Source organism: Hippoglossus hippoglossus, chromosome 17, assembly GCF_009819705.1.
Source record: "Hippoglossus hippoglossus isolate fHipHip1 chromosome 17, fHipHip1.pri, whole genome shotgun sequence".
NCBI classification, from domain to species: domain Eukaryota; kingdom Metazoa; phylum Chordata; class Actinopteri; order Pleuronectiformes; family Pleuronectidae; genus Hippoglossus; species Hippoglossus hippoglossus.
In genome coordinates this window covers 6,652,051-6,768,647 of record NC_047167.1, presented here as the reverse complement: position 1 = coordinate 6,768,647, position 116,597 = coordinate 6,652,051, and the positions used below count along the sequence as shown (strand labels likewise).

The window sequence follows — 116,597 nt, the reverse complement described above, 5'->3', positions numbered from 1 at the left end:
TAAAATATAAATTATTAGTTTTGTATATACATTTGTTACACATTGTATTAAAAATATATTTATTGTGTATTATTATATGGTTTATTTCCCTGCAACAACTGAGGACACAGATAAAAAAACATAAAATTACAGCTGAGAGAGAAATCTAGTATGTGGAGCTGGAGTAAAGATTTTTTTACGAAAGAGCCATTTTCAAGGTTAAGAAATGACCCTTAAACTCATTTAATCTGAATGAGTTTTATATTATTACTGAGTCGGGAAATTCTCACTGTTTAGGAGCAGTTTGCAGTTGCCTACTCAGCTTCCAAGGCCTTGCTCACGGGCAATGGTAGGAGGGCAGGAGACTTCTTCTCCTAAAGGACAGTCATGCAAAACACTGAATGGGCCTCCGAGCTGCACAGAAAACAGTCCCAGGACCATCTGCAAGACCAAACACCCATTCTCTGTTATCCCATGCATTTCTATTTCTGTTCCCACATCATTCTCACGTCTCCACCTGCTGAGGTGTGAGTCAAACACTCTGGGCAGGCTATTGGTTTCACCTGTCACACTGAATTAATCCACCAGGAACAGAGCAGGAAGTTATCCTGGGCCATTTGGACACAGACCAGTCTTTATTTCTCCTTTTGTCTTGACCTCTGGTTTTCCCACGATTGTTCAGCGGCAGGAAGCTCAGCTTGTCTGAGTGTGAGGAGGGAACCTGACCATCTGTAGGTAAACACACACGCATACGTGCACACACACACACGCACCCTCCCTAAAACATACACACTCCTTTGAGCTTCAGTGCCATAAGGTTGGGGGAGAGGGATTCATTATTATTCTTCACAGGTATAAGAGGTATAAGCAGTATCTGAAAAATATACAGATATTTACTGTACAATTACCGCTGCTACTACTACTCGTGATACATATCTGCATACACACATACAGCAGGTAAAGATCAAACAGGGTCTGTAGTAACATGATGCAGCAGGCACCCAACTGGCTCGGTGCAGAGAGATGAAAAGTTTGATGGTGTCAGGTTTGTGGTAACAGGTGAAAACAAGACGATGGGAACAAACAGTTGTGAGAGCAACAGGATAAGAGAAGAGGGGAGAGATGGTCGAGTAGTTTCCTGGTTTATTTGTATTCGGACGGTGACACGTTTTCATTGTTTTTGTGGTTCGCTCACGCACACGGGACCTGAACTGAAGCTGTGACTGAGGAGTTGGTGCAGGCATTCAGGTTCATGGGTGCTCGCGTCCATAATGACTCAACAGAGCCGGAGATACAGCACTTTACACAGAAACACAGTTTGGGTCTGTAGGAAAACAGAGCTGCCTGAGCATCACCTGCAGGACAACAGCAAACTATTGGAACCTAAGTTTTTCTTCTCCCCTATTATTTTCTCACACAAAAGTTTACCCACTGTCTAATAAAGTTTGTGTAATTTCTCCCAAAATACTCCTGAAAGTTAACGCTTATAAATACTTTATCAAATCTAAGTAAAATTATGGAGTACACTACTCCAATAGAAATATGTCACTGTGCTAATACTTGTAATGTGTCATTATCTATTTTGATTGAAATTGATTTTTTTTGTAATATTCCAACTTGCCACGCCCTCACCACAGCACAATTTAATAAGAAAAACCCTTCTGAATGCTGGATTCATCCAAAGTCCCCATCTCAATGATAAGATAACAGTTCACAACCATGTTTGAGGCTTTATCTTATGACAGCAGTACTTTGAGCTAAATGCTGGTATAGCGCCAAATCACAAGATGAACATGCTAACATGATATTTAGCAGGTGTAATGTTTACCATGTACATCGCTGAAGTTTAGTGCTTTTCCTAATTAGCACTTAACACAAAGTACAGCTGATGGCAATGTCATTAGTTTTGCATGTTTGAACCATTATTTTGGACGAATTGAAAATTTGATCCAATGGCACAAAGGGAAAAATGAAGGGATCACTGACCTCCAAGAAAAAAGGCTTTGCTTGCCGGGTATTTTCAAAAAAAATGTTAGCGAGGAGGTATTTGTGAATGGTGGGGTCAAGAATTGGAAAAAGACAACAAGCATGTTTCAGAAACATGAAGCCATCCATTGCTGGAACAGCTCCGAAGACAGTCTGTCCCAACGCGATGTTTTGCAGCAGATAGAGACAGACAGTTCTATGAGATCAGCGAGAGAAGGGAATACGCACACGTCACATTTCTCACAGGGGCTGAGCACCCCTAAAAGTCTGATCCTGAATCACCCCTGAATATTACAAATCCATAGGGGAACATGAATATATGCAAATTAAAAAATTGGAAATATGGTCATGGTGCGAGATGAAAGGTCGGGGAGTTGGGGGGGTCAAGGTCCTGGGATCTTGAACATCTGGATCTATACAAATAATTCTGTCAAATAGTTTTGGTGCGTATTTCACTCTGCATCAAAGTTGTGGACTGACCTCCCAACAGAAAAAAGCATTTGGTCAGGTCCTTTCAAGCCATTATATATTTTCAGTTTTAGTCTTATGTTTTAGTAAGAACAACATGAAGCCTGTAGGTTTGCTCAAACACATCATATTGGGAGTCAGTTAAAATGAACGTTTTGTGTTTTTTATTTTCCATAAAAACTAGTTTTTAATAATGTATTGATTTACTGTATGTTTACACATCTCCATTGAACCTGGTCACTGACGACGCTGGATAAGTGTTGAGTGGCCTTCGATGTCTCCTGAAAGTTGTTGGAGTGATTTACTTTACTGCAGCTCTCTGTGTGGAGCCTCTCTGCTGTTTGATTGTTTTAGTTGCTTGTTTTTCCTAAAATGAGCTGCAGGAAGTCTTTCCTGTTTTGAATACACTATAAATAGACAAGAATTGTGTACATGTGTGTGCGTGTGTGCGTGTGTGCATGTGTGTGTGTGTGTGTGTGTGTATGAAGGAAAGAGAAAGAACAGGTTCCGGGTAAGTTTTTATTTTACATTTTCTTTCAATATTTCTGCACATACAGCCACATGAGTGACCCTGATGATACAGTTAGTCACAGTGCTACAGTCATACCCTTCATTGTGGTTGTGAGTCACTGTATTCTTCCTTAAAGTCTCTTTCACAACTCTCCTCTTCATCCTCCTCTCAGCCCCAGGAAACGGGACACAGTAAACTTCCAGCTTCTGTTTCTCTCACTTCCATGTGGAAGTAGGTATGTGGGAAGCACTTTGTGTGTGTGTGTGTGTGTGTGTGTGTGTGTGTGTGTGTGTGTGCGTGTGTGTGTGTATGCATTAAAGTACTGGAAAAATGGACCTCCTGACCCCCTCATGCTCCCCTCTGTCCCACGTAAGAGAAGCAACTGTTTACACCGTTTACAACACAAATCTTACCTGCAGCCTCAAAACACTTGACACACTTGACACACAATCCCTCGCTCACACACACACACACACACACACACACACACACTCACACACACACACACACACACACACACACAGACAGACAGACACACACACACACACACACACACACACACACACACACACACACACACACACACACACACACACACGCGCACACACACACACACACACATACACACACAAAAGTGTGTGTGTGTGAGTGTTAGTCACACACACCTGGTTATCACACGCCACATTTTCATTTGGCACAGTTTCATTTCTCAGACAGATTTTAGTATGTTCATCCTCTGGATCAGTGGATTCAGGTGGCAGACGGCTGAGTGGTTATGAATGTGATCTGATGCACTTTTCCCATAAAACCTGCCCCTGTGAGTCGCCACCTCTGCCCCAGGATACATCAAACATTAATTAAAACACTAGTTTTTCAAAGGAAAAGATTATTTCAGGACTTGGCAGAGGCTAACAGCTGTCGCCTGACGATGAAACCCTGACTATTCTAGGTGGAAACGTCTGGTTTTTAATGAAATATCTACATAGGTGTATAGAGGCCCATTTCCAGCAACTATCACTCCAGTGTTCTAATGCTACATTGTGTTTGCTAATCGCCTTAGAAGACTAATGGATGATTAGAAAACCCTTGAAAACCCTTGTGCAATTATGTTAGCACAGCTGAAAACTGTTTTGCTGGTGAGAGAAGCTATAAAACTGGCCTTCCTTTGAGCTAGTTGAGTATCTGGAGCATCACATTTGTGGGTTCGATTATACTCTCAAAATGGCCAGAAAAAGAGAACTTTCATGTGAAACTCGCCAGTCTGTTCTTGTTCTTAGAAATGAAGGCTATTCCATGCGAGAAATTGCGAAGAAACTGAAAATTTCCTACAACGGTGTGTACTACTCCCTTCAGAGAACAGCACAAACGGGTTCTAACCAGAGTAGAAAGAGAAGTGGGAGGCCCCGGTGCACAACTCAGCAGAAGACAAGTATATTAGAGTCTCTAGTTTGAGAATAGACGCCTCACAGGTCCTCAACTGGCAGCTTCTTTAAATGGTACCCGCAAAACGCCAGTGTCAACGTCTACAGTGAAGAGGCGACTCCGGGATGCTGGCCTTCTAGGCAGAGTGGCAAAGAAAAAGCCATATCTGAGACTGGCCAATAAAAAGAAAAGATTGATATGGGCAAAAGAACACAGACATTGGACAGAGGAAGATTGGAAAAAAGTGTTATGGACAGACGAATCAAAGTTTGAGGTGTTTGGATCACACAGAAGAACATTTGTGAGACGCAGAACAGGTGAAAAGATGCTGGAAGAGTGCCTGACGCCATCTGTCAAGCATGGTGGAGGTAATGTGATGGTCTGGGGCTGCTTTGGTGCTGGTAAAGTGGGAGATTTGTACAAGGTAAAAGGGATTTTAAATAAGGAAGGCTCTCACTCCATTTTGCAACGCCATGCCATACCCTGTGGACAGCGCTTGATTGGAGCCAATTTCCTCCTACAACAGGACAATGACCCAAAGCACACCTCCAAATTATGCAAGAACTATTTAGGGAAGAAGCAGGCAGCTGGTATGCTGTCTGTAATGGAGTGGCCAGCGCAGTCACCAGATCTCAACCCCATTGAGCTGTTGTGGGAGCAGCTTGACCGTATGGTACGCAAGAAGTGCCCATCAAGCCAATCCAACTTGTGGGAGGTGCTTCAGGAAGCGTGGGGTGAAATTTCTACAGATTACCTCAACAAATCAACAGCTAGAATGCCAAAGGTCTGCAATGCTGCAATTGCTGCAAATGGAGCATTCTGTGACGAAAGCAAAGTTTGAAGAACAAAATTAATATTTCAAATAAAAATCATTATTTCTAACCTTGTCAATGTCTTGACTATATTTTCTATTCATTTTGCAACTCATTTGATAAATAAAAGTGTGAGTTTTCATGGAAAACACGAAATGTTTCTGGGTGACCCCAAACTTTTGAACGGTAGTGTATATCTATATTTATATATAGATACATATATATCTATATATACATATACAGACCTTTATAGGCAGGTATGGTGGACAAAATGAATATGAGTAAAAAATTATATATATATTCAAAATAGTATCCAATATATGACTGTAAAATGGTATTTATTTAGGTATATGAATAGGTGAATTTCACAATTAAAAGTATACAAGTTTTAAGAGGAAGTTAGAAAGTAGGAAGTAAGAAATGTAGTTCATAATGAAAGCCATCTCACAAATATGTATTGTTTTTCTATTTTATTACAAACATGTATAAAATAGTACAAACTGAGAACATTTTGAAAACACTATTTACAAGAGAAAACACCACGATGAGGGAGAGGACGAGTCATGAGCCAGCAGACTGTATGCTCCTTACTTTCTCAGATACTTTGTGTAAACTTTCTCATGCACACACACACACACACACACACACACACACACATACAGTATATACAGGACACACACACTCAACAGCACAAATCAACACTAGCTGGAATGTAAACTGGATGACTCAGATTCAGTGGTCGTAGAGGCCCCAGGTCTTCTTCGTGGTAAAATCTTCAAACTGGACGCGCGGCTCAGTGTGAGGGCTCTGCGGGCTGAACTCTTGAACCCGGCCCCCAGGAAAGCGTAAAGCAGTGGGTTCAGGCAGCAGTGTGCGAAGGCCATGGGCTCAGCCACTGCCAACCACACGCCTAGAACAGCCTCCAGCCTGCAGCTGCGTGGCAGGACCTCCAGGCGCAGCAGAGCGTCCACAGAGATGCCCAGTCCGTAGGGCAGCCAACACACAAAGAAGCAGAGCACCAATGCGATGGTGGTCCTGACCGCTCGTCGCTTCTGCCTCTGGCCCCCCAGCGGACCCCGGGTCAGCCTGGTGACGATGACACAGTAACACACCAGCAGGACCAGGCCAGGGATGATCAGGCCGACTAGGACCAGCTGGAGGTGGAACACTGCAACCCAGAGAGGAGCGTTGTCTACTGGGTAGAAGCGCTGGCACAGAGTGGCCCCCTCTCCTCCCTCCTGAGTCCTGGCAAAAATCAAGTCCGGCACTGCTAGCAGGCCAGCAGGCAACCAGGCACCTGAGGGAGGAAGACATGAAAATACATGAGGGACTGTGGGATGAGAGGACATGAGAAGACACGAGAGGAGGAGATGTAAGATACGATGTATAAAACATTTGGACACTCACCTACAAAGACCAGTCTGTGAGCCAGCAGCTGCCTCAGCCCACCAGTGTTGGTGTCTGTGGCGCGGACGACTGCCATGTAGCGGTCCAGGCTGATGAACGCCAGGATGAGCACGCTGCCGTACAGGTTGACTGTGTAAATAACATGCACGCCGATGCAGGTGGCCTCCCCGAAGCGCCAGTCAGCCAGGGCTGAGTCCACGGCCCAGAACGGCAGCGCCAGAACAAACAGGAGGTCTGCGGCTGAGAGGTGGAGGCGATACCGGTCTGTGAGGCTGCATTTTGACCTGTGTATAAAACACAAGAGCACAAATCCGTCAGTCCATTCCCAACCTTTCAAGGCCACAAATATACCAAGAAATTCACAGAGGACAAAGGTCATCGCCCACCAACCCTCCACCCATCCTCTCACCTGCGTTGGCAGCCCAGCACGACGACCACCAGGCCGTTCCCAGTGATGCCCAGGATGAAGATCAGAGCGTAGACCACGGGCAGGAAAACCCGCTGAAGATCAGTGGTCATCACGTGTTCCACCTCGCAGGGCTCCTCCAGATCCACACCGAGCTCTCCAGAACCAGAACCTGAGCCTGTGTCATTTAAGTCGTAGTTGAGGAAGATATGCTGGAGACAGAAAGATGGATGATGAGGATTGAGGGAACAAAGGGAAGGGAAGGGATGGGTGGACAAATTGCATCCTAAACACAGATTTGTGTGTTTAGATAAAAGTTTGCGAGCCTTACCTCATAGTACGACATGATGGAGACAGTCCTTCTCCTTTCTCAGCTGAGCGGAGTTGAGCCAGACTCGTGTCCAGAGGCGTTTTATAGCTGTGTTCATGCTCCTCCCCTAAACACTCCAGCACATCTGTGTTCCTGCTGAAACGTTTTTCCTGTTTTCGAGGTGTCAGGTGCTGATAGTGGTTCTATCACAGGATACCCACTGTTTGTGTGTGTGTGTGTGTGTGTGCTCTGCTTGAATTGTTTTGGCCCTGAGACCTTTGCTTTGTGATAATCAGGACCTATTGGCAAAAGAAAAGCATGATGATGAGAATCAAACATTGTGTAATGTGTGTGTGTCTCCAATCTCCATGCTCTGATGAATCAGGACAAGAAGCAGCTCTCAGCAGAGTGTGAACACACTTGTTGTGTTTGCGTCACTGTCTTATATGATTCCAGCAGGCGAGTACTGTGGGCATGAACACTGTCTTTCACTGGCAACGGACCATTAGTGTGTGTTTGTGTGAGTGTTCAGAGCTTCACCTCTGTCTCGTTTCAACACCGATGTCATCAACATCCCTCTGAAGTCTGTACCATAATCCTAACACTGTAATAATTATAGACTTATACGAAGTTTAACTAAGAATTACTAAAATAACCGATTGAAAAATATATATATATATAATATGTTTATTTGTTTAGCACCTTTCCAAAAAACAAAGTGCGTCACAAAGAGGACAAATAATAAAAAGAATATTAAAAGTAAAATATACAAAACAAAATAATACAATGTCATGTAAAATCTGTAATTTCAAGTAAGTAATCAAGTTATCCTAACATCTGTGTAATATAAGTTACACACGTGAACAGTAGTAAAGCTAATTCAGTTTCATGTTATGAGAAACATTGACTATAAAATCTTCATTGCAGATAAACCAGGTAGGATGAAAACAACGTCCAGCGCGCAAACAGTAAAAAGTGACCGTGTATTGTAGAACTGTTTGAGGAGAAGTCACTAATGACAAGGAATAATTCTGAAGAATCCCCAGAGCATCAACTCAGGACAGAACATTCCAAACAGGCAGATTTAGAACAGGCGCTGACCTGGTCATACAAAGTCTAAAATTAAAGACAACAGATAAAATGATGTTACATCAAAACTGAAAAAGAAAAGGATAAAAGAAACATACAAAAATATAGCTAAAAAAGGTTAAAATTAAATTAACAATAGATAAAAAAAGTTATCACTTGTTTTTCTGTTTTTCAACACACTATCGAGACAGTCCATCTATCACGTTCCATCTCAAAATTGTTTCCTGCTTTCACATTTACAGTTTCCACTTCACATTAAATCAACAAATGCCCCTTTGAGATGGAACATGATGAGCGTACACATTAAAAGATATGACGTATTTATTTCATCAGTTCATTTCAATTTCAATCTGAACTGAAAGGTGTCCAATGTCAGGTTTTGCTCACATTGGACACCCCCCCCCCCCCCCCCCCCCCCCCCCCCCCCTCCCACGTCCCTCAGAGTATAGGCAGTATAGATAAAGGATGGACGATGGATTATAAATCAATGCATTCATTGATTAGAATTAAACTCTATGTGTGTAATGCTGAATCAGTCAGCAGACACGTTTCCTAGTTTGGAAGTTCTAACTCTAAATCCCCATCCATACTCTCACAATACACTAATCCCACAAGTAAACAGCCCCTTATCTCTTACTCCTTTTCCCCACCCTTCCTCCTCATTCACTGGAATCAGCACCAAGATCTCAGAAATAACATTAGTTTGTAAAGCTCCTCAAATCCCCAACACTAACTGGTGTTATAAAAACGAGCCATACCTGCTTTATCCTCTGCAAAATCCTCCAGATATAGTTTGGTTAAAGGTACTTGTGAATAAATAAGTTTTCAAATTGGTTTTAAAGCTCTAATGGATGGAGCATGGAGCATTTGGCTTCAGTTTGCTGCATAGTGATGTAGATGTAGCAGAACCAGGTCCACACTGGCTCACTGGGACACCACATGATGGCTAATGTTACTAATCACTCCCCTGGTCTTTCCTGCAGACAGGTGGAGATGTGTGTTAATGGGGAACAGGTCTGAGTCACTGCACTGCTGACGACTGCACTGACTTATAGCAACAGCAACACTGTGCGTGTGTGTGCTGTGGAAGTGTTCTGTGTATTTGCGCTTGGCATTGTGTGGAAGCACAACGAGCGCTAATGGAAGCCAGAACAATTCTATCTATGTTAACATACTCTTGGATAACAAGGTGATTGTGATTGTGAAGAGAAATAGCGCCACCATGTGGACTTTTAGAGGTTGAGTCTGGTTTCCACAAGTCCAAAACCTGCAGCTCATCAATGTATAGAATTAAGTCACATCTAGTGGTGATGTTGCATGTTGCAGCTGAATACCCCTCAACTCACCCTCCCCTTCCAAACATGACAGAGAAACTGTGGTAGCCTTCAGTTTGGGTTACTGTAAAAAAAACATGGCGGCCTCCGTAGAGAAGACCCGCTCCAGATGTAAATAAAAAAGTATTTCAATATAAAGGATTCATTCTAGGGTAAAGAAAACAACGATTTGTCAAATTTAGATAATAACACATTAGTGAAAACATCACTAGGATTATTTTATATTCAATTTCTGCCAATAGATCCCTGTCACCTAAATCTTACACACTGGACCTTTAAATGTACTTGGTAATTAGTGTTTGGGCAGAATGTACAGTGCCACAATCCCACACCACTTTCTAACTGAACAAAGCAGGTACCACATTTAAATATCTAGATTTCGGCTTCTGTGAATGTTCCCAGAGCCGTTTACATGTTAACGTTTTATTACAAATTGTAATTTTTTTTACAAATTAAAACTGCTGTTTTCTTTGAGCACTGCGTTGTGGGGGAAAAAAAGGAAGTTCATCCATCATCACTCTGAGAAAAACAAGTGTTTATTAGTCTGCAGACAGTTTGTTCTGGTTGAACTTTTTAGTCACTTTTTCTGTGTGGAAACAACAAACAAAAACCCTGCTCATAAAGATTGTAATGGGCAGTTTACAGTTCACACTAAGATTTATAGAATATCAAAGTAGTTCAACTTCAAATTTATAAAACATAACTAAGGAATGTGATTGAGGCTTGATATTTTACAGTTTAACAAAAACTTTATTATAAATAAATATAAATAAAAAGAAAACACAAATACAACCACATATAAATAACCTGAATTAAGAAAATAAACATTATTGTTTATGTAAAATGTAAACATAAATGTGCATCTTTTCTGCATTGTTTATTCTGTTGAACAAAACTTTTCATATCAGTAAACACAGATACCGATATCTGAGAAAGATCGGCTTTATTATCGGCCGACAGAAATCTCTGGCCCCGTACACACCCAGTAAACCACACTATATTCTTTTAGCAGTGTGAACACAAATCCGTCCTGGGCCACATATGAGGACCTCCTACTCAGCTGACGTCCTCTGAGCCGCTGCATTTTCACTACAAATCAAACTTATTTTTTCTCTTCTCGCTGATTTGACACTGATCAACACATGATGATCGATATGTTTATTAAATTGGTGTATGTGCTCGTGCCGACACACATACGCGTTTGCACTTCTATCTTAGTGAGGACACTCATTGACATAATATATTCATTAGCCCTGTACCCTAACCTTATATTTAAACTAAATGCCTTACCCTAACCCTTACCTTAACCCTAAAACCAAGTCTTAACCCTCAAACAGCACATTGAAAAAGTGAGCACCAGTCAAAATGTCCTCACTCTGTAGGGTCTATGCTTAAAATGGTCCTCACAAAGATAGAAGTACAGGAACACACACACGGTGACATCGCACATATGGCTGACCCTGGCTCAAAACAACATTGTTTGGTCTTAACTAACACAAATGACGTTCGTGTGAATTTGTATGTAGAGTGGGGAAGTGAGATCCGATCACAAGTGGTCACGGGAGACACATTCAGGTTTCAGGACTTCAGATGTGAACTTAGCGCTGGCCACTTGTGATCGGATCTCTCAGGACGGATGTTAATACCAGGTGTGTACGGGGCCACTGAAAACCTACAGAGCAACACAAGAACAAGCTACATCAGCACTTGAACACTGTAGCTGTTTAAAACCTTTAAAGAGAAGTTTAAAACAAAGCGGAGTCACCTCGCTAACATTTTTCTCTGACGATCATGCTGCTGTTGCCGCGCAGCTGGGAAAGCAGTTTTCCGAATCCACTCTTCTTTGGTGTTTTCTTCTCAGGGGGAAGATCCTTCATCTTGAGGGTTTCCAGATGGACCGTGCAGGGAGTCACCTCAACAGTCGTGTGTTTGTCCGCTTGATTGTCGCCTTTTCGATCGTCACATCTCTCAAAAGCTGGACTGCTGCTGAGACTGCTGGTTGGCTGAGGGCTGCTGCCACGAGTGCAGCTTCTACTGAGGTGCTGGCGGGGACTGTTGCTGTGGAGACGTCGTTGCTTAGCAGGGCGAGAACCCTGAGAGTCACCTCTTGCCCTCTTCCTCCTAATCTTCCTCTTCCTCCCCTTCTTCGCTGGCACTCTGACACAGCACCGAAGGTTCCTGGAACAAACACACACCAACAGGAAAGTCATTTCTGATGTTAACAGACTGACCTGCTTTGATACTGTAGAAAATGTGCATTAAATGTGAACAGAAGCCTCACCTCTGTAGGAAAGTGTGCGGTCGCGAGCAGGCTGATGACTCCGTCTCATACATCTCACTGCGCTTCACACCTGAATTGAGTCTTTTCTTAACCACCTTCACATGGGTCAAAAGCTTCCTGACAACACAGAGAGGCAGCACGTGAATTACCCTGGTTGTTGACGTGCCACTGGAAACCAGCAATTGTAAGTTCAGACCTGGGATTGACATCCGTCCTGAGAGATCTACGTTCGTCTTTTCACACCTGGCATTAAAATGTGTCCTGAATGGGTCTCCTGTGAACACTTGTGATCGGATCTCACTTCACCACTCTTATACGTCATTTGTGACAATGTGTGTGATTGTGTTGCCAAAAGCGAGCGAGAGAAGGAGAGTGACGAGGGGCTGAATAAACGATGTGTAGCTCTGGTATGAAGAAAGATTTTACCGATTTAACGAAAGCATTGGTCATTATGTGATGATCATTGTTGATATTGTGACCGCGAACCCAACAGATGTATGGACTTTGAGAAGGATAAAAAAAAAATGCTTGTTTCATAGTGAAACTGTAGCAGAAGAAGTAATGAGTAGTTGGTCATTCATTTGTGACCAGATCTCAGGACGCATTTGGGAGCGTTCACACCTGCACTCAGCCACGGACCGCTTGTGATCGGATCACACGACGGATGCTAGTACCAGGTCTGAGTGGGGACACATACTCAGGATGTCTTACCCTCGTGCATTGGGCAGCCTTCTGGGTCTCCACTGTTTGATCAGTACCCAGTGGTCACATGTCAGAGAGTTGGGATCTGAAGAAAAAAACACAAAGATAAACATGTTAAAATCCATCTGTGCACTGAATACAGACCAGTAAAATATGTGCCCTAATATTTTTTTATATTTCATACTTATTTTCTCAGGCAGCTACTTTGAGGGGTAGTTCACACAAAATGAAAAAGTGTTATTTATAACTAAGGCTGAGTTATGTGGAGACTTTGACCACCGCAAATGAGAGCCATTGTTCTGTCCAGGCAAATAATATGACATGCCAAATAAACCACAATACAACTATGTTATCATCCATCCATCCATTATCATAGAGAGACATCAACCCTCTCACATTCACAAAATGAAATGAAACAAAATGAATTTAGTCTCCAATTTACCTAACACCAATCCACAAGTCGTTGGACTGTGGGAGGAAGCTGGAGTACCGGCAGAGAACCCACGCCAACACGGGTAGAAAATGCAAACACCACACAGAAAGACCCCAGCTGAACCAGGAACCTACTTGTTGTGAGGCGACGGCGACAAACCACTGCACCACCTCACTATGCTATCTTATTCAATATACTGTCTTAACAATATTCTTTCCTGTGTACTTGCTGTGGCAGTGACCAAAGTTCCCTTCACAGACATTTCCATCTTGTTTCCTATACAAGAAGTGAATTGACTCACCATCGTCTAAGAGTTTGTCTTTGATTGGTGTTTTCATCTTCTCTGCTCTCTGGTAGAGCTTCTGACACGCTGAGCACAAGCTCTGTAAAGAACTCCATCTCTTGAGGTTGGTGGGACAAAAGGTGGAGGGACCAGAGGCGATGCTGCTGCTGACAGAGACGCAGTCTTCATCTGACTCGTCCACTGCTTTATCAGCGACCTCCACAGACTTTCCCTCAACCTCCTCAGCCAGAGATTTGGCATCATTCGTGTCATTGATGATGTCAATGAGGTCCCGGTTGCTCAACTTATTTGTATTAACTGCGCCGTCGCCAGCTTCAGTCTTCTTCTGCCTCTTCTTCCCCCTCAACTTGCGCTGGATGTCTTCCTCGTTAGGACTGGGACTTCTCTGAGGGCTCTTCTTGGAGGCCTTTTTTATTCTGGAGGAGCGTGTGGTATACATGGACTCTTCCCACTTTAGACAATACTCAAACGACCTGTGACAGAGAGAAAAAGTGACAATCTGTATTAACACACCAGTAAAGTGCTGTGCATTTCTATGTGATCATAAACATCATACATTATATACATCGTAATTCACTGGAGTCATAGGCTGATTTGCTTTATTTAGTTTCATGTGGGTCGTACCTGTAATATTCTACTCTTATAGACAATGAATGAATGAGCGACTCCAAGTCATCTGCCTCAGATTCACTGTCAGACGCAGGCCTGCTCATCTGAAGACAACAAACCACTTTCATAACAGATTACAAATACAGCACCGTATTAAAAATATGATCTTGTTTCTGTTAGATGTCACTTGTGAAGTGCTTAAATGTTGTCAATAAGACACAACCTCTCAACATGTGGGTTATGCTGCAGCAGAGAGATCTGTGGGCACACAGCAGACCACATGTGGCAGCTACATTGTACTTTAGCTTTGAGCTCCAGCCACCAAGCAGAATTATGCTCCAACACATCCTGTTCTCCAGGCAGCGGTGAAGGAGGCACTACAACTTTTTACACAAGTAAAAGTAAAGAATAGATAGACAAAAAGGAACCTCTGACAATTCTAGACTGGAAATGAGAAGGCTAAATCAATGTTTGTGCTACCCGCTACCGAAACTAGAGATTATGCCGTCAAGTGAGTCAAAAGATTTGGTGTATTAGCTTAGTGTATTTAATAAAAAAAAGAAGTTTACATAGGAGATCTATGTAAGGGGCTTACATAGAAAAAAAATCCAGGGCAATACAAATATTTCCCTGAGTATTTGGTCAGTTAAACCTAAACCCAGATTGTATTAACTGGAAAGGTAGATTTCAGGTTTTCTAGGATGCATCTGTCTACTACATCTTTAAAACAGAGTCTCCACCTCTTCTGAACCATTTAAGATGTTTCTTCATCAGTGATGCTGCTGCTGCAGGAGGAGGCGGGCTCAAACTGATTGGATCCATGGACCTATTCACCTCCAGTTACTAATTACTTTCAAAAATATAAAAAACTTAAGTTACTCAATGCAATGTGAAAAACTGTAGTGGAGTAGAAAGTTAAGATATTACTGACGATGATCCAGGTTTTACAAACACTGGACTCAAAACTTCCCACAGTTACTACAGTAACTATTACTACCACCACTACCACCACTACTACTACTACTACTATTACTACTATTACTACTACTGCTACTGGTGTTGAGTAGCTCACGTTAGCATCCCGGCTAAACTAGCAAGACTAAGATCCAGAATAAACAATAATCGGACTGGTTGCTGATCTTCACTGAAACTCGGTTTACTGGGATTTTAAAACGGACTTCGTGTCGTTCACAGTTTACGTAACTTTTACCGGTTCAAACCAATCTGAAAGTATAAATCAGTTCAAAGTATGTTGAGTATGTGTTTACATACTGTTTCCTGTAGAAAGCTCGCGGGGCTCAGCCTCGGTTTTATTCTTCCACAACAACTTTCCTGAATGTGCGCGCGCTGCGGATCAGAATTCTTCTTTTACTGCTCTGCCGCGGGGAGTGAGCGGCACGCTACCGCCCCCAGCTGGACAAGCGTCCGAATTGCAAGAACCGAACATACAAAACATGATTCATTTTGCAACTTTACTTCTTTAATGTTTGATCCAAAACTTTTTTTCTTAACAACTTTATTAAAAAAGTATATACATTAAGACAATTACGATTTGAGATTTTAATACAAGTTGGACATTGGCAAATTAAAAGGAGATTTTACTTAAATTAATTGAGATTAGACCAACTGGTGTATTGTTCATTTATCACCACATGTTTTATACAGATATCTGTGAAGATTCTCAGACACCCAGTTCAAGGTATCTTCAGGAGTTGTACATTTTAAAGCTCTGTGAATGTAAATGACAGCACCCTTCGATCATGGCTGCAATTTGCATACAGGCTGATCCCCTCTCCAATGTAACTCTTCACGAATTTGCGTGCCATCATTTTGCAGGGGCCATGCAACAATCTCTGCAGCAGGCTCACAGTATTCCAGAATACTAATACAACTCACAACACTGCAGCAAACTTTGAGACTGGACTCCGGTTGATTGACAAACAAGGACTTTGGACACCTCAAGCTGACAGGAATTTCAACAATCCAGGGCCAGACACAAGAAGTTCAGCGGAGGGATCAGGTTACAAGAACAACTAAAGCACAGCTTAGGGCTTGTTTTCTTGACGTGTTTTTTCTCTCACTTTCTGCCACTTCTGTGTTGGACACAGTGAGGTGTTTGGACACACGATACGAGAACAATGTGGAAAGCAGCAGCGTTAATGTTCGTGCTGCTACACACAGATATGCAGGTGATTGGTGATTTGGATAAGACTGAGACAGAAACGTCTAAGCTAGAGAACCAGCAGCAGACAGACGGCATTTTTCCAAGTCATGCTGCCTCCTCTGCATACTCGGGTAAGCTGCTAGTTGTGCCCATGGATGGGAGCCACTGGGTGACCATGAAGGCCATTTCCCAAGAAATGGGTCGCCGTGGACACCGGGTCACCGTGGTGATACCAGAGGTCAGCATACGGTTGGGTCCGGGGAAACACTACGACACTGTGACTCATCCCGTTCCCTACGACAAGGCTCACATTGATTCTGTGTTGTCCATGAACAAAGACATGATGCAACAATCTTCACAGCCTTTCATGGAGAAGATGGAGAAACGATTCTCAAAATTACAGATACTGATAGAATTGTTCCACACCACAGCAGAAAGTCTACTGTTCAATGCCAGCCTCATCTCACATCTGGCACAGCAGGTGAGTGCAAATGCAGTGGCCGAACACAACCTCTGGATCGACAGTTAAATCCAGTAAAACAATGTTTACTGCACAAATTCAGCATTTATTAGGATTCTGTCTGGGCTACCACTCTGGAACTACTTGCTGCATCAGATTGCATTATAATGTAGGTGATTATGTTACTGAGAAGAAACCCTGTATCTACTTACTAATTCCACAAACATCTGTCTATATGTGGAACACATATCTCGCAAACCATTCATATTATCGACTTCACAATTTTGTATTGTAAATTGCCTGAGAAAGTTCAGTGCTGAGTTTCGTGAGATTTAGACACACAATGCCTCCCTTCTGCTGTATGAGTTTGAGATGATTATGAGAACTGAGATGCAATAAAAAACATTCACCCATCATCCTGTCCCCTCACTCTGCAGGGCTTCGATGCCGTGTTGACAGACCCGATGATCCCCACAGGCGCACTGATTGCTCGGAAACTTGGTGAGTTCTGACCCACTTGCATTATCTCTGTGCTCGTACATTACTGTATTTTCTTAGTACTTTATTGTGTATCATTTACTTAGGGAGTGTGTACAGTTTTTAGTACATTTTATGTTTATTACATTCTATTTTGAGTTATTTTAATTCTTCGTATCTGTTTTATTGCTACTTTGCTCTGTGTGCAATGCCCTGGACATGTCCTTGACAACACAATCATTTCCCAATTTGGGATTAATAAAGTGCATACCTATCTACATCTGCATGTTTGGTCCCCTCTAATCGCTGAATCGTTTTCAGGTATCCCCACTGTTAATCTACTGAGAGGAATGCCATGTTCCTTGGATATAAAATCTGCTGGCTGCCCCGCCCCACCCTCATATGTGCCACGCTTTTTTACTGGATTCACCGATACAATGAACTTCAAGCAGAGAGTTGTCAACACTTTGGTGAGCATGTGTAGGCAGATTCACAAATATATCTGAACCGTGGCACATCTCGCTGAGTCATTGTTGTGACGTCCCTATCTGTCGCCTCATAGTCCTCTCAGTGATATTCTGAACCTTCCTCCAGGTGTTATCTACAGTTTCTAGCTTCCGTACTCAACCTTGGACCCCATGCAGGGGTGGGGCCAGGGGGGCACTGGCCCCTGCTGAAATTTGCCCCTGAAATGCATCTGTCCTGTCAGTATTCATTTAGTCACTTACTAACAGTACTACAATAAATAAGACAATTTATAGAGACTTTTTATTTCCCAAGCTTTTTTGTGGAAACACAATGTGCTACAATGATAAATATATTTTTAATGGTGTGGCTGTAAATCAAAGCTATAGAGCTAACAGTAAACAAGGAATGACTTAAATGTGGACCTCACTGAATTGGGAGCCGTACAGGGATGTTGGACATATAATTGACCCCTCTGTGTAAATTGTGGCCCTTTATGGCCCCTGAATTAATCTGCCACTGCTCTATTGCATACAGCAATAGAGAAAAGAGGACTTAGTATTTGAACTAAGATAAGATAAGATAAGACAAAATAAGATAAGACTATTAATCCTGAAGGAAAATCCTGTGCCATCTTGCACATGTGCCTCAATAATGCAAACAATCACTTTTATCTAACATCCTGCTCTGGTGCAACATTCTGCCAATATTGTTTATTAATAATCAATACGTAGAATGAGCCTTTGTGTAGAAGATAGGATAAAGTAAAAGTAATAGTAAGTAAACATGCACAGAAATATTTGTGGTGGATTTAGATAATCTTCCTCCGATTTTACTCCATGTGCTGTCATCCTGGGCCAGAGATAGGCTCGACTAATGTACCACTATCAAACTGCCCTGGGTTAATTCAATGGGTTTCAATGGGTTTGTTTCAAGCAGCAGAAGCTCTTGGTGTCAGTGATGGCCCAGTTAAACTTGGACTGATTAACTGCATGTCTCACATTTATGAAAGCTCAGCACTGTAAAAGTTTAACTCAAATAACTGAACTCCTCTGTCAAGCATCAACACCTTACTTTGTGCATGTGTTTATGGTCCTGACGCCTGCAGGTAGCTTTGTTGGAGCCGCTGTTCTGCCGACTGCTGTACTGGCGTTTTGACAAAATAGCCTATGAGTTCCTAGGAGAGGAGGTGGGCATCGCTGAGGTGCTGTCAGACTCTGATATCTGGCTGATGAGGTAACATGGGTTTTTTATTGATATGTGGGAGATGAACACACAACAACCTGATAGTCACATATAACACAAAACAGGGAACTTTTACTACTGCTCTACTTTCCTTGTGAACGTTCATGCCACTGAATGTCAAATAGATCTCAGACTCATATTCAGATACATTTTCTCACAATGTGTTCAAATATAGGTTGGACTTCACACTGGAGTTCCCACGTCCTCTCATGCCAAATGTAGTTCTAGTTGGTGGCATCAACTGCAATGTGAGAGATCCTCTCCCTGAGGTAAGATCCCCTGTGTTTCTGGTTTGGACAAATAGATACATTTATATATAAATATCCTAAATACTACAAATATATATAAAATTTGCTAACAGGTCTATTTTTAAATATTGCCAGTTGAGAAACACAACAGTGAGAATAATTGCAAGTATAATTGCATGTATATAAATAATAATTTAATATATATATTAATTAAATTTAAATGTACATAAAATTGTATAAATATCCATTATAAAATATTTACAAATGCAATTTTGTAATGTACTGATAGTTTTTTGAAAAGTGCTATATAAATACATTTTATTATTATTTTTACGATTATTATTACTCAAATTAATCTGCAAGTCTTAAGTTTTAACCATTTAAAAAAAGTTATCTGAAATTTCTTTAGATGAATTTCTCTCTGTTACTTCAAGATTATAATTTATATTAACATTAATGTACCATATTTAAGCAATGCTTAAATGTGATCATGCAGTTGGAAAATTTAATTAACCATTTACAAAACCGTTTTCAGGCCTCACCCAATATTTTCTTTCATTTTAAATAACAGAGAATCTGTAAAATAATTTTATTTTTGGCACAATAAACATATAATTAAAAAATATTATAAAAAAGTATTGCTCTGTGGATATCCTTTAAAGTTTTGCCCTGTTTTTTAAATTTTTATTATTGGCATGTCAATTAACATTTTATTATGTGAATTTATGCTCATTTTAATTTGACAAAACTTAAAAACGTTAAAGTGCATTTTAACAATGTTTAGGAAAACATAATTTTTTTCACAAGAGTGAAAGTTGTGTGTGGGTTTAATGAGTTCCTTTGTTTTGGTTTTTTTTGCAGCATTTGGAGTCCTGGGTGTCAGGGGAGCACGGGTTTGTGGTGTTCACTCTGGGCACCATGATATCAGATTTCCCAGAAGAAACTGTGTCTATCTTCTTAGAGGCTTTCAGGCAGATTCCACAAAAAGTGAATAAATGCATACGAACATATACAGTAATTGAACACGCATCTTATCTCATTGAAAGAAAAATAATTGACAGCTTCTTTTGACAGGTGATATGGAGATATACAGGTCAGGTTCCTGACAACGTCCCAGAAAACGTGAAGATAATGAGCTGGGTGCCTCAGAATGATCTGCTCGGTCAGTGAATGCGTCACATATCAAATAACTTCAGACATCTTCCAGTGTTTTGCCGATTCGACTAACCTTGTGCATGTTTTTATGTTAGCACATTCTGGAGCCCGGGCTTTCATCACGCACGCTGGGTCACACGGTGTCTTCGAGGGACTGTGTCACGCTGTTCCCATGGTGATGCTGCCGATAAGCGGGGACCAACCTGACAACGCTAAGAGAATGGCGAGCAGGGGAGTGGGAGTCGAGGTGGATATTTTTTCTATCACTACAGAAATCCTGCTTCAGGCACTGAATGAGGTCATAAATGACATCAGGTGAGGGGTCAGAAGGCCGCTGTCGCCATGTGGTTGCCAGTTTTTCGGTCTCCTTTTAACTGTTTTATTTCAGTGTTGTGATCTTAAACTCACCTGTTTCATGTGTATGTGTCCAGGTATAGAGAAAACATACAGAAGCTGTCAGCTCTCCATAAAGACCGGCCGACTGAGCCTCTCGACCTGGCGGTGTACTGGACAGAATATGTGATGCGGCACAAAGGGGCGAAACATCTTAAATCAGTCGGCCAGAAGCTCAACTGGATCCAGTACTTCTGCCTGGATGTGATATTGCTCCTAGCTACTGTAGCTCTAGTTTTAGGAATACTGACGGCAAAATGCATGAAACTGTGCTACCGGAAACTGAGCAGGAAAACAAAACTGGACTAAATGTTCACGGTTTAAAGGTGGGAGAGTGTGTAAGAAGAATAAGTGAAGTCATGTGGTGACCAAATAGACATTTAATAAAGAAAACAGAATATTATCCCACTCCAGTATGGTCAGGTTTTGAGGGACTACGATGAGCATTAGTGTCCACCCTTCTTTGGTGGGAACAGGGCGTACTCTACAGCCAGAGCCACGGTAAAGGCAGCGAAGCCCCACTTGAATCCTTTCAGCAGCACGTCTGAAAAGGTCACAGCACGAGCGAAGCCGCCAGAGTATCTCCACGCCTCATTACTGCAGAGAGAGGGGAGAACGACGGGGAGCAGTGTCAGGAATCGTACTGGGTACACGACAATGTCAAGTATACCTCATGCAAGTAAAGTGCTGACCGTGACCAAGGGTCCTTGAGGCCCCTGGCTGCCAGCCTCTGGTTTGTGAACTCCAGGGGTGTTCCGTCCGCCTTCCACTGCCGCCAATCTGGCATGGGCATTTTGCTGGGGCCGTGGTCACCTCCCATTCTGAAACACACAGAACGGCAATTTGTCAGTGGTTTTAGTGTTTTAATTAAAATCAGCCCTTGGATTTTCATTTTGTGCTTTTCATGTTATCTTTTCAAATGTTTGAATGACTTCATGCAACCAGAAAATACAATGGAGACATTAAAATGTTGGTAGGAAAAAGCTAAGTGAAGCTCTGGAATGACCTGCTTCAGTGTATGAATTTGATCTGATATAATGTCAAGTTATAGTAGTGAACTACAACTATACGTCCACCAACAGTTCCTTTATGAAACTACATTTAAATTCACTGGATCCAGATTTTTATTTGGATGATCTGCACCAAATTGAACACAGTCATAAATATCAGTCACCGAAACATGCCTGATTTGTTTTCATCAAAATCCATGAATTATTAACTGAGAAATCAAAGAAAATTTGAAAAACGCTTTATCTCACAATGTTAAAAACAGTGAACCCCCAATAAATTTGCCCCCTGATCCGGATCTGCATGAAATTGTAATGTGTTCTTCTCTGACCCATCCTTCCACAAAGTTTTGTGGGAATCAACCTATTTGTTTTTGTGTAATCCTGCTAAATAACAGATAGACAAACAAAGGCAGACAAAAACATAACCTCCTTGGCAAAGGTAATAACACACAAACTATTGTATTGTTCTTGTCTTGGATATTGGATACATATTTTCAATGTAGGTTGGAAAAAGAATGTGAACCTGTCGGCTAGTAACATCATATATACCCATAACCAAGTCAGGAGTTTGAAACCACATTGAAAAACACTCAAGACATCTTGGGTTTGTACTTCATAATAGTTATGAACTGATGAGAACCATGCCTCATGAAAACAGACCTCAGAAGACTTACAGTTGTAGATTTGCATTAAACTGGAGACTTGCAGTTATCTCAAAGAGTTTAGATAATTATCTTTACACACTCTGACAAACTGTAAACAGAGAGGATTTAGTTCCTCTGCCCAGAAGTGGGAGTACTCATAAGAGGGCTCCACAGACCAACCCCAGTGCTCAGTGAGGTCAAATGAAGCACATAATAGCAGCTAAATGATACAAATGAATCATTGGAGCTGGTGATAATGTCTGCAAATAGTCTACCATCCATAAATCATTGACCTGGCACAGAGACCATGGTAGGTACATCATGGCACCACCACCAAGGCACCTTGACAAACAACACACAACAAAACGATTGGGAAAATCTTCTGTGGACTCGGGAGGAGGACAGGGCACTGCAGACCAACATAAACACATCATCTCCAATGTGAAGTGTGAAGTAAGGAGCGTCATGACTCCAGGGTTTTTTTGCTTCCTCAGCCACCACAGCTTGACATCATTGAGAGGAAAATTATACTTGCATGCACTGGTGTTGATGTGTTGTAAATAAAAACACTTGACCTCCGCAGTAGAGTTTATACGTTACGTCCTGCTTCTGCCTGCTGCACCACCCCTCACCTGAATGCTCAGGAGATTTCTGTTTTGTTGTGGACACGTTTGAGCAGAGAATCTCCTGCTGCTTTCTTTAAAAAATTGTATTGTAATAATGCATAATGATGTCAACATATTGTAACATTATTGGTAACAAATGTTTATGCATTACTAATATATAAGGTCTATATATTGTTAAGATTATGATGTATATTGTCCTATAGGATGCAGAGATACTCAAGAACATTTTCTGACTTCTTCATGACCTCGCTTATCATATAAAGGGAATCATTTTTTCATCAATATCAGCTTGAGAATTTAGACTATCTCCATGGCTCTGGAAAATGTGTATTTTGGATCATATATTTGTTGACCTTTGACCGATAATGATTTGAATCCAAAAGTTAATCATTTGGAGATACCCTCCCAAGTAATAATGCCAACAAGTTTGGCAAAAGTCCATCCATGCTTTGTTGAGTTATTTTCTCTTAACACACGTGTACACATGTGCAGGAAGGACAGAAAACTAAACAAAAATTAAATATAACTTCCAAACTCAAGGTGACACTCCCTGTAAAAACAGACATGTAAAAAAAAGAGGTGGGGGGTTAAATGTTCTGGTCAGTTTGTAAAAATGCTGCAAGGACCTGTGACTCATCTATTTAAAGCTGATGAGGAGTCAATGGAAAAGAAAATTGGATATTTTTTATATCTTGGCCTGTAGCTGTATTAGTCTCATGCCTGACTATTAAATAAAATTGGTTAAGTAGTTCATTTATCTGAGCAAGACTTAACTTCAGGTGGATGCTAAAACCTGGATGTGCATGTAATAATGCTGGTTATTTAAACATTAATATTGCCTCAAATGTTCCAGTTTTATATGAAAAAAAGTCCAGTCGTGGTCTTACGGTAAAAAGACAAACGTTGAAAGTTTAATTACACTTATTATGGATGTTTGATTTTATTTCCAAACAAGCAAATAAAAAGTAGAATGAAATGGAACATTATATATATATGTGTGTGTGTGTGTGTGATTTTTAGGAAAATTAGAGGCATAGTTGGCTCCTTTTTCATTATGGCGCTCATAACCTGATCATATTAAATATTATATATTAAAAATCCTTGAGAGGTGAACAGATATTTCACTTCCACCTCTTTCATGGTGACCCCCACTATCTGTATGTCAAGTTTCAGAGGATTTAAGAAATTGAAAGGGTGTAGTTGGCTCCATTTTGATCATTTCAATCATAACCTGCTCATATTAAATATTAATTTTAAATAAAAGCCTCGGGAGGTGACCCTCACTGTCTGTATGAGCAAACTTGACATGCAGACACTGGGGGTCGTCCCTGATCATCTGACACAAAGCTAACGTTATCAATTCTGAGACCAATCCCTGTCATTGATTTCTCAGGTAAAGTGCCGAATAAAGTAAATGATCATTTCATACATCGTGAAATCAAATGGTGATAACTTGAATTTGTGTGGCGGAGGCGAACGTCGTTAGCTGGACAGCATTACGCTAGTTAGCTACGATCTTTCGCTTCTTGAATACAACGGTTCCCCCGACACTTAGTTCACGTACTTCTTCGTGTGAACAGATGTTGTATCAGCCAGTGTGACAGGGTGAAGCAGATGACATGATGAAATCAGATTTATGAAGAAAACACACGAACCTGAGCGGTTTGTTGTGACCTCTGCTGCTGGACTAAACGTTGCGACAGATAGCAACAATTTACGAGAGTGCTACGGCAGAGCGCCAGGACCAAAATACCAACGCGTTTTTTTCCGCAGAGCCGGTCCATTGATTTTCAGAAATTCTGCGGTTTCTCCATATAATATAAAATATTATACAATTATGGTTTCGACATTTTCCTTTATTGCTGTTGCAATATCAGTTTGATGATTTCTGGAAATTATAAGGCAGAAGCTGTTTGAGCATTACAAAATAAAACAAAATATTAATAACACACATTTATCATTAATGGTATCCAAGATGTTACCAACATGCAGGATCCCACGAGATAACTCAAAATGTTTCACTATTGATGCTAGAAATCACACTCTTTCACAAACGTCTTTGTAGGATTTTTAGGAATGTACCTTCCTGTTTGCCTTCAGCTGAACTAAAATGTTTTCTAAAGTCTCTAAATAAAAGTGTTTTTGCATAACTGCTAAAGCAGCTGATTTGAGTGCAGCCCTGCAATAAAAGGCACTTTGGTAAATGCTGAGATGCAACAGACGATAATGATATGAATATTTAGTCTAAACAGACACTGTGTAAATTACAGTCATGATAATAAGAGAAGGTGAAATGTGAAACAATAACAGAAATTCTACAGGCTCTGCTCTTCCATAAATTCCATAAATCTTCTGGTTTTCTGTTTTAAAAGTAATTTGCATCCAATGGGCATTTTGTGTTAAAAATATATTGTTTATTATTTTACTTAATTGTGTTTTTTTATTTTAATGACAAAGAATTTTACATTTGCATCATCCCCTTCAAATTAAAATACAAAAGAAAAACAGCATAACATGTCATGATGTTGTGCAAAGATGTGTTTGGTAACAAGTTACATAAAGATTGTGTGATTTTACATCATAACTGCATGTCATAGACATTCAGTGTAAGGCTTCTGTTTTCCATACATGACTGAACCTTTCCTGATGGAACATTAAGAAATCCAAAATCAACCAAAGACAAATAAAAAAACTGCATCAAACAAAAATGATCTTGATTTCAACATTGTACAGCTCTTATTATTGAAACTGTCTCAGTGACACTAAATCACTAAAAATAAACCAAAGTTTTGCTATTTTTCAAAATTATTTACAAATATTACATTCTTGTTCGTGTCTGTTGTGTTGTTTGTTTGCGAAGCACTTTGCAACAATTTAGCAATTGTTTTAAACAGCAGTATGTTTACTTACAAAATTACAAAGTTATTTGAGAAAGAAAATTGCTCTTCATAATTTATGTCACACACCATTAGACAAGAAACAATTAACTAATGTTGCTACAAAATTTCAAACAATTATGTACACAACTGTAATAATCAAAATAACTGTCTTACACTCAACATCCATGATGCCTATTGGCTAATTGTGCCATAATGTATTAGGTTCAGACTGCATCACATCACAGTTTGCTTTGTGGGTGGAGCAGGTCGTTCAGAGCATCCAGGTTCTCCCCCTCTGGGGCTTCAGGCCATGAACTATGGTCTGGAGACAAACACACAAGAAGTTAGAACATACTGCAAATATGCATTCATACTGAAAAGTGTAGACGAATGGATGTGTGTATCTTAAAAGTGTTCATACTGGGTATCTCCCATGTGGAGTGGTACAGACTCTGTCCTGCATCAACCCTCAGAGTGGCTCCAGAGATGTAGGAGGCGGCGGGAGAGAGCAGGAAACACACAGCTGATGAGATCTGCAGGGAAACACAGTGAGGAAATTACATGGCCAGACAACAGCTATTGCAGTGTGGTGTTTTTAATAAGCAGTGTCAGCCATGATTACACTGATAACTAGTGCAGAGCCTGTTCTAAACCTGCCTACCGTTTCAAAACATTAGTACTTGAGTACCGTGCTGCGAACGGATCGGGTCCAGTCTACATCCAGGACATGGTCAAACGTTACACCCCAGCCCGTTCACTCCGCTCTGCATCTGCCAATCGGCTTGTTGCTCCCTCACTGCGAGCTAACCACTCATCTAAATCATGACTGTTTGCTGTCCTGGCTCCTAAATGGTGGAATGAGCTCCCCATTGACATCAGGACAGCAGAAAGTTTACACATCTTCCGCAGCAAACTAAAAACACACCTCTTCCGACTATACCTTGAATAACATTTTAAACTAACAATTTAGTAGCACTTAAATGGCACTTACTTATAGCACTTTTTAGTTTGGCTTTTTTGAAGAAATTGTACTTTCTTGATTCTTGTTGTTATGGGCTTGTACCCTCATGGTTGAATGCACTTATTGTAAGTCGCTTTGGATAAAAGCGTCAGCTAAATGTAATGTAATGCCTGTTTGGAATGAGCTGTTTGTTTAGTCTGTGGTAACGCAGGTTGCAGCTTTCTTTCTGAAACCGATAAAGTGATCTGCAGTGGCAGGTAAAGACCTCTCTCAGACAGAGAGACAGACCGACAGATAGATAACATTACTAAGTTGCAGTTGTTGTGTCATTCAGTGGTAACACACCTCTTCTGGTACTCCCAGTCTCTTCGCAGGGCTATATGGAACAGACATCTTGAAAAGACTTGGTCCAAGCTCCTTGTAGTTCTCCATTGCAGTTTTGGAAAAGATTGTACCCTGCAACCAGACAAATGCACAGGCTTGAAATTGACACAAAATCAAAGGAAAACTCCAAAACTGATTCTGCACCGACTCATGACCGGTACGTACAGGTGCCACAGCGTTGACTCTGACCCCTGCTTGAGACCACTCGATGGCCAGACTCTTGGTTAGATTATCCACCGCTGCCCTCGCGGCTCCTGTGTGGCTGCACAGGAAAGAGGTGTTACAGGAGAAGAGGAAAAGAGTGTGCGAGTTTGTATGTTTGTGTGTGAATCTGGAGGGAGGTGGTGCTTACGCCATGCCTGGGAATCCCTTCCACATGTCAGCGATGATGTTGACAATCACACCTCCGTGCTGTTTCATCCATGCGGTGTAGACTGTGTGGAGAGGACGGCAACACAGTCACAAGTGAAGAACTTCAAAACACACTAACTTGGTGTTCGCTGCCTGCAGCTCACCCTCCTTGCAGCAGTGGAAGGTTCCAGTCAGGTTGGTGTCTATCACCGCCTTCCAGCCTTTGGAGGACATGTGCTCTGCTGGGCTGCTGAACTGACCTCCGCCATTGTTCACCAGATAGTCTATTCGGCCAAACTGCTTCAGCACCGAGGACATGAGAGCCTTCACCTGCAGCACACGGAGTGAAATAAAGAGATTATTCCTCACAACCAGGTGATCACGCACTGGCACCATCAACATATGAAGTGGTTTCTGAGGCGGTGTGTATGGGTGGAGGGAGGCTCACCTCGTCCTCGCTGCGGATGTTGCACGTTACAGGGGTGACACGTGCAGGGCTGGAGGGAGGGATTTTTTGTCTCATCTCCTGAGCTGCCACCTCCAGCCTCTCTGCCTTTCTGCTGGAGATCACCACACTGCAGCCTGAGGTGAAAAACGTAGTCAGTTTGTCTTGAAGAGCAGCTGCTGATCATAAGGATGGGTTGTGATTACCCAGAGGAAAAATTTGCGGCTCACAATTGTCTCCTCTTTGACTCATAACAAATGTATCATCTTCTTTTTGGAACATTACTAAATTCTGATCTGTTTCTCCTAAATCTCCCTTAGGTGAAATAAGGAGCAAAGAGATTAAAGATAAAAAAACAAGACAAAAGTTCATGACCAGGAGTTCTTCTGCTGTGCTCATTGGTTTCTCTGAGTTTTCTTTTGGTTTGAGTTTTATCACTAAGACAAATGTCAGATATTTTGTAGGCTCATGTGTATATATATATATATATTAGCTGATGGAGATAGAAACAGGATCATTTCAAATGTTAAACTGAGTCAAGAGGAAGGCTATTTGTCAGGAGTTGAATTTAAGAATTATGAGAAAATAATCTAAATCTCATATTGATCTTTAATTGACCTCTGGGACAAATAGGAGATCGTATTCTGGAGTGAAGCCACCACAGTCTCTTTGAATAACTGCTCCTGCTACTTTTCATGTGGATGACAGAAGACATCCCAGTGGATTTTTTTATCATCTCAGATCATCATGTGAAAATGATCTTTATCCAGCAATAACAATGGTGGAGTACATGTGTGATTAACAATCTTTGACCATACTAAGATTTGTCTGTTATGCTGACAGGTGCAGTCAATGTTTCCATCGTACTCACATATAACTCACAGCAGTTTTACTATATTCTGTGCCTCCGCCGGATTTAAACAGTGCCACCGGTGTCGGGGCGTCAACACCAAGTGTCTTCTAAGTGTGTCGAAGTTCACTTGACTGTTGCTGACAGTCTGACAGATGCTGTTCACTTCAACAATAACAACACAGGAAGATGACCGAGCCCCGTGCACGCTCCACTCACCCAGCTCCAGCAGCTCAGCAGAAATAGCTTTACCGATACCGGTGCCTCCTCCCGTTACTATTGCGACTTTGTTGTTAAACAAGCCCGGTCTGAAAACACTGGAGGCCGCCATACTTGTTTCTGACACTGCTGAGGAAGAGTGAGCCTGGCTGCAGAGCTCCACTGTGAGGCCGCTTCCGGTGCAGGCTCCGGACCGGAAATCTACGCAAAAAATACCAAATAAAATCGAGCAAATACTTCCGGTCAACGATTTGTTGGTTGAATAATAATTACTCAGTCTTATTAGTAAATAAATATTCGAAATATAATTTATTTCTTTTGTCAAAATAAGACATTAATTCCGTCCAGCAACATAAATTTGTGAAAAACATAGACCTCATTAATTGAACAATCGGAAATTAAGTCTGTTTTTCTCAAATTTACGTCTCATTCATGATTCCCCTTTTGAAGAATAATATATTTTAGGATTTAATTGCAATCAGCTTCATTCAATATGAAAAACTGACAACTGTGGGTATTTCATATGACACAATAAGCTGATGTGGCTACTTCAACTGTAACCAGCAGGAATGGTTAAGTTAAAACCACATTATTCAAATAATCTCCCGCTTATTGTCATGGTTCTTAACATCTTATATTTAGGCCTATTTATCATGATATATACAGCAAGCCCCTCTGTTGTGCCACGAAAGTAGAAAGTACCAAGATCTAAATTTACCATCTACTATACTTTGCTGCAACTTTAGCAACTCATTTAACTTTTAGACTGTAAATAGTTGGTTTAAACTTATGTATATTGCTCGACTTGTGATTGTTTATCATTTGGCTTCCCTTGTGCATTTTTATTTTATACACTTATTCTTTCCCAACATTGATTTCACATTTGGTTTTAACTACCTGTGCTATTTCTTACCTTGTGCTGCTGAAAGACCTACATTTACCCTTGGTGAGGAGGCAATAAAAGCCAAATCTTAAAATATAACAAATAGCTCTCTGATCTTCATGCTTTAATCAAAATTTATAATTAAGGGTTTTGTGAAAAAAAAACAGAACAAATCACAAACTGAAAACTATCAAACATTCTGTTGCGCTTTATTCAATAAAGCATATCACAAGAATTTCATCACATGTCAATTTGATCAATTGTTGGGAGCTCTGAACAGCTTTCCTTAAATTGAGAATGAGCTACTGGGCAAATAAGAGAAATCATTTTCAAGGGGAACACAACATTTTCCAGGACATTTTGCAATGCGAGTCCTGCATCACTTGTTCCTGCCACCTACAGATTTCCCAAGAGCTGTGCAGCCTCTGCCAGTTCCTCTTTCATCTTCAGTGCATCAGGCAGACACTGGGCCCTCTGTCGGAGGTTTTGGGGCAATTGATGTCTGTGGTGTTACTTTGCTGCCATCTTAAGAAATACAAATTACCACCAAGGTTAATTTTTCTCAATAGGGAGCCTAAATTTAGATTACATAAATGTTTTTTATACACAAATTTTAAATATTAGATTATTTTACCCCTTACTAAAATAGCACACTGAATACATATTTAACCAACTTTTCTTGGGGTTTAAATGCTCAGATGTTTTTTTCTACTTTCGATAGTTGAAATGTTTTTCATTATCAGTTTTAAACTAAATATTTAGAAGGCATTTAGTTTTGTGATCTAAGTGTTGGTTTATTAAATAATGTTATATTTGGTAAAAAAAAATCACCATACATCCCCTACCAATTTTACCTTCTAATGTCAACATGATTTTGTATTTTTATTTTGCACAATTATTTCTCTTATTTGTGTTTGTCTAATAGATTTTGTGTATTCACACTAAAGTGCCATCAAAGACTAAGTCACATATACAAATACACTGGTATAAGTAATACAATTTACGCGTGTTGAGTCAACCAGCAGCTGGGAACAGATACATGGACTGCAGCCATTGATGCTAAACCTCGTATCTGTCAAGCCAGTACCTGCATTTAAAAACATCTGTATTCCACATTTAAGATATACAACCGTTTATAATCACAGTTTATCAGCATGTACTACCCTTTTGATCTGAGTCAGTTCTCTAGAATTTGCTGCAGATTTATTGGGCAGATGTTACTGGGTAAATACAGCCACCTGAACTCAGAGTGACACCACTCAAATCTGTGGTTACTCACCAAATTCGCTAAAGGCGCAGTGCAGGTGTTGTCTGCCAACCACATGCAGGACAGGAAAAAAAACCTTTCATCTGTGATGTTCCCCTTATAAGTTGTAATTAGAGTGCAACGTTATAAAGTGAATGAACGAAGACACAAACAAGGGATTCCACTCCAGACCGCTTTATTTTGAGACGTTGGTCATGTCCAGCCGGTTAATTTATAGAAAACTAAGTCCCATATCCACCAGTGATTGATTCACAGGTTTACTGGTCCTTCAACTCCTTCAGTCTCCTGATGGCGGACTTGACTGTGACAGCGGAAGTTGTGCTGAAAAATTAAAAAAAAAAAAAGATTACTTACAAAAGGTTCATTTTAATGAATAGACCAACCCCACACCCACAGGCTTTATAATACATATCCTGTCATACCCAACTTTAAACTGACGATTCTTAATAACTGGCTACCCTGAATTTTATTTGGGAAATCTGGTGTGTGGATGTTTTCCCTTTTTCTTAATTTGAAAATGACAAATGTCACATTCTACATCCTGGTCCTACTGAATCTCAAGGGTATGCAAAGTTTATAATATGGACACACAGGATTAAACTAAAGTCCTCTTGCTCTCAACACGACAAACATTTTTATCCTGCATTGAGGAAAGTCTCCAAACAGCAGTTCCTTACAATGACAACTAAATGAATGCAATCAAAGGGATGCTTCATTCGAACGTGTTAAATATACTGTGTTTCACTCCATTTAATGGGATTTGAATTGTTTTAGATCTACATTTTCCATATTAGAGTCTAGCAAGGACATGGCTTTAAAATAAAATTTATAATTTAAATTAAACTTTACGCTGTATAATTAAGTTCTCTCCACACTTTGACATACACCTACTGAATTAGAAAGAAACCTACTTGTACGTCCAGGCGCCTCCAGCCACTGTCTTCCTGCAGGACCCACAGTGCCAGATACCAACAGCCCTCCTCTTCATCTTGGTCTGTGAATATAAGTAAAACAGATTAATGACACAAACACATCTTATTGTCCTGATTCAAAATACAAACTTTTAGATTGGTGTCAACTTCAAACATCAAGATCAGTGCCATCTAATGGTCCGATCCCCAGCTCCTCCAGTCTGCATTCTCAAGTGTCCTTGGACAAGATACTTTTACTAAGACACCGACAGTTGAGTGTATGAACGTCGTGAAAATGGACTCGCTGTGTGTAGAAGTGCTGCATGAATCAGTGTGAATGCGTTTTTGAATGGTGCATAATACTAGAAAAGCAATGTGTACATTCAGTCCATTTGCCAGTCAATGAGGGCGTCGCTAACACCACATTCTCCAAAACATCAACTAGTACAGCACACTCTTAAGTCAGCCTTACTTTGCCGCAGAAAGAGCAGGTGTATTTTGCGTGCTGGGAGATTTCAATTTTCTTCACCATCTTCCTCAGCGACGCGCCGTAACGCGTGCCGTATTTACCAACGATCCCCACCTTCTTGGTGCGCTTGGCCTGTGGACAAGAAGACAGTGCCAGTGACACAATAAGCAACATTATAGAAGGTGCACATAGTAATACATCCAACGTCATTTAATTTCCCATCAGAACAGTTTCTTACAGGACTATAAAAAGTGTAAGTGTCCAGAATTAAGTTCTTTATAAACTCAAACAGTATCGTAAGGATTACATAATGACAGCTGAACGAGTCGGGGACAACACCACGTGGTGTCACTTATTGTATTATTGAACACATTCTGAACCAGCTCCTTCAGCAGAAGTGCAACCAGCTATGTTACACAAGCTTTCGTTAGCATGTTAGCCTCAAAGCTAACTTCAACCAGATCAACAACCCTGAACCGAGTCAGGAGACGACGGGCTCCAGTTAGAGAAGAATATTCCGCTTCACTTTTAAACGGCGGCTCCTGTGTGGGCTAACACTAGCCACCGTACAGCCAACAGCCCGCCCGGCACTGACACCTGGTGAGAGTAGCCATGGTGGCGGCCATTTCTGTCTCAATGGGAAATGAAAACATCGTTTTTCCTGGTAACACAATCACTAATCGTACACAATAAACAATCGGGTGTAAACGAGGGAACATGACAATTGCACAGAACGTTTCATTGTGTCATTTATGGCACAGAAACCATTAGATTGACGCGGATTACACCGCGGACATTCTTCGCTCACCATCTTTTCAGTGGAGACGTGGGTCCAAAGAGAGAGAGCTTAGTGCGCAGGCGCGATTTACCATTTTCCATTCCGCTGCATTGTGGGACATGGAGTTTTTTTGATAACGCTACACTAAATTTAAGACATTAAGATAAAACTTCACTCAAAATAAACAGCTGAATTATTCGTGCTTTGCTTTTCAGTTTGTGCAATTATGAATAATAAGTCTTTGGAAAATTATAAAAAATAAATGAATGAACTCGTAACTAGGGACGCTTCAGTCGATCCGCGCATGCGCATTCATGTGCTGGACGACAACATCCTCACTGCTCAGTTGAAATGTTTGCCCGCTCGTCATAATGCGGCTTTTGTTGTTCGTGAAGATATAAAACATTAGATCTGTAATTTATTGTGGACTCAGTAAGCGGATATGAAGCTAACACGGAAACTGGTGCTCGCTAAGGCGAAGGCCTCCGACCTGGACAGCGTGAAGAAACTAAACTGCTGGTACGTGTTTACATCGGAGTAGCACACCTCTGGTATAATTGACTTCATGACAGCTCCAGCTTTCATTTGTTTATATTATAGTTATGGTAACGTTACTTTTTGTTTTTTGCAGGGGATGCAACCTTACTGATGTGAGTACTAAAACAGCGGATCGAGATCTTATTTATTCAGATGCAGTGGTGGACAGTAACTAAGTACATTTACTCATATACTGTACTTAAGTACATATTAGAGGTGCTTGTACTTTTCATTAGTAATGGCATTTATACTTTCTACTCCACTACATTAGTCTGACAGCTATAGTTTTCAGATGTCAGTGTAACCATGTGTCTCCAGATGTGTTAATTCTGAATGTTTGTGATTAAACTGGAGGATGAACTGGTCGTTTAAGTGTTGAAATTGGATTGCTGTAGATTGAACTACACAACAGTATATAAAGTAGTTCAAATGAGCTCAGCATGAAACATCTACAGAATCGAGAGTGGTACCATGCACCGTTGTTCTCTATTGTTCATAATATGAATGTTCCTTTATACTCTGTCCTCCCAGATTTCAATCTTCTCTCAAATGCCCAACATTAAGGTGCTGACACTGAGGTGGGTCAGACACATGTTACCGTTGACACTGACGTTACTATTACACTGAATTATTCCACATGAACAATGAATCCTGGCTGTGTTCTTCTTCCTCTCTCTGCAGTGTCAACTGCATCTCGTCTCTCGCTCCTCTGGCGGACTGTCTGTCTCTGTGTGAGCTCTATCTGAGGAGGAACATGATTCCCTCTCTCTCCGAGCTCTCTCACCTGCGCCCGTTGACACGTCTCCGGGTGCTCTGGTTTGCCGAGAACCCCTGCTGTGGAACTGAGTCCAGACAGTATCGGCTTACTGTGCTGCGCTGCCTGCCTCGTCTCCAGAGGCTGGACAACCAGGGTGAGTGTGCAGATGACTGTGGTGTATTCCAGGTGATTTGGATAAAACACATATCCGTGATGAGGTTAGAAATTATTGTATTAAGGCACACCTGTATGTTGGCGAAGCAATCTTACCTCCGATTCTGATCAGATCACATGATCTTCAGTAAAGATAAAGTCAGTTGTCATTTAAAAAAATTATCATATTGGCTTAAAAGGTGAAGTTTTAAGTTCATTCTTGACCTTGAAACCAGCAGTTGACAAACAATGGCACTTTACGTAGCTGTTCTGCATCTTTTGTACAGCTCATACCTGTGATGTGTATGATGTATTGTGTATAAAGTAGTGACAGAGGATGAGATTGCACTCGCTATGATGGAGGGGGATGTGGTCACCATGCCGCCAGACAGCGCCCTAAACCAGCTTTCTACAAATGGACTTCCAGAAGCAGAGACAGAGAATGACCCGCTCAACTACAACATGGAGGAGACCAAGTAAACATTACCAATATACACAAATGCTCTAGAATAGCACTCAGTAGAGCTCATACCTCTGCCAAGGCCCAACTGTCTCCTTTCATTCAATCAAGCTGCACTAAATTAAACACACTCACAGATATCAGAACCCTCAAGGTGCCTGATTTCTTTCATCAGTATCGATGAATATTCTGTTAAAACTGTGAAAGTCACACCATGTTAAAGAAAGAAAAAAAGCCCCGGATCTGCACTAAAATTGAATAGCTTCTTACCTCACCCATAAGACATACGTTCACCAAGTTGAACAGAAATCTGCTCAGAAGTTTGTGTTACCCTGCTTACAAACAAACAGACAGTGGTGAAAACATTACCTCCTTAGCAGTGGTAATTGTAAGAGCCTTGGCTGAAAAAGCTGCCGGATTAATGTTGACATGTTGAGATAACATATTCCTTTCTTTTTTTTTAGTAAAATCAGAGAAGGGTTGGGGATGAAGCCCCTTTCCATTGACAAGTTCTCCTCTCTGTCCTCTCCATCAACCAAAGAAACCAAATTATCTATGAAAAAGGTAACCTCTCATCTCTTAACAAAACTCAAAGTATGTTAAATGTTCTATACATGTCAGCCATTCACTGATCGCTCTGATAATATTTTCAGACACACACCCTTGATGCAGTTCTGCTGCTGCTGAACGATTTGGAAGAAGAGGAGCTTCGCTTTGTGCACACAGCAACGCAGAACAGACTCCAGACGTACACACTGGACCCAGAAACACTCAAAGATTCATTGCAGTCACAGATAACTACTGACATCCAACACTGAAACAACATGGTCCGAATCATAGACTGTATATAAATATGGATCACATGTCAGCTTCCTAAAAGTGAAGCCAAAGTATCTTGATCGCCCCCTGGTGGCTGGCTGCAGACATCTCATCCATATAAGGTCTATGTTCCTAACCCCCCTCACACATGCTTTCTGATTCTAATAAGCATGTCTTCATTGCACGTCGCATGAGGAAGAGAACTGTATAATTTCCTCCGCTTTTTTTTGTTTTTTTTGGAGTAGCATGCCTACCTGCCTTGTAAGAACAAAAGAATGTATGTTTTGCTAAAGGTAAATCTATTTCTGTAATGAGAGAGAATAAATTGCAATACATTAACTTTCAGTGTTTTATTTTAATTACACAGATGTTGGCAGAAAACATGTACACATTCACACACAGTGAATATCACAATGCTACAAAGGGACATTTAGTTCATCAGTAATTTGACTTCAACTGTGCAGAGCCTGTAAGCTGGGTGCGTGTCTCGTATTAGATGTAACTAAGCCTTTGTATCAGTGACTGATCCAGTCAAAGTGTCTCTGCTGGGAGAGCCAGTTCATGAACTCAATTTAACAGGAGTCTCAAGCTTCTTCTTTTCAGTCGCCCTCCTCATTCTCCAGGAAGTCCATCAACGTGTTTGCATCCACTGCAACCATCAGGTACTCCACTCCATCTGCACCCTTGAAAATCAAGGAAATATATGTTAGTGAGGGACACTAGAGTCTGAATAGGGTTATAACACCAAGTTGAAAACTAAACAGAGCTCCACCTTGCGTGTGCGGATCAGTTTGTGGTCTCTGAACTCTGTCAGCTGGGTCCTCAGAGTGAGATCGGAGTTGACCAAGAACGCCTCTCGACAACGCTGGTAGAAGTCTTGGAATGACAATCCTGCACATAGCGACAGGAAAACACTAAAATCAATATAAGATGCTTTCAGACATGAACTGAACTCCAGATAAACTCCTGAAATTATCCAGAGGGGGCTGTATGTGAGAACATAAATGTCCAAGTGAGAGCCTCTGGTCATTCTCCAGAGTTCCTCCTCCTATTAAAAACTCAAGACCCAAGTGTGCAGACATTCTCCAGGGTTCATGTCTGAAAACAGCTATAGATACATTTTAGGAAAAAAATCTGTTCAACATTTTGAAGAATTGAACGTGTGTGTACCTGTATATGAAGGATTGTCTTTGCTTTCCAGCTGAAATTTCACCAGCAGTTTGAAAATTCCTCTGCAAAAAGAAAAGACACGTATCCATGGGAACTCTAAAAACAATGCATTAGCCATTTAACAGCTCGTCATATCATCAGGTATGTGGTACCTGGCATTTGATGTCAAGCTACGGAGCACGTGTGTGAGGGAGGACAGCGCAAGAGCGCCGGTCTGTTGCACCAGGAGAGAGTTTTCATACGACGTCTCCTCTGTGTAGTGCTGGAACGTCACACACTCCCACCACAGCCAGTTAAACTGACTCTGCTTAAACTGGTCCCACACTGGAAAGACAGGACAGATTCAGCTGCAAGCGTCCATCACAACATAATTAACCCTGCAGTATACACACACTAACAAACACTCACCCAATGGAGCGTTGATGTGGTCTAAAGAAGCCACTAGGTGCAGGTTGGGGAGGGATGCCAGCTGCCCCAGTGCACTCTGGATCTTTTCTCCACGCATCATCGGTCCATCGATATTATGGATTAGCAGGTACACATGAAGATCCGGGCCTGTGAAGACATGCTTCATTGTAAGGTACACAATTCCAAGCGACACAGGCTATATGACAGAGACCCTTTTCACACCTGGTATTAACATGTCCTGAAAGATCCGATCATAAGTGGTTAGGGTTAAGTTCGTCTGTTCACACCTGGTATTAAAATGTGTCCTAAATGTGTCTCCTCTGACAACTTGGATTTGATATCACTTCCTATCTCTATATGCAAATAATCATAGATGCCATTTGTATTCGTGAAGATCAAATGATGTGAAGTGAGTTTACAGATGTGTTTGTGTAGCTGTGTCCCAATTCAGGGGCGGCCTCCTTCAGGGGATGCGGACACGATGAGTTTTATGTCTCTTGGTTTTTAACTTGTGTACAATAGGCTTTTTCGGGACATCCCGTCACTTGCCCGCACCATGACGTCTTCAAAAAAGGGTTTGTCACTGAAGCACAATGAATACTGGGACACGTTCGCCCAAGAAGGATCCACCTATTGGAGCCTTTGTTTCTCAGGGATGGAAGAATGCATTTGGAGGTGCCTTCGAAATTACACAGCCTAATTGCGCCACGCTGCTGTGACGCAATCGACCTTCAAATGCAGCCTCTGAAGGATGCAGTTCCTTAATTAAGACACATCTTCTTTGTCACAGTGTGTGTGTGTGTGTGTCTGTGTCGGTGCCAGCAAGTGAGAGAGATGGCAGTAGAGAGAGAGAGGAGTCAGGAGGGCCTGAATGAAATCAATGACCTGTGTGCAGTTCTGCTATATATAAATATTGTACCCATTTATCAGTGTTGTTTTGGTGGTGGCCACAAACAAACCAATGTATGTGCACTGCGAAGAATAAAAACACGTTCAGCACATTATGAAACTGCAGTGGGTCAGAGGCACATTAACGTTCACACAGCTAAAAGAATGTGGCCACGTACATACCAGACCACCTCTGAATGTGGTCTGAGTGATCGGATCCTAGGACACACTTGGTGCATTCAGACTTGTACTCAGCGCTGAACCCTTGTGATGGGATCCCTCAGGACGGTCGTTAATACCAGGTCTAAACAGAGTCAGAATCACACTCACTGTCTTTAAGGGTCTGTGTGATAAACTGGATCTGGTCTGAAGGTGTTCGGAAACTTCCCTGGTGCTCCAGAATCTCACATGTCAGAGCATTTAAGATCTGCAATGAAAGCATTGATAAAGAAAACTACATAATCCAACATGATCAATATTGTTTGTGTTTCTTCTTCGAAATTTCAACAATTTGACTTTTGTTTCACTCTTTCTCCAGTTTAAGACTTTAATTTATGATTCAGACATTTACTATGATACTGACCGATTTAAGAGTAATGGAAGGGAAGAATCCATTAACCACAAGGTGGATCTCTTGAGCCAAGTGAGACACACGGAAGTCCTCCAGCAGAGCTTTTTTACTCCCCAAACCATAGACGAGCACACTGAAGCCCAACCTACACACACACACACACACACACACACACACACACACACACACACACACACACACACACACACACACACACACACACACACACACACACACACACACACACACACACACACACACACACACACACACACACACACATTTAGTCTTCTACCAGTTCTCACAAGCAAAATCCACTAAGCTAAGAAAATGTATTCAATAAAGAATATCACACTTACTGTAACTGTAACATCCATTTGCTGAAGTGCTTTTCATGTTTGCTGTGGAGCTGCTGAATCTCTTTTACGTAGCACGATGGCTTTCCCTCTAAAAGCTGCACCAACATCTCCTATTAAAACAAAATAATCACAAATTCTAGCTCACAGATTTGGGAAAGCAGCAGCTTTACTAACATGTAGGCTAGAGGCTGTCGTGCACTGACCCTGTCCAGTTTAGGGGTGTGTAAACGCTCGAGGGTGCGGTCTGATGTCAAGACTTTTGAACTACCATGGGCCTCAAAATACTCCTCAACCATACTGGGCTGGTTGACGGGCTCAGGCGTGTTCTTGCTCCTCTTGGCAGGAGTCTTGTAGAGAGCTGCAGATAAACCTTTACTTGGTGTTCGTGGAGTCTTCACATTTTCCTTATCCTCTTTCTTCACTTTCTGCTCTTCTTCCATTTCATCTTCATCGTCCTCCCCAGAGTCTGAGGGCGACAGCTCACTGTCGCTTTCAGAGCGAAGGCTTGGATCTAAAATTATCAGAAAAAATAAAAACATACTTGGATAACAGCTAAAGTCTCAGTGAACATACATTACTTAGTGTATCAGTAACGCCACACTGGATGTGTGAGGTGCGTCTGCATCGTGGAAAGTCTGGCTTTTCATTTCGGTGTCCATGATATCGGGTTAGAGCTGCAACACTACCTGTATGAGCTGCGTGTATCAGCCTCTTCTAGAGAGTCAGGGTTTCTCCTATTTTTCACAGTTCACAGCAACACAGACAGTTAAAATGATCTCTTACCACACTTTCAATGTTTATTCGTCAGAAATGTCATAATAGGGTTAGGTCAATAAATGTTTTCCACACTTCCCCTACCCGTTTCAAACTAAAGCACTCTAGCATTTCTGTTGATTGAATCCATTCATTTGTTTAAAACGTTTTTGTTATGGAATATTTGTAGGACCAGAAGATGCACAGTCCTGGCATTCAGTTGAGTAAATAGGCTGCTTTTATTTGAAGAAATAACATTCATACCAGACACGCTGCCTGTGTGAACAACAGACATGTGCAAGACGCAGTAGATAAGCAATGTAGATGTCAAGTGCTGCAGTGTGTTAGAGCAGCTACTTTCATTCTAACATAAACTTACTTGTGATTCTCTTCCTGAGCCTGTGCGGTGTTGTGGAGACAAACTGGACCTTCTTGTTCTGTCATACATGAAACAAAGGTCACACTGAAAAAAAAAGATCTTCAACAAGGCAGCAGAGCTACAGCTGAGAGAAAAATGACAAGAAAAAGATATGAGCCTTCGAGTCTCACCCTCTGTGGTGTCCTGCTTTCACCTCGGTGGTCTACACAGCAAGGGAGAGAGAGGAAGAATTTTGATTTGATTGTGTGTAAATGGACAAAAGACAGGATGTGCACAAAGAGATAGGTAACTGGACTCACTACGTCCTGTTCTCGTGGGAGTGGAGGGTTCAACGTTTGGGGTCTTGGTGAAGGTCACACTTTTTCCGGGAGTCCGCGCCAACTCACTTGCTATGATTAAAAACACAAAAACGTTTGTAAAACCTGTAAAAACAGGTTAATAACCATCTGATGAATCTAGTTGATGCTACACAATATAATAAGTGTGAGAGTAGTGGAGGTTCTCACCAGTCTGAGCCATGCTGTGTCCTCGTTTGACTTTCTGAAAGGTGAAAATGGAGGATCCAGCCACTCTGGACATTCCCTCATCGTCCTCTGTTAACCAAGAAAAAAACAGCATCACTTACAATCACTACTTTTATATCATCATCTGCAGCACTCATGCTAATGTAGGCTGTACCAGGAGGAAGAAGTACAGCAGTTGACCATGTGTATAATATAATTCTAATAATATTCTACCCTCTCATGCAGTGTTGGGATGGGAAAAAAGGTACATTTATTTTGTTACTGTGCTTGAGTATATTTTTCATCCATCTGTACTTTACTTAAGAAGATTTATATTTTACTTTTCACTTTTACCCCACTACATATATCAACAATTATCTGTATTACCTAATCCACTACATTTTTTTTTTTATATCTTTAAAAGTAATCAATAACAAGAGGGTCCAGTGATCCAATCAGAGCAGGCAGGTAACATTAGACCCCAGTGATGCTTTAGCAGCAGCATCACTGGTGAAGAAGTAGTTTTACTTTTAATAATGCAAGTACATTTAAAAGGAGGTACTTTATTTTACTTTTGAGTACTTCCTCCACCTTCCTGCGCTGATGTAAATGGGAGGTAGGGATGTCCACTAACCAGAGGGTCTGTGGTTCGATCCCCAGCTCCCCCTCCTGCATTCTGATGTGTTAATAGGGTGTGATTTAGGAAACGCTGCATATCCAAGCGCTGTGAGAATGTGTGTGATTGGGTGAATGTGACTTGTACTGCAGAGTGCTTTGAGTGGTCGATAAGACTGGAAAAGCTCTATATAATTTCAGTCCATTTACCTCAGTATAAAACAATACAACACCATTGTCAATCTCTACAGCGGTTTCAAAAGCATTATTACAATAAAAATTACAACCTTGATGAAGCCAGGCTTTACTGCAAGGACTGTGTTACTGTGTTAGGTATATACAGTCTATGGCTGTACCTTATATACTGACAGGAAATTACGCTAAAACTACTTAACCAATTTCCATGACATACATTTTCAACAATTTATGATGTTCAATGACATCATAAATTATGGTGTGAATCCCAATCAGGGGGCAGATCTAGGATATTGCAGGGCATTCTGTAACACTTTGGTTTATTTCTCAGAGAGCAATTAACGGATCTTGATGAAAACCAAAATCAGGCATGTTTAAGGGACTGATATGTCTGAGTGTGCGCACTTTGGTGCAGATACAGATAAAAATCAAGAGCTAGTGAATTTAAATGTGGTTTTATAAAAGGGGGCTGTTGGGCCTCGCAGGAGGTATTGATGTTCTAATTTTGCATTATGTGGCTCAGTCCAAAAAGTTTAAATATAAACTATAGGAAAATAAGTGATCCATCTAACATATATATTTGTATATTCCAAATTGAAAAGGGCTGCCTATCAGCAAGGTTGACCACTCACAGTGGATTTTCATAGAATACAAGTGTCTCACTCACCTTCTGTATTGTCTGCCCCTAAAGCATGAATATAATTCTGCTCGTCAAAGACTTCATTTTCATCCTCATCATCCTCTTCTTCCACTCTGGTCCGCCGTCCTGCTGGGCTCTTAAACGTTACCATCTTCTGTACAGAGCCGCCATTACTCTGAACACCTGACAGTTACAACACACACACAGGGAGGAGGTCAGTGAGACTGAGGAGTCATTGAACGTATCAAGAACTAACACACTGAAGTGACTCTGCTGTCCATACCCTCCTGTTTGTCCACAATGTGCTCCAGAACGTCCCCATCCCCGATGAACTTCACCTCCAACACGCTCATGACTGTAGAGACACACAACATACACAGTGTTATGAACACAACAAACACAAACTCCAGAACTTATAAGGTTTTATGTTATCTGAAGCCTGTTTCAGAAAGCAAGTTTTGTGAAAACTCAGTTAGTTGACTCAGAGTTGATGCAAACTCTGAGTCAGTTACAATAGCAACATTCTCTGTGAAGAAAACCTGCCTTCTGGCAGTAACCTTCAGTTTCTCCTCAGCGTTCAGACTGAAGGAGGAGTCAGATATAAGCAGTATCCTAATTCAGAGGCTGCGTCCTTCAGAGCCTGCATTTGCAGACCGACATTTGCAACTAGACTGTCCTATTTCTAAGACTCATTCAAATGTGGTTGACAAATGCATCACAGCGAAACAATGGCTCCAAATGGTGGATCCTTCCCACCCTAACTTATCCAGGGATTCATTGCACTTCAGTGAAGAACTGTTTTCCAAAGAGGTAATGGTGCTGGTAAGCAACGAGACATCCAACGCTTGAGTATCAGGCGTCAACTCAGTTGAACAGCTTACGGTATACATGTTAAAAACCTAAGGAGCATTAAAACTTTCTCGGCATGTCCAACACAAGATAACAGCAATAAGGGCAGGACGAGCTGACCACGGAAATCCTCTGTAGACCAGACCATCTCATTTTGGTTCGGTCTATGTGGCCCATGAAGGAGGGGGTCTTTGTGAGCCGTGTAAACCTCGTCCTCCAAAGGATGCAGCCCCTGATTTGAGACACATCTATGGTGTGATGTTTGCAGTCAGAGACATAATATGCTACAACCCTTTCTGATTGACCCATTACCTCACATAAATGCAGTGTTTCTCTCTTTTAAGTCTTTATTTCCTGCAAGTGTAAATACTGTAAAGTAGTTAGTATGTTTTTATTTTCAATAAAGTCAAAATAGTCCACCCGTAGCACCTTAAACACTTTTACAGAGGGCATTTTCTATTTGCCTGTCTTTTGCCTACACTTGTGTATTTTGTGTAAAACAGTAGGAATATTACTGCAACATGTCATAAGGTATATTGTGCAAAAACGAAATCTCACAAGGAGGCTCCAGACTTTCCCCCTGGTTGCCATGATGACATGTTATCTGTGTTCGATTGATGAGGGCTTTTTACCTCCACTTATACTTAATTCAACTCAGACTCGAGTAAACTAGTCTGAATCCCCTGTAATGAAACCAGTGACTCAGTCGGGTTTACTAGGAGAGTTTGTGAAAGCGGCCTCACATCGCTACACAGTGTGTTCAGAGGAGAGACGCTGTGTGAGCAGTCAACAACAACACAGCGACTGTAAACTACAGAACATGTAGAAGCGTAATCAAACTTACTGGATGATGTCAGTAACAATCAGGAGGAACGTCAACAGAAGCTTCACAGCCTGACAGAGACACGGGAGGACGACGTGACAACTTCCCGCGCCATCCTCCTTATGGTTTTAAACCACGTGACCAGTGAAAGGTCACCCGGCGGCCAATCAGAGCGGCCGCTTCGGTGAAAACAGCAGTTCCCAGAATGCTCTTCGGCAGACGAGCCAGCCCAGCCTATTCACTGCTGAGATTTCTTTCAAACGAATTTAGAATGAATCCAGTTTTATTATCAAAAACAATATAAACACGAATAAAAACATTATTTCTACTACTACTGCTACTTATAATAATAATAATAATAATAATAATAAAACAGTAATAGTAATATGGAAATAATTCTTGATGATGATGAACTTTCATTAATTCATGAAAAAATCGAAACAGTACGTAGTTATTAATGATTGATTATAATGTTAATAATAATATACTATAATTATGATAGAAATAATAATAATTACTATTGTTGTTGATGATTAACGTTTATTGTTTATACTTTGAAAAAAAAAATCTACTAGTTTTTATTCTTCTTATTAAGAAGAATAACAATAATGCTATGAGTAATATCATATTAAGTTATTATAATCTAATAATGACGATAATAATAATATAGTAGAAGTACTGATATGGAAACAATAATAATTATTATTGTTTTTGTTGATGTTATAACGATTATGTTATTATGATTATTATGGTATTATTATAAATTGGTAATAACCGCAATAATAATAGAAATTAATATTAAAATAAAAATTGCTTGTTTCTGAAAAAAGGGTTTCTATTAAAGTTATGTGGAATGACTAAGGGTGTTATCAGTAATATGTAAGAAATAGACATAATCATGATAAGCATGATCATTAACTATTTTTAATCAACATTAAGTGGGAACATGCAGCTCATTGGCCGAAGCATTATACTCTGTCCTTGCCACAACACAATGTTTTGTTTAAATCCACAAACCGACACACTTCAAGAACACTGCAAAGTGATACTGATGGAATGATGAGGAGACAACATCGTCCTAAAGCCTTGATTTATTCAGACATTTTAAGTTTATGTGTATTTTTTCTACATTTCTTTTCCCACATCACTTCAGAGACTTCTGGGGAATAGGAATTACATTCTACTACTCATATGTCTCGATTACCCCCAGAGGGGCAGAGAAAGAGGGGGTGAATATTCTACAGTCATACTGGTTGTGAATTCAAACACAGGCATTACAAGTTGATCCAAGAAGTCGTTCACCAGCCACGGGTAGGTGTCCATGTCCCCAGCAGACGGCCCTCAGAGTGCACGTGGTACACAGGGTGCATCATAGCCGTTGCACAAGACTAAAGAAATGAAAAGAGATGGTCAGACAAGAGATAAGGGACCAAATAAAACTGACCAAGCAGTAAAGTTAGCTCCACATTAAACAGTACTAACATGGTAGGGGAACAGCGTGAGCAGAGAGCCGAGGGGGTATTTGCTGTAGTCCAGCTCTCCTGAGATGGGCTCCACTCTACCATGCTCCTGGGTCATAGACAACAACCTGGAGGGACAAAAGTGCCTTGTAAGAACTTCAGTCACACTTTAGCTTAGTGCTAAGATTAAAGGTAAGAGTGATATTATTACTTGAGGTTTGGATGTCCTTCAATCACAGCATATCCAGTGGGAAGATTTCCAGCTCCATCCAGACTGAGCGTGGTGGGAAACAGCAGGTGAAAGGTTATGTCAGGACCGTGACATGTTCAACCAATACAGAGCTAACACTGAAATGTTTAGAGTTTTGGCATCGAGGCTCTGAATTCATCACTTCCCCAGATATGATTACATAGATAATGACAGGTGTGCAAAAATGTTTAACCCCCCTCTCAAAACCTACAGGTGGATGCTCGGGTGGTGGAGGGGATGAATCCACAGACAGTAATACTGGCACAGGGCAGCAGAGGCATTGACAAGCATAGGCAGAGATGGGAAATCTTTGCAGCTTAAAAAAACCCCATGAAATTGGGAGGGTGTGTATGTTAGAGGATTGTGTGGGGTGAGACATGCCACATGATTAGACCAGTGTAGCTCGAGTTGACTGTATTAGCTTCACTTGCTTTAGATACTATTGATCTACACAAATTATTTTGTCAACTCTAAATGCTTTAACGGTTTATCTGTTCAATCTCCAAATTCAAACAGGGTAAACAATACTAACGAAGGTACCTGAGTCCAGACCATCCACAGTCGACCAGGAGCTGGTTCCTGTGAGGACAGTGTCCAATGACTCTCGTCAAAACCCTCACAGCCACGTCCTCCAGACTGCACGAGCCAACCACAGACTGCTGCACATCTGAAAAACAGCAAAAACGACAACTGCTGTTTAGTGACACTAACCATTTTCAGATGTGAGCTCTGGAAATTCTTTGCCTGGACATTTTCTGGAGTTTGCCCTTCACATATGCAGAATGCAGCAGGAGATTCTCCAAGTTAGACACGTTCTCCAAAACAGGAAAATCTTCAGGGCGTTCAGTGGAGGGGTTGCACCTGGGCATATCATTCAGGGGGCAGAGTTTTTACTAGGGGACTGGCAGGAAAACCCCCAGAGAATGTCCGGAGCAACTGACTCTGACATTAGCGTTCTCACATACAGACCCTCTGGATGATTTCAGGAGATTATTAATGGTTCACTGCATGTTTGTAAGCAGCTTATTTTTGGTCATTATGGTAATTTCAATTTGAAACCTACATAAAATGAACTGGTACATTAATACAACAACGTCTAAATCCGTCCACACACCAAAGAAGACGTAGTTTCCAGGATGCACCTCACTGAGCAGCGCCATGTCTTTGATTGGGAGACTGCAAGAGGGGGTGGAGCCAATGCTGGATTTACAGTCGATGCCGACGGCCTTCAGTCTGTCAGAAACAAGCTCATTAATGATCGCATCAATACAGCATTCAATAAGGCATGAATCAAAAGACGAATTTACTTAAATAAGTGCTGAGGCCAATAACTATCAGCAGGGTAATGCAATTTAGACCCAACAAGCTGTAAACACAACATTGATTGTGCGTTCATGTGGTGTCGGAATAATCAGAAAATTAGTTATGTCTAAAAATCGTGGAAAAATAATCCAACCGTTTGACGAGTGCTCTCGGGAGCATCTAATCGCTCCTCACACCCCTGTTCAGTGCGTGACAAGATGCACAAAGCTGAAATTCTGTGCGTATTCCAAGTTTTATTCAAGGTTCTGAGTGTCGCTCCAGATTTCTCACTGACACATAATTGAAAATAAAGTGAAGTAGCCTAGTAGAGAATAATCCTTGAAATGTTCAATTTTATTAAAACCACAGCCAAGCCAGGTGAACAGAGATAAATTACAACCGGGGTGTTTGAAGACTGTTATGAGTGCCACATTGGTCTTGTTTGTAGTTTTATTGAAGGGTTCTAATATTTGTATCACTGAGAGGGAACTAAAACACACAGAGACATTACAAACTATGCTGCCAAAAAATGTCTCTATAGATAAATAAAAATAATATCTTGTTTCTAAAAATTTAATTTAGGTTAAAAACATGGTGTAGATGACGCGCAAACAAGCTGTACAGGGACAAATTATTCCACTGCCTCAAAAACAGTGGTACACATCAGCACCAGTTTACAGGATTCTTACTTTTCCACGAACTGTAGAGTCAAACTGGTGGTTTCCCGGGCAACAGCCTGTACTTGCTCCTCTCCCCTGCAGTTGTAGGTGTTCCCACAGTGAGCGTACACTCCTGTTAGCTGCACGCCCTCAGTCTCAGCGATGGCCTGAGCCAAACTGAACGCAGCGGGATCTGAGTGCAGTGCACCAGCTACGACAAAAGAGCAAAAGTACAATCAGCAGGCGCTCAGTCAATGATGACCGGCTGAGATGTGGTTCCCCTACCTCTCCCATTGCCACAGTCCAGCTTCAGCCAGACGTGCCACTGCCGGCCGTCTTTCAGCGGTCTCTTTCTGAGCTTTTCTAGAGCGTCGGGGTGATCCAGCAAAACCTGGAAGAGATCCAGCCTCTCTGACAGGGCTGCACAACGCTCTACCTACGCACGCGTGCACGTGCACGTGCACGTGCATGTGCACACACACACACACACACACACACACACACACACACACACACACACACACACCACTACGATTACAAGTAATTTGACATTACAATAAACAAGTATAACAATAAGAAACTCTGTCAAACAAATGTTGATTGCTCTGACCTGCATGTTGATAACCATATACATAATTGATTGGTTGATTTGCAGAAAAACAGCAGTTTTGATAGTTGCTTAGTTAATTTAATTAGTTCCCCCGTTATGGGTTCTTTACCATCTTTATTCAAGAGCGTGGTCTCTCAGTGTGAAAGCAGGATTCCTTGATTTCACATTCAGATTTTGTCATGTTTTCACTCAAATATACTCTGCTTGTGCTTAGATCTGCTTTGCTCATGTTTAAACTAAAAGTCTGCTTGCACTCAGATATTTTGGAGCTTGAACAGATTTCCTGCGCTCCAGCCTCAGCTCTTCTCCTCGTGCTCATGCTGCTTCAGTGTGCACTTGAAACTTCTGCTCTTGAATTTATTGGGGGTAAAAAGTCTGTCGAATTCCCCAACCAATAGAATCCCAGGTGTAGTGACGGTGTATGAAATTGCCCCGCCCTTGTTTTGGTGTCACAACTTCAGTCAGCTCGTAACATTTTCACTGTCTGTTATCTTATTTTTTCATGTACTAATTCTCGTGTCATTTCAGAATTCAGCCACTCCCCCCTGCTCTGCATCACCTCGTTCCCACGGATCCCAGTACCTGCCCCACCCCCAGACTCACCTGCCTGTCATTAGTCACCCAGTGTATATATACCGGCTCATTTCCTCTGTTCTCTGCCAGATCGTCTAGTGTGTTTTCTCCTAGCTTTCCAGCGTTATCCCGTGTTTAACTCTTCTGCCTGATCTCTGCTCTGACCTGCCTTTCGGACCCTGGATTCCCTTTTGCCTGCTCCCTATCGGATTTGTTTGATATCACTGACTGTCTGCCTGGTTTTTGACCTCTGCTCGTCCAATTAACCAGAACTCTTGTCTACTCCCATAACTGCTCAAGTGTCGTGCTTCTGGGTTCACGTCTGCCATTTTGTGCATCCTGACATTTGGTTACTTTTGCTTTTGGTCCTGTTCCTATAAAAGTAAGAGTAAAATAAAAAACAGGGCGGCGTGTATTTTGTTTTTAAAGTTGCTAGCAACAGTGTTTCTATGATGTAAAAAAAATAGATTAAGATCCTTGATTTTTTTGCGGCCCCATGATGACCAGGGACCTACTGGACTCCTGCTCCATGAAGGTGTCATCGTTCTTTTTTCAAGTGCACCAATGGGAAGCCAATGTAATAATAAAGCTGTGGAGTGTGCAAGTGCATGAACCCAGTTAAAGTAACCGCTCATACAGGGACTCTCAAAGGCATAAAGCCAACCCAACCACAACGAGGGAAGGACGATTTCACTTTTGAAAACTACACCTGGCATTCTACAGGTTGGGAAATTTTGAGAGACATGTTGCACAAAAAAATCAGAGAGCAGAAGAGAAATCCTAGAGAAGACGTTTAACACACACACACAGAATAAAACCGGAGCGCAAGGAGAGGAGCTGAAGTCCGGCTCTCACACTGAAAGACCATGCTCTTGAATAAAAATAGGGGTAAAGACCTCATACACCTGTGCTCCTGCTATGATGAGTAATGTCTGCAGTGTCCAAATGCAATCTCTATATTCAACATGTAAAGTATGTGCTACATGATATTTGTCATATTAGGTGAGTTGAGAGAACCTTATCAAAGGGAACAGAGTAAGCATATAGGATGTCATCATATCCATGGTCGGCATAGAAACAGGCCTCTGCAAGTGTGGATACCACGATGCACCTCCGTGATCCGCCCGTCATTATGTCGGCACACTCACTAGACATGAACAGAAACACACACACTCAAGACTCAATACGACTGAGCTATATGAAGTATTGTATGAGTGTGAGAGTGTGTATTCGTACAGGGTCTTGTGTGTCTTCATGTGAGGCCGAAGCTGGACCCCCAGCTTCTGACAACGTTCAATCATCCTCTGGGCATTTCTCTTCACTTTGTCCACATCCACCACCAGAGCCGGGGTACACAGGGCTGAGAGGGGCTCCCCATTCATACTGGCAGCAACTGGAGCATGCACACACAATACAGTACAATTCTCTTACAATTAAATTTGAGTGCATGACTGGCTTCAACTCTTATCCTTGACCCATAATGACACTATTGTTATGATAACAAACATACATAAATAGACTGTTTCATCATCAGCATTTATATATAGTCCTATTGCTATGCTTTACATTATGTAAGAACTTTAATCTTTGAATACTGAAATGTTTTAAAGAAGAGTTTAAAAACACAGCCTTCATTTAGGAGCAAAGAACGGTCTTTAAACTTAAAAGGAATATTGGTAATGTGACACTTATCATGATAATTACCAATATCGACTGATGTGAACATTTTTATCTGGATATTTTTGGCCATATCACTCAGCCCTACTTTAAACTATATTACAATGAAGCAAGTTACAAAAGTATCCACAAACACACCGGATTTTGAATGCTCTAGTCTAGATCTTTCTTTCTTTCTTTTAGCAATCAGTAATACTGTAGTAGACTATGTATGAGGCTACGTGTCATTAAAGATGACTTACCAGTTGGCAGCTGTAGGTGAGGCTGGATGGTTCAGTTAAGGTGATGGTGGCCAGGCAGTGTTGATCAGACACAGAGGAGGCTGAACAGGATTGGTTTAATGGTAAATATAGGATGGATGCATGAGTGTGTATATGGTCTGCAGGAAACAAACATATGCCAGATCCACCATGAACAATCAGGTTACACATTCAGTGTTATTATAATCATAACACCACATACTGTAACCAACCATATAAATGAGACTACAGGTACAAACTATGCATGCACTCCTACACCAAGTACAGATGTAAACACCTCAACACTTCACCTCAGTCTGAAGTCTGGACTCTCTGGTTAAACTTGAACTCTTTCCTCAAATACCTGCACCTTTACACAGGGCTGAGAGGGGCTCCCCATTACTCCCCCATACTGGCAGCAACTGGAGCACGCACACACAATACAGTACAATTCTCTTGCAATTAAATTTTAGTGCATGACTGGCTTCAACTCGTAAACTTGTCCAATAATGACACTACTGTTATAACAAATGTACATACATACACTGTTTCATCATCAGCATTATTATACAGTCCTGCTGCAATGTTGCACTATCATGGGGCCATTATTGTAGCAAAACTATTGACAAATATGAGTCTCAATCCATCTGTGTTCTATCAGATTTGTGAATGTTTAAAAGAATCTCCAAATGTGTAATGAGATTTGTGAACGTGTACAACTGCATTGCATCTGCAAATCCGTATTTAGAATGTGTGTGTGTGTGTAAACAGATTTGAAAATGTGTAAAGAAAATATCATCACATATGTATTCAGATTTGAAAGTGTATGTACACTACCATTCAAAAGTTTGGGGTCACTTAGAAATTTCCTTATTTTTCAAAGAAAAGCACTGTTTTTTTCAATGAAGATACCATTTAATTAATCAGAAATACACTCTATACATTGTTAATGTGGTAAATGACTATTCTAGGTGGAAACGTCTGGTTTTTAATGAAATATCTACATAGGTGTATAGAGGCCCATTTCCAGCAACTATCACTCCAGTGTTCTAATGCTACATTGTGTTTGCTAATCGCCTTAGAAGACTAATGGATGATTAGAAAACCCTTGAAAACCCTTGTGCAATTATGTTAGCACAGCTGAAAACTGTTTTACTGGTGAGAGAAGCTATAAAACTGGCCTTCCTTTGAGCTAGTTGAGTATCTGGAGCATCACATTTGTGGGTTCGATTATACTCTCAAAATGGCCAGAAAAAGAGAACTTTCATGTGAAACTCGCCAGTCTGTTCTTGTTCTTAGAAATGAAGGCTATTCCATGCGAGAAATTGCGAAGAAACTGAAAATTTCCTACAACGGTGTGTACTACTCCCTTCAGAGAACAGCACAAACGGGCTCTAACCAGAGTAGAAAGAGAAGTGGGAGGCCCCGGTGCACAACTCAGCAAGAAGACAAGTATATTAGAGTCTCTAGTTTGAGAAATAGACGCCTCACAGGTCCTCAACTGGCAACTTCTTCAAATGGTACCCGCAAAACGCCAGTGTCAACGTCTACAGTGAAGAGGCGACTCCGGGATGCTGGCCTTCGAGGCAGAGTGGCAAAGAAAAAGCCATATCTGAGACTGGCCAATAAAAAGAAAAGATTGATATGGGCAAAAGAACACAGACATTGGACAGAGGAAGATTGGAAAAAAGTGTTATGGACAGACGAATCAAAGTTTGAGGTGTTTGGATCACACAGAAGAACATTTGTGAGACGCAGAACAGGTGAAAAGATGCTGGAAGAGTGCCTGACGCCATCTGTCAAGCATGGTGGAGGTAATGTGATGGTCTGGGGCTGCTTTGGTGCTGGTAAAGTGGGAGATTTGTACAAGGTAAAAGGGATTTTAAATAAGGAAGGCTACCACTCCATTTTGCAACGCCATGCCATACCCTGTGGACAGCGCTTGATTGGAGCCAATTTCCTCCTACAACAGGACAATGACCCAAAGCACACCTCCAAATTATGCAAGAACTATTTAGGGAAGAAGCAGGCAGCTGGTATGCTGTCTGTAATGGAGTGGCCAGCGCAGTCACCAGATCTCAACCCCATTGAGCTGTTGTGGGAGCAGCTTGACCGTATGGTATGCAAGAAGTGCCCATCAAGCCAATCCAACTTGTGGGAGGGGCTTCAGGAAGCGTGGGGTGAAATTTCTACAGATTACCTCAACAAATCAACAGCTAGAATGCCAAAGGTCTGCAATGCTGCAATTGCTGCAAATGGAGCATTCTTTGACGAAAGCAAAGTTTGAAGAACAAAATTAATATTTCAAATAAAAATCATTATTTCTAACCTTGTCAATGTCTTGACTATATTTTCTATTCATTTTGCAACTCATTTGATAAATAAAAGTGTGGGTTTTCATGGAAAACACGAAATTGTCTGGGTGACCCCAAACTTTTGAACGGTAGTGTATATAGGTAAAAGTGTAGACAAATCGGTAAACTCACACATGGAGATTAATTACTGAAAAGTATTTTGCTTCAAGAGCTGAAAATACAGACAAGTCACCAGTCTCTACTCTGGCTCCATACACTGTATAATTTATATTATCTGTACCGAGTACATAAAGCATGAAATGTGACCAGATAACAATACTACTGAATATCAGTCACCACAACATGCCATATAAATACTCCCAAAGTAACACCCCAGTGTAAATACTCTGATTTGATTCCATATATAATGGAGCATTTGTTTACCTTCTCAGAAATATGAATTCATTGCAGAATATAACAACTAAAGTAAACAGTAAACGAACTGCTAGGTCAGTAAATTCGATCTGATCAGCCGACGTGATCTTCCCGGCGGCTGAGGGGGTGGAGTCAAAAATCCCACAAAGGATACAAACCCAACTTGAACTAATAAAGATGCTCTTACTTTCTTAATTGACGCACACGACAGGACATTCACTGCCGGTTTAAGTTACCCACTGTAACTGTCTCTGTCTTCTTTCCTGCGCTCCCCTCCACAGGCTGCAGACTGTGACACAGTGAGCAGTCATGTGTATGAACCATGAACCTATGGTCAGAATCATGGTGGTCAAACAAATGAGCCGCTGCTTCAAATGTGAGGCTCCTCTATTCCCTGTGCTACGGTACAGGTGCTGGGAGCAACCAAAAAGGACGAAGCGAAAAACGTCCTTTATATAGCACAATAAAGTCACATAACATGTACATGTTACCAATGGAAAACTTACAGAACAATCTAAAGCTCAACTCATTTTCATCCTTAGGGCAATTTAAGTTTTTATCTCACTTTATTTTACCTCCAGCTGTTCCTGTTTTGGTTCATTCCTTTGCTTTTAAATTAAATGCAGCAGACATGTCAGCACACTGTTTTGTATGTCTCTGTCCAGCAGAGGGAGCCAAACATTGTTAGACAGGGAACAGATTCACAGCGATCTAAGGGAATAATTTACGGATCTTGATGAAACAAATCCGTTACATTTAGGTAACTGAGATCTAAAATGGAATTTTAGTGTAGCTTCATTGAATTTGAGGGGACTGTTGGGCCTTAGCAGAAGTACGTGCTCTACTGAGTGCCAACATTATAGGAAGCATAGAAGGAAAGATCTCTACTGGGATCAACATTTTAAAAACATATTTCTCTAATGGGGAGAGGATAAACATAACATCGTAGCAATGGGAAATGTGTATTTTCTTCCTACATATTTTTTCTTTCTATATTTTTCATGTCCTTGATTTAAGTCACTACTAGAGGCACGTCTTTGCTGTCAAGGTTACAGTGATTAAATGACAAATTGCACATGGATCAAAAACCCATATACATATGTACATCTTGCAAACACAAAACACAGTGTTGGGGTGACCACATTAGGCTTTATTTGGACTTCATTTTTACAGAACGGGTTCTTTTGTTTGTCTAACACACTACACTATATGTGTGTGTTTATGTGTGATTCCTGTTTGGCATCAATGTGTGCTTTTGTTTACATGGAGATGACATGTCTGCATGTGTTTTTTTATCCCCTGAACAAACAATCAGTTATTACAGCATTAACATGATGTACAAAAAAGTTGCAGAACCAGTCAGGTGGCTTTGTCCTTTTTTCTGTTTTAGCACCTTTAATGAAAATAATGTGACTGAGAGAGAGAGAGAGAGAGAGAGAGAGAGAGAGAGAGAGAGAGAGAGAGAGAGAGAGAGAGAGAGACTTTTCTGCAAACTGAAAATCAATACAAAATAAAAACAAAATAAAGAATACAATTTGTTTCGTACACATTCAATAATCATACACCTCTCCACTATACGTATGAGTGTCTTTGGTTGGAATGCTGACCATGGTTTTAGAACAAATACAACCAAGTTACAAATGATATTGCAAGCCTATGTTTTTGCATCTGTGTGTGCTACTCCTACGTGGATTGTTTTGGCTTCTGTAAATTAACCTTCACCAATAAAAAGAGGATATGTGGCCGCTTCAGTGCCTTATATCCATTATTTATAATGATAATGACTGCAGAGGTTGGTTGATGCCTCTATGTGTTTACACTGAAGGTCTTTCTTTCACTCTGTAGATTCTAAGTCTATGGTGGAGAGCATTACAGTTCCTGACTAGCATATCCAGCGGATGAAGCGCTCAAAGAATGTAGGCTTGTTCATAATGGTGTAGTCATCTCCTCTAAAGACGGCCGACATGTCCCCTAGCGACACCTTCTGCAGCACCTCTTCGTCTGTGTCGGTTCCCATGGCGATCACCGTGGGAACGCCTTCCGCTCGTCTCATGGCGGTTACGCCCTCATCCAGCTGCTCACCTGATGTGATGCCATCAGTGATGAACACAAAGGCCACCTCAGCGTTGCGGCGAGTCTTGCGCTCTCCCCTCTACAAACACAACATGCCACGTTTAAAGAACAAGTCAGAACATTTTTAGGAAATACACTTATTTTCTTTCTTTTAATCAAGACACATAGCAGCAGAACTACTAACTGTGATTTTACTTTTACAGATTAAACAAAGAAATACAATGTGATAACGAAATGTATTGTTAGGTGTATTTTGGAACTTTGGAGAGAACCATGCTAGCTGTTTTCCTGATTCCAATCTTTAAGCTAGGCTAAACTTAACTAAGCTACACTAAAAAGCTCCAGGCTCCAGCTCTATACTTAAACGAATAGTTTTAAAATATTGTTAATTTGCATAATTAATTTGTTGCAGAAACTAAGATGAGAATACAGCAGTTGGACCAAGTAGTTGCTGACATCATCACTTATGAGCTTTAAGCGTAGCTTCTAATGTTAACTTGTCAAATGTCACACTCGTGTCATTTGCATACACAAACTGAATGTCTGGCTCTTACAAGCCCCTAACACCATACTTTTTAGCCAATACAGAGACTTTCAAAGACCTTCCGAGGAGTACTTGAATGCACAATAATTCTTGGCTGATAGCAGTGACTAGTGGGAAGTCCCTATGTCTGGCCAAGAAATAATTCCACATGAAATCCCCAAGAAATCCTCAACTCATCAGTTTTAAACATAAGTTTTTGTATGGTTAAAACAAACTGATACTTAAATTTGTGAGTTTCGTGTGGATATATTTTTCACTTTTGGACAGAGCCAGGCTAGATTGTGTGCTAGTGTGTTTGTAATACACATACCTGTAAAATCAACACATTGTTGACAGCATGGATGATGGCGCTGCCCAGAGCAGAAGAGGAGTCCATGTATTTGACAGACCCCAGTGAATCAGAGATCACAGTGAGATTGTGTGTGAGCGGGAACTCCACCCTCTGTTCTATGGGGCTGCCATACTGCAGCAGAGCCAAGCGGGCGTTCCTCTCATCTGACGGGCCGTTGGCCAGGGTGAGGCGACGGGCAACATTTTCGATGAACTCTTTGGCCCTGCGGTGGTTCTCCACTCCCATCCTCTCAGAACCGTCCAGCATGAACACCACATCTACTGGTCTCTGAACACAGCTGGCCACAGCAGGCTCTGGAACAGACAAACACATGACATTTTTTAAATCAAAGACACTGTTCAGTGAGATACAGTTGGAATGGTCAAAGCCAGCAAAAATATCATGACACATGCTAATCTTTCAAACATGCTAGTCCCAGTAAATTAGTATTCTTCTCAGGTCTCTTGTGGCCTCATTAAGAAAGCTCTTTTAGTTTGCTCTGCCATTTTATTATCTTGAGACAACAGTACAAGAATACACTCCATTTTATACAAAAAAATCGGCAAGTTGCAGTCAAAGAGCTTATATTTGGTTATGGCAGCTCTGTAGTCATTTTCCACTAGTCACCTTACTTAACCAGCTAAGCCACATGCAAGAAACAAAACATGCGCCAATTAGGGCATAACATACAATAGTTCCTTCATTGTCAGTGCCAAGTAAATTAACCATCAAACCAACCACATATACCAACTTCTGACTCATATACAGTATACTGTGACATGTATAAAAACAGATATTTTCCACATGTAATGGCCTTTTCATCAACATGAGTCATTCACAGAACACAAGAAAAAAAACATTAAGGCCGTAACCATGGATATGTGCAAAATAGCAAAAAAAAAGGAAGAGTGAGTCAGCGGGCTGATGATTCACAGTGGAAATGAGGTTTCATCAAAGAGCTACTGTTCCCTACAGGAGCAACATGAATGGCTCTATAGAGGAATTGGTCTCCAACAAATGGATGACATCCGCTTTCCATGTGAATGGAATATGTTCATCCACTAAGGTGGAAGAAATGATATGTATCATATAATTAACAGAGTTACTTTTCTGAGAGACAGCGCCACCTACGTACAGTAGGTTAATTGAGAAATACTCGGTGAGGAGATATTGAATCCACATTTTGACTTTTGGCCTATCATATGGAGCAACTATACATACGGCTCCTTTATAACGTTATGAGGCCTGCTTCATATCATGCAATTATTTTGCATTAGCCCAGGTGTGTATTGCACCCACAGAGTTAAAAGAAATGCCCAAAGTTTTAATAAAATATATTCTATGTCCAGCATTAAGCTTATTAGTCATAGGCATCCATTTTTGCGAGGTAGCATGGTTAGCATATTAGCATTAGCAGAGTCCTATTGCTTTCTCTGGATCTCCCATAATGTCCCCGTAGATATATTTGAAGGATTCGATGAAAAGCTGGGTCCACTCCTGCCTGTCCGCTCCCTGGGAAAGTTTGGCTCTCTGGGCTGTGTATGCCATGGTTGCCACGCCAACCCCATACTGCTGCTCGCTCAGGCCGCTCAGTAGGCTGGCCACACCCTCCAAAGAGGTGGGGACCAACGAGGGGCTGCCTTCCTCGGCCAGTGGCTTCCAGGGGGGAGGGGCTTGCCCCACAGTGCTGCCCCCTCCTGCAACAAGTGGGCGGAATAACATTGTGGGCGGGGTCCCACAGACACGACGCATCAACACAGCCAACTATGATGCCAAACGTATGTCGAGGTGCACAAAAAGGCAAGTCTGATTGTGTCTGTTGGTTTTATAGCCGCATAATTGATTAGATATATTGACCTCAGCTAAATACGCAATGCTTCTAATACTTAACATGGATTAAAGGCATCAATATGCTTCAAATGTATGGACATGTATAAAGGCAAAATGTTTTACCTGCCATCATAGAGAGGGATAAGATGTGATGAATCATACAAAAGGGGATAGCAGTACACACTTTCAGACAGTCTTTACTCATTCATCATTTTACACTTGGTTGTGATGGAAGAAGTTGTGTAAAGAGAGAAAACCTAAATCCTTTCTCACTTCCACATACTTAAGTGCGCATACACTGTCTGATTTCAAGCACTTTGCTGAAAGAATACTGACGCCATTATACTGCTGGTAAACCAGGCATAAAATCATGATGCAATGTGTGTGAACTTTGAAGAGCAAAGCCAAAACGTATTGATGGACAAAGATTCAAACTCTTACCTGATTTACACGGGAGATCAGGGCACACAATGATAGGTTCTGAAACCAAAGACAGAGACACAATGTCAGACAATCGAGTCAAAGCCAAAATAACTCCTCACGACGAATCTGAACACAATGCACAATGTGTTTCTGAAAAGTACCTGGGCAGACCACGTGTTCAATCTTGTCAATGAACTCCTCGGCCACCAGGTCTGCAAAGCGCCTCATGCCCATCACCCTGCCGTCCCTCTGGCAGGCGATACTCTTCAGACTCTCATTCTCCTCAATCTGGTCGAACATGTCTCCGATACCGATGGCACTCACATCAATACTGGGATCACTGCACACATGCACCCAACATATAAATACAAGTAATGAGATAAAAACGTTTGTCTCCTCCAAAAATGCTATTATACAGCCAAGATGTCAGGCACCTGCAGAGGTAGGTGAGCAGCGAGTCGTCATCTCTAGGGTCAAAGCGTCCATCGGTGATGACCACGACAGTGACATTGGCTTTGGCTCTGCGGCTGTCCCTGATCAGGTGGTCGTAGGCATATTTCAGAGCAGATGGAGTCCACGTTCCACCAGCGATCCACTCCAGACGCTTCACTGCATCCTGAATGGCGGAGAAGGCAGTGAGTGAGCGATGTGTTCACTGTGTCGTTTAATATTATGTTAGTACTTAGTGTGGACACGAACTAGAGCAGGATATGTTGGGAAAGAGGAGAAACCAACAGCTAACAGCTGTTTTTCATAGAGACTCCATGAAAAGATTAATCTTTCTATGTGCTACAGTAAGCATTATTGGCATCCAAAAAGATATTAATGGTGAGTAGCTTGGTTAGCATGCTAACTTCACCAGGTTTGTAGCTACACAGCTAGCATACATGTATAGTTGTATAGCTATGTAGCTAGCATACCTGTGGCTAGCATACATGGTCTTCCAGCTATTAAAGATACATTGTTAGCAAAAAAGGTAAAATATAGTGTAAGGGAACATATTTAACTTAGAAAGATTATATCAATAAGCAAAGGGTAGATATGAACTTCTGGTTTTTCCATCTCTAGTAGTTACCTAAAACATTTAAGTTGTATAGTTTGTAGCAGAAGTCACTTAAGAGACAATAAACAGAGCATTTGTTGGAAAGATATTTCAGCAGTGGCTTAATACACATTTTCTGCTCCTGAGTATTAAGAGAATGTAGGAGATTCCAAATAAACCTATATGCACTTATATTTGTTTAAAAGTAAGTAAAAAGTAAGTAAAAAGTTAGAAAATGACCACAATTATCCTTCTAGGTGGGTCTACCTTTTTGCATCCCAGATTACATATACATTTTGGTAAATGTAAGAAATATATAGTCAGACACATATGCAACTGCTATGACTTCCATCTGCTTCATGTGTGAGGACTGCACATGTGGTCTGATCTGACCTGATTGATTATGAAACATCTGGACAAAAGAGATAAAAGAACAGTCTGTGCTACGTCCTAAAAATAAACTTCAAAGCTGTTTGCGTATGTTTGTATCTTGTTGTGTGTGAGACCTTGAAAGCAGACATTGAGTCGATCTTGGGGTCATCGAGTTGGATGGCCTGGAACGTCCCATTGTGACTGTACTGGACAACTCCTACTCTTGTACCTGGGAACACAAGCCACGTTTACGCGTTTGAGCTGGCAGCCAATTTGAAATTTTTAGGATAGACTCTGACACCACATACAAGGGAAGGGAACATGTTCATGATTATAGTTGCGTGTTCACCTGTGTCTGACTGAGGGTCTTTGGCAAGAGATCCCAGTCTGTTGATGGTGTTGATGACAAAGTTCTTCTCCAGGGTGAAGTTGGTGAGGCCCACAGACTCTGAGCTGTCAATCACAAACACAATGTCCAAGGCTCCGCAGCGTTTCTCACAGTCTGGAGACAAAAAACATAAACTGTAATTATCTGTCAGCCTATCAGAATGTGCTCAAATCAAGAGTGGGAATGCAATGGGGGATAAACTCACCACAGCAGCCACATGTCTCCCTGATGTAGTTCATGACGTCACATTCCTGCAGGAAAAAATAAAACACATCATATATTCACTGTATCATCTCTGTGTTTCTGTTGATGTGCCAGTGATGAATCAGGGGTTAGAGGAGAAGTTCTCACAGTGAGGCCAGGGTCTCCCTCAGGACCTGGATCTCCCTGTAGAGGAGGAGAACACACAAAATCACATCCTGTCTCTCAGCTTATGTCTGAAAACTGATAATGCTCATGACTTTAAACATACAAACATGCAAGCGTTTGGATGCAACTGGATTTTTGACAGTCAGTGAGTGGGAAAGCACATGTATGCATAGTGGGTGTGGTACTTACGTCACGCCCAAGCTCTCCTCTTGGTCCTCTCATTCCAGGTTCACCCTGAGGCCCTGGCTCACCCTATTATATACAAAGACATTTAGAAAAATGTAACTATACCGACACCTATTTTTTCCTTAAGTAATAACACACAGTACATCAAACTACAGCAGGTTACTCACTGCTTCTCCTGGACCTGCTTTAACTCCAGGTCCGCCTTTTTGACCACAATCTCCCCTGCCGCCGCGAGGTCCACGGTTACCCTTCTCTCCTCTGTCACCCTGTAGAAGAGCGGTGGGAAGCTTTGTTAGCAGAGTGTGTTATTGCAAATGGCAAAATTGAAGGAGATGAAGTGCGTGTGTATGTTACCGATGGTCCTCTCGTTCCAGGATAGCTAAAGCCAGGTCTTCCATAGTCTCCCTGAATTGAGATGAAATAAAGACTAAGAATTGCAGCCAAAGAGATAAAAAAAAACAGCCCAAGGAACATACCGCCACACATACACACTTTAAGATTTGATATATTCTTTGGCATCATTTAATAATTTAGTTATACACCTTGCTGCCACCTGTACATTGCACTTTTGAATGCTGCATTATTATATTGCACACTATATACTTTTTTAATTGGTGTTGTCATATATGTAATTTTGCTGTATCTATCCATCCATCCATGTGTTGCTGTGTTATGTGTTATTGTTGTTATTTATGTATGCAAATATTGTTATTTATTGATTTATCTGTGCTCTGTTGTCTCTGAATTTCCCGAACGGAACAATAAAGTACTGAACTGAGCTGAACACAGAAACCCACCTTCGGTCCAGCCTGTCCGGACTCTCCTCTAGATCCAGCATCACCAGGGTCACCTCTGGTACCCTACCATACAAACAGTGTTAAAACAAGCTAATTAAGGCACTTTTTGATATGATGCCCACATGTTATCTTTAACCTACATTTTTCCCAGACTCTCCTGGTGCTCCTGGTGATCCTCTGGGGCCTGGCAGACCACTGTCTCCCTTTTCAGAGCAGAGAAGAGTGTTGACAAGATGAGCAGTGGAAGGGAGGAAAAATCATGACATCCATATGAACATATACAGATTGTAGAGATTGTAATTGAATTCTTCTTACCTTTGTACCTTTGTTTCCTAATTCACCTGCAAGCCCTCTCAGGCCCTCTGACCCCATTTCACCCTAAAACAAAGTACAATGAGCAATGAGCCTTCTTGTGGTGGAATCATGTTTTCAAGTACATCTGAATAGAAATCATTTAAGCTGATGCAAAAACTTCACAGTGCAGAAAAGTTTTACACTGACTGCAACTGTGTGCATGAAATTATACCTTGTCTCCTGTAGTTCCATCTGGCCCTACACCACCCTTTGGCCCATAGTCCCCTCTCCTCCCCTAGAACAGAAAAGCCAACAGAGAGCAATCAGGCAACACAAAGATAGACAAAAACAGAAGAATGGGTCATTGGGTGAGTCATGTTTTCTTACCGGTTCTCCATTGATTCCTGCAGATCCACCTTTTCCCTAACAAATAATGCACACAGGTGAGCCACTTAACATACAAACGTGTTTGATATATTTCTGTTCATTGTGATGGACTTAGTCTTACTGGGGTTCCTGTCTTTCCAGGCATGCCAGGTGATCCAGGACTTCCCCTCTCCCCCTGTAGAAGAAAGATCATATGTTAGCCTTTTATGTCCACCACTGACAACTAAACATGACTTTTGGCCTTCTACTCTGTCACAGGAAAGGGGCTGGTTTACCTTTGGGCCAGCCTCTCCAGACGGGCCAAGGGGCCCAGGTCTACCAGGACGTCCGGGATCTCCCTGAAGACAGGACACAAACACAATTGAATCATATGTTGGACAGATGATGGTTTGTGTTTTGAGTGGAGACAAGACAGTTTACCTTCTCTCCATCAGTTCCAGAAAGACCACGATCGCCGACATCTCCGGGGTGACCATCGGGACCCTGCAAAGCATCAAATACAAATCATAGATACGCCACAACACAGTATGGATGTACCAATTATGTTAAATCTGGTTCAATGTCATACTCTGTCGCCTGGGTCTCCTTTGCAGCCGGGAGCACCGATCCTTCCAATTTTACCCTAAAAAATAGGAAAAGGCAAAAGATTTGTTCAATATCAGACATCCACTGTTTGAAATTTCAGATTAGAACATTAGTACTGTTCAACATAAGCTGGTCTTCAAAATTAAGTCTTTTAAATGTCCTACCTTCTGTCCATCAGTCCCGTTGCGTCCTGAGATACCAGCCACACCCTAACAAACAAAGAGAGAGACAATTAGAGCAGAAAAGACAATCACTATCCAGGATGAGGGATAACTGACATATTTGTTCGTAAATTAGACATAGACAATACAAGACGTACCTTCTTACCCTGAGATCCAATCTCTCCCTGTGGGCAAACAGAAGATCAACAGTCATTTCATGTGCAATGAGTCAAAGCTCCGCCATTTACAGATTCATATGTCATCACCATAGGAACTAATCATACATTCATCTAAAAGCTTAGTCATTTAATCAAAATCTCAGCTACTAAGACAAATGATGATACAAATAAACGTGAATTGATGTCTGACCTTGTCGCCTTTATGACCTGATTCTCCCTATAGAGAGGGAAAAAAGGAAAATAATTCAACACAATTTATGCATGTATATATCACGTGTTGCAGTGAGTGGTGGGTTAGTAAAAATATTGAGTCTTACTTTGATACCGGGCTGGCCAATTGGACCCTCGATACCTGGGTCTCCTTGGCGACCACTCTGTCCTTTCAGACCTGGGTCGCCGTTGTCACCTTTAGCCCCCTGCAGTCAATGAGTTAAAAGGAGAAAACGTCTGTGAGGACAAAAGTGACTGATGCATAGAAAATACACAGGTGTGTGTTAGTGTTTTTTTGTGTCTATTTGTGTCTATTTGTGTGTGTATATGAGTGTATGTGTGTACTTGTACAAATATCTTTGTGAGGACCATAGCCTAGAATTTATGGAGTGAGGAGATTATGGCCGGTCCTCACCTTTTCAATAGGCCATTTGAGGGTTAGATTAGGGTTGGAATAAGGGTTGTGTATTTAGTTGTGATGATAAAGGTTAGGGTAAGGGGCTAGGGAATGCATTATACCAATGAGTATCCTCACTAAACAGAAGTGCAAGGTTGTGTGTGTGTGTGTGTGTGTGTGTGTGTGTGTGTGTGTGTGTGTGTGTGTGTGTGTGTGTGTGTGTGTGTGTGTGAAACTCACTTTTTGTCCACTGTGGCCTATTGGACCTTGAGGCCCTTCTGTCTCCAGACAGGGAACTTTGTAGCACTGTGTTAAATAAGTAATGAAGAGAAACAGTCAGTAATAAAACTGTCTGAAACATAAATATTCACATTTCTGATTATTTGCTCTCACTGCAGTCTTACCTCTGCATAGGCCATTTGTTTCTGTGAAGACAAAAGAGACAAGGTGTAAATATAGAGGCACAGATCATGTTTAATAGTTATCTGTGTGCCTTTGTGTGTGTGTGTGTGTGTCTGTGTGTTACCATAGTCTTAATGATGCGGTCGATGGTAGGAATATGTATGCTGGCTCTCCCCTGGCTCAGGTCCACGGCCATGAACTCCCTCCTGTAGACCGTCGCAGGAGAGTTGGCGATCTCCCTCAGACCTGTTTCATCCACGTTCTTCGTTGCTGCTACTACAAATAATCGGATAAGCTCGTCACGTGCCTTCTCTGCTGCCACCTTGATGCCTCCACATAGATTTCCGGTCACATGGCCGTCAGTGATGACCACAGCAAATCGGAGGGACGCGTTGTCCGAGGTTTGACTTTGCATTTCCTTGGTCATGCGGGCGAGGGCACAGTCGATGTAGGTGCCTTTACCCAGGTAGCGGATGTTTCTGACACCCTGGAAATAGTGGTAAATGAGTTGTCTTCAAGGCGGGATATCTTATAAGTTGAGAAGTATGCTTGTATGATTGGAGATAGATGAGAGAAGTAATACACATGTCTGTCTGTGAAATATGTGACTATAGCCAGCAGCAGGTTTGCTTATCTTAGCATAAACAGTGGCAAAAGCTAGCCTAGCTGTGTCTACGGGAAAGGAACCCTGTCTACCACAACCCTTTAAAGACCCACACATTTTTAATCTGTACACAAATCCCAAGTGCAAAAAAAACAATTTGCATTTTTAAAGGGGGCTGCGTGCTAGATTGCTATTTCCAGGCAGGGTGCGGTTGCCAAGAGAACAACATGTGAAGTTGTTAGGAAATTATTGCTCCCCGCCAAGAAAGAGTCCAACAAAATATCCTGTATAAAAAGCAATATTGTCATTTAAACATTTGTGGCTGTAGACTAATTCTAAATGGACAGCTCTGAGAAGGATACTGATTTACTCATCAGTACCTTTCCCAGGACAAAAAATGATCTGAAACATAATGAAGAAAAATGTAATTCTAATCTATTAATGTAAACGGTCTGGGGCATTTTCTTAACGCTGTCATGTACAAAACATTTTGCTTGAGGCTGAGTCTTTAATCACGATTATAGTGATGAAGCCAGTGCAGTAAGACAGGAAACACTAGATGAGAGAAGGTTCATAGATGGAATAAAATTGGGAAACCTGCAGTCTCATAGTACACATCTTAAACCACTAGGCCACAAGTACTTCACTTTTGGGGAATCCAAATCATTTTGTTCCCCCTTGTGGTGGCTGGCTGCAGTGTCGGTCACAAACCTCGCCTCCTCCATGTTGGTGGACATGGACAAAACTATGGTCAAGTTAAATCATTTTTTTTAGAAGATAGTTTCTGTCATTTCCTGTAGTTCTTATCACACTGATGTAAGTTCAAGTGTTCATGTTTCTGATAAGTTTGGATTTGATAAGTTATTTGATGCTATAAAAACAGGATTAAACGGTGAAACTCCACCATCACTACTCTGCAGACTCTAGTTTCAAATGATGTCTAAAGCACTAGATGGCAACACTCGTATTCAAGATAATTGAGCTTAATTTTTGCAAAACATTCGGAAATGCAGGCGCACCGTTCATCTTTATTTACAATAAATGGCCACAAGGACTATATGTCCATCTTGCAGTTACATGGTTTAGCTCTGCAGTACAAATAGCTTCGACACTATTTGTAAGTAGTAATAGTTTTAAATTTCTTATTTTAGTGGATCCACAGCTAATTGTAGATTTTTGCCCCGGGGCCCCTCAGTAGTTGAACCCAGCCACAGTCGTGTCAATTTTTATAGCTAGTTTAAAAAAAAATCTAGCTTTTTAGTTTGGAATCTGTGGTTAAGCAAAGTTTCCCAAAGGCAACACATTTTCCCGTGTCAAACTGTCATTGGGTCACAGTTCAGAAATATTCAAGAAGATGCAGAACTCTGTAGTTATTGAGTTTTGTAATTTTAACATTTCCCTCCATTTAGAGCTGCCAACACAAGATGAACCAGTATTAAGGATTTAGGTCAAACTCAAATACCTCTATTTCAGTACTTAATGACTTATTTATGCACATAAAACTTAAAATTAAGTCTGAGCTGGGTGCATGTGATATGTACAGTATGTGTATGTGATGGTGCATCACTCACAGTGATGAAATCCTTCTTGGATCCGACGGGACTGATTATTGACTGGTTCTGGGAGAAGTGCAGCCCGCCGACATTCCAGTTGATCTGCACAGCACCTTTGAACTCAGCATCTTCTAAACGTTGAACGAACTCCTCTGTGAATTTCTACAACAAGACACAAGGCCTTATACATCAAGTCAAATACAGTTTGGTCCAACACAAACAGGATATTTTGTGTAGATGTTCAATACAATTTCAAATAAACGAGTAACCTTGATGCTCTCCACTAGTGATCCAGGGGGCGGCTCTTGCAGGGCGATAGTCTCAGATGTGTCGATGGTGAAGTACACGTCTATGGGACATTCATTCTTTTCTGAAGGGACCACACACACAAATGTCAGTAAAGCTGTGTTGACATGTTACTATGTCTGTGAAAAAACTACAGTTCAGGTTCGGGACACTCACTGCTGCACTGCGTTGTCTGGCCATGAGCCAGGGCTCCAAACAGAAGACAGAGCACGATGACCTTTAACCCCAGCATCTTCCCCTTTTCCTGTCTGACACAAAAAAGGAACAAGGTACATGCTTGAGCCAACAATAACTTTGTTTCTTTTTCTATTAAATGTGGGGAAAATGTCAAAGAAAAATGGAAAGGAAATCAATCAAGACATTTTTTTCAAATTTTGTGTTTTAAAATAACATTATTGTCGTAGCCTTATACAGTAATATAGTCTGACTTGTGGAATTTCCTCATCATTTCACCTACAATAATAATAAAAAGAAATAATGATAATATATAATAATAATAATAATATAATAATATGAAGAAGAAGTAGAAAAAGAAGAAGAAGAAGAAGAAGAAGAAGAAGAAGAAGAAGAAGAAGAAGAAGAAGAAGAAACAAAAACGAAAACGAAAACGAAAACGAAAACGATTAACTTTATTTATATTGCACAACACACAAATACAAAGTTCTTCACAGTTATAAAAACTGAAAATAGATGCAGTGAAATTGCAAATTTAAACAAGCTAATGCACCAAAAATTAAATAAAGCAATAAAACTATTACTGTCATGTAGCATTTGTTAACTTCTGAGACAATTCCCAAATAACAAATTCCTTCATCTATATTCTGCACCTGGCATCAGTTGAGCGAAGTTGTAAAAACAAATGTCTACTGACTGTTGCCAAGGGAACAAAATGTCTGCCACTGTTACGTAATGGGTTTTGGGGCCATGCCATGAGTCGAACACGGCTCCTCTTTTTTTGTGTGCATGCGTACAAATTTGAACAACGAAAGTAGAAGAAGTGACTCGATATCAACATACATGACATTTGCTACAATATAGCTTATTCATGTTGAAACCAGGACAAAGGCCTATGAGCCACTATAGACACTCAACACAACCAATGAATCTATACATGAGTAATCAACAGTCTCACTGTTTGACCAAATAAAACGTATAAGACCAAAACTGGAACAAATTGTCAAAACATAATACAACACCTCTATTCAAATATTACTGGTTGATGACATAAAAGGATGACTATGATGACGTTTTCCGGACAGGACATAGTTAGTCTTACCTCTCAGTTTGAAACCACAAGATTTCACAAGGCCACAGTCTGCTGCCCCCCAGAGGATTTCCCTGCACTCACACTACGCCAGGTTTCCATGGACGTCATGGCCGATTATCCCACAAGGAGTGTCTTAGTGCATTGATCCATGTTTGTAATTTCTGGTACTTTGCCTTAGACCATTTATCATTTGAGTATCCCAAGAAAAAATTGTAATCAATAAAATCACAAAAAAACAATCAACTCACATTGAATACAAGGCCTTTGGGGCACTTGAGGGTCTGACTGGGAGGCCTCTGGAGGACAGATGACTGCCCTCACACGCAGGTAATACTTGACACTAAAAGCAACATGTCACCGGACCATATGCCAACCGTTGCCCATAAAGGCAAACTTTCCTGTTTGCTGTGGCTCCCTCTAGCGGACAAACAGCTGTGATCTGCGGAGGAGTCGCTCCTGCAGTTGCCCCACTCTTTTCCCTCTGCCCAGGCCTGAAGATTTGAGTGGCAGTCCCCATAGTTTTTTGCAGGTTAATATCATGAAAAGTTGTATTGAAAACCCCCCCCCCACTATAATGGGTATACTTGTAGCATTCACAACCTCCATAAGCAAGTAGTTTGGGATTTAAAAGAATTTACGCATCAAACGTTTGGTGGGGCAACAGTTTGGTTTGGCTGAAAAAAACGCCAATGCAGTGGATGAGAGTTAGAATCAGGACATGCAAAGAGAATGAGGAGAAACAGAGAGAAAGACGGAGAGAGATACATATGGAGGACAGCGGAGCAAAGTTGTGCGTAAAAGCTGTACATACCTCAACTCTTTCCAACAGCTTCAAAAACTTCGTGGGCAGCTGATGTTGTGCAGCTTATCTCATCTCAGCAGGAGGGACAGCACAGGAAGAAAAGGGCACCCGGGATGAGAAAAATGGGAAATAAAGCCTTGGATGCGCGTTGACTTCAAGCAGAAGACCCGTGCGCTCGCTCTCCTGTCCCGGTCCAGCCCCAGCAACAGTTCTGTGATCCCTCCTCCTGTACGCGCACGGCGTACCCCCAGTGCCTACCACTGTCCGCTTGGAGGCGCCGTGGCTCCGCCGGAACCCGTGTTTGAGCGCTTGCGCGTGTACAGATAGTGTATTGTACAAGTATTGATGCCATGCACCAGTAGAAACAGATGCCAAAGCGCAGCTGGGGTTTTGAACTGACTCCCCTTAAACCCCACCAATAGATTTGAATGCCTGTTTAGCATCAGGACATGACAATAGTATGGATGTGGCCCCCCAGCAGAACAACATGACACCACGCCTAGGGGCCACACTGAGCTTTCATGTCCCTGGGATAGAACATTTGGGAGGCTTTACAGTTATTCTCCTACATTTTGTAAGTCAGAATGAAAAAGAACAGGATGAAAAGCAAAAGTATTCACCCCCCATACTAATACTCATAAAGAAACACACACACACACACACACACTCACAAACGGCCCTCGCTTGGTCTGGTGGTCTGGTTGCAATTAGTAGGCCGAGTTAGAGGAGTTTATACTCAGCGTAAACATGGACAGGCTGTCCATGAGTCTGCTCACAATGTTTATATGCATGTAGGTGCCTCAGCCGCCCGTTTGCCTATTTGTATGTGTTAAAGTCAGTGCAACATGGGAGGTCTCCTTTCCAGAGGATTTACCAGTACACTTCTGCATTTCATATTTACCAATATTTACCCTGTCAATGTAAAGCAGTTTTCACTTAATTTCATTGTTGGTGGAACTCCGCCGGTCCTAGCAGCTGCAGCAACGAGAACATATCAGAGAGTCCGATTTGCTGAGATTTTCTGAAGTGGGCTTGCAGAGCTCCCAGTGCATTAACCAGTAACACTGCCACTAATGTGTTATCCAGCCCAGTACACAGGAGGCCATGTCATGGAACAGGGGTTTCATCCAAGTATACATCCGTTACATGATAGGATCAGGTTGGAGAAGGAGATAAAGAGGTCATTTGGGTTAGACCAGTATGAAAAATGCTGATGTGAATGACCAGAAATGGATAAATTTGCGAGTCATATCTTCAAGAAACTCAAAGAATTTAGGTGAAGGTTTCTTACTAAAATTAAGAACCCAGATCTGACCTTTACAGTCATTAGAGATTGTTTCCGTCCCTTTATATGATGGTACAGTGGGTTACGTTTCATCTAAAGGTGGTTGGAGATGACGCAGCAGTCAGCATTTTGCTTAGGGAACCAAGTAGGAGAGGGGATGAGAAAGAAAAGAAGAGGAGGAGGCCAGCTGCTGACCAGAGTTATTACTGTGGAGTTCTTCTCTCTGTCTTGGCCGGGAAAGAGTTTTTCCTTAAAAAGAGAAGAAGAGAGAAGTGGAGCAATATGTCTCTCCCCTCTCTCTCTCTCTTTCTGTGTGTGTGTACGTGATGGAGAGATGTGGAGGTGGAGGGAGTCAAGCAGGGGGAGTTCTGGTCTCTCTTAAAACTGTGACTCATAGAATCGGAATGACATCCCTCCCCAATAAGAGTAAACCAGTCTCTGCCTCTCTCTCTCTTTCTCACACACACGTTTTCTTTACTTCGTTCACATGGACTAAAAGAGTTTTTCAGTCTGGGGGGATTTCATAATCAGTTCCATTATCATAAACAGCTCAACATTGCTGCAACTTTTCTCCCAGTGTTCAACAGTGAACGCACAAAAAACGACTCAGTCAACTTCACATGCAAACAAAGACACAGACTGTTTGACAATAGAAACACAAAAGCAAATCAAGCGTGTGCATCCAAATGTAAATGCACCAATCAGCATCGTCAAACGTCAAATTCATGTTCATGCTATCTGCAACATGCACGTATGCAAAGTAATGGCTCTGAAGGTTAGTTACAAGGCTGTATGCAACAGATCTGCTTCTTCCAGATGCTCTGACGTGTAGCTCCTGAATCAGAAATTCTTTATTGAAGAACAAAGAGGATATTGCATGAAACTTATCGTAAGCTCACATTAACTGCCCTTTTCCTTTGCTTCTTTTCTAAGTTATTTTCCCTCCTTTTGACCAGATGTGCGCTGTGTTCAGACAAGGCAGCTGGGAGTAGTTACCCCAGTGCATCATGAACATGTGCACACACACACTCAGACTTCACACACACATGCACACACATCATGTACACACATGGTCAAGCCCTTGTGTGAAAGTTATGTCATTGCCAGTGAATTTCGGTGGAAACGTTAAGCTGAGGTTTGAGAATAAGATGGCAGGGAAAGTTCTGATTGCCGTGTTTCCAAAAGTCAGGAGGAAGGAGGAAACAGAGTCTGGAGCCAAGATAAATTTCTGACGAACAATCTCCTACACACACATGCACACACACACACACACGCACGCACGCACGCACGCACGCACGCACGCACGCACGCACGCACGCACACACACACACACACACACACATGTACGCATGCATACAAATCTCACCGATTTACACACACACTCCACACACCGACATACTGCAAATCATCCATGGAAAAATGCATCACCATGCAAGCGGGCACACCCATGCACAGATATACAAACAAACAAACACACATGCCCAACCTTCAAAAATGACTTAGACAGAGGAAGAAATACATCAGACAAATAAAGTGCATGTACGTGCACACACGAATGCATTGAGCCAAGATCGAAACAGTGACTCAAAATCTGGACCAAAGGAAAAAAAGGAGGAAAATAACTCGTAACTGAGACAGATCTACTGAATTCAGCTGCAGTCTGAGTGTGAAGCTTTAATATAAAACATCTGTCTCTCATTGAGCCACAGGAAGAGAATTTAACTTTTGCATGTCCGTGAACTGTGTATATTGTTTCATACATCCACTAGTGAAGAGTAAAATACAATAAAAAAGATGTTTGTAGAGATACACCATTGACCCCTGACAGAGGAATTCTTTCTTCTCTTGTCTGGCTTCATCAGCGAGGTGAAATGTCAGACACTGGTACAGGTCGAGTGTTGCTCAAGGGCACGTTAACAGGCAGATTCTTGCAGATACAGTGGGTAGGACTTGGGATTTGTGTTGAAGTGAGTCTGTCTATAGACGATCACTCTGCTCCATCCATAGCTGTCACAGAATAAGGCTCAATTCACATAACCCCTTGGCCCTACCCCTTAGCCCTTCCCCTTCGTTTTGCGCGTTCACGTGTAGGGGTAGGCTTTCCCAGTACCTGTTGGGACGGAGGGGAAGGGCTAAGGGGTAGGGCTTTATAGCCCTCGAAACGAAGATTACCCACACTTCAACCCTAGGGGTACCCAGAATGCCTTACGAATCATCGGCAAGCTGGGAGAGAGACCCACAAATATAGTATTTTCTCAATTAATAAGGATTTAAGAATTACGATAATGATTGTAATATCTTAGTTTAATTTAATTTCAATGTGTTATGGTCACTTTTTTCACAAGAACCTTAAAGCAAAAGATTGCGACCGCACTAGCGTTAGAATGTTAGCGATTTTATTTTGCGATATAATCCGGTATTTTCACATAATTTCCTGTCTCATCCCCCCTCTTTGAAGATACACGATGCACTTGATTTAACAAGCGTACAGCAAGCGATGCTACTGAACTTAACTGCTCCTCTAATAACAAAGCATCCTGGCATGGTTGCTTACAGACCACTGCTAGCAGCCTGTGTGCTTTTGATTCATACGTGAAATAATGAAGAGCATCCAAGCTTTTCAATTTTAAAATGTCATTGACTCACCTGCATTAGCACAGATGCTATTTGGATAATATAGGTTGGTCACTTTAGTAACTGCAAACAATAGCATTGGTTTATTTAAGATCTCAACAATGTCATTACAATGACATCCCTGGCAAAAGCTTTTGTCTCGTCTGATAACATCGACGACCACTGATGAAGTGTTGGGTTTTCGCGAGGACTACTGATGATGTAACGGCTTCTTGAATGGCTGTCCCAATTCGTAGGGGAAGATTTCAACCACTTCCCCTTGTGACTTCGTTTCAAGGGGCAAGATAACCCTCGAAAAATATCTACCTCATTTTGACCTGCTTGCTGCAGTCACAAGTGAATTTCCCCGATGTGTGGATCAATAAAGTTCTATCTAATCTAATCTAAAACAAGGGGTAGGGATAGGGCCAAGGGGTGAAATGGATTGGGCCTAAGTGTTTGGTTAAAGTAAAGTACAGATTTTCTTTATAGCCAGGGTCTAACTTTTAATAATATTTTATTTTATTTATCCCTTATTGATCCCATTGAGATACAATATGTCTTCTGCAAGGGAGCGCTAGTCAGGATGGGTAGAAAATTTGATAAAAAGGTTCAATGGTACAAATGGTGCAACTGATAAATCAGCCTAAAGCACGACAAACAGACAAAACAGTCTACTAAAAGTAAAAGTAGCACAGATATTGTGTAAAAATGAGCAATTGCAGAATATAAAATAATGTCAAGAGAGTGTAAGGATTCCAAGTTAAATATGACTTTACAGCTCAATCCAAGGTTGCGCTGCAAGAGGGGAAAAGGCAGATTTAGCCAGCTCTACTCGGGTGGCTGGGACCTCGAGATGAATTTCCTCTGATGATCTAATGTTAGAGGTGTTGGAGCAACATGTCAGCAAAGTAGATATTCCATGCAGTAATTTACCTTGTAAAGTTTTTGCAATTAAACAAAAAAAAGGGTTTTCTCTTTAAAGTCAGTGAAGACCATTAGGAAACATAAGTTACACATATAAGTTACAATGATGTGTATGACCTCACCAGTTACAAGCTACACGTACCATGATTAACTACATCTATTTTCTTTTAAAAAGAGATGACGCTACATATAAATTACATCACCATCATAATACTGAGAAAATAGATACTTGAGACTAATCTTTTAGCAGTAAAAGGAAAACAAAAACATTTTTTTTCAAGAGGCTATAAGTACGAACACCTAAAGCTAACTTGTCATCGAGCCAGATGCCAATGTTTTTATAAGAGATAACTCACTTAGATTAGCTCTAGTTTGTAGGTAAAAATCGTAAATTTTATATTTTTAGAGTTGAACATCAATTTTAATTTAACAAGAAACATTGGCAGTAACTGCAGTTTGATCATTTGCTTGCTTGGATCGGTGCCAGGACCTGTCTTAAGTGAGTTTCATTCTCAACGCTGATTGGCTTTCGCAAAATTGCATCACACAAATTTTTCGCTAGTGTTTGGGTATTTCAACTTGATTGTGTCTCTGTATTGACTTTGTATATAATCTCATCAAGAGAAGAACTTGCTTCGCGTTTGGTGTGTACCCGCCACAAGAGCATGAATGAGAAGCGTATGTCCCGGGTCAAAGTTCACCGAAGTTGAAGTCTAAGCAAAGCCACGCTGCGATTTGCCACAGGAAGCGATTCATAGAGTGAATCAAAGAAAGTAAATCAATGCTAAAGGGAAATCATTATGTACACATGAAAATGTGGCTTATAAAATGGAGATTTCAATGTGTTGATGCGTGTGAGTTTGGACAAAAGTGAGTCGAGACAGTTTAGTGTAGCAACCTTTATTGAAGGAGCTCTTACAACACTACTGAGGCTGTGTATCCTCAGGACAAATATCTTCTTTTACATCATGGGTAGAGGTTGATACACTGAGACTAATAGCACCACAGATAACAACAACAGTACAGCAGCCCTGGGCCACTAATGACAACATTTAAGGTCTAGAATTTACAGTTGAGAGGAACTAAATAGTGTGTGTGTGTTTGCGGGCGTGAGGGACTCGCAGCATCAGTCCCTTTATATTTGTTTTCCAGTCTCCAACTATGACAGATGTTTTCCTACCTTACTGATTAAGTACAAAGATGTGTGTGTACGTGTGTGTGTTTGACAGAGGCTGATGTGCTGCACAGACACTAAAGAACAGGTTTCTGTCATTCTGTCTTTTGAACCACTGACCCCTGCACAACTGTTTATAGAGCAATCGCCCGGGGCTACAAAAAACACCTCACCGCCAAACACCTATATGTCACACACGCAGACACACACTCGGACAGACTCACACATGTTGAATCCAGCTGTTGCATCCTAATCACTACCTGGTTGAAGTTCTGATGGATTTTTTGTTTGTGTCTGCCTGATGTTACATCCGGTTTCCCCAGTCGGTTTGGTCTCCTTTCAAGTGATGTCGGGTGTAGGTTATCACTGAGTCCTGTACATGTTATGACATTTCTAACTCATCTTTCCATAAGGTTCATGACAGCAAAACCGAAAATATAGCTGACATTTAGTTACAGCAGTCACTCACCAAAGGATTTGTATCTTGAATTTTTACGGTCACACCTGGTTGGTTCATTTGTGTTCTTAAGATGAAAAAGTGTGAGACTACACATCAGGCACCTCTTGAAAGAGTGGTAAGAGCTTAGAAAATAACTCCACATTAGACCCGAAACACAAGCCTTCAATTGGAAGGAGCTCCAGTCCTGGAGAGACCTCAGGACTGAAGTAATCCTTTATGGGACATTTTCACCCTGACCTTTACCTCCCAATAGTTCCCTTCAACTGTTTGTTGTCACGTCAACCTCTAAAACTCTAAAATCGTAGAATCACTTGGGTTATTGGATAATTATTTAAACATAGATGGTTGAATTGGTACACAGCCTGAGATGGTCTTCATTGGAGGCTCAACTCAGGGTAAAAAAGTCCCATGGAGATTTGATGGAGACATTTCCATTTGTCTGCCACACAATCATTTGTCTTTGTGACATTTTTTTAGTACTTGAACACAGTGTAAAGTAAATGAGTGAGACTGATTATTCGTAATGGGATTAAAAATCTAAAGCACGTTGGTCCTGTTGTTTGGGGCCCTGCATTTAGGGCATGGACACCCTGCGGGAGACGGTCTGGGCGAAGACACCGCGGAGCAGAGAGGGGTAATCTGGGACACGGATCATGTGGCGCTGGGCGTAGCTGATGTCGTCCTGCCGCCCCCCGCTCGCCAGTGTGCGCAAGTTGACTTCATTGACTTGGCTGCCAACAGCAATAACATATAGCTCCACCCCTGCGTCTGCCACCTTGCGGACATCCAGCTTAAGCCCGGTGATGTCCTGAGACCTGCCATCAGAGAACAGCACCAGCTTCTTGATGCCTCCCGATGCATCCCCACGGCCTCGTAAAGTCTTAACAGCAAAGTCCATGGCCTCTAAGACATTGGTGCCATCATTTTGGTAGGCGGCCTCTTCAACTTTATGAGACAGCAGGGTGAAATTGGTGGTCAGCCCCTGCTCCATGCGGGCACTTCGGCTATACTGGGCCACACCCACTCTGACAGTAGCACCCGCGTTTTTCTTTGCGGTCAGGAAACGATCGGCCAGGCGCCGGACAAAGGTCTTGCTTGTCTCAAAGTTCTTCTGGCCCACACTGGCTGAGCTGTCCATCATCACCAAAATATCAGCAGCTTGAGTAAAAGTGACTGCAATATACACACAAACAGACAACGATATATTAGTTTCTGCTGGTTAGTGACAGACAAGAGAGCTAACAAGATGCAACACAGCCAAATAGCATTAATACATTTTCAATTCACTTGTTAAAGAAAAAACGACTTACTGGGACATTTGTAGTCTGGGCATTTCTTATCTGGATGAGGGAACAACAGACAGTTTTAGTCAGTTTATTTTGGGCTGCTACAAACTATTCAGTTGATGCAAATTTCCGAGGATGTGCATTTGTGTGCAGGTATGTGTGTGTGTTAACCTTGACAGATTTTGGATGTAAGGTTCTGCAAGAAAGTGTCATCCAGGAGCTCAGCAAAGTTCTCCAGGACGAAGGAGAAGCCTGGTTTGGGGTCACTTTTACACACCACATCTCCGAGCTGCTCCTGGTTGGGCTGACGACCTGAGTAGTCCTTTACTCCTAAACCACCCACCTAGAGATGAGGAAGGAGGTTCTTAGGTCAATTCAAGGGCGAAGGATGTGGCACCGTTATCAGTAGTGTCTATCAAGTTACTCACCCGGATGTTATTACCACAGAGTACGTTAAGGGGAACCTTGTCCCTGGAAATATCGGAGCGTCCGTCAGTGAGGACGAGAACAACTCGGTTCTCTGTCCTCATCATTTGGATTGTGTTTTTCAGAGCATATTCAAGGGCCTCGCCTGTGTATGTGGCCTCGGCCAGCCACTTCAAGTCTCTCACCTTCCTGCGCACAGACAGAGAGACATTGGATGTCACAATAATCGATTTTTGGGCAAAAGTCATGACATTGAAAACAAGCACTCCAACATACACAATAAGCTTAATTACTGCCTTATCTAGAATGAAAGAGAAACTTATTGGGGAAAGAAATCAACCTTGGATGTAGTGCTAAGCTAAGCTATTTTGGTTAAGTTGTCACGTGTGATATCTGTTTCTGGTTTCTAAGATCTGGTATCAAGATGTCGGAGTGCTGTGTTCCGTCCTGTAATTGTGGATCTCAGATGGCGGGGTAGATTTAATCTGATTATGAGCATCATGTATTTCTAAAAATACTGTCTTTGGAATTTAGAGAGGATTTAACCTGAACTGAAACATTAACACCAAACTTGTGGCTATACTGACTCATTATGAATCACCATTATGCTAAACATTCAAAGAGCAAGCCACAGAAAAAGCATTGAGGCAGGCGGGATTGTGACCGCATGCAAGTGAACTCACTGTTTAAAATTGGTGAGGCTGTTGGAGATGCTGGTAACAGCTTCTTGAGCTTCTGATCCACTGTACTGGACTACGCTCACCCGGGACTCGTTGCCTACAAACTGGAAAGAAAAACAGTGCATGGTGACCATGTGTTTTGGTCTGTGCGTTATGTCCAAAACCACGTGTTTTCTTCTGTCAACATTTCTGCGTCCCCACCCATCCTGACTAATTATATCCAAACTGGAAGAAGTCACTGGAGAGACATTAAAGTAAGTTCCAAAACCAGAGACAATTTCTCTCATTCACACTTTCTATTTTGAGGGCTGTTCTCAAGGAGAGAAGTTCCTAACATCTCAGAAAAATAGTTTTCGCAACATCATTGGTATCAATTTGTGTAAATGACACATTGCACAGAGGTCAAACACGGGTTATCCTGCAGATGTCAGGCAAAGATATGGGATGAATATGAAATATAGCGTAGTCAAATGTCAAGAGCCAGAATAAATTCAGGGAAGGAATTTATTGTACCTTGACTTGCTGGTCTTTAATCAGTCTGTCTATGACTGTGATGATGAAGTCTTTGGCAAGAGCAAAGTTTGTGGAACCGATACTCTCTGAGCTGTCCACAATGAACGCCAGGTCCAGAGGTGCACACTTACACTCTAAAAGGAGAGAAATAAACAAATAAAATCACAAAGGATCGGATTAGCCATGGAGTAGACTCAATAATTGTGATAATGACTGTGTTGTAGATTGAGTTCAAACTTACCACAACAAGCTGCCAAGTGATTGGCAGAGGATGGGAAAAAAACACAAATCAAAGTTAATTGACTGTGCAAAAAAAAGAAGACATAACAAAAAGTAACCTACTTTACCCTCACATTCTTCTGGTTTCGATTACATGTTTGGCTAATCACACATCAAGAGGGCAAAGCGTTTAATGAAGACAGCATGTGGTTTTATTTCTTTGTTTGTCAAAGCGTGAGTGTCTAACTTACAGCAGAGCTTCATGATGATATCCAGAATTTCACATTCCTGCAGAGAGAGGTGGAGTACGTTGGACTATTGCAAAGCTCTGGTAGATCACATTACAAAACTTTCAAAGACAACACATAGCCCGGACCCAGACGGTTTCAAGCCGCTCCAAAAGAAAAAGAGATTATGACTAAGGTGATGTTTTACTTTGACGTCTGGTTGACGAGTGGCTATGGGCTTCACTTCCAGGAAATTGGATTCGATTGAACATACAGTATCAGTTTCAGGTTCTAAACTAGCGCAACCTAAAGGGGGAATTTATTCTGCGGTGCTTTGCCTGGTTCGGGTCTGTGGCTCAAATGAGGGCAGGGGTTCAGATTAAACAGACTGATTGAATTAATTTATACTCACATCAGTTCCTGGTGGTCCAGGAGGCCCAGAAGGTCCCTGAATGGAGAGAGAGAATGAATATGAGCAAAGGGAAACTGATTCATCTCCCTGATAGATGTGCATGTTTATCTTTTTGAGGAAATACTGGCCAAACAAAAGTTTATCTGGTCTGACTTCAGGGTGACAGACTCCTGGAGCCTTTTTATTTTAACTGGGAAGACATGGTGACTCTTTGGAAAACTATTCCTCTTTTGACTGCAAACCAGAATCCCTCAGTCACAAAACCCACATCCACACCCACACATTTTGTGTTAGCCGCTATCTTTCTGCAACAACATGTGGATCCTCCAAAAGTTCATTGCCACAGCATTTAAGTTTTCTTTTGCTCAGCTGCAGGAAAACCATCTGTTTTGGTTTAACAGACATTAAACTGAGTTTAAGAGCATTCTTTTCTGTGACTAAGACGCCAGTGTAGCTTGCATAAGAGAGAGGGAGAGAAAGAAAAGAAAGAAAGAGAGGGAGAAAAATAGAGGGACAGCCGTTAATTGTAGACTGAGAATCATATGAAGCAAAGTTTTCAAAAAAAAATATGCAGCACAGATCCAAGACAGAGGAACAGAAAGAAGAGGTGAGGAAAGGGAGGAGGGGGAGGAGGAGGAGGAGGAGGAGGAGGAGGAGGAGGAGGAGGAGAAAGAAAGTTCGGATGTTGAGTTTGAGCCTCAGAGAACAAGCCTTTATACACGGCGTTATATTTAGATCCTCTCTTTGTTCATTTTTTCACACGATCCAATACCAAAAGCTTCACTTGCCAATTAGTGAATTACACCATCTTTCCTTCTTACACTGAGCCAAACACAGGGATGCCATTTTGTTAGGTCTTGGCATGTGGTTTGTTGTTATGATGAGTGGTGATCTGAGCTCAGTTACTGGATCTCTATGGGATCTGAAGCAACCTCTGCCCACAAGTAGCGAAATATACAGTGCTCAAGGTTTTGCTTGCCCAATCTGTTAAGGCCTTCGCACATTAGACACGTTTTTTTCCTACGATTATCTTTCAAGTTATTAGTTTTTTCAAACCTGTATCCAGTCGTTACAATTTTTCACATCAGTGACGGTCTTTGGCTGAGTGATATTGCAGCTTTTATTTTTTCAGACCAAGGCCAAATTTTCAAAGGTTTCACTTCTGACGCGTACACATCTAACCAATCAGAATAAGCGTTGTTGACAAAATCACATTGTAGTATAATACAGAACAGTATAATAGAAAAACCTCCTCCTCAGTCTGGTGTAAAGTTTATTTGTCTTTTTATTCAACACATTTGTCTTTAGCCATTGCTCACTTTATTTTAGTCTTTAAAAGGAAATACTGTAGTCAACTTTAAGCTAGGTTCAAGCAACATGCACCTCAACTCCGGTTGAAGAGAATAAATTAACCAAATATGCACAGCTCAGACTCTTAAGAAACAAACGGGATCTGCCTCAAATTAAATATAAAAAAAACTATGATCTTGGTTCCAGCTGTTGCAGCAGTTCTCTCAGGAACATCCTGAAATATGGACTGAGGCTGATGTGGTACAGTTTATGCTTCTAAACCAACCTGTGAATGTCTTTATTGTGTAACCAGGTATTTCATCTTTTTTCTTGTTATTTAATAAAAGGAGCACCAGACCATCACCCCTTCATGTAGATTACATCTTTCTTTTTCCGAGATGCATTTCCTTTCTATCCTCTATTAAAAATAAATCGGGATAGATTTATATGCTAAATCTTGTCGCACTTTATGTGAATAGTCAGGCACATTGAAATTCTGCACCAAACTATTCACTATTTCGTGCTGTAAAATATGAGTTTGCCGATTTTCCTTTTACTCCTTATCATCAACAAATGCACCAAAAAGACCAAAGTCGACAATGAATTGATTTGCAGCCAAATAGACCTCTTTGTTTGTTCAAAATCTCTTAAAACACATTAGTGAGCCACAACAGCGTAGTAAGTATCATGTTGCCTCATTACCATGAACAAAAGGACGTTGTGGGTTATTCTATTTCATGTCCTGGTGCCGCAAATACTCATGAAGGCGGGCAGGGGTTTCTTTACATTCTTTTCATACAGAATGTGAGCTGCAGCACATTCGGTGTCTCAGCTTGCTTACATCTGGATACAAGCCCTTAACACACACACACACACACACACATACATACGCACGCACGCACGTACACACACACACACACGGTACTCTTACCGGATTGCCCTCAGGTCCTCTGTGACCTTTGGCCCCTTTGGATCCTGAAGGTCCTGGTTGGTTGTTCTGTTAAAAGAGAAAATGACATGGAGATTAAGAGAGGGGCCCACGCCTGTATACAATTTTCTTCTTAAATAAATGGATACACTTTTTGAAACTACAGGAGAAACAAATGTTTTAGTTATACATACGACAGAAATGCAGTATCCATGTTAAATTCATTTTCATGACAAGTTTACAGCTTTGTGTCCTGTGTGTATGTTTTATAGATTAAGAGGGTTCAAATGTTTGTAGGGGAGAGCCCAGCTGGGTGCACTTGTTTCTCTACTCATCTAAAAGATCATGCATGTAAGTTTATCGGCACAAACTACATCCAAGGGTCAACATTTTCAGTTACAATTCAACTTCAATAGGATCTGTTCAGTTGTTTGAAATAAATATGTGTCAGTACTTAGTGATAAATAAATATATATTGATAGATGCAGTGAAAATGAACGGAAAAAAGTCGATAATGCCTTTTCCTATATTTGGCCATCGTAACTTATTCCATAGAAGTAGAGCAAGGAAAGAAATTTTAAATAACAAACATTGGTGTTGTGTGTTTAAATATTTTGTTTTGCATTTATGCTGCAGTGTTTTGGGCAACATTTAAACTTTTGCAGCCATGGAATTTGGAATACTAGATAACAAATGACACAGAAGTCTAGTCTGGATGATAGATTAGAGAAAACTTATTAAAATATAAAAATCGACATAAAATTCGAGGAGGTTACCAAATAGCATCTACAGTTAGAAACTAATGGCCTTAATATGGAGCCTTGATGTACTCCCATTGGAAAGAATATAACATCGTGAATTACACAGAAGCAAGTATAAGATGGTCATCAGGCTTTCAAATGAGTTATAGGCGAGTGAGCTTGACAGAAGAATAAGAATAGAAGAATAACGAAGAAATAAAAAATATTATTTTTTTTCGGACAATTTTCATTTAGTTACTTTCCGAATTACTTTCCCAACAGGGATCTGTTTGGTCTTTTTTTTTTCAGCTCATCCAAGAAAAAACATTTGGAAAAGTCGTCTTTTCAACACTATGAAAACTTTTACTTTGGACTTTTATTCACACTTATTTATTTGTATTTTTACTTATAAAATGTCACTCAATATCCTGCTGTATTTCATCCCACTCAACACAAATACATAGCCATATATTGCATACATCATTTTAGAATGGGTATTGCCAACATGTAAAGCCATTCAGTGGAAAGACTCTAAACCCATTTCAAATCTTAATAGTTGCCAGATCTGACTCTTTCTGTTCAGCTATCTGCCACATCAGTGCAGCTGCAGGAACAGAGAGCAGCTAAAGCCCCTGCAGCTGCTTCTCTGTGACCTGCTGCTGATCACTGTGAGATTATGGCTCAGACGACACAAGTATGGAAAATGAAGCGCTTAACACTGTAAATCAATTTAGGACAATTATCTCATCGTTAAGGTCCTTGTTCCCACAGATACTGTGTCACACTTTTAACTAATGTGGGCAGTTTGGTTTGAGGTAGACTGTCGGCAGCTTTGGAGAATTTGTAAAAAAGTAATGCAAACGGACACATTCAGGACTTAGTTTTTAAATGCATGTATTCTCTTCATGTCAGAGGTCCCTTGCTAGTGTTAAAACGACACACATTTTCTCGTCTAGTGTCCATGTTGTTTAACTAGCAAAGGCCCAAAAGAGCACCCATGGGTGAGTTGATCACAATATATTGTTGGCAAATTGCTTTCTTAAGGCAGCAGAAACTGACAAAAAACCTGGTCTCGAGTCAGTGGCTCAGGAATGCACAGACAATGTAACTTTAAGGGTGTATTAACTAGATACTAACATGAGTCTACATACAATGTCAATTGCACAACGTACATTCTACGTACATTCTGCATGGTACACTCCACTGTGCACATTGAAAGTGTTTCTTCTGCAGAGAAACATTCTCTCTGACAATTTTCCATTAATAATAATAGCCACCTGGCTTTTAAAGGGAATGGGCGTTGGCACTCTGATTGGTTTATTGCATGTTACGCCCAAAAAACACCCATGATTGATTAAGAGACGTACAGAGAAGTACAACGTTCTCTGTACGTTGTGAGCCATGCTGTTAAACTAACAAAGGTGGATATGGACGTAAATGCATTTTCTCCATGCACTTTATACCATGTGCTAAGATCATTCAAATAGAGCCCAATGTCTTAAAATACTAATTAGAATTATTTGACCAACTTTAACCTAAAATTCTCTGCTCCAAGTTTATTCTGATTTGCTGTCTCCTAAAAACAATTTTACAGTCAGACAGAATGAGATGCAGTGAGGACACAAATCCTAAAAATAAATCTTTCACTGATATTTCAGTTGGAAGCCGACGAGCAGATCTACACTTCTGTTGCTCAACTACGTGGAGGATAGAATAGAGTGGGAGAGAGAGAGAGCGAAGGTAATGTCAGCCACACACACACGCACACGCATGCACACACACACAGAGTTACAAACACACACGTTTCCAATTACTGCACACTCAACATCAAACACTATGATGTAAAAAACATGCGTCATTTCATCCACGCACACACGCACCCACGCACACACACACACACACACACACACACACACACACACACACACACACACACACACACACACACACACACACACACAGACACACACACACACACACACATTGTATTCGCACATGTGATGACCTTGATGTCACGGCGTCTTATTTCACATCGCAGCCAAAGGTCAGTGTCGAACCTTGTAACTGTGCATATTATCATTTTTAAGTATGTTAGCTAACAAGTCAAACACCTTTATCTTCTCTGACACACAGATGTGTCCGCCCCCTGCCCCTCTAGCCGGAGAGAGACAGGACAGGTGTCAACACACATGTCTGCACAGTGTGACATTTTCAAACTATTTAAATTAGACATCCAGTTGTTCAAAAATCACAATGAGGCCAGTGACCTTATATTCTCTGAAAACGTTGTTAACCAGTTTAATGTCTCGTGAACTTGAGCCAAACTGATTCCACTGAACTGTCCAAAATAGTGAACGGCTCAGAGAGAAAACAGTGGAAACAAACAAGCGACTGTTCTGAGAGAAAAAAATATGACAAGAGACAAATGAGGGATACATGGAATGTAATGGATTCACTTTTTCCATAGAGATCCATTAAATATGGCTTTGTGTATTTTTGCTTAAGGCTTGGTTATGGACAATGAAACAGCAGCCGAAGAAAGATTAACAATGATATCATGTTTAAAGCAGAAGTTAAGAACATTTTCGGGCTATTTGCTTATTCAGTTTCTTGCCAAGCATTAGATATATATCTCTCCGTTAAATACGAGGCTATAGCTAGCAGCAGGTTAGCTTAGCATTGTACAAAAACTGGACACAACCTGACACAGGTAGACTGGCCCCCTCTAAAGTCTATCAAATTTAATCAGTGCAAAATTTTAAATATAAAAATGAAGAATTGCACTTTTATGGAGATGTATTTGACAAACTATGTCTGTAGTTCGGCCAATGTGACGGACTTAAAGAAGTTACTGCTGCTGTCAGCCAGGAGAATAGTCTGGCACCTACAGTAACTCACATAAAACTGCTGCTTGTCGTTAATACTCTTTTTCCAAGAATTCTTGAGACATAAATTAAATATGTTAGCTCTAAAGGTGTTAGTAGCCTGAGTATAATACCTGAAGGTAGAGGAAGCAAGTTCTCCTACCTACTATTTCAAATTTAGTGCTATGCTAAGCTAATTGGCTGCTTGCTATAGCCTAAAGTGGTATAAACCTTTTCATTACCTCTTGGCATTAAAGATTTTCACCATTTCACCATTAGTGATGCGTATGTCTAGAAAATGTAAACGTGGAATTCATTAGAGGACCAAATGTTGATTTTAAGTTTTAGTCCATTCTCCTGCCAAACCACTTCCCAAATACTACCCAAAGTTTGCAGACTGATTAAGGCTTGGCGTTGATTATTTATATTTCAGTAAAAGAACCAGTCTTTGAAAAAGTCACAAACAAGTGGCTCTTACAAGTTTAAAATCAAGAAGATTTTTTGAGGCTTCCAAAACAGTTTCTTCAAAAATGATGCAACACTTTATGGCAGCAACACATCTGTAGAATCAGCTCAGGTTCAGGTTTCAGTCATGAAACCCAAATAATTTTAACATAAACACGACCAAGTTGAACCGGGGGTTAAAGTATTAAAGTTGGCACGCTGCACGGTCACAGTACTGTCGCCCCACACACACGCACACACACACACACACACACACACACACACACACACACACACACACACACACACACACACACACACACACACTCATGGACACATTAAAAGAGAGATTAATGCAGTTCCTTCATCGTCTGTACTCATTTCCTGGTATCCTTGACAACGACATATACACAGCTGCATCACATCACAGCCCTCTTCCCAAGTAACACACACACACATACACACACACACACACACACACACACACACACACACACACACACACACACACACACGCACGCACGCACGCACACACGCACACACGCACGCACACACAAGATGTGTTCAGATCTACTCAAGAAAGCATTTCCAGCTGCAGAACAGAAGGAGAGTGTGAGATCACGGATAAAAAAAAAAAAGAGCAGTAAAGTATGAGGGTCTAACACCGAAAAACAAAATGAAAGACAGAGATCAAAAGACGAAACATATGATTATATTTTACTTCAAGTAAAAGGCCATTAAAAAAAATGAAAAATATGTAAATGTGCAAATAAAACGAGACATGTGATTCACATCCTGTCTGCACTGTCTGCCAAGAAAGGATTGAGGAAAACATCAAATGAGATCAAGAGCGAGGAGCAACTCAAAATGGAGACTCACATCGGGGCCTGGGTCTCCGGGCTCTCCGTCATCTCCTTTGGGTCCAGGAGTTCCTTTGCCACCCTGAAGGTCACACAGAAAAGGTTAGGGGTCATGAGGGAATATGAGATTGATTTTAATTAACTTATAGCAAGAAAACTTATATTCAGTCCTGATGTTACCCTTAAGTACCAGTACTAAACAGGCCCATACACAGTATCTGACCTCTACTTATAGTTCATTAACAGCCTGATTCCTAAGTTTAAGGAAATTTAAAGATGACCTACCGTCTCACCAGCGTCTCCGCGAGGCCCAGGATAACCCTAAAAGAGACACATTTTCAACATGTAAAATCGTAAATGTATCATACATGACCTACAGACCATTAACAACTACCACCACACACCTGGAAACCATGACAACCTGCAGTGCCATTTCCTGGGACACCATCTTCTCCCTGAAACAAAGAAAGAGAGACACTTAGAGATCCATTCGCACAAACACACATATGCAAACCTCATGACAGGGCTTATGATGGATGACACACATCTGTCTCTCTTCTCCTCAGTTCCCCTCTCTGTCTCCCACACTCACCCTCTCCCCCAGCTGGCCTCTGTCTCCCGGAGCTCCTTTGATTCCTCTCGGTCCTTTGGGTCCCTTGAAGACAAAAGGAAAGATAAGATTAGAAACATATGACATTTTACATGACATGTAGCGTGTACACACACTGTGTGTGTCTGTGTCGTGTGTGGGAATAAAAACTCTAAACTGAATTCTACATGTTGCAAACTGACTTTTAACTACTTACGCAATACTACATTGCATAAGCACTTTAAATATGTTGTAGTAATGATTGCTTATTCTTTTATTATACATGGATAATGATGATAATGGGTTTTTGACTGTGACTCATGCACAAAACGTTACTTTTATATGCACAATGGAGCTAAATCTGTGGGTTACAGGTTACATTGCTTTGTAGTTTTAAGTCTCCTAAAGGCCATAGTTTTATAAATATTCATGACAGAATAAGCACCAATCACTTTTTCTTTTTTTTTAAATGTATCAGGTTTAAGAAAATGGTATTTAATATAGTGGTCTTATTCATGAAAAGTTTAATAATCCAACACTGAACTGCTTCATCAGGACAGTTTGATTGACAGTGACCAGACAAGCCACCAATCATTAACTTCTGATTTCTGATAATCTGTGTGTGTGCTGTTGGACTCACCTCAGGTCCAGGGGAGCCTTCATCTCCTCTGTAGCCAGGAGATCCGGTCCTGCCAGGCTCACCCTGCAAAACAGTGATGACGTTAATTAAAGTTTCTTCATTGACTGAATCCTCCTCTGTCAATGTGATGGCTAAGATTTGATGATCTGAAGTGATTCACAATGTGTTAAAGGGGACATAGCATGCAAATTCCACTATGTTAGTGCTTCTACACGTTAATGTGGGTATCTGGCATGTCTACCAACCCAAAAACTCTGGGAAAAATACACTTGCGCGTTTTGTTATGGTTCCTCTAAGTCAGAAACGTCATGCTTGAGTGACTCGAATGAGCTTCCTGTGTATTGTGTCGTAACAAGGCACTGGAAGTCTCCCTACATGGCCTTGGCCCACCCCCCACCTCATCCCCCCCCCCCCCACCTCATCCCCCCCCCCCCCCCCCCCCCCCCCCCACACTTGTTACGCCGGGTTTACACCGGATGCAGCGCAGCGCCGTTCTCCAGCGCGCAGCCGCCTGGCTGTTCACACGGGACGAGCATTTCTCCGCGCTGGTCAGCCCCATAGACTGTATATATAAGGTCAGCCCGCGATTCTGCTTTCTCCGCTTGTTGTTGTACCCGTTGAATGTCGGGGTTCGGGGGTAAATGATGGTCTTCATAGCCCCCCCCCACCCCTCTCTTTCTCTCTCTGTCTGTCTGCTTGTGTGCTTGTAGTGGATGGGCAGAGGGGGACATTTAATTATGTGATTGGGAAAATTAAAACTCCAGGACAACAGAAGGGGAATACAAAGTATGGGATGCATATTTGATAATTTATATCATATAAAATATGTAATTTATATCGTTTAAAATCATGGGGGGAGAGGGGGGAGGGGGGAGCTGGCTCATTAGCATTTAAAGGAACAGGCACTCAAAACAGGTCACTCTGTGGAGGGCTGTTTTAGACAGGGTAAAAAGGGTGCTGTTTGAAATGATCCTTGTGGTATTTTGACCAAAGTATGTTACAGACATTTCATTAAGACCCCAAGGAACCATATCAACTTGTGGTGAAATGGGCATACAATGTCCCCTTTAAAGTAATTATTTGTAAGTATTTATAGCAATCTTCCAGCTAAAATGTCAAATGCTGATTCAGTAAGAAAACATAAAAAAAAGATCAGAGTATGTCAATGTGTAACAATGTCCACAAAGTACTGCGACTAGCATAATTGTACTTATCAGCGGCTGCTTAGAGTATTTTATCTCACACAGTTTGTGAAAGATAAATGCAAAACCCCAACATTTTAGAATAATGACTTCATAGGTTGGCTCTATTGTAGTGATGTTGCCTCGCTCAAAACAAAGAGTGGACACAGAAGGTTTAACTGTTAGATGTGGAAGTAATCTCTTTTAAACATCCAATTGTGTCTGATTTACACAATATATCTTGTGAATTTGACCTATGATCTGAAGTGAAAGAAAACAAAAAGCTGTTTTTTTTTATATAGAATTGCTGCCAAGTCCTGACAACAGCTGGACCCAGCTGCTACATGCAGCAGCTCAGTCCGACGGTCACTCTTTGCACACTGCTGAAACGGAACAAATCTCATGAATGTATTGATGGCTATGGGCAAAGTAAAGGAGCTCTCGTGAGAACTGTTTTTCTGTTTTGTCTGAGGGTTAATGTTTCTTTGTTTCCTGTTTTTGAGCACAACCAAGCTTAATCACAGCCGGACCTGTCTATGTCCTGGATGGACCGAGCTGAGCCTGGCACAGCAAAAAAGAAAGAGTTAACGTTTGCAAAAGTTTCAAAGATACTTTGAAAAATTGCAAGCAAATTGCAATTAAGTGCTATTTTTTAATGTTAGTAAAAGTATGACAGCAAACGATGTGCAGTTTATAAGTGCATGTGAGGATACAGTTTTTCCTGAGTGTATGAGGTCGGCCCAACAAGTCACTTATTCCATGTTTTCTGTACTATTCAGTTCTGATGAGGAACGGAGGCCCAGTCGAAAGCACAAAAGAGCCATTGAAACCACTGACATCATGGAGGTTACCACAACTAACGCTTGTAACGTATTATTATTATTACAGTGCCCGGAGCCTTATTAAGAAAAACCCTACTGAGGCTTTGGCTGCAGCGAACGGAGAGAATAACTGAGTCAGAGGGGAAAGAGTGAGTGTCGATGTTCCCAGGAGAGGTAAAAAAAAATGAGAATGAGAGAGGAGAGGGGAGCTGGAGCATTTGGGAGTGGGCGGCATTCTGGGGCACGGGCCAGGTTCGCCTCTGCTCACTGTGCTACCCCTCAAAATGAAGTATGGATGCAGTGTGCACGTTACCTCTCCGACTGGAAAAAAGGATGCTGCCAGAGAGAAAAGTGGGTGGTTCGTTTTTATGGCTGTGCCGCCTCTTGAAACTCAGGCCAGCGACCAAACACAGCCCGTAGCTCCTGTTTGTACCTATTTCAATTTCTGTGTGTTATATTTCAATTTGTGTGTGTGTGTGTGTGTGTGTGTGTGTGTCTTACAGGGTCTCCGTTGGGGCCAGTTGAGCCCTCCCTTCCCTGCTCTCCACGGGGTCCTGGCTCCCCCTGGAAAGAAGAACACTAAAGGTTTCAGGCGACATAAAGTCCAACAACAGACAGAGCAGCGCACACAGAGCTAAGTAAGAGCAGAGAGTAAGAACAATCATATGGGTCCCATTAAGAACAGTGTGGTTGCAGTCTAGTCAGTACGAGTGCCAAACTGCATTTCCCATGAATTTCGAAGGAAGGGATACAGAAATTAGAAAGACCACAGACTCTTCATCCCTCCTCATCATCATCCGTATCATCACTTACCACTTCTCCTCTAGTCCCTCTGTTTCCACGGGAACCTTGCTCCCCCTTCTCTCCAACTTGTCCCTACAAGACATTTTAAAGATGTAAATGTATACTTTGGCAGCTCTCACACACAAACAAACTAATTTAAAGTCAATATTAATCCATTTCACTTACTCTCTCGCCGCGTGATCCATCCGTTCCAGTCGCGCCCTGAAACACACAAGATATTAGATGGGTCATGAAAGGTCACAAGGTTGATATTTTCTTAATGTTGTCAAGTAGAATTATTACTTACATCATCCCCACGCTCTCCTTTGTCCCCATCAGCTCCGCGAGGGCCCGGGCCACCCTGTCACAATACAGATAGAAAACTGGAGTCATATCTCTTCTCTGCTGCCTGTCATTTTCCTCTGTTTGTCTTTGCACTGATTTACCGTAAGTCCCAGAGGTCCATAGTTTCCAGACCTTCCTGGTTCGCCGTCTTTTCCACCATCTCCCTGAAAAAAGCACAAAAGGTCTGATCACAGAGCACAAAAGGCAGAATCTAACAATCACTGACAGTGCAAGGATTTCCTAAATCTTACTTTTGCTCCTTTCAGTCCGTACGGACCGGGGTCTCCCTTTGGTCCTGGCTCTCCTTGCAGACCCTGCAAACATAAAACACAGAGACCAGCTGAAGCCCAACACTCCATCTCAGAGGTCGCTGCGCATGTATGCTCATGTACGCGAGTGTGTTTGTTTACAGTGTGACTATATGGCTTCATTTAAACAACCTGACAGCAGAGAATGTAAACGCAGTGGTGATTAAAGAGCCAGTGCCTCAGTCTGTCTGCCTCACCGACAGCAACGTTCCTAAACACGCAACTTTGGCCAATGGCTTATGTGTAAACAATGAAGACGAGCCCGAGGCAGATACAGAAGTGACTCGTCTGAGTGTGTTGAAGTGTTCAAGAGAGAAATCAGGACACAAAAATAGAATATGAGTTTGTGTTTGTTTCCTAACACCTGCAGCTCTGAATTACTGTATATTTGCAGTCCTTAAACCTGATGTCAATGTGTGTAAACATCTAATGACTGGTTTCCATCTGGAGTTATACTGTTGACACTGTGTGAGTGTCACTCCTGTCGCAGCCAAAATGCAAGACCATAACAGTGGGATTATCCTCCGTTTGAGATACATGACTCACGTCTGATCCGGGAGATCCTTTACAGCCGGCAAGACCAGGGAAACCAGCTTCACCCTGAGGACGAAAGTCACAGAAACATGGAAGATAATGAAACTCATTAACTTTATCAAAGAAAGACTGATAGCAAGAGCTGCACTGATCAGATGTTGGGGTTTGTAACTCACCTTGCGTCCATCCACTCCATCATTTCCCCTGTGACCTTTGTCTCCCTGAGAAGAAAAATCAAAAACAGAAGCAGAATGAATGAGGATAAAAGTGATGGAAGAAGAAATTAACCATTAATTTGAAAGAGTATCCATCTGAGGATCCGCCGATCAGGAAGAGCTCACCTTGTAGCCTTTGTTTCCTCTATCACCCTGCAACAAACACAGACCACATTAGAGAGTCATGAATCATACAGGACCCAACATTTACTGAATCTTTTTTAAGAGTAAATATTTGAGTTTGATGTGTTCGTACCTTCCCTCCTATGGAACCGCGGTCTCCCTGGTAACAGAAATACACACATTATTACCATCATCAGAATAAACAGCATGGTGGTGACTGATAAGGTGAGTACAGTCTGACAAAGAGTCAGTGATCATCATGAGATAAACAACATCAAATAAGCAGAAATACATTCAGAGTGACCAGACCTTGGAGACATAAATCAATTTGACTCTTAAATGTCTGGCTAATAAATATGTGAAGCTAAAAAAAACTTTTTTCAAATTTGTGGCACAGTGGAGGATGGAGACATGGGCAGCTGCACAGAACTGAATCTTGCCGGGATGGCGGCAAATGCTGACATTCACACAATTGGTTTTCTATCGCTCATTGACACCCTTGTGGGTCAATAGACCTTTTTGAAGTGGGCACTCTAGTTTCAGTTTGTGACCTAGGGGAGATAGGGAGGGAGTGTGGGTAAGGTTCATTCTTTCCACTGAAAACCTGAGGTAGGGGGAACCAGGGGAATCTCGCGCATTTTGTTCAGTGCAACACCTACAATCATTCACACTAAAAAATCCTGCCATATTAGCCAATCCTGCCAAAATTGGCTAATAATAAAAATATGTAGTTACATTGACACGTTGTTGCATCTTTTCTGGGTTGTGGGGGTTGGGTAATTAGCAATATACGATCATTTGGGAAAATTCTTCATACTTCATATTATGATCAATGTGAAACACCTGTCAGTATACATTTGCATGTCTATAAGATAGGATGCATGACACACAGGTATGTTACATCAAAGACACTGTTCCCCTGCAGGTTAAGTGCCGACCATGTCAGTCCATTCATCTGGCTGGATAATTCAGTGCGGTATCTCCATTAAATCCCACTGTGACATGATGTAATGATGTTGTATCATCTGTTACTCGCAGCTTCATGATAGATGCAACTGCTAAATCTCATTAGCATACAATGATTCATTCATGATTCTATCCTTTCAGATATGTACCCCATGTTGTGTTAGTGGTAGAAGTGCACACTACCTTCTCTCCATTGTAACCGGGAGGACCAGAATCTCCGAAGTTACCCTGTAACACAACAGAAGAGTTCATCATTATCGGGAGGTTGTGCTCCATGATAAATCCGAGCAGATATGGTGATTGATGTGTATTTCTTCGTGTTTGTGTTGTGTATGAGGCTGATTGTGGAAATTGCCTACCTCCGCGCCAATATCTCCTTTCTCTCCTGGCATTCCTGGTCTACCTGTTTCTCCCTTTTGAGAAAATAAAGGAAACAAGAGTTCATTAGTTCAGTTTTCAACGGAATGCACTGACTGTTGAGTTTCTGACATCAAATACATTCAAATGATAATCACACCTTTCCGCCAGTCGGTCCATCTGGTCCTTTAACCCCTCCTTTAGCCTGCATACAAAACAGAACAGACACAACCATTGACCCGATTTCTGATTGCTCCAAGTATGGTTTGAATTTGCATAGATGTACTAGGGCATACTTACATTGCAGTCAAAAGAGCAACACTAGAAAAAAAATAGAAAAGAAAGATTATTAACGCAGAAAATTGTCTTTATCTTCAAATCAAAGAAGGAAACATGATACGATCCTGTTTTCTGAGCTGGTCTCAAAATGAAAGACTTAAATAATAACAGACAGTGGAGTCTTCTGAACTTAACAGCAGAAAGTACAACTGTCAGATGACAGTAGGGATACTTTTTTATGTTCACACAATTACTGTGGACATTCTACTTTATATTCAACAGTAGTAAGCCAACAGACATGAAAATATTTCCTTAGAAACATGTGAAAATCACATACCACATCCTCTGTCTTGTTTGTCTGAAAAGAAGGAAAGAAAACAAAGGTTAATTTAAAATAAAAATAAAATAATTCTGTCCACAAGAGAGAAGAGAATATACATACGATCATATCGATGATGGTTCGAATGGTTTCCATCTTGGTGGATCTGGAGTCGTCTGCAGCGGTGAAGTTCTGTCTGTACTGGTGGTCTGTGGCGATGATTGACAGCCTGGTTTCCTGGTGACACACAAAACATACTATCAGCTACTGGCCTGAAAGTAGCACCTACACCAACACGCTTATGTTTTTTTCCGATTGTTAAAACTGATCTCTAAAAGCTTTATTCTGCGACAGTGTTCTTTGTAGGATCTCACTTAGCTTCAGCCAATGTTGTCACTAGTCCTTTTTGTATTAGATATAACGGACTATCTACAGTTAGACTTCCACGTAGAACATCAAGAACAGTGATGGTTTAGTTGCTCTCTGAGCATCAGACAAAAATGTAGATCACCTCCTTTTTTCCCCTCAGTTCAGACAGTGTCACATAAACAACAATCATTAAGTGTGTTCAAATATTGTATTATTTTCAATGACTGTAACAATACTTTGATCTTTAAATAAAGTTTTATTTTGGAAAGTGAAGGTTTTTCACTTAATTTTTACCTCCCCTCACTTCACATCACACTACACTGCACTTGACTTTACTCAATTAATTTAATGTGACTTCACTACACTTTGCATAACTGCACTTCACTTTACTCAATATATTTAATGCCGCCTTACTTCACTTCACATAACTGCAATTGAGTTGACTTACTTCATTTAATGTCAACTCACTTCAAAGTACACTTTACAGAACCGCACTTCAATTTACTTTATTTATTTATCGCCTCACTGCACTTCACTACACATGGCTGTACTTCAGTGAACTGTAATTCGCAGGGCAGTTTGACATTTGGTTTTAAATTTAAGATTAGATATAGTTCAAGGTTAAAGGGTAATTCCTCTGCAAAAATACTTAGTTAGTTGAAATGCCTTTGTGTTTCTGAAATTTGAAATTTATTTTTACACATGACTTTGTACAACATCTTTTACATTCAGGTAAAATGTGTCCACTGTCCAGCCACTCTGGACAATGTACACAAGTAGACAACAGATAATGTAATATGTATATACAAATCTTAAAAGCTTCTAATAACTTCATATGTCAACTTTGATGGCAAAATTAAATAATAATAACCTCATCTGAACATCTGAAGGTTTTATTTATGAAGAGTTAATTTCCCCATACAGCAAAGCAACTTCATCCATACTGTGTAGGTTATGGTTTGGTCGCATTTGATTGCGACTAGAAAAGTCAATCAACTGTCATTAAATTCTGATTTCTGATTCATGCATGAAAGTATATGACATCACCATACCCTTGTCAAAAGAAAAACCAAGACAGAACTCTGTCTGCAAAATAATCAAAACTTTTATGACTTTGGCAATAAGTTCATGTAGGAACCAATTACTCATATTCAGAAAGTGATTGAGAAAAGTAGGTTTCCTTATCATTTAATATTTATAGGATTTGTGCATGTAGTTGGGCTGGTTAATCTGAGGTTAGGGGCCGAGGGTATGTGGGTCCTCATGAGGGTAGAATCAAAGGTGTGAGTTTTTACCTCCTGGTCAGGTGAGACGGCGACAGCGAACACTTTGACTCCATGTTGCTTGGCTTCATTAGCCGCCTCCTGCACGCCTCCACACGGCTCTTTGTACCCAGTGATGGGATGACCATCAGTCACCACCACGATGTACTTGTTATCGTGGTAGTGGGAGCCACTGAATGCAGGTACACACACAAACACACACTTGACAATGATATCAGTGCTCTCATCATTTAATCTGCCAAAATGTACCAGTTTGTGTTATTATTACTCAACGAGCAGCTCAGCAAGGCCTCTCTTGATGGCACAGTCGGTGTATGTGCCCTTGCCGATGTAGTTGATGGTGTCGATGTCATCCTTCAAGTCCTGACGATGCGTGGCCATTTCACTCAGCTCTCGTACGATGATGACTTCGTCACTGTAGTGCAGCGCTCCTGAGTTCCAAGTCAGGACGCGGTCACATCGGTGGCGCCTGGACACATAGAAGTATTAAGTACAGTCAACACATTAACACAACATCACTATGCTACATGGCATCGTCTGAGGTACTTGTAGTTGTAATATGAGAGGCGAATACTACTAAATACACTTTCACTCCAGTACAATTATCTGACAGTTGCAGTTACTAAATACTTTGTAAATTAAGGTTTTATAGCAGCTGTGATGTGTTGCTGCACAGGGAGTACCTTTAACCTCGGTACATTAGTATTTCGCTGATGATATTTGTAATTTTTATTAACTTTACGCCAGGCTGAAAAATACTGTTTAAATGTCGTAGTCAGCATCAGTGATGGGTTTGGTCAGTGATGTGCAGTATTGCACCTGTGTCCCAGTGTCCCAGAATGCACCTGGACATTAGGAATGGAGGTGTTATCATTTGACTAATTGATTGAATAATTGCGGACTCTGCAATGGAGTAGCTTTGGGTTGGGTTTATGCAATTAACTTTAATGGTTAAGGTTACTGTCGTTATGCCAAAAAGGATTTTCACATGGAGAAGAGTAAAAACATGTGTGTGTGTGTGTGTGTGTGTGTGTATTTATGTCTTACATTTCCTTGAGTTGATCTATGAAGTCCTTGGTGAAAGTCTTGATCTGGTTGATATAATAGTTGGGAGGTTTCTGTCTGAGGGCGACACTCTCAGACGTGTCCAACACGAAGTAAAGATCCACCGGACAGTCTGCTCACAGAGGAAACAAACAAAGATGGCTGTCAATAAATTTCATGAATCAATTTAAATCTGTTCTCTCTTCAAGAACCAGTGAATCCAAAATGGGTGCACATCCATCTCCCCATCAACTCAAGTGACGTCAGCATGGGTGTCACTGCTGCAGTATTGGAGGCCTACAGCACCCTACAGTCACAGTGGGTGTCATAGGTTCGCTCTACCTGATCCATCCTCACACATGTAGGTTTATGACAATTGCAGGACTGTACACTGTTAGTTTGCTTATACACTTGAACTATAACAGCACCTTGGTGGGGATGCATAACTGCCATTTCATAACCTGCTTTGATTCTTCTCCACATAAATCATTTTGGCATCCACACCGTTGTATCTTCTTCTGCATCACACCCAGAGACTATTCTACACTACTCAGGTCCATAAAGAAAACCACAGGACAGACCCAGGGCCTGCTCAGGGTGGGCTAAGCTACTGTCATCATCACATCTTACTTTCTCCTATTGCTGCGTCTCTGCTGCTGATTTGCAGGAAAAACCTTCACAACTATGCAGCCCAAAGACAACGAACATCTGGATGCGCTCTTGCAGCAAACATCACTACAGTATATTCAAGCACAGACAGATCCCCTTACAGGCAAACAAATGCCATGAACACCGCATATTAGAAATAAAAACATTTAAAAGGTACAATAGGGGTGAAGCAAACTTACCCGCAAACTTGTTTCTTTGGTTATTCGTTTGCGCTCCAGCCAGGAGGACGCACAGCAGCGCAAGGAGCCCCCTGAGAGTCTCCATGATCAAACTGCGATTAAAACTGAGAACTCAACGATACACAGCAGAACCACCCAGTTCCCCCCAGACAACACGAACACACCGGACCCCCCTAAAGTCCGCTACTTCTTAAAAAAAAACCAAATCGACGAAAACTTTTTGTTGATTCCAGCTTCTCCGCCGCAGTTTCTCCGAGGCGAGACCCAGAGCGCGTAGAGGAGGACCAGAGCGCGCGGTGCTGAGGGAGGGAGGGAGGAGGAGGAGGAGGAGGAGGAGGAAGAAGAAGAAGAGCTCACGCGCTTTCTCTGGGATGGTGAGTAGGGAATACTACACGAGAGCGCGCACGGACCTAGCGTTTACACAAAATCCAAGATATGTTTGCTTCCTTAAAAGGGCTCCACAGGAGACAGGAAGAGTGGAACAACAGGAATAAACAAGCCTGAAAGTAAACGAGGCCCCGACATGCACAGATGATGTTTGTCTCTTTGCAGGAGAGAGTGCACGCACAAATGATCTCGACCGTGTTTTAATAATTTCAGAAAATGTCTGCAGAAACCAGAAAAAAAGCTACTTATGTTTCATTTTCACAGTTGTATCTCAAGTTTTCCATGTCGAAAATTAAGCACTGAAACCCTGGATAGATGCACACTGGAGTAATTTCATCAGGCCTAATGAAAAGCAGCTGAAGCACATCTTGTATCCTCTTTCTTTTATGTAGAAAGTCTCTTTTCTGTGGAATTTCAATACATCTGGATCACGTCTGTGTTCAGACGTGAACATAAAAGAGGAGGGGAAGGGAGTAGGAAGAGGAGGTGGAGGGGGTCTTCACTCCCCTCTCCTCTGAGGCAGGAAGAGACACAGTGCCATCTACTGCTCCTTGTGTGCAGATCTTGGAGAGGCCTTCAGAGAAAAGGAGTTTTCTGGGAGTTTGTGTGAGGCAGGGAGGTGCAGTATTCGTTTGGCAAAGTATAAATGGGGGTGGATGTTCCTGCAGGCTGCTGTGGACATGCATGTGCTCCGGGGTGTAGGGAAGCTCTGGGCCTGGACTCAGAGTTTCCACTGAGATCACTGTTTCAGTGTTGGAGAGAGGGAGGAGAGGGAAGGAGGAGGGATGAGGAGGGGGTACATCTGGTAATGATCTCTGTTTATTAGCAGGCTCTCATAGTAAATTGGTTGGCTTATTGGCAGCTGTGCGGGTGTGTTAAATCTAGAAACATGCATTCTGCAAGATGTCTGAATAACAACCTTAATCACAAATACATTACTGCATACTCCATTAAAGTCGTGTGGGATTCATAGGAGAAGCAGCTGGGGGTGTTTTCAGGTTCCACACTAAGTTTTACTGCAGTGCACTTTTTTACAGCTTTTTACATCGTGCAGGCAGGTGGGATTGAGATCACTGAGAAGTTAGATTCTTTCAGCCTGAGGACACACAGACACACAGGTCATGTCCTTGACAACTTAAAACAGGTCTTTACGACAAGAGAACAGCAGTAACACAGACTGTCTCTACAACAGAGGGGTTCTGCATAATGTCCTGGGCACTGCCTGATGGCAGACAGGACGCAGCATGAGTTTCCACAGGATTCTGATGTTCACTGGAGAAGATTAGCAGCATTTCTGAGTCAGAGACACAGATGAAATACTGAAGAAATACTACTGAGAGCAGCCAGTGTGTCCAGTCTGAGGATTATTATGTTTGTGGTTTTTTTCAACATTTGACAAACCACCACATTCATTTCTGGGGCTGTGCTTCCCTGTGAATGGCAACAGATTTGAGTTTGTTTCAGAGAATGTGATTCAATAGTCACCAAGCATGTGAGCGCATGATGAGATGAAACAAGACCGTTAAACAAGGGAAAGACTGAGGGTGAAAAAAAAAAAGAACAGGCTTTGCTTTTCCAGCAAAAACATAAAAGTCAGCACAGATGGAAGAGATTAATCCCAATGAGGCCGTTACAATATGACTCAGGAGTTTGTTTGTACTGTTCAGTGAACTGAGCTTCAGTGGAATCATGCAAACAGGTTTTTAAAAATGGGAAAGAGAACCACTGTATAAAAACAAGTAAATAACAGTAAACAACTGACAACGCGGAACACTTTGTCAAATTACAGTAAATCAAAACAAAGTAATAGTGAGAAAAACTATGTGTTTGTATTTTCAAACATAATTTTATGTAATTTAACATTCAAGACTATCAAGCAATTGAATAATCCTGTAAAAAAAAGAATTTACCATTTTATAAATTTATGGATTTCAACTTTTACTCTAGGGTTTTTATATGGTTTTTAATTAAAGTAATTTACTGTATTTTTGTGGCATCTACACCTTATTTAACTGTTGGGGGGAAAAAACACTGTTTTAAAGTGAATGCTTTTTATTATCGTTTAAACCGGAGTCTGATGGGCGCCTGGAAAAACAAGAAAATTGCAGCGTAATCAAGATTTCCGAGCCACACCAAAAATAAACGTAATGACAGGAAATGAGTCGGATTAACTTCCGCTGCATTAGTCCCTCATCAATCTCTGGTGTCCCCAAAAGGTCTTTTGTCTACTTGACTTAAATAAGCAGTAATTTACTGCATGCAGTTTCAATTAAGGCCACCGTCAGAGATGGTCACAGCTCCGCCTGATAGAGGATCAAGGGGAAATGGTTAATGGTCACCTACTGCCCTCTAGTGAAACTTTTTATTCTGATTGAAAGTACAACTTCCACCTCCACTTTCCACTCAGAGGGATGAATACTTTTTATTGCAGTGTTTTGTCTTGAATAAATTAAATCAGTTAACATGCACAGGGTGTAACAAGGTCATTTAATCTGAAATCCACGAACCACAGTTGGGATATAAAAGGCCAAGAGGAATAAAGTGATGTCATTTTGAATTGACAGTGTCACAATTTTAACTTTGCACTCACATTATTTGTCTTTCATCTTATTTACACAGAGCCAAAATGTTCACTTGTTACTTTTCAATAGTCCTCAACAAATGGCAAAGTTAGACAAGAACTGCAAAATGAAACTTTTTAAGTCAATTTGAACAGCAACTGTACAACATCTTCCTATAGTCCTTCAGGTATTGCTTGGTTGAGTACGTCAGTACATTGCAGTTTCATGAGCCACCCTGTCAAAGGCAGTGTTTCAGGATATTTGTAAAATGTCATTGGATTGTGCTCCACGTTTTCTTCATGTGTGGCTCAGTTCATGTTAGAGTGGCTTTTCAGATGCCTCCTCAGGTGGTTCAGACACATCCTTTGTCTCCCTGAAAAGAAAAATCAAAAACAGAAGCAGAATGAATGAGGATAAAAGTGATGGAAGAAGAAATTAACCATTAATTTGAAAGAGTATCCATCTGAGGATCCGCCGATCAGGAAGAGCTCACCTTGTAGCCTTTGTTTCCTCTATCACCCTGCAACAAACACAGACCACATTAGTGAGTCATGAATCATACAGGACCCAACATTTACTGAATCTTTTTTAAGAGTAAATATTTGACTTTGATGTGTTCGTACCTTCTCTCCTCTGGAACCGCGGTCTCCCTGGTAACAGAAATACACACAATATTACCATCATCAGAATAAACAGCATGGTGGTGACTGATAAGGTGAGTACAGTCTGACAAAGAGTCAGTGATCATCATGAGATAAACAACATCAAATAATCAGAAATACATTCAGAGTGACCAGACCTTGGAGACATAAATCAATTTGACTCTTAAATGTCTGGCTAATAAATATGTGAAGCTAAAAAAAACCTTTTTTCAAATTTGTGGCACAGTGGAGGATGGAGACATGGGCAGCTGCACAGAACTGAATCTTGCCGGGATGGCGGCAAATGCTGACATTCACACAATTGGTTTTCTATCACTCATTGACACCCTTGTGGGTCAATAGACCTTTTTGAAGTGGGCACTCTAGTTTCAGTTTGTGACCTAGGGGAGATAGGGAGGGAGTGTGGGTAAGGTTCATTCTTTCCACTGAAAACCTGAGGTAGGGGGAACCAGGGGAATCTCGCGCATTTTGTTCAGTGCAACACCTACAATCATTCACACTAAAAAATCCTGCCATATTAGCCAATCCTGCCAAAATTGGCTAATAATAAAAATATGTAGTTACATTGACACATTGTTGCATCTTTTCTGGGTTGTGGGGGTTGGGTAATTAGCAATATACGATCATTTGGGAAAATTCTTCATACTTCATATTATGATCAATGTGAAACACCTGTCAGTATACATTTGCATGTCTATAAGATAGGATGCATGACACACAGGTATGTTACATCAAAGACACTGTTCCCCTGCAGGTTAAGTGCCGACCATGTCAGTCCATTCATCTGGCTGGATAATTCAGTGCAGTATCTCCATTAAAGGGGACATAGCATGCAAATTCCACTTTGTTAGTGCTTCTACAGGTTAATGTGGGTATCTGGCATGTCTACCAACCCAAAAACTCTGGGGAAAAAACACTCGCGCGTTTTGTTATAGTTCCTCTAAGTCAGAAACGTCATGCTTGAGCGACTCGATTGAGCTTCCTGGGTTTTGTGTCGTAACAAGGTACTGGAAGTCTCCCTACATGGTCTTGCCCCCCCCCCCCGTCTCCCCACACTCGTTACGCCGGGTTTACACCGGAGGCAGCGAGGCTGCGAGGCAGCGCAGCGCCGTTCCCAAGCACGCAGCCACCTGGCTGTTCACACGGGACGAGCATTTCTCCGCTGGTCAGCCCGCGATTCACTCACATGTGGCATTTGTCTGGATCGTTGGGACTGGGAGGCTGCAGCAGCTGCTCGGGCGCGACCGCTCGCTCTCCCGTGCGTGAGCTGGAATTTGTGTCAGCGCCACACAGCCAGCAGTGTGGAAGACTTCCGCAGTGTTCAGCACTACTGTAACCCCCGAACCCCGACATTCAACGGGTACAACAACAAGCGGAGAAAGCAGAATCGCGGGCTGACCTTATATATACAGTCTATGGGGCTGACCAGCGCAGAGAAATGCACGTCCCGTGTGAACAGCCAGGCGGCTGCGCGCTTGAGAACGGCGCTGCGCTGCCTCGCTGCGGTCTTCCACACTGCCAGCTGTGTGGAAGACTTCCGCAGTGTTCAGCTCTACTGTACGCCGGGTTACAGTAGTTACGCCGGGGTACACCGGACGCGGAAGCGCCGCTGCGAGGCAGCGCAGCGCCGTTCTCAAGCTCCATGTTGCTTGGCTTCATTAGCCGCCTCCTGCACGCCTCCACACGGCTCTTTGTACCCAGTGATGGGATGACCATCAGTCACCACCACGATGTACTTGTTATCGTGGTAGTGGGAGCCACTGAATGCAGGTACACACACAAACACACACAAACACACACTTGACAATGATATCAGTGCTCTCATCATTTAATCTGCCAAAATGTACCAGTTTGTGTTATTATTACTCAACGAGCAGCTCAGCAAGGCCTCTCTTGATGGCACAGTCGGTATATGTGCCCTTGCCGATGTAGTTGATGGTGTCGATGTCATCCTTCAAGTCCTGACGATGCGTGGCCATTTCACTCAGCTCTCGTACGATGATGACTTCGTCACTGTAGTGCAGCGCTCCTGAGTTCCATGTCAGGACGCGGTCACATCGGTGTCGCCTGGACACATAGAAGTATTAAGTACAGTCAACACATTAACACAACATCACTATGCTACATCGCACCGTCTGAGGTACTTGTAGTTGTAATATGAGAGGCGAATACTACTAAATACACTTTCACTCCAGTACAATTATCTGACAGTTGCAGTTACTAAATACTTTGTATGAAGTCCTTGGTGAAAGTCTTGATCTGGTTGATATAATAGTTGGGAGGTTTCTGTCTGAGGGCGACACTCTCAGACGTGTCCAACACGAAGTAAAGATCCACCGGACAGTCTGCTCACAGAGGAAACAAACAAAGATGGCTGTCAATAAAATTCATTAATCAATTTAAATCTGTTCTCTCTTCAAGAACCAGTGAATCCAAAATGGGTGCACATCCATCTACCCATCAACTCAAGTGACGTCAGCATGGGTGTCACTGCTGCAGTATTGGAGGCCTACAGCACCCTACAGTCACAGTGGGTGTCATAGGTTCGCTCTACCTGATCCATCCTCACACATGTAGGTTTATGACAATTGCAGGACTGTACACTGTTAGTTTGCTTATACACTTGAACTATAACAGCACCTTGGTGGGGATGCATAACTGCCATTTCATGCTTTGATTCTTCTCCACATAAATCATTTTGGCATCCACACCGTTGTATCTTCTTCTGCATCACACCCAGAGACTATTCTACACTACTCAGGTCCATAAAGAAAACCACAGGACAGACCCAGGGCCTGCTCAGGGTGGGCTAAGCTACTGTCATCATCACATCTTACTTTCTCCTATTGCTGCGTCTCTGCTGCTGATTTGCAGGAAAAACCTTCACAACTATGCAGCCCAAAGACAACGAACATCTGGATGCGCTCTTGCAGCAAACATCACTACAGTATATTCAAGCACAGACAGATCCCCTTACAGGCAAGCAAATGCCATGAACACCGCATATTAGAAATAACAACATTTAAAAGGTACAATAGGGGTGAAGCAAACTTACCCGCAAACTTGTTTCTTTGGTTATTCGTTTGCGCTCCAGCCAGGAGGACGCACAGCAGCGCAAGGAGCCCCCTGAGAGTCTCCATGATCAAACTGCGATTAAAACTGAGAACTCAACGACACACAGCAGAACCACCCAGTTCCCCCCAGACAACACGAACACACCGGACCCCCCTAAAGTCCGCTACTTCTTAAAAATCGACGAAAACTTTTTGTTGATTCCAGCTTCTCCGCCGCAGTTTCTCCGAGGCGAGACCCAGAGCGCGCGTTGATGAGGGAGGGAGGAGGAGGAAGAGGAGGAAGAGGAAGAGGAGATAGATATCGTCAAGATATGTTTGCTGTTCCACAGGAGACATGAACAGTGGATCCACAGGAATAAACAAGCCTGAGAGTAAACGAGGCCCCGACATGCACAGATGATGTTTGTCTCTTTGCAGGAGAGAGTGCACGCACAAATGATCTCGACCGTGTTTTAATAATTTCAGAAAATGTCTGCAGAAACCAGAAAAAAGCTACTTATGTTTCATTTTCACAGTTGTATCTCAAGTTTTCCATGTAGAAAATTAAGCACTGAAAACCTGGATAGATGCACACTGGAGTAATTTCATCAGGCCTAATGAAAAGCAGCTGAAGCACATCTTGTATCCTTTCTTTTCTGTAGAAAGTCTCTTTTCTGTGGAATTTCAATACATCTGGTTCACGTCTGTGTTCAGACGTGAACATGAAAGAGGAGAGGAAGGGAGGAGGAAGAGGAGGTGGAGGGGGTCTTCACTCCCCTCTCCTCTGAGGCAGGAAGAGACACAGTGCCATCTACTGCTCCTTGTGTCCAGATCTTGGAGAGGCCTTCAGAGAAAAGGAGTTTTCTGGGAGTTTGTGTGAGGCAGGGAGGTGCAGTATTCGTTTGGCAAAGTATTGTTTTCAGGTTCCACACTAGGTTTTACTGCAGTGTACTTTTTTACAGCTTTTTACACCGTGCAGGCAGGTGGGATTGAGATCACTGAGAAGTTAGATTTCAACTTTTACTCTAGGGTTTTTATATGGTTTTTAATTAAAGTAATTTAATGTATTTTTGTGGCATCTACACCTTATTTAACTGTTGGGAAAAAAACACTGTTTTAAAGTAACTGCTCTTTATTATCGTTTAAACCGGAGTCTGCTGGGCGCCTGGAAAAACAAGAAAATTGCAGCCTAATCAAGATTTCCGAGCCACACCAAAAATAAAGTTAATGACAGGAAATGAGTCGGATTAACTTCCGCTGCATTTGTCCCTCATCAATCTCTAGTGTCCCCAAAGGTCTTTTGTCTACTTGGCTGCAGTACAGAGCATATGACTTAAATAAGCAGTAATTTACTGCATGCAGTTTCAATTAAGGCCACCGTCAGAGATGGTCACAGCTCCGCCTGATAGAGGATCAAGGGGAAATGGTTAATGGTCACCTACTGCCCTCTTGTGAAACTTTTTATTCTGATTGAAAGTACAACTTCCACCTCCACTTTCCACTCAGAGGGATGAATACTTTTTATTGCAGTGTTTTGTCTTGAATAAATTAAATCAGTTAACATGCACAGGGTGTAACAAGGTCATTTAATCTGAAATCCACGAACCACAGTTGGGATATAAAAGGCCAAGAGGAATAAAGTGATGTCATTTTGAATTGACAGTGTCACAATTTTAACTTTGCACTCACATTATTTGTCTTTCATCTTATTTACACAGAGCCAAAATGTTCACTTGTTACTTTTCAATAGTCCTCAACAAATGGCAAAGTTAGACAAGAACTGCAAAATGAAACTTTTTAAGTCAATTTGAACAGCAACTGTACAACATCTTCCTATAGTCCTTCAGGTATTGCTTGGTTGAGTACGTCAGTACATTGCAGTTTCATGAGCCACCCTGTCAAAGGCAGTGTTTCAGGATATTTGTAAAATGTCATTGGATTGTGCTCCACGTTTTCTTCATGTGTGGCTCAGTTCATGTTAGAGTGGCTTTTCAGATGCCTCCTCAGGTGGTTCAGACACGTGTATGTCTTGGGACAGATCTGGCAGTGGTATGGTCTCACTCCTGAGTGGTTCAGCATGTGCTGCTTCAGCACACTTCCATCTGAGAAGGCTTTCCCGCACTGGGTGCACACGTACGGCCGCTCCCCAGTATGGACGCGCATGTGAACCGTTACCTTGTGTGCCATTGTGAAACCTTTGCCACACACAGTGCACTTGAATGGCCGTTCTCCTGTGTGGGTGAGCCTGTGCGTGCGCATTGCTCCAATCTGGGAGAAGCCCTTCCCACAATCTGGACAAACGTGCGGCTTCTCGCCTGTGTGAACCCGGGTGTGACTCCTCAGTCCTCCTGCAGTGGAGAAACACTGCGAACAGTGGGTGCACTGGTAAGGTCGCTCTCCCGTGTGGGTGCGCATGTGCTGCTTCAGGTCATAGCGGTTTCTAAAGCCGCGGCCACAGACCAGGCAGCTCTCTGGTCTGTCATTGTTGTGGCGCAGCTCGTGATTGGCTAGGCATTTTTCAGACAGGAAACACTTGCCACATTGCTGACACTGGTAGGGTTTCTCGTGGTCAACTCTCTGATGGTACTTCAGTTCGCTGATCCCAGGGAAAGTCTCCTCACAGTATCTGCACCTGAAGCGATGGTTGGGGCTGTAGGGAAGCTGGTGATCACTCATCTGATGGTTCCTGAGCAGGTGTGCCATCTTGAAGGTCTTCCCGCAGTGAGAACACTCGTATTTTGTCAGCAGCTGCACACACTGGTGACGGAGGCGATCGTGTAGAGACCTGAACTGACAGCCACATTTGGTGCAGATGTGGGCAGCATTTTTACACTTTCTCCTCCTATGTCCGGACAGGTGGACCTCAGTGCGGAAGGATTTGCCACACTGGGAGCATTTATATGGCTTCACTGCCGTGTGGAACCTCTGGTGTTCCAGGAATTCAAAGCGATACTTAAAGCTCCTCCCACACAGAGGACAGTTATGGATGACTCGTCCGCGAGGGTAGACGGATTTGTTAGACGTCTTCCTGGACGACAGAGAGGCTAAAGATGTGCGGTGAGCCGAGCCACCTTTTCTATGTTTACCTCCACTCATTAATTTGGCCGTCTCCATTTCACCAACCTCTTGATGCCGTTGTTGATGTTTGGCCAGACACTTGGAGGTGATAAAGCTCTTTCCGCACTGTTTACACTGGTATGGCTTATCATGATCTACCTGCTGATGATACTTCAGGTCACCAATCCCTGAAAACCCCACCCCACAATGGCTGCACTTGAAAAGCCGGTTTTGAACGTGAGTTAGCAGATGCTCCTTCAAGCTGTTAGACTTTTGAAATCTCTTTCCACAATGCCCACAGTCATAGTTACGGCCCCGTTTCGGGCAGTGGTGTCTGAATTTGTCCAGCGAGGTTGGAAAACTGTTCCCACATTTAATACACAGATATGCAGCATTTTTGCATTTGCGCAGCCTGTGACCGGCCAGCAGGGTGGCTGTTCTGAAAGCCCTCCCACACTCGGAGCAGTTGTAAGGCTGCAGCCCGGTGTGAACTCTCTGGTGCTCGATGAGGACAGAGTGATGCTTGAAACACTTGTCACACTCGGTGCATTTGTGTATCGCTGACTGCTGTCTTCTGTGAGGAGACGATGGGATGTCAGTCCGTTTTGGTGATTCAGGAAAGTCAGTTGAGGTGGAAGGGTTTGTAGACAATTCCTCATCGAACATAACAATCTGAGGAACGTCGTTATTTTCATCGTCACAAGCACTGGGGTGGGAAGCGATGGCTACTTCCAGCGATGGAGGGAGAGACAGAGAGGGAATGAGCAGATCATCTGACTGAAACGGAGCTATGTGGAAAATAAGAAAAGAGAATTAGTCATATTGGTCTCATATTTGTTCAGCTGAGTGCGCTGAGTCATTGAGTAGTTTATAGTGGACGTGCACATACCAATGCTGCTCTTTGCCAGTTTTCCATGGCACTGTTTGCTCTGGAGGAGAAACTTAAGGTCATCTCCATTTGAGACACACTGCATGTACTCCTCTAAGACAGAGGGGGCAGCACTGATCCAGGAGGCAGTCTGTACAAAAGTAAGAGATTTTGAAATTCAAATTCAAAGCACTCAAAAAGTTTGGTCACTTTGTAGCAATCCTCTCTCTACCTGTTTGAAATCTGGAATTGGCAGCAGCTCCTCGAGTCTTGTGAAGAATTCACAAACTAAAGTCTCCAGTGCTGTGTCAAAGTCGGGGCCATACTCCACAGGAAACACGTTCTGTCGGGCAAAAAAAAAAAGAGAGTTTTACACATTCGGAATAAGATGTGATTGGAATGATCAGACAGACAATATCAAAATTACATATTTCAGGTTTTCAATATTTAAATTTGAGATAAATCGTCTTATGAGATTTGAAATTCGGGGAATCATACATTTTATTACATCACAATAATAAAAGGCAAATATTAATCTTACCTTGAGGAAATGTTCTCTGCCGTCAGTGTCTTCAATAAGCCCTTGTACCAGCTTCATAAAGTTAGCCTCTGGTGCTTCAATAATAGGATCATTTGTCTGGGAAAACAAAAACACCAGTCAGAATAAAATATAAAACCACCAATTTGCTGATCAATTTAGTGTTTTATAAATAAATGTATGGAAATTGTAAGAAATTAACACAAGTTCCCAGAGCCCAGCAGATGTCTTCATATTGTTTGTTTTGTCAGGCAAACAGTGAAAATCTCATTGAAATCAAACTTACTAACACACAAGACAAAAAAAGCAGCAAATCATGAAATCTCACAAATTGGAACCTGTCAACTTGTTACCATTGTTTCTTATAAATGTATTATAACAATTATCAATCTATTAAAGTGTTATGCTAATTGCTTAATCACTTAATAGTTGATTTTCTACAGTTGGTCAATAAAAACATTCTTTGCTCACCTCCTCAATGCAAGAAGACCGGATTCGGTTAAGGTGGGTCTCAACAGCCTTGAGGTCCTCAGGATGTTCGGAACGCAACAGTTCAAGAGTTGTCTGTAGAAAATTCAATTTCCATTTTCAACATTCACATGAAATTTTTTCTAACACTGCTGAAGTCTTATTCAGTCACGACTTATCATACACAAAAACATCACTAATTACTTACCCTAGCCCTAAGGCCCAGTGAAAGCAGCCTCCCTTCCCTTTTACTCATCAGCTCAGGAACTGCATCTGTTACCATGGACACAAACTCCTCCAGCTTCCCATAGTGCTTTATGTTGCGCTGGCGAACAACTTCCCACATCACTGCTGACATCAGTCGTAGCGGTGGGACCAGAAGCGCCAGTGAGGACAGGGGGACGCTGAATTCTTCAGAGAGAAATTAGATTGGCTTAAACAAAACTAAACAATATCGGAACCGTGTTCAGTGCAGCTGCTGTTGAATAAACCCAGAGGCTTTTATAACTTGTTATTTTTTCCCAACAATGAAAAATCTTCACAAATGTTTAGTCACAAGGGGTATATGTGGTATATTAGATTGATACGGTATAATGAAGAAAAAAACATCCAGAATCAGGTGAAAGGCTAAATATATAATAAAAAAAACTGGAAAATATTTACATGCATGTCCATACAAAGAGAATGAACTACTTTTTAAGTTTAAAGCTACACAACCTGAGCCCAGAGATCACTGGTGTTGAATATGTTTTGACAGTGAAGTCTGGATTAAATGTTATATATGGGAACAGTCTTTAATGACAACTCTTCTACAGTGGTAAAGAATCCAGTGCTAGTGGAAGACTAGACAGGATTCTCGTACTGCTACAGCACCTTTCTATAAAGCCAGTCCATCCACTGGGGTTAGGACTGACCCTTCACTCTCTGGTAAACACTGCATCTGTGATGCTAACGCTACAAACACAGCAGATAATGTTCCGCCATCTGAAGCACCAGGCTTCCCACAGAGCAGCCTGCTCGAGTAATGTCTCCAGCTCGAATAGTTGGTATACTAAAACAAACGCATATGTGCTGATGTTGCATTGCACAGGAGTCAAAGCGAGTGGCTAATTCGCGGATGGGACGTGGACGTGAACTGTTTGCTAGCGCTAGCATTTAGCATAACATCAGTCACTTCACTATAAATGAAGCCACGGTCTGTTGAAAAGACCCATCCGCTACGCCGCGTCTGATAACATTTTAAAGCTTTTATTTAAGAGTTGTGCTCACAACAAAGCATCCACGTTAAGATACTAGCTACAAGGTCGCTAGTGTTAGAACCGGCTCAGTATTGGGCAAAACAATTCTTGTTCCAGGGATTAGTCGAGGCCTGCTGAGCCTCAGCTAATCCTTTGCTTTAGCTATTCGGCTAGCTGTAAAAGGAGCAAAGAAAATAAATATTTGTGTAAGGCTTGGCGAGCTAATGCATACCCATGTCGTTCATTCTGCTACCCTTCAATAACGACGGGAAGATGAAGCGTTACAGCGAGATGTCTCGTTAGCGCGCAGGCTAACAGCATACGGGGCTTCAGGCGCCAACTTCTTCCTGAAACACGTTGTTCATAATAAGAGCGTTGGTCCAGCCAGTGTCAGATAGTAACATGAGCGTTCGTTTTGTTGTGCGGGTTAGCCCGGATACAGGGACTCCTGTCTCATCTGATGTCAATGTAAATTGCACCGCCTCACCAGACGATCAAATAACTAAATCTAATCAGCTACTTGATCAACTATATGTTCTGATGGCTCATGAGATTTTAATCATACAGAGAACTGAAAGATAAAATGTTTAAAATAATTATTGATAGCTACATTTAAAAATAAGAGAAAACGAAAAACAAATTCTGAACATAAAAAAAAAAATTGTATTTTATTTCAGAAAAAAATCTAAATTTATTTTCCAGAAACGTTCAGAAAAATTCAAACAGGATATACAGATGTATATTTTGAAAAAGAGTTTTTATTTCTTTAAATTATAATTTTTTCACTCACTTCCAATACTAATATTGTGAAGGCCACCGCAAGATGTTTTATTTTGGGATTTAATCAGAAATTCTGCTTCTGTCAGGAACAAATAAGTTACTTCAGAATACTGTTGTTAAACAGCCAGGATCGATTGCAAATGATGTTCACTCCAATGATTAATAAATAAGTGCGATAAATAATAAAGCCAATACATAAAGTCCACACAAGTGAGGGGGTGTGTGAAACATTGTACACAGTGCATGAAGTCCAAACATTAATTTGAAAGAAATGCTTTATGATAATCAGACAGTCTGGAGCACACTGTGAGTCTTTAAGTGTCTCCTCAGGTGATTGAGACATGTGTAAGTCTTTGCACACAGCTGACAAGCGTACGGTCGAACCCCCGTGTGGTTCATGGTATGTTTCTTCAGTTCGCCGCCACGTGAAAAACCTTTCCCACACACAGAGCAGACATACGGGCGCTCCCCGGTGTGAACACGCATGTGAAGTGTCAGTTTACTGGCCATGGTGAATCCTCTTTCGCACACAGTGCATTTGTATGGCTTTTCCCCCGTGTGGGTGCGTCTGTGTATCTGCAGCTCGCCCGCTGAAACAAAAGCCTTTCCGCAGTCAGAGCACAGATATGGTTTCTCTCCGGTGTGAGTTCGAATGTGTACGGTGAGATTTCCGGACACCGAGAAACGTTTCCCACAGTACGTGCACTGAAAAGGCCTCTCGCCTGTGTGACTGCGCATGTGCAGACTCAGGTCATGCTTGTTCTTAAAGGCTTTGCCACAGCGCATGCACATCTGCGTTTTCTGCTGTCTGTGGCGCAGCTCGTGAGCTGTCAGACACGCAGCAGAGCTGAAGATCTTCCCACACTGCATGCACTGATTGGACAGCTTGGGAGGATGAATCCTCTGATGGGATCTCAGCTCGCTCATGCTGGGGTACACCCCGCTGCACTGTTTGCACCTGAAGATGCGGTCCTGGCTGTGAGTCAGCTCATGCTTATCCAGCAGGTACATTTTCTTAAAAACTTTTCCACACTGAGAACAGTCAAACTTTTGGACACTTTCAATACACTGGTGTCTAAATCTCTCCTGTATAGACTGAAAGCTATTTCCACATTTGATGCAAATATAAGCGGCCTTCGTGCACTGTGTCCGTCTGTGAGTGGACAGGTCAGACGTCCTCCTGAAGGCCTTTCCGCACTGAGAGCACTTGTAGGGGTTTTCTCCAGTGTGCAGTCTTTGATGCTCCAGGAGCTCATAACGGTAAATGAAGCACTTCGCACACTGACTGCATTTCTGTGCAACTCTGAGCCGAGGGTGGCCGATTAAAGATCCGGACAATACAGGGCTCTGAGCAGATGTAGAGGTAGCTCTGTCATCACACTCCTCCACAATGTGACCATCAGGAACACGGTCACTGCATTTCTCTCCTGTTGTTTGTTCTGTGCTGCTCTGTCGCGTCTCATTCTCATCCGACCATCTTCTATCCTTTTCCATCGTGTCTCCCACCTCCTGAGGAGAAGTCGCCTCAGATTCTCTTTGGTTTTCAAATGTCTGTGTTTTTGGTTCCATGTCCTTGGTTGCTCTCAATGAAGGAGGGAGAGATAACGATAAGAAGAGCTGCTGCTCTGATGGAGAGGGCCCTTTTTGAAAACAGAAAAGAGAAAACAACTTCACTGTTTGTATATTTACTTTTTCAAAGTGGTTGGAACATATCTACACGAGAGCTGCAACAAATAATTACTGTCATTACAAATTGATCTGATGATATTTTGTCAATTGATAAACCATTTTGTCTATAAATGAGATAAATTATACACTTACCAATGGAATCCATCTTGGCCATTTTACCATGAGGCACCTTGCTTCTGAGCAAAACTTTGAGGTCATCTGTAGTGGTCACACACTGCATGTACTCTTCTAGCACAGAGGATGTATCACTGATCCATACTGCGGTCTTTACCAAATTAATAAAACTATTATTTTGAGGGACTGGACCAGGAAATATGAACATTCATTGGGGAATTTAATACATTTTTAAAGCAGAATTTAGTCTCTTTACCTGTTTAAAGTTTGGTATAAGCAGAAGCTCTTCCAGCCGGCTGAAGAAATCACAAACCATCGTCTCCAGTGCTGTATCAAAGATGGGGCCGTACTCCACGGGAAACACATTCTGTCAGGCAGAACATTTTAATCATATATATATGAAGTCTCAAAGCACTGCCTCATTTGACAAACAAACAAAAAAACTGCTCCTTTTCATGTTAAAGCAAACAAGTACCTCGAGAAAGTGTTCTCTCCCTTTTGAGTCCTCTAGAAGTCTCTGAATAAGTCGGACAAAGTTGTCTTCGAGGGCTTCAGTTTGTGGCTGAAGCTGTCAAGTACAATATGCACATTTAAAATAAGCAGGACCAGGGAAAACAAGTCAATATTTAATGTCCACGACTGAAGACGTCACACACCTGTTTTGAGCTGGTTGGCAGGAGGCTGTCTAAGTGTGTTCTAACATGTCTGAGATCTTCTGACTGTTCAGAACGTAACATCTGGAAAGTCATCTGGAAAAGACACAGACACTGACAATAAAGAAACTAAATAATCCCTCTTCGTAGCTGCAACCAGCCCAGTGATAGTGTTAAACTATACAATCTAACTTTCTGCTTACACACTGAAATCAAAAGAATATAGTGATAGATAATGCATTCAGGGTCCACTCAATTTGTTTATATGATTGATTTGGTTTTAATCCACCGAATGTATCAACAATGAATGTGATAATAATAAATACATCTTTAAGGGAAGTTTACACCGGTTTAAACTTTCAGTGTAAAGTTAAAAGTTGTCGTGGGTAAAGACAGTTCTAACAAGCTTTGCATCCATTTTCAAGAGAAAACCAAAGACAGAAGCTGATAATTGGGAGATTTTATGCAAAAATCATTATGTGATATTTTCTGGCCTATACTATTAAATGCAGGTTAAAATCACAAGGTAACTGTTTTATTTTTCATCTGTAAAAACCATAATACATATATTCTGTTGTGTTGACTGAAAAAAAAGAAACTTGACTCCACTTGACTTATTTTCATGAAAACACTGATAAACCATGGTCGTGAAGATAAAGCCCACAATTTAGCAAAAAAAAAAATATATATACATTGTTAAAGATAATTTGCTCTTTCTAGTAAAATGTGTGATTTGCACATATTAAGTTATTATTATTATTGAATTGAAATTTTTAATACATCTTGAGCTGAAATTCTCTTGACTGCAATGCGTCCATATTGATTACAGCGGCTCTTTGACCACATTTTAGATTGAACAGAAAACTCCTCACTAAAACAAAATGCACATTGGTCATGGTGTCTTTTAGTACGGTAAAACATAATGCATAATACTATTTCATTTTCAAATGTTTTATTTTGGGTTGAAAAACAATAACAATCTGTCAATACATTTCCCCTCCTCTGAATCATTTTTCATGTTCCTGTGAAGACCTTTGTGTTCTTTCAATAAAGTTTTGTTCTCCCAAGATGTGTAATAAAGAAGAAAAGCTACAAGATGGATACCAGATATGTGGTTGAAATCTTTCAAAATAAGTTGTATCACTAGAAGATAACACTGGACTGATATCAGCATTACCTTGACCTTAACCCTTTAATGATATACAGTATGGTGGATCTGTATTTCCTACCTTTGCTCTTAATCCCAGAGTGAGCAGTCTCATCTGTCTGTCAGTCAATATGTCAGGGATGGCCTCAGTTACCAAGGTCACAAACTCCACCACCTTCCTATAATGCTTTACATTCTTCTGACGAACCACCTTCCACATCACAGCCAGCATCACCCGCAGAGGTGGAGCCAGGAGCCTTAGTGAGGACAGGGGCAGGGCACCCTCTGCCAGGGGAGAGAGACGGAGGCAGCATTAGAACAGTAAACTGATCCATTCACACACATCTCTCGTTTGCATAAAAATAATAATCATTGCCAGAAAGCTGTGCGGAGAAAACATGAGCTCCCTTCAGTGGACGTGGATTACTACGACTGGGTATTCGGGGAAAGTTGAATAAAACAATTGCTAGATTTCTAGAACAATGTCGTGATATCATGTGAGTAAAGTTGCAATTATACATTAAAGAAGTTGCAATTTAATGAGAATAAAGTCTGTTGCCTGCATTAAAATGAGGAATGTGGAGTAACTTCATTAGGTTATAGCCTAATTTACTTTATACTTTACTTTATACTTTATTAGTATCAGAATTCTTCCTGCAATAAACTGCCTATTCTTAAGAAAAGAACCGAACAGACACAGGAAATGGCCTTTTTTTGGAGGAGGAAATGTCTGGTAGTGGGCGACAGTATATCGTTGGTTACATCTGTGTGTTGTTTGAAGGAGTTGCATAGTTTTATAATAAGATTACTTCATGATTTGGGTTCCAGGAGTGAGACTCCAGGAAATGAGATCGTCCTTGTTTATTTTTCCCATGATCATTTTTTTGTTTATTCTCCAACGTAGACTACACATCAGACACAGAGACAAAGTACAAAGACTCATCTTTCTGCAAGATATTTGGTGTCATAGGCCAAATATAAGAAAAGAGGCAAAGTGATTCATTTTGATTGTGTGTGGGTGTAGTTTTCTCTCTTTTAGTGGGAGAACCTGTTGATGCATGTTTGCAGTCTTTGGTGATGTCTTCAGAAATCATCTCAATATGAAATAAAATTAATGTAGGAATAACTCCTTTAGGTGCCAACAGTATTATTTAGTTTGTTAAATATTCTGTTTAACTGGGTTTGTTCCTTGTTATTATTATTATTATTATTATTATATTATTATAAAGCCACAGATCTTTTTTTAAAATCATATGTATTGTTTTATATCTTAATTAAAAACCTGCAGCAATAATGATTATTATTATGTTTGAGTAATCAAAGCGATAACGGTAATGTTAGCAGGCATGCTAACACCAAAACAAACCGATGGTGACACCAGGAAAACACTCAACTTTACCCATTTCACTCCAGAGGACCTGTGCCAGCTGAGTGTCAACAGAGGAGTGTGTCCTGATTAAAAAGATCTTCCTCCTGCAGCGACCAGCAGAGAAAACAAAGTTTTACTGTCACTCCTCGACACTTTCCTCTTGATACTAAATGCAGCTGGACAAACCTTTCTTCTTCTCAGGAAAAGGCAGCGTTGCACCCAGAATGCTGCACCACTGCCCTCTACTGGAGCAGGGTGACTCCCACACTTCGTCCAGTATGCTGTGGCGCACAAACAGTAAAATGGCACACGGCAAACATGGCTGAACAAATGTTGCTCAAACAAAGGCAGGACGTTCCTCAAAAAGCACCTAGTGTAAAATAATTAATTTAAACATAGATGGGCAGTTTCATTAGAACTTTGGCAGATACTTTTCTCTGTAAT

The 116,597-nt window shown here is 41.6% G+C and overlaps 13 protein-coding genes across 21 annotated transcripts; 2 read left to right on the top strand and 11 right to left on the bottom strand.

The window, feature by feature from the left end:
• Positions 1–5,645: 5,645 nt before the first annotated feature.
• Positions 5,646–7,457, bottom strand: LOC117778739 (C-X-C chemokine receptor type 4-like). The gene is made up of 4 exons (XM_034614506.1): positions 7,323–7,457; positions 6,995–7,203; positions 6,586–6,869; positions 5,646–6,475 (listed from the first exon to the last, which is right to left on the bottom strand). The coding sequence occupies exons 1-4, from the start codon at positions 7,335–7,337 to the stop codon at positions 5,880–5,882; spliced, it is 1,104 nt and encodes a 367-aa protein (XP_034470397.1). The 5' UTR covers positions 7,338–7,457; the 3' UTR covers positions 5,646–5,879.
• A 3,589-nt stretch (positions 7,458–11,046) lies between these two features.
• si:ch211-227n13.3 lies at positions 11,047–16,217 on the bottom strand. Of its 2 annotated transcripts, XM_034614891.1 has the most exons (6): positions 15,326–16,217; positions 14,069–14,157; positions 13,442–13,917; positions 12,717–12,792; positions 12,006–12,122; positions 11,047–11,902 (listed from the first exon to the last, which is right to left on the bottom strand). In XM_034614891.1, exons 2-6 carry the CDS (start codon positions 14,155–14,157, stop codon positions 11,494–11,496), a joined length of 1,167 nt encoding a protein of 388 aa, XP_034470782.1. In that variant the 5' UTR covers positions 15,326–16,217; the 3' UTR covers positions 11,047–11,493. The 2 variants fall into 2 exon arrangements, with proteins under 2 accessions (XP_034470782.1, XP_034470783.1); XM_034614892.1 differs by lacking the exon at positions 14,069–14,157 and having other exon boundaries at positions 11,119–11,902; positions 15,326–15,523.
• Positions 16,182–21,063, top strand: LOC117778959 (UDP-glucuronosyltransferase 1-1-like). Its single transcript, XM_034614890.1, has 9 exons — positions 16,182–16,698; positions 17,115–17,178; positions 17,476–17,624; positions 18,728–18,855; positions 19,040–19,133; positions 19,974–20,099; positions 20,187–20,274; positions 20,363–20,582; positions 20,699–21,063. The coding sequence occupies exons 1-9, from the start codon at positions 16,192–16,194 to the stop codon at positions 20,967–20,969; spliced, it is 1,647 nt and encodes a 548-aa protein (XP_034470781.1). The 5' UTR covers positions 16,182–16,191; the 3' UTR covers positions 20,970–21,063.
• On the bottom strand, positions 21,021–24,715 carry ndufb3 (NADH:ubiquinone oxidoreductase subunit B3). The gene is made up of 3 exons (XM_034614893.1): positions 24,596–24,715; positions 21,353–21,481; positions 21,021–21,257 (listed from the first exon to the last, which is right to left on the bottom strand). The coding sequence occupies exons 2-3, from the start codon at positions 21,478–21,480 to the stop codon at positions 21,107–21,109; spliced, it is 279 nt and encodes a 92-aa protein (XP_034470784.1). The 5' UTR covers position 21,481; positions 24,596–24,715; the 3' UTR covers positions 21,021–21,106.
• A 938-nt stretch (positions 24,716–25,653) lies between these two features.
• Positions 25,654–29,211, bottom strand: pecr (peroxisomal trans-2-enoyl-CoA reductase). The gene is made up of 8 exons (XM_034614889.1): positions 29,030–29,211; positions 27,964–28,097; positions 27,680–27,845; positions 27,517–27,598; positions 27,330–27,426; positions 27,126–27,236; positions 26,241–26,352; positions 25,654–26,141 (listed from the first exon to the last, which is right to left on the bottom strand). Exons 1-8 carry the CDS (start codon positions 29,139–29,141, stop codon positions 26,059–26,061), a joined length of 897 nt encoding a protein of 298 aa, XP_034470780.1. The 5' UTR covers positions 29,142–29,211; the 3' UTR covers positions 25,654–26,058.
• Positions 29,212–31,332: 2,121 nt separating this feature from the next.
• On the bottom strand, positions 31,333–33,508 carry rpl37a (ribosomal protein L37a). The gene is made up of 4 exons (XM_034614887.1): positions 33,368–33,508; positions 32,563–32,691; positions 32,091–32,173; positions 31,333–31,500 (listed from the first exon to the last, which is right to left on the bottom strand). Exons 1-4 carry the CDS (start codon positions 33,368–33,370, stop codon positions 31,437–31,439), a joined length of 279 nt encoding a protein of 92 aa, XP_034470778.1. The 5' UTR covers positions 33,371–33,508; the 3' UTR covers positions 31,333–31,436.
• A 106-nt stretch (positions 33,509–33,614) lies between these two features.
• Positions 33,615–36,402, top strand: cfap410 (cilia and flagella associated protein 410). The gene is made up of 7 exons (XM_034614886.1): positions 33,615–33,856; positions 33,969–33,987; positions 34,406–34,452; positions 34,556–34,785; positions 35,110–35,260; positions 35,709–35,808; positions 35,898–36,402. Exons 1-7 carry the CDS (start codon positions 33,780–33,782, stop codon positions 36,060–36,062), a joined length of 789 nt encoding a protein of 262 aa, XP_034470777.1. The 5' UTR covers positions 33,615–33,779; the 3' UTR covers positions 36,063–36,402.
• On the bottom strand, positions 36,399–44,427 carry orc2 (origin recognition complex, subunit 2). Its single transcript, XM_034614879.1, has 16 exons — positions 44,238–44,427; positions 42,828–42,899; positions 42,572–42,727; positions 41,098–41,184; positions 40,891–40,980; positions 40,762–40,793; positions 40,592–40,649; positions 39,663–39,970; positions 39,460–39,569; positions 39,113–39,245; positions 38,860–38,956; positions 37,642–37,788; positions 37,386–37,557; positions 37,234–37,295; positions 36,836–36,954; positions 36,399–36,746 (listed from the first exon to the last, which is right to left on the bottom strand). Exons 2-16 carry the CDS (start codon positions 42,895–42,897, stop codon positions 36,663–36,665), a joined length of 1,725 nt encoding a protein of 574 aa, XP_034470770.1. The 5' UTR covers positions 42,898–42,899; positions 44,238–44,427; the 3' UTR covers positions 36,399–36,662.
• Positions 44,428–45,289: 862 nt separating this feature from the next.
• zgc:162816 (uncharacterized protein LOC571260 homolog) lies at positions 45,290–54,055 on the bottom strand. 5 transcript variants are annotated; one of them, XM_034614881.1, is made up of 12 exons: positions 53,903–54,036; positions 51,313–51,317; positions 50,990–51,036; positions 50,307–50,463; positions 50,088–50,217; positions 48,173–48,323; positions 47,918–48,098; positions 47,041–47,159; positions 46,467–46,593; positions 45,888–45,950; positions 45,699–45,804; positions 45,290–45,604 (listed from the first exon to the last, which is right to left on the bottom strand). In XM_034614881.1, the coding sequence occupies exons 4-12, from the start codon at positions 50,450–50,452 to the stop codon at positions 45,515–45,517; spliced, it is 1,113 nt and encodes a 370-aa protein (XP_034470772.1). In that variant the 5' UTR covers positions 50,453–50,463; positions 50,990–51,036; positions 51,313–51,317; positions 53,903–54,036; the 3' UTR covers positions 45,290–45,514. The 5 variants fall into 5 exon arrangements, with proteins under 5 accessions (XP_034470772.1, XP_034470776.1, XP_034470773.1 ...); XM_034614885.1 differs by lacking the exon at positions 51,313–51,317 and having other exon boundaries at positions 50,990–51,011; XM_034614882.1 differs by lacking the exon at positions 51,313–51,317 and having other exon boundaries at positions 50,990–51,069; positions 53,952–54,035.
• A 789-nt stretch (positions 54,056–54,844) lies between these two features.
• col6a2 (collagen, type VI, alpha 2) lies at positions 54,845–69,452 on the bottom strand. Of its 2 annotated transcripts, XM_034614876.1 has the most exons (32): positions 69,227–69,438; positions 67,305–67,396; positions 67,112–67,212; positions 66,861–67,004; positions 64,810–65,172; positions 64,688–64,708; positions 64,524–64,589; positions 63,994–64,092; positions 63,867–63,893; positions 63,656–63,682; positions 63,501–63,545; positions 63,320–63,373; positions 63,172–63,234; positions 63,027–63,089; positions 62,873–62,926; positions 62,752–62,787; positions 62,597–62,659; positions 62,386–62,448; positions 62,211–62,273; positions 62,071–62,133; positions 61,628–61,678; positions 61,441–61,539; positions 61,277–61,339; positions 61,070–61,105; positions 60,924–60,969; positions 60,680–60,832; positions 60,465–60,559; positions 59,351–59,532; positions 59,078–59,256; positions 58,935–58,973; positions 56,643–56,977; positions 54,845–55,867 (listed from the first exon to the last, which is right to left on the bottom strand). In XM_034614876.1, exons 2-32 carry the CDS (start codon positions 67,378–67,380, stop codon positions 55,598–55,600), a joined length of 3,039 nt encoding a protein of 1,012 aa, XP_034470767.1. In that variant the 5' UTR covers positions 67,381–67,396; positions 69,227–69,438; the 3' UTR covers positions 54,845–55,597. The 2 variants fall into 2 exon arrangements, with proteins under 2 accessions (XP_034470767.1, XP_034470768.1); XM_034614877.1 differs by lacking the exons at positions 54,845–55,867; positions 56,643–56,977 and adding an exon at positions 57,157–58,360 and having other exon boundaries at positions 69,227–69,452.
• A 5,478-nt stretch (positions 69,453–74,930) lies between these two features.
• col6a1 (collagen, type VI, alpha 1) lies at positions 74,931–97,875 on the bottom strand. 2 transcript variants are annotated; one of them, XM_034614806.1, is made up of 35 exons: positions 97,570–97,875; positions 96,725–96,854; positions 95,946–96,146; positions 95,690–95,849; positions 94,149–94,262; positions 94,044–94,064; positions 93,728–93,748; positions 93,588–93,632; positions 93,430–93,483; positions 93,254–93,298; positions 92,238–92,264; positions 92,108–92,134; positions 91,943–91,987; positions 91,779–91,832; positions 91,176–91,238; positions 91,026–91,088; positions 90,887–90,940; positions 90,766–90,801; positions 90,610–90,672; positions 90,298–90,360; positions 87,795–87,857; positions 87,158–87,220; positions 86,970–87,020; positions 86,851–86,886; positions 86,585–86,647; positions 81,661–81,726; positions 79,440–79,475; positions 79,052–79,088; positions 78,823–78,831; positions 78,582–78,715; positions 78,072–78,172; positions 77,391–77,577; positions 77,134–77,305; positions 76,987–77,016; positions 74,931–76,849 (listed from the first exon to the last, which is right to left on the bottom strand). In XM_034614806.1, the coding sequence occupies exons 1-35, from the start codon at positions 97,652–97,654 to the stop codon at positions 76,251–76,253; spliced, it is 3,018 nt and encodes a 1,005-aa protein (XP_034470697.1). In that variant the 5' UTR covers positions 97,655–97,875; the 3' UTR covers positions 74,931–76,250. The 2 variants fall into 2 exon arrangements, with proteins under 2 accessions (XP_034470697.1, XP_034470696.1); XM_034614805.1 differs by having other exon boundaries at positions 90,887–90,943; positions 91,029–91,088; positions 97,570–97,874.
• A 7,922-nt stretch (positions 97,876–105,797) lies between these two features.
• On the bottom strand, positions 105,798–110,873 carry LOC117778908 (zinc finger protein 665-like). Its single transcript, XM_034614808.1, has 7 exons — positions 110,634–110,873; positions 109,372–109,574; positions 109,167–109,259; positions 108,699–108,794; positions 108,390–108,500; positions 108,179–108,308; positions 105,798–108,077 (listed from the first exon to the last, which is right to left on the bottom strand). The coding sequence occupies exons 1-7, from the start codon at positions 110,644–110,646 to the stop codon at positions 106,201–106,203; spliced, it is 2,523 nt and encodes an 840-aa protein (XP_034470699.1). The 5' UTR covers positions 110,647–110,873; the 3' UTR covers positions 105,798–106,200.
• A 245-nt stretch (positions 110,874–111,118) lies between these two features.
• On the bottom strand, positions 111,119–116,358 carry LOC117778916 (zinc finger protein ZFMSA12A-like). 2 transcript variants are annotated; one of them, XM_034614821.1, is made up of 7 exons: positions 116,179–116,358; positions 114,867–115,069; positions 113,641–113,733; positions 113,460–113,552; positions 113,241–113,351; positions 113,003–113,135; positions 111,119–112,821 (listed from the first exon to the last, which is right to left on the bottom strand). In XM_034614821.1, the coding sequence occupies exons 2-7, from the start codon at positions 115,014–115,016 to the stop codon at positions 111,467–111,469; spliced, it is 1,935 nt and encodes a 644-aa protein (XP_034470712.1). In that variant the 5' UTR covers positions 115,017–115,069; positions 116,179–116,358; the 3' UTR covers positions 111,119–111,466. The 2 variants fall into 2 exon arrangements, with proteins under 2 accessions (XP_034470712.1, XP_034470711.1); XM_034614820.1 differs by having other exon boundaries at positions 116,184–116,358.
• Positions 116,359–116,597: the final 239 nt, after the last annotated feature.

What these genes read in the sequence shown, in the direction of transcription:
- LOC117778739 (XM_034614506.1), bottom strand. An exon ending in GTGCTGGGCTGCCAACGCAG is followed by an intron (nt 6,870 to 6,994) that starts GTGAGAGGATGG and finishes TTTTATACACAG; the next exon opens with GTCAAAATGCAGCCTCACAG. An exon ending in TCACAGACTGGTCTTTGTAG is followed by an intron (nt 6,476 to 6,585) that starts GTGAGTGTCCAA and finishes TTCCTCCCTCAG; the next exon opens with GTGCCTGGTTGCCTGCTGGC.
- si:ch211-227n13.3 (XM_034614891.1), bottom strand. Translation starts at nt 14,157, where the DNA reads ATGAGCAGGCCTGCGTCTGACAGTGAATCTGAGGCAGATGACTTGGAG. An exon ending in AGACAAACTCTTAGACGATG is followed by an intron (nt 12,793 to 13,441) that starts GTGAGTCAATTC and finishes TTTTTTCTTCAG; the next exon opens with ATCCCAACTCTCTGACATGT. An exon ending in AGGCTGCCCAATGCACGAGG is followed by an intron (nt 12,123 to 12,716) that starts GTAAGACATCCT and finishes CTGTGTTGTCAG; the next exon opens with GAAGCTTTTGACCCATGTGA.
- LOC117778959 (XM_034614890.1), top strand. Translation starts at nt 16,192, where the DNA reads ATGTGGAAAGCAGCAGCGTTAATGTTCGTGCTGCTACACACAGATATG. An exon ending in TGAGAGATCCTCTCCCTGAG is followed by an intron (nt 19,134 to 19,973) that starts GTAAGATCCCCT and finishes TTTTTTTTGCAG; the next exon opens with CATTTGGAGTCCTGGGTGTC. An exon ending in TCAGGCAGATTCCACAAAAA is followed by an intron (nt 20,100 to 20,186) that starts GTGAATAAATGC and finishes TTCTTTTGACAG; the next exon opens with GTGATATGGAGATATACAGG.
- ndufb3 (XM_034614893.1), bottom strand. Translation starts at nt 21,480, where the DNA reads ATGGGAGGTGACCACGGCCCCAGCAAAATGCCCATGCCAGATTGGCGG. An exon ending in CTCAAGGACCCTTGGTCACG is followed by an intron (nt 21,258 to 21,352) that starts GTCAGCACTTTA and finishes CTCTCTCTGCAG; the next exon opens with TAATGAGGCGTGGAGATACT.
- pecr (XM_034614889.1), bottom strand. Translation starts at nt 29,141, where the DNA reads ATGGCGGCCTCCAGTGTTTTCAGACCGGGCTTGTTTAACAACAAAGTC. An exon ending in TGCTGAGCTGCTGGAGCTGG is followed by an intron (nt 28,098 to 29,029) that starts GTGAGTGGAGCG and finishes TTTTCACCTCAG; the next exon opens with GCTGCAGTGTGGTGATCTCC. An exon ending in ACATCCGCAGCGAGGACGAG is followed by an intron (nt 27,846 to 27,963) that starts GTGAGCCTCCCT and finishes CGTGTGCTGCAG; the next exon opens with GTGAAGGCTCTCATGTCCTC.
- rpl37a (XM_034614887.1), bottom strand. An exon ending in CCTGCTCTTTCTGCGGCAAA is followed by an intron (nt 32,174 to 32,562) that starts GTAAGGCTGACT and finishes TTATATTCACAG; the next exon opens with ACCAAGATGAAGAGGAGGGC. An exon ending in GGAGGCGCCTGGACGTACAA is followed by an intron (nt 31,501 to 32,090) that starts GTAGGTTTCTTT and finishes TTAATTTTTCAG; the next exon opens with CACAACTTCCGCTGTCACAG.
- cfap410 (XM_034614886.1), top strand. Translation starts at nt 33,780, where the DNA reads ATGAAGCTAACACGGAAACTGGTGCTCGCTAAGGCGAAGGCCTCCGAC. An exon ending in ATTAAGGTGCTGACACTGAG is followed by an intron (nt 34,453 to 34,555) that starts GTGGGTCAGACA and finishes CTCTCTCTGCAG; the next exon opens with TGTCAACTGCATCTCGTCTC. An exon ending in TACAACATGGAGGAGACCAA is followed by an intron (nt 35,261 to 35,708) that starts GTAAACATTACC and finishes CTTTTTTTTTAG; the next exon opens with TAAAATCAGAGAAGGGTTGG.
- orc2 (XM_034614879.1), bottom strand. Translation starts at nt 42,897, where the DNA reads ATGAGCGTGTTGGAGGTGAAGTTCATCGGGGATGGGGACGTTCTGGAG. An exon ending in CATTGTGGACAAACAGGAGG is followed by an intron (nt 42,728 to 42,827) that starts GTATGGACAGCA and finishes TGTAACTGTCAG; the next exon opens with GTGTTCAGAGTAATGGCGGC. An exon ending in TCCCACGAGAACAGGACGTA is followed by an intron (nt 40,794 to 40,890) that starts GTGAGTCCAGTT and finishes CTTGCTGTGTAG; the next exon opens with ACCACCGAGGTGAAAGCAGG.
- zgc:162816 (XM_034614880.1), bottom strand. Translation starts at nt 50,452, where the DNA reads ATGAATGGGGAGCCCCTCTCAGCCCTGTGTACCCCGGCTCTGGTGGTG. An exon ending in ATGAAGACACACAAGACCCT is followed by an intron (nt 50,218 to 50,306) that starts GTACGAATACAC and finishes GTTCATGTCTAG; the next exon opens with TGAGTGTGCCGACATAATGA. An exon ending in TGTGGATGGTCTGGACTCAG is followed by an intron (nt 45,951 to 46,466) that starts GTACCTTCGTTA and finishes CACCACGCTCAG; the next exon opens with TCTGGATGGAGCTGGAAATC.
- col6a2 (XM_034614876.1), bottom strand. Translation starts at nt 67,380, where the DNA reads ATGCTGGGGTTAAAGGTCATCGTGCTCTGTCTTCTGTTTGGAGCCCTG. An exon ending in CCGGACAGGCTGGACCGAAG is followed by an intron (nt 61,679 to 62,070) that starts GTGGGTTTCTGT and finishes ATCTCAATTCAG; the next exon opens with GGAGACTATGGAAGACCTGG. An exon ending in CTGCTCACCTACCTCTGCAG is followed by an intron (nt 59,257 to 59,350) that starts GTGCCTGACATC and finishes GCATGTGTGCAG; the next exon opens with TGATCCCAGTATTGATGTGA.
- col6a1 (XM_034614806.1), bottom strand. Translation starts at nt 97,654, where the DNA reads ATGGAGACTCTCAGGGGGCTCCTTGCGCTGCTGTGCGTCCTCCTGGCT. An exon ending in CCGGTTACAATGGAGAGAAG is followed by an intron (nt 92,265 to 93,253) that starts GTAGTGTGCACT and finishes TTCTGTTACCAG; the next exon opens with GGAGACCGCGGTTCCATAGG. An exon ending in GCGGTTCCATAGGAGGGAAG is followed by an intron (nt 92,135 to 92,237) that starts GTACGAACACAT and finishes TGTTTGTTGCAG; the next exon opens with GGTGATAGAGGAAACAAAGG.
- LOC117778908 (XM_034614808.1), bottom strand. An exon ending in GCAGAGAACATTTCCTCAAG is followed by an intron (nt 108,501 to 108,698) that starts GTAAGATTAATA and finishes TTTGCCCGACAG; the next exon opens with AACGTGTTTCCTGTGGAGTA. An exon ending in CAATTCCAGATTTCAAACAG is followed by an intron (nt 108,309 to 108,389) that starts GTAGAGAGAGGA and finishes ACTTTTGTACAG; the next exon opens with ACTGCCTCCTGGATCAGTGC.
- LOC117778916 (XM_034614820.1), bottom strand. An exon ending in CTCTGGGATTAAGAGCAAAG is followed by an intron (nt 113,734 to 114,866) that starts GTAGGAAATACA and finishes TGTCTTTTCCAG; the next exon opens with ATGACTTTCCAGATGTTACG. An exon ending in TGCCAACCAGCTCAAAACAG is followed by an intron (nt 113,553 to 113,640) that starts GTGTGTGACGTC and finishes TGTACTTGACAG; the next exon opens with CTTCAGCCACAAACTGAAGC.